The sequence below is a fragment of the Lutra lutra genome, chromosome 13 (assembly GCF_902655055.1).
Source record: "Lutra lutra chromosome 13, mLutLut1.2, whole genome shotgun sequence".
NCBI lineage: Eukaryota > Metazoa > Chordata > Mammalia > Carnivora > Mustelidae > Lutra > Lutra lutra.
In genome coordinates, this window is record NC_062290.1 from 33,004,643 (window position 1) to 33,132,852 (window position 128,210).

The 128,210-nt window shown below is 37.4% G+C and overlaps 1 protein-coding gene, 1 long non-coding RNA gene and 1 pseudogene across 5 annotated transcripts; 2 read left to right on the forward strand and 1 right to left on the reverse strand.

Moving 5' to 3' along the window:
* Window positions 1-16,012: 16,012 nt before the first annotated feature.
* On the reverse strand, window positions 16,013-16,370 carry LOC125083883 (60S acidic ribosomal protein P1-like; annotated as a pseudogene).
* Window positions 16,371-38,723: 22,353 nt separating this feature from the next.
* Window positions 38,724-121,244, forward strand: UHRF2 (ubiquitin like with PHD and ring finger domains 2). Of its 4 annotated transcripts, none has more exons than XM_047699325.1 (17): window positions 38,724-39,228; window positions 44,564-44,797; window positions 56,938-57,197; window positions 75,917-76,135; window positions 76,401-76,433; window positions 90,412-90,521; window positions 93,413-93,599; window positions 104,408-104,531; window positions 104,841-104,948; window positions 107,262-107,366; window positions 109,866-109,972; window positions 113,207-113,369; window positions 114,033-114,173; window positions 115,876-115,972; window positions 116,275-116,445; window positions 119,141-119,239; window positions 120,215-120,353. In XM_047699325.1, the coding sequence occupies exons 1-16, from the start codon at window positions 39,076-39,078 to the stop codon at window positions 119,227-119,229; spliced, it is 2,301 nt and encodes a 766-aa protein (XP_047555281.1). In that variant the 5' UTR covers window positions 38,724-39,075; the 3' UTR covers window positions 119,230-119,239; window positions 120,215-120,353. The 4 variants fall into 4 exon arrangements, with proteins under 4 accessions (XP_047555281.1, XP_047555278.1, XP_047555279.1 ...); XM_047699322.1 differs by having other exon boundaries at window positions 38,725-39,228; window positions 116,275-116,435; window positions 120,215-121,244; XM_047699323.1 differs by having other exon boundaries at window positions 38,726-39,228; window positions 76,422-76,433; window positions 116,275-116,435; window positions 120,215-121,244.
* On the forward strand, window positions 64,721-65,333 carry LOC125083214 (uncharacterized). The gene is made up of 2 exons (XR_007122213.1): window positions 64,721-64,891; window positions 65,125-65,333. It is a non-coding gene; the product is annotated as an uncharacterized LOC125083214 (long non-coding RNA).
* Window positions 121,245-128,210: the final 6,966 nt, after the last annotated feature.

Genomic DNA, 128,210 nt, shown 5'->3' on the forward strand with positions numbered 1-128,210 from the left:
AAAGGGGTTCAGAAAGAGAAAAAAAAAAGAAACTATTGAAAAAAGAAAGCCAATAAAAAATATAAAAAGGAAAAAATATATATGTATATATTAGATAAACTATTTTAAAAACGTTAAAAAAGAAAACGGTAAAAGTTAAAAAAATTTAGTAGAAGAAGAGAAAAAAAATTGAAAAAGAAAAAAAAACTAAATTAACTGCAAGGCTAAAGAATCATGGGGAGAAAGCCATGAGTTTCGTGCTTTGCTTTCTTCTCCTCTGGAATTCCGCCACTCTCCTTGGTATAGAAACTGCACGCCTTGGTAGGTGAACTTGGTCCTGGCTGGGTTTCTCATTGATATTCTGGGGGAGGGGCCTGTTGTAGTGATTCTCAAGCGTCTTTGCCCCAGGCGGAGTTGCACTGCCCTTACCCGGGGCCGGTCTGAGTAATCCGCTCGGGTTTGCTGGGCTTGCTTTTGGGAGCTTTTGTTCCCTGAGCGCTTTCCGTAGAGTTCTGGAAGACGGGAATGAAGATGGTGGCCTCCTGGTCTCCGGCCCGGAGGAGCCGAGAGCCCGGGACCCCACTCCTCAGTGCGCCCTCAGAGAACACCGCCCAATTACTCCCGTCACCCTGACCTCCGGCCGTGCCCCGACCTGACCGAGCCTACGACCGGTTCAAGGTAACCCCGAGCTTAGAGCTTACTCCTCGGCTCTGTCTTTGTAGCCGGCTTCCCTGTTCTAATACCGGTAAGCTCTGCGACACTCAGACACCCCCGATCCTTCTGTGACCCTGTGGGACCTGAGGCCGCACTGACCCCGCCTGGGCTTCACCCCAGTTAAGCCTCTGGAGCGATGTCCCTCAGCAGAACAGACTTTTAAAAGTCTTGATTTTGTGCTCCGTTTCTCTGCCGCTCGCCAGGAGCTGGCCCCTCCCCCCGCAGTCTATCTTCCAGTCGCTTTGGATTCACTTCTCCGCCAGTCTTACCTTTCAGATAGTGGTTGATTTTCTATTTCTAGAATTGCTGTTCTTCTTCTCTTCAATCTCCTGTTGGATTTGTAGGTGTTTGCAATCTTTAGATAAGCTATTTAGCTGATCTCCCGCTACCTGAAGTAGTCTCAGCCTGCTATTTCTCCGCCATCTTGACTCCTCCCCCAACATTAAGAAACTTTTTAAAAAATATTTTATTTACTTATTTGATATAGAGAGAAAGATAGTGAGAGAGGGAACACAGTAGATGGAACGATACAGGGAAAAACAAGCTCCCCATGGAGCAGGGAGACCAAATGGGACTCAATCCCAGGACTCTGGGATCACAACTTGAGCCAAAGGCAGACACGTAACAACTGAGCCACACAGGCACCCCTGAAGAAACGTTTTCTAAGTTAGGGTGCTGTTTAATATTGTCATCCCAGTCTCTACATAATTAACCAGTTTGCAAAGCAGCAAACAGAAAGGCAGAGAGATGGAATTATAAAGAATTTAGATATAGGAGAGGAAGCAAGAAGGTGGAGGAGTAACAAACTGAAATATCACTAGGCCCAGGTGTTCAACTAGATAGTTATCAACCATTCTGAACACCAAAAACTCAACAGGAGATAGAAGAGAAGAAGAGCATCAACTGTAGGAACAGAAAATCGACCACTTTCTGAAAGGTAGGATGTGCAGAGAAGTGTATCCAAAGCAACAGGAAGATAGGCCATGGGGGGACGGGCCAGCACCCAGCAAGCAGTGGAGCAATGGAGCACAAAATCAGAACTTTTAGAAGTCTGTTCCACTGAGGGACATTGCTCCAGAGGCTAAGTGGGGGTGGAGCCCTCACAGGGACAGTGTGGTCTCAGGTACCACGGGTCACAGAAAGATCAGGGGTGTCTGAGTGTGGCAGAGCTGCCAGGTATTGGAGTGGGAAAGCAGACTACAGAGACAGAGCTGAAGAGTGAGCATTCAGATTGGGGTTACCTTAAACCATGATGCAAGGCACAGTTGGGCCACTGCTCTTTGAGCAGGGACCCACAAGTGGCAGATCCAGGGAGAATCACCTTCCTCCTCCAGGAGGAGCAGTGCAGCAGGAATCTGCTGGGTTTGGAGACTTCAAACAGGGCTGTGTGCCAGAGATAGAAATGCTCAGTCACAGGCCGGGTGAGCTTAGAGTGTAGCAGGAGACCAGGGAGATGGGAGGGATTGACTGCTTATCTCTGAGGGCACACGGAGGAGTGGAGCCCTGAGCCCTTGGCTCCTCTGGGCCAGAGATTGGGAGGCCGCCATTTTCATTCCTGTCCTCCAAAGCTCTATGGAAAGCGTTTAGGGAACAAAACTCTGAGAGTGAACCTGAACCTGAGCAGATTACTTAGCCTGGTCCCTGGCAAGGGTGGTGCAATTCTGGCTCGGGCAAAGACAATTGAGAATCACTGTAACGGGCCCCTCCCGCAGAAGGTCAGCAAAAACATTGAGCCAAGACCAAGCTCACCGATCTAGGAGAACAGCAGAACTCCAGAGCTAGAGGAAAGCAACGCATAGAATTCATGGCTTCCCGCCCCCCATGATCCTGTAGTCTTGCAAAGTTCATTTTTTCTTAAATTTTTTTTTATTCTATTTTTAAAACTTTTCCTCTTTCCCCTTTTAATGTTTTTTAATTAGTTTATCTTAACGATACCTTTCTTTAAAAAAATCTTTTTAAACCTTCATTGTTATAGTCATATTTATCCCTTCATTGTATTTAGACTTATCTTTTGTATACATATAGGGTTTTTTTTCCCCCTAAAAAATTTTGGGATACGATTTCTTCTAATAGATCAAAATATACCCTAATCTAACACATGGCTTTGTTCTAGTCTCCATCCTGAGCACACTCCCTCCTCTTTTATTTTTCTTTTTTCCAACCAACTTATCTTATCACTTCCTTTTTTTTAGAAATTTTTTGAATTTTCATCTTTACAATCATATTCTATCCCTTTATCATGTTTACCCTTATTTTTGTATATATATAAGTTTTTCTTTCTTTAAAATTTTGGGAGGTAGTTTCTTCTAAGAGACCAAAATACACCCAAAATCAACTGGGTGGCTCTGTTCTATCCACCAGTCTGATTATACTTTTTTTTTTTTTTTTTAATTTTTCCCCCTCTCTTCTCCACCTGGTTTTGGATCTCTTCTGATTTGGTTAGCATATATTTTTCTGGGGTCTTTGCCACCTTTTTAGTATTTTATTCTCTCATTCACATATTCTTATCTGGATAAAATGACAAGGCGGAAAAACTCACCACAGAAAAAGAACAAAAGGCAGTACCAATAGCTGGGACATAATCAATACAGACATTGGTAATATGTCAGAACTAGAGTTCAGAACGATGATTCTCAAGGTGCTAGCTGAGCTTGAAAAGGGCATGGAAGATATTAGAGGAACCATTTCTAGAGAGATAAAAGAACTAAAATCTAGCCAAGTAGAAATCAAAAAAGCTATTAAGGAGGTACAATAAAAAATGGAGGCTCTTACTGCTAGGATAAATGAGGCAGAAGAGAGAATGAGTGATGTAGAAGACCAAATGATGGAGAAAAAGAAGCTGAGCAAAAGAGAGTAAAAGAACTACTGGACCACGAGGGGAGAATTTGAGAGATAAGTGATACCATAAGACGGAACAATATTAGAATAATTGGGATCCCAGAAAAAGAAGAAAGAGAGCGAGGGAGAGAAGGTATATTGGAGTGAGTTATAGTAGAGAATTCCCCTAGTATGGCAAAGGGAACAAGCATCAAAATCCAAGAGGCACAGAGAACCACCCTCAAAATCAACAAAAATAGGTCCACACCCCTTCTAAGCCGTAAAAATTACAAGTCTTAGTGACAAAGAGAAAACCCTGAAAGAAGCTCGGGACAAGAAGTCTGCAACATACAATGGTAGAAATATTAGACTGGCAGCAGACTTATCCACAGAGACCTGGCAGGCCAGAAAGAGCTGGCATGATATATTCAGAGCACCAAATGAGAAAAATATACAGCCAAGAGTACTATATCCAGCTAGCCTGTCATTGAAAATAGAAGGAGAGATTCAAAAGCTTCCAGGACAAAATTACAAGGACAAAAATTACAAGAGTTTGCAAACACCAAACCAGCCCTCCAGGAAATATTGAAAGGGGTCCTCTAAGCAAAGAGAGAGCCTAAAAGTAGTAGACCAGAAAGGAACAGAGACAATATACAGTAACAGTCACCTTACAGGCAGTACAAAAATGACACTAAATTCATATCTCTCAATAGTTACCCTGAATGTAAATGGGCTTAATGCCCCAATCAAAAGACACAGGGTATCAGAATGGATAAAAAAAACAAAAAACAAAAAACAAAAAAAAAGACCCATCAATATGCTGTCTACAAGAAACTCATTTTAGACCCAAAGACACCTCCAGATTTAAAGTGAGGGGGTGGAAAAAAATTTACCATGCTAATGGACATCAAAAGAAAGCTGGGGGTGGCGATCCTTGTATCAGATAAATCAGATTTTAAGCCAAAGACTATAATAAGAAATGAGGAAGGACACTGTATCATACTTAAAGGGTCTGTCCAACAAGAAGATCTAGCAGTTTTAAGTATCTATGCCCCTAACATGGGATCAACCAACTATATAAACCAATTAATAACAAAATCAAAGGAACAGATTGACAATAATACAATAATAGTAGGGGACCTTAACTCCCCCCTCACTGAAATGGACAGATCATCCAAGCAGAAGATCAACAAGGAAATAAAGGCTTTAAATGACACACTGGAACAGATGGACATGACAGATATATTCAGAATATTCCATCCCAAAGCACCAGAATACACATTCTTCTATAGGGCACATGGAACATTCTCCAGAATAGATCACATCCTGGGTCACAAATCAGGTCTCAACTGGTACCAAAAGATCGGGATCATTCCCTGCATATTTTCAGACCACAATGCTCTGAAGCTAGAACTCAATCACAAGAGGAAAGTTGGAAAGAACTCAAATACATGGAGGTTAAAGAGCATCCTACTAAAGAATGAATGGGTCAACCAGGATATTAAAGAAGAATTGAAAAAATTCATGGAAACAAATGAAAATGAAAACACAACCGTTCAAAATCTTTGGGACACAGCAAAGGTGGTCCTGAGAGGAAAGTACTTAGCGATACAAGCTTTCTCAAGAAACAAGAAAGGTCTCAAGTACACAACCTAACCCTACACCTAAAGGAGCTGAAGGAAGAACAGCAAAAAAAAAAAAAAAAAAAAAAAAAAAAAAAAAAAAAAAAAGCCTACTCCTAGCAGGAGAAGAGAAATAATAAAGATCAGAGCAGAAATCAATGAAATAGAAACCAAAAGAACAGTAGAACATAGGAGCTGGTTCTTTGAAAGAATTAATAAGATTGATAAACCCTTGGCCAGACCTCTCAAAGAGAAAAGAGAAAGGACCCAAATAAATAAAATCATGAATGAAAGAGGAGAGATCACAACCAACACCAAAGAAATACAAACAATTATAAGAACATATTATGAGCAACTATGTGCCAGCAAATTTGACAGTCTGGAAGAAATGGATGCATTCCTAGAGACATATAAACTACTGAAACTGAACCAGGAAGAAATAGAAAACCTGAACAGACCCATAACCAATAAGGAGATTGAAGTAGTCATCAAAAATCTCCCAACAAACAAGAGCCCAGGGCCAGACGGCTTCCCAGGGGAATTCTACCAAACATTTAAAGAAGAATTAATACCTATTCTCCTGAAACTGTTCCGAAAAGTAGAATTTGAAGGAAAACTTCCAAACTCATCTTATGAGGCCAGCATTACCTTGATCCCCAAATCAGACAAAGACTCCATCAAAAAGGAGAATTACAGACCAATTAATATCCTTGATGAACACGGTTGTGAAAATTTTCACCAAAATACTAGCCAATAGGATCCAAGAGTACATTAAAAGGATTATTCACCACAACCAAGTGGGATTTATCCTGGGCTGCAAGGCTGGTTCAACATCCACAAACCAATCAATGTGATACAATACATTAATAAAAGAAAGAACAAAAATCATATGATACTCTCAATAGATGCTGAAAAAGCATTTGGCAAAATACAGCATCCTTTCATGATCAAAACTCCTCAAGGTGTAGGGATAGAGGGCACATACCTCAATATCATCAAAGCCATCTATGAAAAACTCACAGTGAAATCATTCTCAATGGGGAAAAACTGAGAGCTTTTCCCCTAAGGTCAGGAACACGGCAGGGATGTCCACTATCACCACTGTTATTCGACATAGTACTAGAAGTCCTAGCCTCAGCAATCAGGCAACAAAAAGAAATAAAAGGCATCCGAATCGGCAAAGAAGTCAAATGCTCACTCTTTGCAGATGATATGATATTTTATGTGGAAAACCCAAAAGACTCCACTCCAAAACTGTTAGAACACATACAGGAATTCAGTAAAGTGCCAGGATATAAAATCAATGCACAGAAATCAGTTGCATTTCTATACACCAACAGCAAGACAGAAGAAAGAGAAATTAAGGAGTCAATCCATTTACAGTTGCACCCAAAGCCATAAGAATCCTGGGAATAAACCTAACCAAAGAGGCAAAGAATCTGTACTCAGAAAACTGTAAAGTACTCGTGAAAGAAATGGAGGAAGACACAAAGAAATGGGAAGACGTTCCATGCTCCTGGATTGGAAGAACAAATATCGTGAAAATGTCTATGCTACCTAATGCAATCTACACATTTAATGCAATCCCTATCAAAATACCATCAAATTTTTTTTTTCAAAGAAATGGAACAAATAATCCTAAAATTTATGTGGAACCAGAAAAGACCCCAAATAGCCAGAGGAATGTTGAAAAAGAAAGCCAAAGCTGGTGGTATCACAATTCCAGATTTCAAGCTCTATTACAAAGCTGTAATCATCAAGACAGTATGGTACTGGCACAAAAACAGACACATAGATCAATGGAACAGAATAGAGAGCCCAGAAGTAGAGCCTCAACTCTGTGGTCAACTAATCTTTGACAAAGCAGGAAAGAATGTCCATTGGAAAAAAGACAGTCTCTTCAACAAATGCTGCTGGGAAAATTGGACAGCCACATGCAGAAGAATGAAACGGGACCCTTTCTTTACACCACACACAAAAATAGGCTCAAAATGGATGGAAGACCTCAATGTGAGACAGGAATCCATCAAAATCCATTTTTTAAAAAAAGATTTTATTTATTTATTTGACAGAGAGAGAAATCACAAGTTGGCAGAGAGGCAGGCAGAGAGAGGGAAGCAGGCTCCCCACCGAGCAGAGAGCCCCATGTGGGGCTCAATCCCAGGACCCTGAGATCATGACCTGATCCAAAAGCAGAGGCTTAACCCACTGAGCCACCCAGGCGTCTCTCCATCAAAATCTTTGAGGAAAACACAGGCAGCAACCACTTCAACCTCAGCCACAGCAACTTCTTCCCAGCAACATCGCCAAAGACAAGGGAAATAAGGGTAAAAATGAACTATTGGGACTTAATCAAGATCAAAAGCTTTTGCACAGCAAAGGAAACAATAAAAAAAAAGACAACTGACAGAATGGGAGAAGATATTCGCAAATGATGTATCAGATAAAGGGCTAGTATCCAAAATCTATAAAGAACTTATCAAAGTCAACACCCAAAGAACAAATAATCCAAACAAGAAATGGACAGAAGACATGAACAGACATTTCTGCAAAGAAGACATCCAGATGGCCAACAGATACACAAAATAAGTGCTCCACATCGCTTGGCATCAGGGAAATACAAATCAAAACCACAATGAGTTACCACCTCACACCAGTCAGAATGGCTAAAATTAACAAGTCAGGAAATGACAGATGTTGGCGAGGATGTGGGGAAAGGGGAACCCTCCTACACTGTTGGTGGGAATGCAAACTGGTGCAGCCACTCCAGAAAACAGCATGGAGATTCCTCAGAAAGTTGAAAATAGAGCTACCCTATGACCCAGCAATCGCACTACTGGGTATTTACCCTAAAGGTACAAATGTAGTGATCAGAAAGGGCACGTGCACCTGAATGTTTATAGCAGCACTGTCCACGATAGCCAGACTATGGAAAGAACCCAGATGTCCATCAACAGACAAATGGATAAAGAAGATGTGTACACACACACACACACACACACACACACACACACAGGAATACTATGCAACCGTCAAAAGAAATGAAATCTTGCCATTTGCAATGACATGGATGCTGAGCGAAATAAGTCAATCAGAGAAGGACAATTGTCATATAATCTCTCTGATATAAGGAATTTGAGAGGCAGGGTGGGGGGGTTGGGGGTTAGGAAGGAAAAAATGAAACAAGATGGAATCGGGAGGGAGACAAACCATAAGGTACTCTTAATCTCAGAAAACAAACTGAGGGTTGCTGGGGGGTGTGGGGGTAGGGAGAGGGTGGTTGGGTTATGGACATTGGGGAGGGTATGTGCTATGGTGAGTGCTGTGAAATGTGTAAGCCTGATGATTCACAGACCTGTATCCCTGGGGAAATAATGCATTCTATGTTAATAAAAATAATTAATTAAATAAATAATTTTTTAAAAAAGAACTTAAAAATATAATGAATAGGCTTAAGTACCTCCTCTTCTTGAAGGGGCAATGCTCTAGGGTTTTTGGTGGCAATTTGCTAGTATACATAATCATTTTGAATTATAGAATTTTATTTATTCCTTTTGAAAAAAATAAAATCTTGGCACATCTTTTTTAAAAAAGAAAAAAGAAAAAAAAATCCTACAAATATTTAAGGAGCCTTCATAAGTCTGAGCACAGTCCTGGAAACCTTCATGTTATGCATTTATTTGAATGCTGTTCTAAGGACTTTACATCTATTATCCTTTTTAATACTCACCAAAGACCCTTAAGGAAGAAATTTCATAAGTGAGAAAAATTAAGGCAGGAAGATTAAGAAACTTGCCCAAGTTTCTGCAGCTTGTACATAGCAGACTGGATGTTTGAATCCAAGTGCATCTGACTCAGATCCAGACTCTCAGCTGATTCCCAAATTGCAGAAGTCCTGCTGCCACTGTAAAACATTAGTCACTGTTACCAAGGAACATTTTTATAACACAAGCTTCAGGAGCACATGGGTGGCCATCAGTTAAGCATCTGCATTTGGCTCAGGTCATGATCTAGGGTCCTGTGATAGAGCCCTGCATCAGGCCTCCTGCTCAGCGGAGAGTGCTTCTCCCTCTCTCTCTGTCCATGCCCCCCACTAGTGTGTGCATACTCTCTCTCTCTCTCTCTCTCTCTCTCTCTCAAATAAATAAATAAATCTTTTTTTTTTAAATAGTGCAAGCATCATGTATAAAGCATTCCCAAAGGTTTTCTCTGTACGAAGGAGGGCACTTACCAGAGAAAGTGTTCTTGAATATTGTCAATAACAAATCCTCAAAATTGATCTATACTTTTTGTGCAATAGATGATCTTTAAGCAAGTATTTTTTAGAAGTAGAATAAGAATAATGCAATCTGCATAAAAATAGACATGATATATGAGGCACCTGGGTGGTTCAGTGGGTTAAAGCCTCTGCCTTCGGCTCAGGTCATGATCCCAGGGTCCTGGGATTGAGCCCCACATCAGGCTCTCTGCTCAGCGGGGAGCCTGCTTCCCTTCCTCTCTTTCTCTCTACCTGCATCTCTGCCTGCTTGTGGTCTCTGTCAAATAAATAAATGAAATATTTTTTTAAAAATAGGCATGATATGTGACAGGGATATAGGTGCCCTGGTTGGGGAAGCTGGCAAACAGAGGGGGACAGGTATGCACATGTACATGCATGTGCATACACACATACATGCACCTTGGGAAAATAGCCCTGCTACCATCAGAGAGAAAGAAATAGAGAGAAGCATAGTGTGCGCTAGTCCCTTTTCCAACCTTGTACAGAGGCTTGTTAATGTTGAAACCCTCAAGCCTGATCAGCTGAGCTAGCTTATTACATAATCCTCTCTTGAGGTTGTGGCTAAATTGTTGTGGAAGTTTGGATCATCCCAAACTCATCTCCTTCAGGATAGCCCATAAGATCTAGAGGTGTCAGTTCTTCTTCCTAGCAGATAAGCAACACCTATCAGTTCTTGTGGGTGGACCTTGCTTGCGCCCCTCTGGACATGGCTTTTGGGTTTCAGGAACAGAGCTATCACTCTCCACATCTTTTACAATGCAGTATGTGAGAAATGAAATCAGTTTGCACCCAGCACCACCCCCCTCCTCCAATTTCCAACCAAAACATTGATATTCAATGAATCATTATGACTGATTAATTTCAGGGAATTCTGCTGAATTGCCTCTACATTTCTCTAGATGGGTAAATAGGGATGGGCCTAGCTGCCTACAGTAGCTGCTTACCCCAGTATGTAAAAGCAGGGTCTGTATCTGCGTCCCCAACTCCACTGACTGGGTGGACCCAGTAGGAACCTGTCCTTGGAACTCTGAATTTTCCTTTGGTAATGTCATATTCTCCAAGCCCAGGGACTAAAGAAAAGCAGAGCCATTGCCTTGTTGCCAGGACAACCAAGCAGGTGTTCTGAATCTGGGGGTTCATAACAAAATGTTAATCTCTCCTTGCTGGGAAGCAGAGGTTGTTCTAGCTAGGGCAGAAGTTAGATCACAAGTGGTCAGAACTGGAACAGTGTTTGCCATGTGACATCAGGAGGTCAGACAGGCCAGCTAAGTTAGAAGCCTTAGGGAAAGCTTATTGGAAATCTGGCAAGATAAAGAACTAAACTTAACCCAAAGGCCAAAGGCTGGGATAACAGAACCAGGATTTGAGATTCAGGCAAACTGGGGTTCAGTTTACAGGAAGGTAGAAAGAAAAGAAAGGTCCAAAGACAATGCTATAAATAACATCAGGGTGTTTGTAAATAAGACCAAGACAACCTGAAATATAAACATTTGTCAGCTTCATAGCAAAGCATAGCCTTGTCTCCTACCCAGCTCTTAGGTGAGTTAAAATAAATCTTGTCTCTAGTTCCAGGCCCTGGTGTATACATGGTGAAATATATTATGAAAAAGCTCTTTTTTCTGTGCTATGATATTATCTTGGCTCCATCAGAATATGTTGATATACTTTTACCTCTCCTTCACCACAGACTAGCTAAAATCTCAAGCCCTTTTTTTCAGTCTCCTGTCCCAAAGTTTTGAAGATAAGCCTCAGACAAGGTCTTGATCAGATCTTACTTAAGGTTTGCAGACCTAATGTGGTCTGACTGGCAAACAAGCATACCAGTAAAACAAAAATCTAAATGCCTTGTCATGATCTTCAAGGCTTATCTGATCAATTTCATCCTATTACCATGGCCTCTCATGACCTCCTTCCAGATTCACCAGTCTTTTTGTTCCTTGATCATGCCAACTTTGCATATCACTCTTAGACCCAGTCCCTGCCTCAAACCCTGTACTTTAAAGGGGCTCATCTAGCCTTTCTTCATCCATGCTCCTCCCTGTAGAATGAGGTCCACAAGTCAAGAGACTTGCCTACCAAGACCCAGTACCTCCCACTCTTCTAAATCACACATGGAATTGCTGGGACCGCAGAAAGCTTTGTCCAAAGAGCATCGAGCTTTCTCCTAGAGTCTGCAAGGATCCCTCTCCCAGGTCTACCCTCCTGAGGCAGTGACTCCCACTGGTATGTACATCTGTAGAGCCTGTGAAACACAGCATATCCCTGAGTACAATGACATTGAAAATAATTATTAAATAACATGTTTGGTTAGGTCTGCCCAGGGGAAAAAAAGTTTCAATTAAAAGCAGTGCTTTTGAAACTGTGCCCCATTAAACTAGAAATGAAGGGAACCTCAGAGCTCAAGTTCCCCTCAACACACATTTATTCTTGTTTCTTTGATAAAACTTCAGGAACTTGCTCCTAGTATTCCAATAAACTCAGTGCCTATGAGGATTAAATCTAGCACTTCATAAGTCCCCAGCAAACTAATGCTACAACACAACCTTTACTGCTGATGGTCAAAACCATCTCCTTAAAATATTTTCCAGTCAGAATGTCAATCATACTTTGATTCTGGTGCAGAGATTAGAATATTCGATACTTGCAATCTTAAAAGAGTTGCTCATAGACACTGGCTTGCTGACACAAACTAAATGATAAAGATAAATAAAAATGATCAGATGCTACATGGCTATTCAGGTCTATAGCTCCAAGGGATATTAATTTTATTAATGAATAGTAAATTAATTTATAGTCTAAACTGACCAGTTATTAAAGACGTAAATAGAATTTATATTTCTATTGTGCAAATATTTTTTAAAGACTTATTTATTTTAGAGAATGAGAGTAGGGGAACAGGGTGGGGGGGCAGAGGGAGAGAGAGAGAGAAAATCTCAAGCCATCTTCCCACTGAGTTCAGAACCCAACATAGGGCTTGATCTTAGAATTATGAGATCATGACCTGAGTCAAAATCAAGAGTCAGTCACTTAACAGACTGAGCCACTCAGGCACTCCTTTATTGTGCAATTTTTTTTTAAGATTTTATTTATTTATTTGACAGAGACACAGCGAGAGAAGGCATACAAGCAGGGGGAGTGGGAGAGGGAGAAGCAGGCTTCCCACCAAGCAGGGAGCCCGATATGGGGCTCAATCCCAGGACGCTGGGATCATGACCTGAGCTGAAGGCAGAGGCTTAACCCACTGAACCACCCAGGCACCCCTGTGCAAATATTTTTAAATGTGATCTGTAGTTAATTTTTAAACAACATATTTGCCTTTTACTTCATCTTCTCCATTGATTTTCATAGAAATAATGCAGAGCAGGTGACTTTCAAAACTAATATGTGCTTATCTACACATTTATGTTTCCCTTTCTAAGTTCAACCAGTTGGTGTTAGGTTAAATAGGATGTGGAGGGCTGTTTTATTAGCTCAGATTCTTAGAAAACAACATGAAGCAAAACTCTGCTAATTTTTCCTTGGAGATTCAGTCCCAGAGAGGCAAGAACAAAGGGAAAATGTAAATGAGGCAAGGAAGGACAAAAAGGTAATACAATCTTTTGTGTATTTACTGAGCTGGGCATACTTATAAGAGACTTAACGAGTTCTTTGGTAATGGGGGATATCTCCAGAAAGACATTTTGGAGTTACTGCATCTTATAATCTTTGGAGGGCAGGCAATTTATCTTTCAGGTTTTTTTCACCTCCCCTTTCCCATAAGTAAAAGTTTGCCCCATTAAAGCATTAACTCCATCCTACCTTATAAAGGCAAACAGATTTTGATACTCCCTACAGATGAGGATTGGAAGACAAGTATTCACTACACCAATACCCACACGACAAATGCCAGAGGATAAATTAAAGTGCTTCTGTCAAGATAACCATATCCTGCCCACAAGCCATGACTAAGATTGTCACTACTGAATGCATGGTGGTTCACCACCATCCACCAGCATCCTTTGGTTTTGAGAGAATAGAGGTGAATTGAAAGGAATTACAATGGGGACCACAACCCCTCACATCTTTCAAGACTGATAGTAGTGCAAATCATTGCAATCCCTTCTGGGATAAGGCATTATTTATAATTTACATTTTTTACTCAGGGATAGTCAGTTTCTGGCACTCTCACTTGGCCTGAAAATAATGGCCCTCAATCTACACAGTACAATCTACACAGGAATCCCATGTAAAAGTTCTGATACCCATTTCAGCTGATAACTATTCCATTTATATATTCAAGGACTAGCAGGACAGATCTCCTGACTCATTGATACTATTGTGAATTGGACTTCCACTAATATTCAATTTATCATCTGGCTACCATAACTCCCATTCTAACTGGAAGACAGGATGGTATTTTGGGCCTCTTACTATTAATGCCAGTGCCAGCTCAGACTTCATATCTAACAGATTTGGAAAGCCTGGTAATTGCCCTTTCCCCTGGCACACTCATAAATGACCGAAGGTCCTCTTAGGGAAGGATCAGAAGAATATTTGTTCTATATACTCTAGTGGCATTGCTAGGTTCTTCCTCAAGGAAATTTGGGTCTCCCCTTTAGTTAATGCCACTGGTCTCTGTCATTCTGGAATCCCATTGTCCTCATTTATATTAGATGGCCTAATTTGCATGCCACATCTTCAGTCATCGCCTGCAGAAAAGAGACAACACTAAGCTTTCTAAAGAAACTGGCATACCCAGCACTAGTATATTCCCTATTGCCTTAGAGATAGGAGTGAGATCTGAGTCCTTCAGGGACCTTATAATCAGAATCAGTGATAGGTCCTCAGTTTGTACATAGTAAATCCATCCTAGCATTCCTGCTTCCCTGATCCATATGTCTTCATTACTCATTATAACCCCAAGACAACTGGCAACTTCACCTCACATACTCTAGGCCATTGTCATGAACAAATTTCAAGGAACCAAACTGATAGTATATTTATTTTTTTTAAGATTTTTTTATTTATTTGACAGACAGAGATGACAAGCAGGCAGAGAGGCAGGCAGAGAGAGAGGAGGAAGAGGGTCCCCGCTGAGCAGAGAACCCTATGTGGGGCTCGATCCCAGGACCCTGGGATCATGACCTGGGCCAAAGGCAGAGGCTTTAACCACTGAGCCACCCAGGCGCCCCTGATAGTATATTTAGAGCAATTCTAGGTCCTGGAACATTGAATCCTCAGTCATAGAAGATATCCCCATACCTTTGACTTCTCCTCTATCCAAACTATCCTGATCTGATATCCTCAAAATCCACTTCTATACATATTCCCTTGTTGTCTGCTGATAAATAATAGCTAGATTCTGCCATTTGTTTAATAGGTAATCTATTTCTTCCCTAAGCAGGAACTGTACCTTTCCTCTCAGGCTATGCTAAAATATGATCCTGGTTATTGGCCCAAAGGCAATGAGTTGTTGTAGAGGCAGTTTTTAAAATAACAAGCATAATCTTTTTTTTTTTTCTTTTTTAAAGAGTGAAATCTTGCCATTTACAACAACATGGCCAGATCCAGAGAATATAATGCGAAGTGACAGAACTCAGTCAGAGAAAGACAAATCCCACATGATTTCACGCATATGCGGAATTTTTTTTTTTTTAAGATTTTATTTATTTGTCAGAGAGAGAGAGAATGAGCACAGGCAGACAGAATGGCAGGCAGAGGCTGAGGGAGAAGCAGGCTCCCCGCTGAGCAAGGAGCCCGATGTGGGACTCGATCCCAGGGCGCCGGGATCATGACCCGAGCCGAAGGCAGTTGCCTAACCAACTGAGCCACCCAGGCGTCCCAACAAGCATAATCTTAATAGCACCAGCTTTGGGTGAGGCCATTGTACAGATTCTAGGAAAAGGGAGGGTGTTTTCCTTTGGCAAAGAAAACAAGAGGATTCCACTGGCCCAGGAATATTCCAGGGAATTTTTTAGTTCAGTATCTTAGGTTTACCCATTCAAATATCCTCATCACAGATCTTTTGTGCCCTCTTCCCCATCTGGGTCCTGGTTTTAATATAGTTTATATACATAGAAGTTACAAATTTAATTTCCATTACATCTCTACTGTCCTTATAAATAGAACCTGGATCTGATTTTCAAACCAGTCTACCCTAAGACTGGACTGCCATTGACACCTCTGGTTTTCAGAGGATCCCTTAAGTATGCCATTAGCTTCCCTGAGTATATAATTTTCTCTTCTTTTCTTTTTAGAGAGAGGGAGAGTGGGGAGTGGAGAGGGGGAGAGGGAGAGAATTTTAAGCAGGCTCCATGCCTAGCACAGAGCCCAACTTAGGGCTCAAACCCATGACCTGAGCCAAAATCAAGAGTTGGTGCTCAACTGACTGAGCCACCCAGGCACACCACCCCCTTTTCTTAAGAGTTCAGCTATTTTTTTTTAATTCTATTTATTTATTTGAGAAAGAAAGAGAGAGAGACAGTGTGCACAAGTGGAGGGAAGGGCAGTGGGAGAAGCAGACTCCCTGCCAAGCAGGACCCTGGGATCATGACCTGAGCCAAAGGCAGATCCTTAACCAAGAAAGCCACCCAAGTGCCCAAGAGTTTAGCTATTTATTAAACAGTTTACAGAAGAGGTTTAATCAAAAAGACCAAAGCCTATGTCATCATCAGACTCTTCCGATTCTTCTTTCTTTGCTTTTACTTTCTTCTCCTAAGCTGGGGCAGCAGTGGTGGAGCAGGACCTCCTGCTAGGGTAGTACCAGCTGATGGGGCAGGTCCACCAGTCCCTACATTGCATATGAGGCTTCTGATGTTGACATTGACCTGGACCTTTGCAAATAAGCCTGGCTGGAAAGGTTCAACATTTACACCTTCTGCTTTAATGAGGGCATTGATCTTAACTTCCATAACTGTCACTTCATCATCATGCACAATGAGCGCCAAGGAGACGCAGGTGAGCTCCTAGACGGAGGCCATGATGCAGGCAAATGCTGAGTGGTCACTGCCCGGTTCAGTGCTAGTTGCTGGATAAAGTAAGGGCCTGACCCCAATGCCAACTTAGCTTCCTCAGAAGGACTGGGCACCTTAGTGGCAGCTGAGGAAAGTATCATTTTCTATATATAAGATTTCTACTGCCATCAAAGGCAGTCACACCATGTTATAAGTCTTATAATTATTATTTTCCACATAATGATCTCAGTATGCCTTGTCTTACACCTTGCATCGCTGCCCAACTAACCACAGGCAATACTTCATTGTGATTTCACTGCCAGGGGTCATTATCCTCCCACTTACCACCAGAAGTGGAGTCTCTATTGCCCTTAGTCTAGGTAACCCAACTCCAAAATTCCATCCTGACAGCTTTCTTTTTAGGGCTATCCTGGAATCCATTTTCTTAGCCTCAATTAAAAAGCAAAAACAAAAACAAACAGAGCCTGAGGCAAAGCTTTTGTGTTAATGTGTTATTGGGGAATATAATCTCAGAAATGCAAGAGTGAAAAATAAAAGAGAATTCATTCAGGTAAGGAGAGAAGGCAAACACAATAATGAATTACTAAACTGGTCATAGCAATAGACTGCTCAGTGTCACAGGACCCCTTAGAAAAAGGCGATATGGAGCCACTCTGTCTTGAAATCTTTTGTTAGTGTGGGCAATTTATCTGCTGATTCCTTTGTTTCCTATCTCTCTTTAGTCATGTTTGCCTATATTATCAATGCCCCGTATTTCCTCATTGCCTCTGGACATCCACTGGTTCCAGCTGGATCAGAAAAGGCCCTAGATTACCCTGATAAACAACCAAGAGCCATGGAACCTGAGGGATTGAATGGATCAGTGGAGCCCTGGACTTTCAGCCTGATGCTCACATATATTTATTTACTCCCCCACCTCTCTGAGCAAACTGAAGACTTTAATACTTCCTGCATGACTCAAAAATGAAAGGCTCAAGCACCTTTAAATAAGACTCCCGCTTCAGCTTCCTAGAGCCACAGATAGCCTCTTCAAATTTCAACTCTTCCTTACCCTCTGGACAATCTCTTCCTGATATCCATTGACTCCATCAGGCCAGCTGTGGCTCTTCAGGATCTCAGTGTCCTAGGGCCCTAAGTTGGCAAGAAAATTTCAGAAAAATTTATTCCAGTATGAAAATCATCTTTCTTTGCAAACTCTCAAGCCTGAAAAATAAAAAAATAAAAAAACCTGATAAAAATCCCTGCATGGCCCCCTTCTCTGCAAGACACTAGGTAGCTATACTGTAATTTAGTTAAGATTAATGAAGCCCCTAAACATTTAAAAGTGTTGGGACGCCTGGGTGGCTCAGTTGGTTAAGCGCTGCCTTTGGCTCAGGTCATGATCCCAGTGTCCTGGGATTGAGTCCCACATCAGGCTCCTAGCTTGGTGAGAAGCCTGCTTCTCCCTCTGCCTCTGCCTGCCGCTCTGTCTGCCTGTGCTCACTCGCGCTGTCTGTCTCTCTCTCTCTCTCTGACAAATAAATAAATAAAATCTTTTAAAAAAAAACATTTAAAAGTGTTAATAAATTAACTGTGGTTTTCTATTGTCAAAAAAATTTTCAATATTTTCTGTTGCTGTTGTTTTAAGTGATAATGGACATTAACTTCTTATTATAAAGTCAGGTTTTATAATAATACTGGAATTTTAAAATTAATAAATAAAAATTTTAAATAAAAAAAATAAAAAAATTCGAGTTTTAGTATCATTGGCTTACTAAAGGCATGGTTTTTAGAGAAAAAAATTCCTTCATTACCTGGCTGTAATTTGCCATTTAATGGCAAAGTGACTTGGGTAAAAACTAAGGTGAGATTGCCCCTATGAAGCTGTTTAATATATAGGCAAGAATCTGAGTTATCACATTTGTCATATGGCTAAAATAAAAAGACAAGAAATAGCAAGTGTTGGAGAGGATATGGAGAAAAAAGAATACTCATGCACTATTGGTGGGAGTGTAAATAGACACAGTCACTGTGAAAAACGGTAGGGGGTTCCTCAAAAACTTAAAAATAGAAGTACTATATGATCCAATAATTCCATTACTGAGTATTTACCTAAAGAAGACAAAAACAATAATTTGAAAAGATATGCATACCCCTATGTTTATTGCAACATTATTTACAATAGGCAAGATATAGACGAAACCTAAGTGTCCATTGATAGGTGAATGGATAAAGAAGATGTAATATGAAACAAAGTATTACACAGTCCTGAAAAAGGATGAGATCATGCTATTTGTGACAATATGGATGGACCTAGAGGGTATTATGCTAAGTGAAATAAGTCAGACTGAGAAATACAAATGTCATATGAATTCATTAAAAAATGGAATCTAATGGGGCGCCTGGGTGGCTCAGTGGTTAAAGCCTCTGCCTTCGGCTCAGGTCATGATCTCAGGGTCTTGGGATCGAGTCCCGCATCGGGCTCTCTGCTCTGCAGGGAGCCTGCCTCCTCCTGTCTCTCTCTGCCTGCCTCTCTGCCTACTTATGATCTGTCTGTCAAATAAATTAAAAAAAAAAATTTAAAAAAAAATGGAATCTAAAAAACAAAACAAATGACTAAACAAACAAAAAGCAGACTCAGATATATAAATACAGAGGACAAACTGATGGTTGCCAGAGAGGGGGAGGATGGGGTGATGAGCAAATTGGGTGAAGAGGTTGGAGATACAGTCTTCCAGTTATGGAATGAATAAATGACAGCATAGAGAATATAGTCTATGATATTGTAATAGCAGTGTTGGGTGACAGCTATACTTATGATGAGCACAGCATAACATATAGAGAATTTGAATCACTATGTTGTACACCTGAAACTAATATAATATTGTATGTCAACTATACTCAAATTTAAAAATTTTTAAAAAAAAAGAAGCTGAGTTCCATCTGAATCCTAATCCAACTCTGAAAAATCCTATGTGGTGTGCTTTAGAGGATCTACCCCCTACTACTAAGATGCATTTAGACTTTTCAAATATCTAGTTTTGATTTTTCCAAAATAAATCTGAATATTTAGATTGTCAAAATCTCTGTCATAGAAAAGCTGGATGGACCAAGAGAATTCTTTTCCTGAAAGTTATTTCTCTAGAATGAATAGGTTGGATCAAAGAGGTGAAATTACCTAAATGGATAATATTGTTACCTTAATCAAATTTTGTTAGAAGACTCTCTGTGGATTAATGAGAATCATAGAATCTCATCCTTTAATTAAATATTTTGACATGATCACCTTGGTTGATATTTTGCAGGTTCTTGGGACTTGCCCCAAATCAAAATCTATTAGAATGGTGTGTCAATAATCTGCATTTTTAACAGGTTGTCTAAGAGATTCTTACTTTTTTTTAAAGATTTTTATTTATTTATTTGACACAGAGAGAAAGCACAAGCAGGGGGAACAGGAGAAAAAGCAGGCTCCCCACTGATCAGGGAGCCCAATGAAGGGCTCAATCCTAGGACCCTGGGATCATGAGCTGAGCTGAAGACAGACACTTAACAAACTGAGCCACCCAGGCACCCCTGTCCAAGTTATTCTTTTTTTATTATTATTTTAAAAGATTTTATTTATTTATTTGACAGAGAGAGATCACAAGTAGGCAGAGAGGCAGGCAGAGAGAGAGGAAGGGAAGCAGGCTTCCTGCTGAGCAGCGAGCCCGACGCGGGACTCGATCCCAGGACCCTGGGATCATGACCTGAGCCGAGGGCAGCGGCTTAACCCACTGAGCCACCCAGGCGCCCCTGTCCAAGTTATTCTTATGACCACTAAAGTTTGAGAGCCAGAGTGGATGGAAACACTCTCATATACTGCATATACTGCTGGAAGAGAGTAAGTCAATGGTACTTTCCTGAAAGGCAATTTAATAGAAACTCTCTCAACCAACCCTGAATTAACTAAATTATTAAACTGACACTCTATTGATTCTATAAAACACATAGCTGGCCAGGACCCATTGAGTCCTTTATACCAGTAGAGTACTCTCTGATCTGCTCTTGACATTTTGAGTTTTTTGCTTATCAAGAGTCAGTGGTTTGGTTTCTTAAAAAATACATGTATGTCAACTATACTTGTTTTATAATTATGTTATTTAATCAGTATTACATAAAAGAAAAGAAAAAGATATGTTTCAGGGAAAACTAATTTGAATGCTTTGGATAGATTCTAAAGGCAGATCACACACAAATGCCAAATTAGTAGCAAAAGATTGGAGGAGTATACACTTTTTCAGTTCTTGCTCCACCTTAGAAAAAGGGAAACTAAAAAACCTAAACAATTCATTGCAGATGTCATTCATCCAAGAAGATTATGTGGAATTTAATCATGGGTCTCATTGTCAACAACAACAACAATAAATTTCTTAGTCCTAAAAAGAAATTTTAAAATTTCATCTAAATTAATGAATGAATATGCATTTATATTTTTAAGTAAAAATAAAATGCTTAAGATATATGTGTATGTTTACATATATTTTATACATATATATGTGTGCATTTATATATACATATATCATATTTTTATGATTTCCCTCTTTAGTCACTTATTTTGATTAATAGGACATTTACCAGTTTTTATTTCTTTGGTTAAGAGGGCTTTTATCTGTCAAAATATGCAAGCTCTTTCATCCAGTAAATACATATCTAGGAATTTATTCTAAAGAAATACTATTTATCACTTATCATAAAGATAGATAGGAATAGATATATAAATATAAAGATATAGCTATATAAATGTGTGTGTGCATATGTGTATGTTCACACAGGCATTGATTATACTAGCAAAACTTAGAAACTTCCCAAATATCCATCAATGGGATTTTGTTAAGTATGTTATCCATTCAATGGAATATTATGCAGAACCATCAAAAATACCAAAATCTACATAGAGTAACAAGGAAACGTGGTTCAGTTTATTCTGTTAAGTGCTAAGTTACATACACATACACATGGAAAAATGTCTAGAGTATTTATATTTAAAAAATCCACAGTGGTTTTCTCTAGAAGACAGAAGAAATTCAAGTAAGTTTCCCTAATTTCTACAATGTATATATATTACCTAGGTATTAAAGATAATAAAAGACAAATGGAAAAGTTTGAGGCTCCAAAAGATAATTTTTGTTGTTTTAAAATTCACCAATTCTGATTCTTTGACTACTTAAAACCATATTTATCTTTGTGGATGTCAATAGAAATTACAAAAATGTTCTCTAAATTTTCTCCTAACAAGCAAGGTACCACAATCTTCAGAAAGCAACTTCTCATAATGGGGTTTCTGTGGGTATTGCAATAGAGTCTTATCACTGCTTTATATCACTGAATGGTATTTACTTACCGATGTCAAAGGGAAAAGACTTTCTTTTTTATTTTCAGATGCCATTCTAGAAACTATTAAAGTTAGGCATACCATTATATAAACAATTCTTTTCTCTCAGAAAATATCACTAAGCTTAAACAAAAACATCTTACCTGGACTTTCAAGGAAGATTAAGATATTTACAGTGAATAAAACTTGTGGTTACAAGTGTTTGAGAAAAGGAACAGATGTAAATTTTTCTAACTTTAATTTTAAAAGTGAATTAAAATGTCCTTTATAACTATAATTTTATGTGGCCATAATATCATATTTTAAGGGTTTAGACTTTCAGTGTAGGAAGAATTTCTCTGAGAACAAGCACACCAAAACTTGCCAACACACAAGATCCACTCCAGATCTGCAGAAAAACCACAGGTTTCTTTACTTGCATCCACACCATGTTTATTTTAAAAGTAGGAAAGCCAAGGGGCACCTGGGTGGCTCAGTGGGTTAAGCCTCTGCCTTTCACCCAGGTTATGATCTCAGCGTCCTGGGATGGAGCTCTCTGCTCAGTGGGGAGCCTGCTTCCCTCTCTCTCTCTGCCTGCTGCTTGCCTACTTGTGATCTCTTTCTCTCTGTCAAATAAATAAATAAAATCTTAAAAAAAAAATAGGAAAGCCAAATCAGAACAACAATCATCTTTCAAAATGATTTACCTCAGTACTCTTGCCTCTTTTTCTAAAAGGAATAACTATTCTTTCTTTTTTTTAAGATTTTATTTATTTATTTGTCAGAGTGAGCACAGGCAGACAGAGTGGCAGGCAGAGGCAGATGGAGAAGCAGGCTCCCGCTGAGCAAGGAGCCCGATGTGGGACTCGATTCCAGAACGCTGGGATCATGACCTGAGCCGAAGGCAAAGGCTTAACCAACTGAGCCACCCAGGTGCCCCAAGGAATAACTATTCTTAAGACAAAACATACAGATCACTTCTATCTCTTTAGGTTATATACACACAAAGCTCTTTCTTTTCTCACTACATATTTTTAGAACTTAATAATTTACATTTTTGGGTTCTTTGCTTTCTTAAGGGAAATGTTGCATCTTAAATATTTAGCTTTAGAAAGCAAAGCTCTTTACCTTGACTATTTTAGGATTTAACATGATTCCTTAGAAGGAAAAAGCCCTGGGGTTTCCACCTGGGTGGCTCAGTTGGTTAAGTGGCTAACTCTTGATTTTGGATCAGATCATGCATGATGTTTGGGTCATGAGATTGAGCTCTGGGACAGGCTCCACACTTAGTGGGAATTATGCTTAGGGATTCTCTTCCTCTGGCCCTCCCTGCTGCCTCACTCACTCCCTCTCAAATAAATAAATAAATCTTTTTTCTTTTTAAAGGGAAAAATATTGGAGGATATTATGCTAAGTGAAATAAGTCAATGAGAGAAACACAATTATATCGTTTCACTCACATGTGTAATATAAGCAGTAGCCCAGAGAACCATGTGGGGAGGGAGGGAAAACTGAATGGGAAGAAATCAGAGAGGAAGACAAACCGGGAGAGACTCTGGATTCCAGAAAACAAACTGAAGATTACAGAAGGGAGGGGGGTGGAGGGATGGGGTGACTGGGTGATGGGTTTTAAGGAGAGCACGTGTTGTGATGAGCACTGGGTGTTATACACAATTAATGAATAATTGAACACTACATCAAAAACTAATGCTGTACTATATGTTGACTAATTGAACCTAACAAAAAAAATGAATTAAAAATTAAAAGATTAAAAAAGGGAAAAGCTCTGAAAAAAACTCATCTAGAGTTTTCTTAAATCTGCAAACTAAAAAAGATTATTGTATTATTTCTCACAGTTGTTATTTATTTGCCAATGAATTTACTAACATCTTAGATAACTGAATTTTCTAAGATTAATATTCAACATGTGGTTATAATCATTTAGCTCTTAACGATCTGAGGCTCTACCTGGCTGAAGTAAATTTTAAAATCCCTAAATTAGGGGCGCCTGGGTGGCTCAGTGGGTTAAAGCCTCTGCCTTCGGCTCAGGTCATGATCCCAGGGTTCTGGGATCGAGCCCTGCATCAGGCTCTCTGCTCGGCAGGGAACCTGCTTCCCTTCCTCTCTCTCTGCCTGCTTGTGATCTCTGTCTGTCAAATAAATAAATAAAATCTTTAAAAAAAAATCCCTAAATTAGTTTCAAGGGTTTTTCCAATAGCAATTCTTCCTTTACTTAGGGTATTATGCTATTTACAATTACCAGTAAGTTGTAATCTTAAAACAAAACTGGGTGATGATAGAATTTCAAGTTCATGAGTATGGCCATCTCCCATGAACTGAATTGTGTCCCTGTCCTCACAGATTTAAATGTTGAAGTCCTAGCCCCCATATGATTGTATTTGGAGATAGGGCCTTAATTAAAGAAGTAATTAAGGTAAAAAGGTCATATGGATGGGACCCTAATTCAATATGACTGATATTCTTCTAAGAGGGAAAGACACCAGGAAAGATCATGCACAGAAAAAAGACCATGTGAATAAAAAACAACTAGGTGGCCATCTGCAAGCCATGAAGAGAGGCCTCAGGAGAAATGAAACCTGCTGACACCTTGATCTTGGACTTCGAGCCAACAAACTGAGAAAATAAATTTCTGTTGTTTAAGCCACCAAGTAAACAGTTCGTGGTACTTTGTTATGGAAACCCTAGCGAACTAATAAAATATCTGAAATATTCACCAAGTATTTTTAAGCCACAAATAAATGCCTACCAATGAGAATAGAAAAAAAAAAAAACACTTTAGGAATCTTGCAAATAATTTAAGAGAAAATAATAGACTAGTTCTATACACAACTGCAAATAAGATGACCATGCGGGTTTGGATGCTTTAATGACTGACTATAGCATGGTTAAATTGACTGCTCCAAAACTGGACCACATTCAGAGTTACCATCTTAATCACTATATATGGACTGGGACTGAGTCCTGAAAAGATACGGGGAAATCATACTACTTCTAGTATTAGTCTGATTAGACTTTCTGATTCAAAGGAGACATTCAGAGGCATATATTCTATTTCTACTTACATTCCACGACCATGGGACATATAAAATTTTTCTTGTAATATTTTAAGAGTTGCTTTGTTGAAGTTGCCGAATACAAAATCTGACAAGTGCATGTCCTTGCCTCAATTACATTTACTCTCTTTAGCTTTCTTTGACATTTTTGACAATTAAAAAGTAGTTAGCCTCTCTGCTGACTTTTGATAAAACTGCTGAAGATACACACAATTTCAACTACATTCATTTCAAATCCATGATTTTTTCCCACTGATCTATGAATAATTCAAAATAATTGAAATCCTCAAAGAATATATTTTAAGTATTACTTATTATTTTAAAATTTGTATCTCGTTTCAATTTGTTCCCATACTTACATATCAGGAAGCTAAATACAAATGTATTTTTGGCTTTTTTTTTTTCTTAAAGATTGTATTGATTTATTTGAGAGTGAGAGAGAGAGCATGAGTAGGGGAAGGGGTAGAAGGAGATAGGGACAGAGGGAAAGGGAGAGGGGCAGACAGAAAGGGAGAGAGACAGAGGGAGAGGGGCAGAGGGAGAAGCAGACTCCCCACTGGGCAGGGAGCCCGATGCAGGGGGTTTGACCTGAGCCAAAGGCAGACACTTAACCTATGAAGGCACCCAGGCACGCCTATTTTGGCCTTCTAAATTGTATATGGGGTATTTCAACACATTGTAAAAAATCCAATAGGTCTCTTTTGGACAGACAGGTCACAATAGGACATGTGAATATCTCATTCACATGTCAGTCCAATATTCTTTATCAAAGATCCTAAACCATACTGTGAGCCAAGTGTCTGCTCATTCTTACCCCCATTTCCCATCCCTGCCTTACTTTAGCGGGGTGGTCTCCCATCCCCTCCTACATTTGTCCATGTTGCAGCAGCTTCTCTATTGTCACGTGGGGTTTTGTTCATTTCATTCCTGGTGGCCTCATGATTCTAAGATCACTGCCCTCCCTCTCTATACCTTATGGTTCCAGTTACATTAGTCTCAGGGAGAGGTGAGATGGAAAGGCTGCTCTTCCATTTACTGCTTTGTCTCTTAATTCCCTGCCTACTGTCCCAACACCACCAACATAAGGCAGCAGAATAGGTACTACGTTTTTCTGAAGAATTGAGAGAAAATGTAGGAAAAAAACAAAGAACTGGATGCTACAGGTCCAAAGAACAGAAATAAGGTTCCTTTTGAGGGAGTAGCATAGTTCCTAGACTTGCTTCACCCTCCTTCAAAGGTCACTTCACCCCAGAGCGCCTCTCCTTTTACCAATGAGATTCTAATACTACTTTATAAATATCGTACTCCCTAACACAGGAGTGATATACTAGTCCTAGGCTCTTGCCTTGCGCTCACTTTCACCTAGAGCTATTCACTTGAGGTTAAACATTTCTCCAAGTCTGCATTGTTATATCTAGGATAATAGTACTTAGGATCTTCGGCAAAATTTTGGGACTTAACTCAAAGCATGCACCCTTTCATGAAACCTTTGATATTTTAGAGGAAAGCTATGCCTCCAAGCTCCTCCAACGGGAATCCAGTAGAAAACAAAATGCACATACGTACACAGTCACGGGCGCAATGTGTGCACCCAGCATATGCACACATGGTCACACACATGCTTGCGTATTTATACACATGCATGTACACACACTATCATACCTTTCCCCAAAATATAGAACAACCAACCTCTCTCATCTAAGATCCTTAATCACAGGGGTGCCTGGGTGGCTCAGTGGGTTAAGCCTCTGCCTTCAGCTCAGGTCATGATCTCACAGTCCTGGGATCGAGCCCTGCGTCAGGCTCTCTGCTTAGCAGGAAGCCTGCTTTCCCCACCACCCCCCTGCCTGACTCTCTGACTACTTGTGATTTCTGTCTGTCAAATAAATAAATAAAATCTTTTTTAAAATTATCCTTAATTGCAGAACCTGCAGAAGCTTTTAAATTTCATTTTTCTTTATCTTTGACCAGATCAAATTCTTATACATACTGGACTTTCTCCCTAATTAATCTCTGAAAAAGGAGGGAGAAGTGTGGAAGGTTAATTTCTCTATACAGATCAATGCTAAAGCTAGGATTTATATTTTCATTTATATTACCCACAGATAGAAATAAAAAGTCCACTTTTTCTAAGAAGCTTATCAATATAACTGTGTGAGTGTAGGTACGTATAAACATTCAATATACATAAAATGAACACCTCATAAGTAAAATTTTCCATATATAAACTCTCCTGTGACCACCATCCAGATCATAACTAGAATATTACTATCATCCAGAAGTTTCTCTTGTACTCTCTTGGTCAACACCGCCAATTCCTTCATCCTCCAAAGTTTTGACTTCTAACACTATGGATTAAATTCACATTTTCTTGAACTTTATATAAGAAATCATACAATATATGTTTTTTGTGCCTGGCTTCATTTACTCAACATAATGATTCTGAGATTCATTCATGTTGAGGCATATATTTGTAGCCCATTCTTTTTTATTGCTGTGTAGTAGTCCATGGTATAAAAATACTACAATTAGTTCACTCTTCTCCTATTTATATTTAGGTGGTTTCCAACTTGGAGCTATTATAATAAAGCTACTACAAACATTCTTATATATATTTTATTGAACATATGCATTAATTTCTATTGCATATATAATTGTGAGTAGAATTGCTCCTAGGATAGATATGTAGAAACTGCCCAGGTTTCAAATTTGATTGAATCAATCTTTGTTCCCATTCTGCAAGGTACGAAACTCCCAGTTACTCTTTATTCTTGCTAACATTCAACATCGTCAGTCTTTGTCTTTAGTCTATTCTCTTGAGACTTGTGGTAGGTTTTAAGAAACTAAACATTGCTGTGATATTCTTGAAAACATTTTTACTGTTGGGGCGCCTGGGTGGCTCAGTGGGTTAAGCCTCTGCCTTCGGCTCAGGTCATGATCCTGGGATCCTGGGATCAAGCCCCGCATCGGGCTCTCTGCTCAGCGGGGAGCCTGCTTCCCTTCCTCTCTCTCTGCCTGCCTCTCTGCCTACTTGTGATCTCTCTCTGTCAAATAAATAAATAAAAATCTTTAAAAAAAAAACATTTTTACTGTTATGGACATAAAACAAAACAATAATTCCTAACCTCTTTCAGATTGTACCATGATATATTCTGAGGGGTTACTCAAGAAAGTATATAATTTGCCCTAGCCGGGATTAGATAAAATGATACTGGACCATAAATTTGAGGTAGATCAAAGTTTAGCAATACCAACTGGTCATGTGACAAAAAATTCAGCCCAAACCAGCAAATACATGAAACACACTTATAGTAGCAATCTGTGGTTAGATTGAGAGATTGGTGGATTATGAGAAATGGAGAAATAAGTTTACCAATATTATAAAAGATTACCAATGGATAATCTATTACATCTAGGATTAATAGGAGATGGTGTTTTAGATTAATTAAAAAATTAATCTAAATACTATTTAGATTATACATTTATATATAATCATATATAATTATCATAATATTTATATATAATTATCATAATATTTATATATAATCACCATGTAATTATTAATATATAATCATTTATATAATTATATATAAAAGTATTAAAAATTAAAAATTTTATATATTTTATTATTTATTATATATTAATTTTATATGGTTATACATAATTTATAATTATAATTAAGAATTTTGTATTCATTATATTGATTATATGTTTATATTTGTTAAAATATAAAATATATTTATATATTATATAAATAATTATGGAGGGCCATAATTATTTCCCTCCCTACCCCTTGACAATGAGTCTTTGCAGTTCCTCCTATCAAGAGGGAGAGTCAATTCTCCCTCTCCTTGGATTTGGGCTGGCTGTGTACTTGATTTGTTCAATAAAATCTGATGAACTGACATTGTGCCAATTCTACTCCTAGACCTCAAGAGGGTTTGGAGGTTTCCACTGGCTTTCTTAGAACCCTGCATATCTATCATGTGAATAAGCACAGGCTAGACCCGTATGGTTCAGTAACAGATCATTTCAGGTGAGACCATTCTAGACCACTCAGTTGAGCCTAGTCCAAATTTTTAACCCATAGAATAATGAATTAAGTAAATGGCTGTTGTTTTAAGCCATATTAGGTGGTTTGTTATGCAGCAAAATCTAACAAATACAGGAAGTTAAGTACCTGATGAAAAAAATTCTTAATTATCATGAAAAACTCCAACACAAGTTGCTTCTGAGTCTGCCGATAGTTGCTGCTACTGACAATGGTACTCAACATTCACTGAATGGTATGTTAAGTACATACATATGATATCTCATTTATTCTTACTGTAAATCTATTAGGTAAATAATAGATAACAGTTGAGAAAACTGAGGTTTGCCTCACAGAATTGACTCCAGAGTAAAGCTTAAGCTATCAGCCTCCTTACCAGCTAATCACTAGTGGTTTATTCTAACCCAATACTACTTTTCCTGCTCATTACTATTTTAGAGATAGATAATCAATAGCCAAGAAAAACTATGATTTGCTCAAAGCAGTCCCAGCTAACTCCTAGTCTTTTGCTAAAATTTTGTGAGGTTTATAAATTATATTAATGTTCATGATAAAAAATCTCCATGGTAGTTAATAAGGAAAATATGTAGGCTAAATATCCTCTAAAAATTATCTTTCAATGACCTAAAAAGGATAACAAAACTTCCTCACTGTATGGAAACTTTATAAAATGCAATTTTAATAGTACAGTTTTATAGGGAGTACACAGATATATTTGGTTTATTTGCACAGTGTAAATATCATTTTAAATACTAGGAAGAAAATGAGAAAATGGGACTATTATATCACCATAAATATTTGTGTAATTGTATTGTGATGTTTTTTCTTTTGTCTTTACAGAATTATTTTTTAGATAATTTTTAGATAATTTAGAGAGAAGTTAAATAGTAGATCTTTCTAAGTTTGAAAATCCTTTGGGATTTCATAAGAGGATAGAAAGCTTCTTAAAGTGCCTTATAAATATTATGATTCGCTTGTCGAACTAACTAAACACAAAAATAATTTAGATATATGCCAATTTTCCAAGCAGAAGTTAGCACTTCATAATTCATCTCCATCTTAAGCTGACTGGAACCCTATCAGAAAGAGCTTTTTCAAGCTGATAAACCCAAATGGACTAAAAATGACAACATAGCTTTCCATTCCACATTCTTTATTGTCTCCAATCACCAAAAGAATCATTTGAAAACCAGAATAAATTCTTTTGACAGAATGCACTCAGACATTGTGACAAAAACAGAAGAAAGTAACCATTATCAAGTGCCTGTGCAAAGAAGAGTTTGCCTCATTTGGTTCTTGTGGTACTCTATATCAGATACAGATCAAGGCTTGGATGGGGTGCCTGGTGGCTCAGTCAGTTAAGCAGCTGCCTTCAGCTCAGATCATGACCTCAGGGTCCTGGGATCTAGCCCCTGCTCAGTGGGGAGTCTGCTTCTCTCTCTCCTGCCCTTTGCCCCTGCTTGTATGCGCGCTCTCTCTCTCTCTCTCTCTCTCTCTCTCAAATAAATAAATAAAATCTTAAAAAAGAAAGAAAAAGAAATCAAGGTTTGGAGAAATTAAGCAAGTTGCCCAATGCTGTGACAGGCAATTAGCAGACTGCAGAGTCAAATTGAAGTCTCTCCAATTCTAGAGCCCATATTCTTTCCATCATGCTACACACTTTCATTAAACCTTCATTAAACAAACCAATTACTAAACGGATATAGATCAGTTATAAAGGATTGCTTGTTCATGCAAATCAGCAAAATAATGTCAACATGTGTTTTCAATTGGAAAATGGGGGGAGGACACCTTTCTATAGAATGTATTTATGTTAATAACCTTTCCTCGTTCACAGGCAGTAATCCTCACAGCAAACTAATTATATTAGTGAGATTGAAACAATCTTTTTCTCTGTACTAGACAAAAATCTATTTTTTATTACCTCAATTTTCTTATCCTTCTTCATAAAGAGCAGTTAGTTTTAAAGGCATTCAATCTCTTAGAAGCTGGAAATTTAGATCATAAGAAAATGTAAAGTTTTTTCCACACAAAAATTATAATTATCTGTATAACTACCTCCCTGCAAAGAGGAGGTAGGAGGGCCTGAAGAAATGCTCTAGGGTGAGGTGGAATGGAATGGTAAAGAAAGTGGTATCTCTACCTTTAGAGGGCTGAAGATTATGCAAATTTTTTTCTTGATCCAACTAGACATCTGAATAGATTCTGGTTCCTCTCTCCCTCCCTTCCATCCTTCAACAACCACTTATTAAGTATATCTAGGTACCAAGCACTGATTTTTGTGTTGGAAACAAAGATAAATAGACTAAGTCCCCGTCCTCTAGGGAATCAAAAATTTAATAGTGGAAAGACAGTCATGCAAACAAATTACAGCTCTGAGTTAAATATTAGAGTAGAGACATGAACTAAGTTTGATAATGCAGGTGAAGCATTTTCTTCAGCTGGGGAGTATCAGGAAAGTCAGCCTGGATGAAGTGGCATTTGAGGGAAATCATGACAAAGGAGTTGAAATTTTCTAGGCAGAGAAGGCATGGTAAGAAAGAGCCTGGCCAAGTTTAAAAGAGGGTGGCTACAGGGGTCTAATTATAGGGATTTACTGACCTTTACCATCAAGAATAAAAGGTGAAAACTAGAGTTCAATGACGCTTTCCACAAATCAAAATTTAGTAAATCTGCCAATTTCACTCCTACGTCAGTGTTGCTAAAAATTTCTTAAGGTAAAGGAATATGATAAGGATAGATTAGGGATGGGTTATAACCTAAAGCAACTTTTAGGGAACATGAGATACCTGTAGTGTTATAATTTTTATATTAGATCTGCGGTCAGCAATTGTGCACCCTGCCATGTATTTTCATAAAGTCTTATCAGAACACAGGCACGCCATTCACATATTAAGTAGCCACTTCTGTATTAAAAGTGTAGGATGAAAAATTGCAAGATATCATCTGTTCAGCTTAACATATTCCCATCTGAATCTTTAATACAGTTTGCACTAGAGTCTATACATTAATGCAAATAAATCTCAGAAAAATAATATTGAGTTAAAACATGTTTCAATATTACAAAGAATCATGTTATATAAACTGTAAAAAGACTTCAAATCTAATATTTTTTAGAGATACATGTATTAAAAGTATAAAGACAGGCATGACAATAATAAATATTCAATTCAAGATAATTTCTAGAAAAGAGAAAATATAAGCAGAGAGGGATTTTAAATACTTGAAATGCTTTATTTCTAAAGCAAGTTGGTGAATGCCAAAGTATTTATTATATTATTCTCTATACTTTTTTATATGACTGATGTATTTCATAATTTAAAAACTCTTTGGTTATACAAAAAAAGAAAGATAGAAAAAATTAGTGGAGAAGTTATATAAGTTTGTTTTCCTAAAATGGCTGCAACAATATCTTCCATCCCATATCTTTTGACACCCCTCCCATCAGGAGATGGGGTATGTATCCCCTCCTCCTGAAACTGGATGGGCTTTTATAAATGTTTTGGCCAGAAGAGTATGGTACAGGTGATGCTATATGTCTTTCAAACAAAGTCATAAAAAGTGATGCACCTCCAGTGATGTTCACTGGAGTTCTCACACTTGAAGTTTTCAACTACCATGTAGGAAGCTTGACTATTCTGAGGCAGCCATGTTGTGAGAAAGACCAAACTGCCCCACAGAGAGAAGTCCATGGAGAAGTCCTGAGACTTCCTAGCGAGAGATACCTAGAGAGTTTCCAATTGCTCTAGCCTCCATTCTTCCAGTTTTAGCTGCATCTGATTACAATAGCATAATAAATTCTGAGCCAGAACTCAGGTTTTCCAACTGAGCCAATTCAGAAATCCTGTGCTACAGAAAATGTGAAAGACAGGAAGGTCACTGTTGTTATTTTAAACTTCTAATATTTGTTTCACAGAGCAAGCTGTAACTAGAATTGACCCCATCACTAGAAAATAGAGCCTTACCTGCCTCCAGTGGGGGAAATCTGAGCTGAATTGATCCAAAGACCCTTAGAGAGGAGGGCTAATTCTAAAAGACAGGAGGGGTGCCTGGCTGGCTCAGTTGGTAGAGCATGTGATTCTTGATCTCAGTGTTGTGAGTTTGAGCCCCATGTCGGGTGTAGAGATTACTTAAAAATAAAATATTAAAAAAAATTTTTTTGAAGATTTTATTTATTTCTTGGACAGACAGAGATCACAAGTAGGCAGAGGGGCAGGCAAAGAGAGAGAGAGGAGGAAGCAGGCTCCCTGCTGAGCAGAGAGCCTCATGCAAGGCTCTGTCCCAGGACCCTGAGATCATGACCTGAGCTGAAGGCAGAGGCTTTAACCCCTGAGCCACCCAGGCACCCTAAAAAAAAATTTTTTTTTAGGCAGGAGAAAGCACGTGACTGAAAACATGGATAAACTGTAAGTTTTTAGTGAGAATCCCAGGTTCCCACTTCTATCTGAGTCATCAAAGAACCAGAAGCACACACTGCAAGAAGGACAAGGATTATTCTCTAGACAAAGTGAATGGAGAAGCCTGAGAGAAAAAAAAAGAGGGACAGCTAAAGGGTAAAGAACATTGGCAAAAGATGAATGACACAGGGGTCTAAGCTCTAACACTGTCGTTCATTGATTACATGTCCTGTACAAATCATTTTCTTATTTGTTAAAGAGAAGATAGACTGGAATTACCTCTAAAGCGGATGTCCAAAGTAAAAATCTGTGATTCTATTAAAAAGAAGGAGCATAACCTTTAAATATAGCTAATTTAAGTAATGAGCCATAATAAAAAGTATTTTTTACCAATGGAAATTTTAGTTCACATCTCATAACATGTAGTTCTTTCAGAAATAGCACTAGAGATTATAACAAAACCTTTAATTAAGGTACTTTGATGACACTCCCCCCGCCAAAACGCACACATGCAAGGGTTCAATTGAAAGGGTACGGGCCACGGTACAGAAAACTGAAGAAATATGTATGAATCTAGGACTGTAGAACTGTTACAATGTGCAGACCCAAGGTAATAAGAAAAAGCAAAGGTTATCAAAATATGAAAGTGAGTCATTTAGAGTAGGCTACTTTAAGAGTAGTAGTGATTTCCCAGGAAGACAACAGAAGCTAGATGTGACCTTTCGGGGGAAACCCAGTGGAATAAATATACAGACCTCATTGTTTTAGTGTTCTGTTTGTGCTTCCTTCCCTCTGGCCAGATTCAACTGGAAGCCTGAGAGTACTGATTCCATTGATGTACTCCTTGCCCTTGGACCCCAGGACAGCAAGCTGGTAGAGTGATTCTGGTGTACCAAAAGGAAGACCACTAACATAGAAGTGCTAATGAAAAGGTGATAATCATAGCTTCAGAGAGCAAATTGAAATTAGCTTTTTTAGTATATATGAAAGTTCTTGACTTTGGAACATTAGGTGGGAAAACTGGAGATATTCTGTGGTAGGAGGAGTCTGGAATAATTAGTTCAAAAATCAATTTTTTCCTGTTTTACCTGTTTTGACTTGAATAAATTTTGAGACATGACTGATGGCATAAATTTCAGTATTTGCTCTTTATCTATATAAATAATTCCTCTTTTCTTTGCCTGGTCACATCCAAGTTGTTTCAGCTACTTATGTGATAATAAATTATGTTATGTCAGAACTGTCTGATATTTTGGTTTTTGTCAAAGAACTTCTATCTTGCTTTTTCAACTGGGCAACTTCCTAAGTAAGCAAAAGCATATATGGAAAAAGGGGAAACCTTTTGTACTGTGTGGAGAAATGCAGAAGAGTGTATTTTGTTACATATAGAATTACTATTTGCAATCACTTATTTATATCCTAAGTAACTTACTACACACATAAGCTTATGTTTCAAGAAGTAATTAATTTGGTTTCCACAGGACAGTGTATCTTTTTGGGGTCTCACACCTCTAAGTCCTTATCCTTTGGGATCTATATTGACTAGATTAACACAAATCCTATATAGTCCAAGTAGATACCAATTTTGATGGTTTTCTCCCAAAAGTTCACCAGTGTAACAAGAATAAATCCCCTCATGGGGGGCAGTACAGAAAGTCTTGACTAGGGACGCCTGGGTGGCTCAGTTGGTTGAGCAGCTGCCTTCGGCTCAGGTCATGATCCTAGCGTCCTGGGATCGAGTCCCACATCGGGTTCCTTACTCATCAGGGAGCCTGCTTCTCCCTCTGCCTCTGCCTGACATTCTGTCTGCCTGTGCTCACTCTCTCTCCCTCTCTCTCTGACAAATAAATAAAATCTTAAAAAAAAAAAAAAAGAAAGAAAGTCTTGACTAGTTCCTCTTTCATAACTTTTCTACTTCCCTTCAAAATTTTGGGCTTATATTTCCAGTGGTCAGTTATACATCTTCACCTACTTCAGTTAAGAGCATCACCATCTATCCAAGACATGCATATTTCTCCTAAACTAGAAACCCAGGAATTAGTCTCAGCATTTCACATTTCTACATCCCTCATATTCACACATTTTACAAGTCTGGTAGGCTTGAAGTTCTAGAATATTCTGGAATTTGCTCTTTCTTCTCTTATCTACTGCCACAAAATTTCACTGAAATTGACGCAATTACCTCTTCACTAAACTTTCCAACTGGTCCCTTAGTTTTTCCCTAAGGCATCCTTCAAAATTCCTTCTGTTATCTTTCCAAATGCATATTTAATGCATCAGCGGACCCCTTAAAGTTTCAGTTTCTCCCTAGGGCCTACAAAGTCTCCTGCTTTGAATGCTAATCTTCACACTCTGCCCTTCTCTATCTAATAAATCTTTCTCTGATACACGATATCTCCTGACCTGTAAAAATGCAAATCTTCTATGTGTAAGCATTCTCTTCTCTTTGGGCATTATCTGCTTATCTAAATCCTCTCCATAATAATACCATGAAAATACCTTATTGTGTACTACCAAGGGATGGGCGTTATGCTATACTACACTATACATTCATTAAATGTTATAAACACCATTTTACACTGAGGAAATTAAAACAAATTATTGGTCCAAGATCATATTAGAAGTAAACATCAAAACTGGGATTATATTCTCTTATACCATACACAAAGATAAACTCGAAATAGATTAAAAAACCTCAAAGTGAAGCAGGAATCCATTAGAATCCTAGAGGAGAACATAGGCAGTAACCTTTTCGACATTGGCCACAGCAACTTCTTTCAAGATATGTCTCCAAAGGCAAAGGAAACAAAAGCAAAAATGAATTTTTGGGACTCCATCAAGATCAAAAGCTTCTGCACAGCAAAGGAAACAGTCAGCAAAACAAAGAGGCAATCCACGGAATGGGAGAAGATATTCACAAATGACACTACAGACAAAGGGCTGATATCCAGGGTCTATAAAGAACTCCTCAAACTCAACACGCACAAAACAGATAATCATGTCAAAAAATGGGCAGAAGACATGAACAGACACTTCTCCAATGAAGATGTATAAATGGCTAATGGACACATGAAAAAATGTTCATCATCACTAGCCATCAGGGAGATTCAAATCAAAACCACATTGAGATACCACTTTACATCAGTTAGAATGGCCAAAATTAACAAGACAGGTAACAACATATGTTGGAGAGGATGTGGAGAAAGGGGAACCCACTTACACTGTTGGTGGGAATGCAAGTTGGTGCAGCCACTTTGGAAAACAGTGTGGTGATGCCTTAGGAAGTTAAAAGTAGAGCTTCCTATGACCCTGCAATTGCACTACTGGTTATTTACCCCCAAGATACAGATGTAGTGAAAAGAAGGGCCATCTGTACCCCAATGTTCATAGCAGCAATGGCCACAGTCGCCAGATTGTGGAAAGAACCAAAAATGCCCATCAAAGGATGAATGGATAAAAAAGATGTGGTCCATATACACTATGGAGTATTATGCCTCCATCAGAAAGGATGAATACCCAACTTTTGTATCAACATGGACGAGACTGGAAGAGATTATGCTGAGTGAAATAAGTCAAGCAGAGAGAGTCAATTATCATATGGTTTCGTTTATTAGTGGAGCATAAGGAATAACATGGAGGACATGAGGAGATGGAGAAGAGAAAGGAGTTGGGCAATATTGGAGGGGGAGACAAACCATGAGACACTGTGGACTCTGAAAAACAGTCTGAGGGTTTTGGGGGCGGGGGTTGGGAGGTTGAGTGAGCCTGGTGAGGGTGTTATGGAAGGCATGTATTGCATGGAACACTGGGTGTGGTGCATAAACAATGAATTCTGGAACACTGAAAAGAATTTTAAAAATAAATAAAAATTTTAAAAAAACAAAAACAAAAAAACTGGGATTATAATTCAGACATATCTCAATCTATGAGTTGAATATTTAAATGTTCAATTACAATATGCCATCTAACTTAGATCAAGTTGTACCCCATCCTTACACTTCCAGATCATTCTAGTCTCCCTTGTATCATTAACTGTTGTTTAAACTGACAACAAATTACTTAGTACTAAACAATTCTTTAGTATTTTCATCTTTTCTAAATCTTAACTGAACTAGGTAGCAAATTCTCTGTATGCAGGGTATTAAAGAAATTCTTAACATGTCTTCACAAAAGTATAGCACATTTTTATAATAGCAAATAGCTATTCCTTACTGGGGCAGGTTACAAGTGTGCTTTACATATCTCCATCATCTCATTTACACATGTAATGAATATTCAATATTTGCTGTACTTAAATCAGGAGATCAGATGAATTATATTTGGAGGATATAAGTGAATATAAATTTTTCGGGAAGGGCAGAGACCCAAAATATGTGTGTGTATATATATATATATATATATATATATATATATTTTTTTTTTTTTTTTCCCATTCTCTCCCATGTTGGGCCATCCTTCTTTTATTTTATACTTATTTATATTTATATTTATACTTATTTTATTTTATACTTCTGGACTTCACCAGACTTATAATTATTTGAATTGGTTATTACAAAATTGCTTCTCTACCTTTATGGTAATAATTAGCACCGGTCTGAATATTCAAGTTACAGATTTTGGCAAGTATAAAGTCCAAATTTTGTGATATATATTATTTTATATTTATATCCCTCTATATGTCTCTACTTTCATGTGTTCTCTTCCTTCTTATGAAAACATTTTCATTTTAAACAAACCCACTGTTAGGTAATCCTGCGTTGGGCCTATTTCCGAGAATTTATTCCTGGTAGAGTCCTGAGGTGTGTAGCTCTGCATCCTTTATAAGTGTTTTCCATGACCCTTCAATCCCTTAGTCAGAGGCATACTAACAAGGAAGGTCCACAAAAAGAAACGTCCGATTTTGGCGAGCGGCCCTCCTTAATAGCAACACCAAACTTCCGTGGCCAAAGGTCCAGGCCTGAGCGCGTTGGATCAGAGAGCGATACCAGCGGGACCCGCGGCCTGCGGACCTGAAGCCTCCACCTCGGCGCAGCCGCGGGAAACCACAGGAAGCTGGTTTCCGCGCGCGAAGGCAATATTCAGGCTCCGCGGGAAATTCGGGACGGGTAGGAAGTTCGCGAAGCAGAAGGGTCCTGGGTCCTTTCCGAGCCGCGGGCCCAGCTAGGCCACGGCGGGCCGTGTTCGGCTAAGCGCGGAGGAGCAGCTCACTTCTTTATGTGCGCTCTCAGAAATTTAGGCCGCGCCCGCTTATTTTGGGTGTGTTATTGAGACCACAGAAACCGTATCCGCTTAAGCCTGAGGAGTCACTAGCCCCCCAAAGACTAGAGGGAGTTTCCAGGGCCCAGGTGCACGAGAAGCGACAAGTAACGGCTCTGCGCAGCCCCGCCCTATCACCCCGCCCTCTCCGCACCCGCCCATTTTAGATCTCTTTGGTTTCTAGCCCTCTCCTCCCCGCCTCCTCACCCCCGCAGCTTCCTCTTTAAGGCGGAGCGGGGCGTCGATCTCGCGAGATCCGGGTTGGCGCCGTGACCTCCATGTGGGAGCTAGAGCTCTATAAGTAAACACTCCGCGCGGCGCAGACAAGGCTTCTTCCTATTCGTGAGGCGGGGGCTGCGGTAGTGGCGGCCCGACTGGTTCCGGTTTCCTTTCCTTCTCAGCTCCGCTGGGCAGGCGCGCGGATTAGGAGTCGCCGCTGCCTGTGGGGCCCGGCGTCTGGTCGGTTTCCCTCATTTGTGCGCGCGCTCTTCCGCTGCCCGCGGAGAGCCGGAGCTGCTAGGGAAGCGGGCCGCGCCGGGCGGGGCGCGGCGTCCGAAACGCAGGGGGAGACAAAGCCGGGCCAGTCTCCTCTCCCGCCGCCAAGATGTGGATTCAGGTTCGCACCATCGACGGCTCCCAGACGCGCACCATTGAAGACGTGTCTCGCAAAGCCACAATTGAGGAGCTGCGCGAGCGGGTGTGGGCGCTGTTCGACGTGCGGCCCGAGTGCCAGCGCCTCTTCTACCGGGGCAAGCAGGTGAGGCGAGCCCACCGCACCCCCTCGGGAATCCCGGGGAGAGGGCTGCAGGGCGCCGCTAGAATGCGTGGGCTGGGCGGGCCCCAGGGCTTGGTGCGCCGCGCGCGTAGAGAGCACCTGGCTCCACTTGGGGTGTGCAGCGCGCGAGGCTCAGAGTGCAGGCCCAGGCACCGCCAAGGGGGCGCAGCGGGGTCCGTACCAGCCCCGAAGTGCAGGTGCTCCTGGCAGGGTCGGAGGCGCCCACAGCGCGGAGACCTCACCCCCCCCCCCACCCTTTCTCAGCGGGGCGGTAGCCGCTGGCACAGCCCGCGGTAGCGCCTAGGATCCCTAGCTTCCCGCCCTTGGCGGGGTCGGCGCCCCTGGAGGCGGGGAGGGCAGCGGGCTCTGGCGGCCATGCCTCAGCGCCGGTAGGGAGGGCCGACGGATCCGGCTCCCAGCAGCGCTAACCCGGCTAACGGCTCGCATTGCCTTCGTGGCTCCTCTGCGCTCTCGGCTCTCAGACAGCAGGGGGGAAACTTACAACTCGTTTCCTCTTAGGCTCAAGAGCCCTAGTTCTGACTCTCCACTGTGAAAGGATTTGAGCACACTGAAGATTCGAAGGGTTTCCAAAACTTCTGGCTCTCTTCCCTCACCTCTTTTCTGGAATTGGAATCCGTCTTGAAGATTAGAAACTTGGGCTGAAGGGGAGAGCCATTGATGTAATTCGGGATCGGTTTTAAACTCCTAGGTATAGGCAAGAGAGGGTGATTTATTCCCAGAGTGGAAAGGAGTGTGAAAGACTGACTGGTTTGCTCTTTTTGCTTCTCCCCTTCTGATGTAGCCCCCCTCACACAAACTTTTAAAACAGCAACTGGAGCATAGCCAGCGGTGGTTTTGGCAGTGAGGGTGTCTGTGGGTGTCTCTGGTAGTTGTATGGTATGACCGTGCTCAGATTTTTCTTATCCGACAAGTCTACACCTAGAGACCCAAGCGTACTCAATTTTGTCTTCCCCACCCCCAACTAAAAAGGTGCATTCTCCACTTGGTTAGACTACAGTTTGGCTTCATTTCTGTGGTTTGGTTTAATTAGCTCTTTGATTTAGTGGAAGTACGATTTTCCTATAGCCACAAAGGATTTGAAAGGAATATTTTTCTTCCCTTCATAGGCTTAGCTTCAAAAACTGCCTAGAAATGTCAGTAACAAGATTATACTTTGAGAGAGAAAGAACCAGGGTTTATTTTAATTTGTTTTTAAATAAGTGATAGCATCTTTGATAGGTGTTCGAAGCTGTTTTATTGATCCTTTACTGTTTGACTTGAAAAAAAAGAAAAATGGGTGTTCCATTCAGTTGTAAACTTGGCTTTTGAAATCATACGTGTTAAACACTACCTAGCTTTATATTGCTATACCTTCAGTGACTGATACCTTATTATCTTTTGGTCAAAGATAAGAATTATATGACCACATCTTCCGAATTTTGTTTTTTAGCTAAGGATATAATAGTACATGAATTGCTGGGATACTTTGGTGACTTCAGCACAAGAGATAGAAATGAAACATTCTCATGTGTTCCTGGGAAACTCCCAAAGTCTAAGTATCAAATATACTAAAAAAGTGCACCTGGCTGTCTTGAGGAAAAAGTAGAAATTGAGTTAAATTCAGGTCAACAAAGTAGATTTCTGGTAAACCAGGAAATTCTGTTCCAGGTTTAGGGAAAAACTGTTGAGGATAATTACCTTTTTGTACTTCTTCTCCTAGGACAGTTGATAACTCACTACTTTGATTTCTGCAGCTCAGTTATAAACCAGTATGGACCTTTGGTGCCCCATTGAGTTGAAGACAGAAGGAAGACACTGCTTCAGCTGTGTATACTTTGTGAGCTGAGGAGTAGCCATGGCAGTGATTATTATCTCTATTCTCTTTTACTCTTTGGAGTTCATAGTCCGTGGACAGAGCAACTACTGGATTTGCATCACAGTGCTGCCCCTAGTTTATAGAATGCAGTTGTGCTTATTTGAAAAAGTCACCCCTTTACTGCTACATAGTGAAAAATGTAAATAAAAACAAATTTACAGTGTCTCTGATGTAAATGGTACCCTTTCCCCCTTATTCCTCACCCCTTTTATGTGAGGTTTGCTGCTGTTAGTTTTTGGTATATATCAAAATCACTTATAAAGACTCCAGGTGATCTCTATGCAAATTAAATTTGAAAAGCAGAGTAACTCCACTTTTGAGGGTCAAAATAGAGGGCAGCAATTCAGGGCTTTAAAAGTTCTGGTTAGAGTAGAGTAACCTCACTTGGATATTACTCTGGGAGGTTGAGCATGCATCCTGAGGATTAGCTCTTTAAGGAAGAGTTACGTTATGAATCCCTAAATATTTTGAGAATCCAGAGCTTTTCCTAATTTGAAAGGATTCTGTCACTTCCCCTCTTGCTTTTGTTTATACCACGATAGGTAGGACAGGAATCAGAGCTGAAGTACCCTTTTGCCCCTGGATTCTTAATTTTTACACGGAATGCAAAGTAAAAACATTTGCCTATTTAAACGGGGAGAGAGAATGTGTGTCTTATCTATATTATATATATGATGTGGAAGATACCTGAAGGTTGTTTAAGGGATGCAGGTCAAGGGCATTAAGTTGTCAGTAACCCCTTTGGAAAGACTTCTCTCACTGCCTTCTCAGTCATTGTCAGTGTTTGCTTCCTAGTTTTATTTTGCATCACTGTTGCAGTTCTTCCTATTATCTGGAATTTCTTACTTCAACCCAATACTAGACGCAAGACTGAAGTCTGGCAAAAAACAAAATACTCTAGGGCCATTTTTACACCTATAGTATTTTAAGTACTGTGCTCCCATCTTCTAGGACAGCAGTTCCCAAGCATTTTGTCCTGTGAGACATTGATGGAATATTGTTACATGCCTGAAACTCACAGGTGTTTGTGATTTCTAAGTGACTCAGTCCCTTCTCCACTTGGGATATAAGTGACAGTAACTTCCAACCAACACTTGTACTAAATTTGGGAAAACTTCACTACTTTTCAAGTAACAATTCATTCCAGCATTCTTCACAAAAACCTAGCTGTGTGGAAGTTAATTATGCAATGGATAGTAATCACTATTTTAGGAAAACTGGAAGAATACCTTTGAATTAGGGAAGAAGTAGATAATTCGGGTAAAAGTGGCTGTCCTAGCAGGCATGAATAATTGAAGGAAAAGTTACATGTTACTGTGGGCCTAACTTCAGAATAGAGCCTCATGCCTTGATATGCAGTGTTTTCCTGACTTAAGACATTGCTTTTCCTTTCAAACCAAATAACCATTTGAAGCAGCTTATGTGATTTTGACCAGTAACTTAGAAACTCATCAGAGTGATTGAGTATAAGAGTGTCCCTGCCGACACTCTGATTCTTGTGCCTCAGATTTCAAAGGAAAATTACTTGTGGAAGCACTTTGAATTTCCAGTTATTTTACCACCTTAACAGCTTGCTTCATTTTGGGAAATGTCTTTCCTGTTAATTTACATATTGTATTACTGGGGGTTTTTTTGTTTTGCATGTTCTATACTGTTAAGAGTTTGTTTTTATCTTCTACTTGGACACTCATAATGTGCAATAGTTGTACGGTTAATCAAGTTGTACTTTTTTAACAGTTCCAGACTAGTATGTTCTTACCTTTTTGGGGTAAAGGGGTATTGGAGAATGTCAAAAGTGAAGGTGTGAATGTATAGGTTTTTGGCTCCTTGAATTTTTCTCCAGGAGTTCAGAATTAGGTGGAAGTTGTGTTGTTGTTGTTTTTTTAATAAAGTAAGCAGTGGTGTTCTCTAATCCCTGTAAGGGTTTATCTGCTTATTGACTTGGGAAACTCTTTTGGACTTACTTGGAGTAAGCATGTGAACCAACCTGTGGGATAGTGTCTGATTTCCCTACTGGGAAATTTGTGAATTGTTTGATCCCTTATTATAGTTAAAACTGTGAATATGTATAATGTGTAGGATTGTGCTAGATGTGTTTTGGGACAACTTGAATTAAAATTATTTATTTAGTATACTAGTAAGTTTATCATTTAAGGACAAACTCATTCTTCCCTTTGGTGGACTTCGGAAATATGGTCTTACTGTGTTTAGGGAGTTGAGAATGAGGATGGTTATTACATACAAAGAAGGGGAAAAAGAACAGTGATTAAACTGGTAATGTTTCCAGGGAAATGTTAGTTTTGATCTTCAATGGAGTTTGGTTTTCTTATTGTATTATGGTAAAATGGCCAACGGAATTTTATAAAGAAACAAAATGGGAGACTATTAGTTTTCAAGGACTTCTGTTTTAAAAAAAAAAAAAAAAAGCCACCAAAACCTAGGTGGCTTAAAACAAAAATTTATTGTCTCCTGTTTCCGGAGGCTGTGAGTCTGAATGCAAAGTATCAGTAGTGCCATGTTCTCTCTGATGGCTCTAATAGAAAATCCTTCCTTGTTTCCTTCAGCATCTAGTGTTGTTAGCAATCCTTTGTAAATTCCTTGGTTGTAGATAATTGCCTTAGTCACATGGCTGCCTTCACATCTTTGTGGTCAAATTTACACTTTTCATAAGGATGTCAATTACAGTGGATTAGGGCCCACCCAATATGACCTAATTTTAACTTGATTACTACTACTGTAAAGACCCCATTTCCAAATACTCACATACTGAGATATTTGGGATTAGGACTTTAGTATAATGGGGCGGTGGGGTGGTCACAATTTAACCCATTGCAGAGACCTTGCCAAAATATGGGTAAGTTGCAAGATAATTTATTCATTATTCATCCTGGAAGACTTTTCATGATACAACTTGACTACCTTTACAAATGAATAGAATTAGAGAACTTTAGGCAAGTGGAATAGCATGAACAAGACTTGGAATTCCTGCTTGATTTTAAAAAAAAAAAAAATTGCAGTGCTTTAGAAACATACAGTTGTTAACTTAAATACGAACACAAGGTCATAAAACCACTCACCTTCAAAATTCACCTTTCTTAACAGTGGATTCAGGTACTGTTAATTTAAATAAAACTTGGTGGGAAACCTAGGGTTTTTCTGCCTACATGTTGAAGTCATGTAAGCAATGATATGTTTTTGGTTTTGGTGGCTGTCTGCATTCCTGATAGCTAATGTGGATTGATTCTCAAGAATTTATTGAGGTCCTGAGATGCTGCTGCCATCAAAAGAGGCCATAAAGTAATAAGAATGGTTTAAGTATCAATAAATTGCTTTGCTATTTTAATAATTGGGCTAGGGCATTTGGGTGACTAACGATGTGGAAAGATCGAGTTTTGAGAGAAGCATTTTAATCTTTTAATGTTTTTTATCCTTTTTTTCCAGTTGGAAAATGGATATACTTTATTTGACTATGATGTTGGACTGAATGACATTATTCAGCTACTAGTTCGCCCAGACCCAGATCTTCCTAGCACATCTAAACAGATTGATGTACAGGCCAAACCGTGTTCTAATAGCCCACCTAAAGTAAAGAAAACCCCAAGGGTGGGACCTTCTAGTCAGCCGTCTACATCAACTTGTGATTTTCTTATTGATCCTGGCATTGGGCTATATAAGGTATGTTGTCTTCTTTAGACTTGATAGTTGTGAAAATACAGATGTCTCTTCTCTTAAGGATGTTGCAAATAAGTGAAGATTGATTGTCATTTGAAAGTAAAGACTGAGCTGTTAATACTTTAACTTTTAAAAGTCTCACAGAATTGTGCAGTATGTACTTTAAATGTATAAAATGTGTACATACAGCCTAAAAAAATACAAAACAAATACTGGTGTAATTCCACTGAAGCTAAGTAGAATAATGCCAATTCCTTTTTAAAGCGACTACCAGAACATATCTTCCTTTCTCCTTAAGGAGTAAACTACTTACTCTGAGTATTCTGATCTTTTTTGTTGTAGTGTTACTACTTTTGTTACCTCTAAAAAAAATGTTTTGTTTTGCTTGTATTTGAAGTTTATATAACAATTCTTTTTCTCAGCTTTGATTCTCATTTTATTAACATACCATAACATATTTAATCAAGGATGAATAGATAAATTTGGGTTTTTCCCAGTTTTCACCTGTTTTGAACCTCCTTTATGTATCCTGGTGCACTATTCTAGAATATCTTTAGGAATTTTTACCTAGAAATGGGAGTGCTGATTCACTCCCAGGATACTGCCAAATTGCTCTCTACAGTGTTCTTTTGGTCTGCTTCTTGTATCACTGTGCTTGCTATTCTAAGTACTGTAGCCTAGTATACTGTTATCTCCCTAACCCATATCTCCCAAATCTATTACTATTTAAGGGTGTCTTGGTGTTTGGCTTTTAAAACTTGCATGTAAAAATTTTAGAATTAGTTTGTCAAACTCTACCGATAAGTAATACAGGATTTGATGGGGATTGTATCTGTAGGATAGCTTGGAGAATTGACAACTCTACAATGTTGAGTCCTTCATTCATGGACATGATAGATGTCTCCACTAACTTAGATCTTTGATAGCTTTATTAATTTTTTCTGCATATCTTATTTCTAGTGCCTGCATTTTTAGTGCTATTATAAATGGTTATCTATTAAAATTGTGATTTGTTTGCCTCCATATAGAAAGGCAGTTGATACATATATTGACCCTTGTATCTACCAGCTTTTTCAAATGCTAATAAATTTTGTAGAAATAACTGAATGACAGTTTTGCTTCATCCTGTCCTATCCTTAAAACTGTTTTTTCTTAATTCTTACCAGTTGAGACAAATTGGGACCAAGACTCAATTTTTCAGAGCATTTTTAAGGCTAAAATTAAAAATTAGCTGAAGTAAATTACTTAGGAAAATGCAGATAGAGGTAATTTTTGATCTAAGAAAAAATGGAAACAAATCCATATATGTAGAATCAAAAAAAACTGGCCAAGAGCTATATGTCAAAAGTACCTGGCCTAGATGGCTACAGTGATAAATTACCTTAAACCTCTAAAGAATAGATAATTATATTAGCTAAATTGACCCACAATTTATAAAAAGGAAAGCTTGCCATTGTTTTTAAAAACTTAATATAACACTGATACTAAAATATAACAAAAGCACACCAGTATCACTACATATTGATGTAAAACCGAAGTTATATTTAACAAATAAAATTATGATTATTTGTTAAAAGAACAGAATACCTTGGCCAGGGATGGTTTGTAGGAAGTGGGATAGTTCATTATTTGGATTTTTTTTTTTTCAATATATATAATTTGCAGGTATGTAACTTTATCATTTGTCTTCTAAAACTCAGGTTTACAGCTTTAGAATTCAATACATTACAAGGTGATCACCACCGTAAGTCTAGTTACTATCCATTACCACACAGTTGACACCCTTCACCCATTTTACCCAGCCCTCAATATAGTAATATTAATATAATTCATCATAGTAATAAGCCAAAAAAAACAAATGATCTAATCTAAAAAAGAGATCCATTTCTGATTTTTTTTTTAAATCCTTTGTAAGTGGAACAGATAGAATAGATGAATTTTTTAAACCATACCAGCATCATGTTTAAAGGTGGGGAAAAGCCAGAAGCATTCCCATTAAAGACAGGAGCCAGACAAGAAAGCAGCCACTTAATGCTGTTACTTAACATCTTTCTACATGATGGAGATAGGCAGGACAACAACAAAGTAGAATTATTGGAGAAGGCAAAATTATTATTTGAGAGCACAAGTGAGCATAAGCAGGAAGGAGAAGTAGGCTCCCCACTGAGCTGGGAGCCCAACTCAGGGCTTCATCCCAGGACCCCAGAATCATGACCTGAGCCAAGTAGACGCCTAACTGAGCCACCCACGTGCCCCCAAATTTAGAATTCTTCATATTGAATGCCCACTTTCCATATTGTCTACATTGATACTACCCCTTTGAGTAACCAGTATTTTCTGTGTTGTTTTCTTCTTCTTCTTTTTTTTTTTTAAGATTTTATTTATTTGAGAGAGAGAGTATAACAGTGGATTGAGGGGCAGAGGGAGAAGTAGACTCCCTGCTAAGCAGGGTGCCCAGTGTGGGGCTCGATCCCAAGACTCCAGGATCATGACCTGAGGTGAAGGCAAACACTTAATGGACTGAGCCACCCAGGTACCCCTCTGTTTTCTAAATAAATTTGTTTTAGAGCAATTTGAAATTTATAGCATAGTTGGGAAGATACATATATCCAGCTTCTGGTTTGCCCTGTTAACCAATACTTTACATTAATATGATACATTAGTTATAAATGAACCATATCTTCTTAGATTTTATCTAACATCCTTTTTCTGTTCCAGAATCCCATCTAGGATACCACATTATATTACATTAGTGGCTATACTAAATAGCTCTTGAATCTCCTTAGGTTCCTCTTGGCTGTGACAGTTTTTCAGACTGACTTTGTTTTTGAAGACCTTGACAGTTTCGAGGAGTACTGGTCAGATATTTTGTAAAATACCCTTCTATTAGGATTCATCTTGTTTTCCTCATCATTAGACTGGATTTACATATTTTTTGGAGGAAGACCACAGAGGTAAAGTGCTATTTTTATCACCTTCTATCTAGGGTACAAACTACCAACATTCTATGTGCTAATTGTACCTTAGGTTTTTACATCAGTAGTAACTTGCTGTACTGTTGATGTGAACCTTAATCACCTGGCTGATGAAGTAGCATTCGTCAAGTTTCTTCATTGTGAAGTTACTCCTCCCCTACCCCTTTTTCACATTATATTCTTTGAGATGAAGTACCCATATGCAGCCCACACATAAGGAGGTGGCTTGGTTACAACTCTACTTCTTGAGGGCAGATTATCTACAAAATGTACTGGGAATTCTACATGGGAAACTTGTCTCTTTGCCCTCATTTATTCAGTTAGTCATTCATATCAGTAGGGATATTTTCCCCTGTGTCCCTTGATATACCTCCGTTATTGTGGGCGATTTTTGTTGCTTTTGTTAAAGCACTTTCAGGCACTAGAAGATGCATCAGGATCATCTTAGTTATTTCTTACCCCAGCCCTAGAATGGTATTAGAAACCAAGATCTAGGGTCTAGGTATGTTCCTTACTACTACAGATTCTTATATATCCCTGTATCTTCAGTATATAGCTATCTATATATTAAGCTTACATTATTTTAACTTTCTGGTTAAGGACAGTAGTTCAGAAGCTGCTGCTTTTGACTTAATATGTTTTAGGCAGTGCAGGCATGAATTTATTTTCAAAGAGGGCCAGCTTATATATCTGTAGGTCTGGGCTGAAGCAGTTCTAGTCAACCTAAATTCTTTCTCTTTAGCACAGGTGCCTGGGTGGCCTAGTCAGTTAAGCAGTCTAACTTTTCATTCCATCTCAGGGTCATGGTCTCAGGCTGTGTGTTGGGCTCTGCACTCAGCACAGAATCTGCATGAGATTCTCTCTCTCTCCCCCACCTCCTGCTGACACGCTTGAGCTCTCTCTCTCTCAAATCTATTAAAAAAAAAAAAAATTCTCTTGAGCGGATATCTCCATACCCTGCCATCTCCACCCTAATTCAAAAAAGCATTAAGAGAAACTACGACTCTCAGCAGATCTGTGCTTTTTTTCATTATTAGCACTTCGACTATCAACTGCTTCTAGTACCTAACTTGTTAAAAAAGTGTTTATTTTTGTTTTTTAAAAGATTTTGAGAGTGAGAGAGCATGTAGGAGCAGGAGGAGGGGCAGAGGGAGAAGCAGATTCAGTGCTGAGCAGGGAGCTTGACACAGGGCTTGATCCCAGGACCCTGCACTACCAGAGTCAAAGGCAGACTGTGTTACCCAGGTACTCCTGTTTTTGTTTCATTTTAAAGCAGATTTTATTGGGCCGCCTGGGTGGTTCAGTTAGTTAAGCGACTGCCTTCAGCTCAGGTCATGATCCTGGAGTTTGAGGATCGAGTCCTGTATCAGTTTCCCTGCTCAGCAGAGTCTGCTTCTCCCTCTGACCCTCTTTCCCTTCACCTCATGCTCTCTTTCAGATAAATATAATCTTTAAAATAAATAAGTATTTTATTTCTAGGATGACACAGGAGTGGTTTTGTTTTGTTGTTGGGTTGAGTTTTTTTTTAAAGTAGGCTCCACGCCCAGCATGGAGCTCAACAAGCCTGAACTCACTACCTTGCGATCAAAACCCAAGCTGAGATCAAGAGTCAGGTGCTTAACCTACTGAGCCACTCAGGTACCCCTGTTTTACTTTGTTTTTAAAGTGATCTCTATACCCGTTGTGGGGCTTGAACTCACAACCCCAAGATCAAGAGTCACGTGCTTCTGACTCGTTGGCCACTCACCTCTCTGATACCTCACTTTTTAAAGAACCTTTATATCTCATATTAATATATATAGCACAGAGGTTAAGAAATTTAGCTTTGTCATCAGACATGCTTTTTTTTTAAAGATTTTTTTTTTTTAAGATTTTATTTATTTATTTGACAGACAGAGATCACAAGTAGGCAGAGAGAGAGGAGGAAGCAGGCTCCTGGCCGAGCAGAGAGCCCGATGTGGGGCTCGATCCCAGGACCCTGGGACCATGCCTGACCTGAAGGCAGAGGCTTTAACCCACTGAGCCACCCAGGTGCCCCATCAGATATGCTTTTAAATTCCGATTCAGCTTCTTCCCATTTGTACAAACATATTACATTTTATATTGTCTTCCTCATTTAGAAACATGCATGAAATCTGGAACTTAAACTCTGAAAAGGCTATACTGTTGTTTATAATGTTTAATCAGAGCTGCATTTAACTTACTATTTGAAGAGGCTATCAGATTTATTTGCTTTTTTTAATGAAGTTCAGTAATTGTCATAGGTATTTGAAATTTTCACTGATTTTTATTTTTTGAGAGCAAGAGTGTGCATGGTTGCACATGAGAGCACAGAGAAGGAGAAGCAGACTCCCCCACTGAGGAGGGAGCCCAACTAGGGCTCAGTCCCAGGACTCTTGATATCATGACCTGAGCCAAAGGCAGATGCTTAACCAATTGAGCCACACAGGTGACCTGATTTTTTTTTTTTTTTTTAACATAGAAGTGCTTATTTCTGGATAATTCATCCACTGGATGAATATTTGGTTATCTTTTATATATTTGTACTAGATATTAGAGATGGGAGGATAAACAAATGATACTGCCCCCTGCTTTCACAGAATCTTACTAGCTATTAAAACTTACCTTTGGCTAACCTGAAAACACTTAGAAACTGCTACTTTTAAGTTTGTTGTGAATGTTTTCCTTTGAGCAAGTCTGTGACTACTGTATCAAAATTTAATTTGTTCCTAGATCACTAATATTGGGAGGTTTTGTTGTTTTTCTGTTTGGTTTGGGGTTTTTTTGTTGTTGTGTTTTGTTTTGTTTTGTTTTGTTTTGCCTTTATCTTGAATTCCTGCTTATGTCATTTGTGCTATGTAAAGATTTTCCTTTTATAGATATAGGGCTTTCTATAATTAAAATTACTTTATGGATGAGCAAACAGATTTGGAGCTTTTCCTTTTTGCCTAAAATTTTCCTTGGCCTTCATGTAAGTGGATACAGAAAGTGAATTTTCAAGTCAGTATTTCTCAAAACTGACATAGGTAAACATTTAAACATTAAAAAATTTTAACATTTAAAAAAATGTTTAAATCTATCTTTTTAATAATTCTCTTATTTAAAAAATAGAATTTTAAACTGAAGTTCTTGTCCACCATAATTCTTGTTTTGTGCTATTTGAGGTCTGAAATGGACCAAATGTTGCTCAGTTATCTTTTCATATGTTGTAAGAAACCAAGTATGTCGTTATCACACTCAGAGGACCTGTGGAAGATTGTGCAGAGGCTGGGTACATCCCTTTCTGTGGTCTCTGGGAGGTGATTTTCTCAAACAAGGTGGACTTTTGATATCTAAATAGTTCAGTTCTGGTTTTGGATGTGGAATCTTTGAATGACTCACAGCAGATCCTACTGTTGAAATGACTGTCATCTTGGCCTAAATTCTAGAATGAAGATAAATAAGGCTTTAGAGTTTAGATAAGTTAACTTTTTTAGATAAACTTTTTACATGTATTCTGACGTTCATTATAGGAAATAAAGGAAAGGGGAAACCCCTCAATTACTAAGTGGAAGTCATGGATATTTTAATATCCTGTCTTTTATAACACAATGCAGCTGTGCTTCCTGATTTGGTACCTTTTTGATTATGAAACATAATAGTACAAAAAATAGAGCTTAGTGAAATGGGAAGTCAGTGTCTGTAAATACCACCAAATTAGGAAATATAAAACAGTATCCCAGGAACTTCCCATGGGCCCCCTCTTGACTGTTACTCCTTTCTCCCTAGTTATAACTAATACCCAGACTTCTGAGTAGTTATTTCTTCATTTTTTATTAACTTGATCCCGTCATTACCTCTTAATAACCTTTAATCTATGTGTGCATCCTTTATTTTCTTTCTTAAGTTTATGTAAATGGAACCACGTTGTATTTTGATTTGTAAATTTTAGAAAAAACATGAAATGAGATTCATGTTCTAATTTTAGTATATGTGCTGCCGAAGCGAGCACGAGATTCATGTTCTAATTCGGAAATCTTTATCAGCTTAGTTCCCACTTACAGGTGTGTATCCCCTTAGGACTCTAGTTTCTTTTATAACTCATTGGAAAATAAGGACTTCGTATTTTAGTTATTAAAGGAGGTAATATACAGAACAGTAAATTGCTAATATTGTTACTAAGAAGACTATGGTATTAAGACTATACTGAGACTTAATGGGTCTTAAAATTGTACATATGTCTCCTTAGTGGAAGGAGACAGTTGTTTTCATCTGTGCCTATGCTTGCTAGTTGGCACATCATATGGATTTAGTTACCTAATCTCTTAATACACAGCAAAGTATGTTATTGTATAAAGAAGTTGAGGCTGAGACAGGTTAAATAATTTCTTCAAGGTTATACCTAGTAGATGATAAACTCAAACTTAAACCTAGGTTATCTGCAGAGCTGGTGTAGGGTTTTTGTTGTGTGTGTATGTGTGTGTATCTAAGTTAGGAGCTAGTTCTTAAATGAGAGAGCTGGTGTGTTTTAAATGGAACATATAAAGTACTTAGAAGTATACCTGATATAGTAAGTTCTCCAGTAATTCTTGATATTTCATTATTTAATGATTTCACCTTGTCTCCCATACTTTTTCTTTTTTTTAAACTCTCACCTACTTGGATATGGAAGATTCTTCTCTAAATGTGGCTGTATTTTTTATATGAATAAATCCAACTCTTCAGCTAACATTTATGTGATTGGGTTTGGTTTTAACTTTATCTCATAACTTCAGCTCAAATACTCCAACCCAATTGATTTTTTTCCCTCTATCTTTTACGATTTGACATCTTTGGGGGAGGTATTTTCTGGCTAAGGATGGACTTCTTCTTTCTAGAGATGGTAAACAACTTGTCTGAGCCCTCCTCTCCCCTGTGGTGGTAGGATGGTTTTTATTTAAGTATTCAATTTATTTATTAAATGTAGAGAGATTTACATTTTTCTATTTTTTAAAGTTTTCATTTTATTTCCAGTATAGTTAACACAGTTATATTAGCCTCAGGTGTGCAGTAAGTCTGTTTCATGGTTTCTAACTGGCTTATTTCACTTAGCATTATACACACTGGCTCCATCTACGTTGTTGCAAATGGCAAGATTTCGGTCTTTTTTATGGCTGAATAATATTCCTATTCACAATGCATGTGTGTGTGTGTGTGTGTGTGTGTGTGTGTGTGTGTATGTACATGTACCTCTCTATACATTGATTATTGAGGAACACTTGGGCTGCTTCTGCAATTGTCTATTGTAAAGCTGCTATAAACATAGGGGTGAATAAAGCCTTTCAAATTAGTGTTTTGGTATTATTCAGATAAATATCCATTAGTGTGAATACTTGATCATAGGGTAGTTCTATTTTTAATTTTTTGAGGAAACTTGTACTGTTTTCCACAGTGGTTGCACCAGTTTGCATTCCCACCAACAGTGCAACAGGGTTCCTTTTTCTCCACATTCTCACCAACACTTTGGTGCTTCTTGTGGTTTTGATTTCAGCCATTCTGAGAGGTGTGAGGTGGTATCTCCTTGTAGTTTTGATTTACATTTCCCTAATGATGAGTAATGTTCAGCATCTTTTCATGGTCTGTTAGCCATCTGTATGTCTTCTTTCCAGACATGTCTATTCATGTCTTCTGCTCATTTTTTAACTGGGTTATTAGGGTTTTGGATATTGCATTGTATCAGTTCTTTGTATATTTTGGATACTAACCCTTTATAGATAATGTTATTTGCAAATATCTTCTCCCATTCAGTAGGTTGCCTTTGAGTTGTTTCCTTTGCAGAAACTTTTTATTTTGATGTAGTCCCAATACTTTGTTTTTGCTTTAGTTTCCCTTAGGAGGCATATCTGGAAAGAGGTTGCAATAGCTGATGTCAGAGACGTTACTGCGTGTGCTCTTCTCTAGGTTTTTGATGGCTTTAGGTCTCACATTTAGGTCTTTAATTCATTTTAATTTTATTATTGTGTATGGTGAGAGAAAGTGGTCTAGTTTTATTTTCCATGTAGCTGTCCAAGTCTTCAACACTGTTTGTTAAGAGACCATCTTTTTCCATTGGCTATTTATTCCTCCTCTGTTGAGGATTGACCATGTAATTGTGGATTTATTTCTGTTTTTTTTTTTTTCTTCTATTCCATTGATCTGTGTGTCTGTTTTTGTGTCAGTACCATACTGTTTTAATTACTGCCACTTTGTGGTAAAACTTGTAATCTGGAATAGTGATACGTCCAGCTTTGTTTTTTTTTCCTTTTCAAGATTGCTTTGCCTATTCGAGGTCTTTTGTGGTTCCATACAAATTTTAGGATTGTTCTAGCTCTGTGAAAAATGATGTTGGTATTTTGGTAGGGATTACATTGAATGCGTGGATTGCTTTGAGTAGTATAGACATTTTAACAATATTCTTCCAATCCATGAGCACGGAATGTCTTCCCATTTCTTTGTGGCTCTTTAATTTCTTATATCAGGGTGTTATGGTTTTCATAGTACATGTCTTTTATCTTTTATCTAAGTTTATTCCTAGCTAATTTCACTGTTTTTGATGCAGTTATAAATGGGATTGTTTTAATTTTTCTGCTATTTCATTATTAGTGTATAGAAATGCAACGTTCTGTACATGGATTTTTGTACCTTGCAACTTTACTGTGAATTCATTTATTGCTTCTAACAGTTATTTGGTGGAGTCCTTCAGGTTTTCTAAATATAGTATGTCGTCTTCAAATAATGAGAGTTTGACTTCTTTCTTACCAATTTGGATGGCTTTTAATTTTGTCTAATTGCTGTGGTTAGGGCTTCCAGTGCTAATTGAATGAAAGTGGACATTCTTGTCTTGTTCCTGAACTTAGGGAGAAAGCTCTCAGTTTTTCACCATTAAGTAACATGTTAGCTGTGGGTTTTTCCATATAAGACCTTTATTATGTTGATATGTTCCCTCTAGACCTACTTTACAGAGGTTTTTTTTTTTTTATCATAGCATATCATAACTTTATATCATATCAATGCAGTTCTTAATTTTCAACTGGATTACTATGAGATCAAAGAAATTACCATGGCAGCATCCTGTTCTCATGTTATTCATGTAAGTTGAACTATCCTCTTCTCCATATTCAAAACCCAGGCTTTACAAAGGATCTTTAATCTCTTGCATGCATTTTGACCCATTCAAATTTGATGTAATTCAGTATGTCTGTGTAATGTGCAGAATCCTTTTTTAAATTTAGAAGCATTTTTTTCCCACCCAGTTTATATGCATTGTCATGAATGGTCAACTAGAGAATTTGCAATTCTTGTTTACAGTTGTAAGTCCAAGGTTGTTTTACTCAATGCCCTACCTTTTATGAGATAGTAAGTTCTCTTTTGAATCTGCAATGGAGTATTTTCAGATTGCTTTATGTTTCTGTTACCTATTTCAGTATCAACTGTATGCCCTCTATTCTCTGCTATAATGAGTGCAAAGTGCTACATAAAACCTTACATTTTGATTTGCTGTGAAAGAGTAGTCTGTTTATTCTCCCAAGTATAATCAACCTTCACATTATTTTTTGTTTTAGCTAATGTTGCCTGTAAGAAAGTGTCTTTAGGGGCACCTGGGTGGCTCAGTGGGTTAGCCCTCTGCCTTCAGTTCGGGCTGGGGTCTCAGGGTCCTGGGTTCGAGCCCCACATCGGGCTCTCTGCTCAGTGGGGAGCCTGCTTCCCCCCTCTCTCTGCCTGCCTCTCTGCCTACTTGTGATCTCGGTCAAATAAATAAATAAAATCTTTAAAAAAAAAAAGTATCTTTAAACTTATCAGTGACTATTAGGAAGAAAAGCACTTGTGTCCATTTAATGCATAGATTAATGTACATAATATATACTGTCTTTCATCTCTGATTTTTATCTTTTAATACCTTATTTCATCACTTAACCTTTGAAGTTCCTATTTACCTATCTTGTCATCTTCTCATCAGTCTTCCTAACACAGTGGCAAGAACATAAACCTCAAGGTTGATGTCTGCAAATTCTAGCTTTACATTTCATGAGCTTTCACTTGGAGCAAGTTAACTTGTCAGAGCTTTTAATTTCTTATCTTGTAAAAGAGGAATTATTAAGCTTGTTAGAGTTCAACAAGCCTAAAGAGAGACTTGCATTAATATATGGATATTTAACTTTGAGTATAAACTCCACCCTGGTCCCAAGCTATACAATCCATTAGAATTCTGTTGGATAACTTAAGTGGTCTCTAATACCCTCAGGAAGAACTAGCTTGATTAGATGATCATCTTGTATTAATGAGGTCTTTTTTCTTTTTTTATTTTTAAGGGCTTTAAAAAATGAAAAAAGCTGAAGGGGGCGGTCTCTAGGTCTCTTGGTTATTGCTCTTGAAAGAACCTCACCTTTAGACCAATTGCCTGATTTTTTCTGGAGAGGTTTTGTGTGTGTTTGTGTGTTTTTTTAACCAGCTTCCACATTGTAACTCTCCTGATACACATGGTTTCTAATGCACTATTTTCCTTTTGGTCAGATTGCATGTTTTAGTTCTGGATTATCCACTAGACTTGAATACATCTATTTTGCATCTTTGCAGCTCTGTTCTCTTTATTTTCTCTTTTGAGGTACTAAATAATGCATTTGCTAGTGAGTTATTAACTGGTGATAGAACTTACCCCATTTTTTATAGATGGGTTTGCTGGATTCTTCCCTTTATACATGTTTATAATTCCCCGTGTTCAAGTTTTTTCTGCTACTTAACTGTTTTCTGTTAGACTGACTATAAGTTATCTCTAGGATTCTGAAGAAATTAAACAAATCAGTAACAGCCACAATACTAGGAAGTCCTGGATTTTCACTAAGTGACATTCTTATTTAATGACTTTCTGGAACACTTAGGTACACAAGAATGATATTTCTAAAAGTCTAATGTAGACCCAGGCAAGGAGTAAAGAAAATACCTATTTCATTGAATGAAATTAGAAGGAAAGTTAATTTTCATAATAGTAAATAACAGATTTGTCAGTATAATCCAAAAAGAATAGTTTTGATCTAATCTTCCTAATTACTTTAAACAGGAATAGCTGTAAATGTTGTTAACCATGATAACTCTCAAAATAACTTGAGTTATAGTATGGTTTTTGAAGCAATAGATGAAATTAAGCTTCATTAACTAATTTTAAACTCTTTTTAGGTAAATGAATTGGTGGATGCCAGAGATGTCGGCCTTGGTGCTTGGTTTGAAGCCCGTATACGTAGTGTTACTAGAGCTTCTGATGGACATTCACGTGGCAAAACTCCACTGAAGAATGGCAGTTCTTGTAAAAGGACTAATGGAAATGTAAATCATAATTCCAAAGAGAACACAAATAAATTGGACAGTGTACCCTCTACGTCTAATTCAGACTCTGTTGCTGCTGATGAAGACGTTATTTATCATATCGAGTATGATGAGTAAGTGCTCATGCTATTGAGGACTTCATTCATATTTTTGTTTCTAGACGCAAAGCCTTCCATTTCAAGATTGTTTTCAAGTAATAGTCTTTTAGGGGTCATATTCAGTCTGTTACCCTTTTAGTGGTTGTAACAAGGGCTTCTTAATGCTCAGTCATCTCTGGCTCCTAAGTTGTTTGTTTTTGACATCCTAATGCCTGGCTTAAGTTAGTGTGTAAGGGTTTCTTTGTCTCTTCCTCTATGATCTAGTTTTTGGGATTTTTTTGAGGGGGGGTTGTTTTGGTTTGGTTTTCTTGGTATTTAATAACATGTAGAGTAGTATAGCTATTAGGATGAAGTTGAAATGCTTTTAAATAACTTATTGAGAAAATTCACATACACAGTTTACTCATTAAAGGGTACAATTCATTGTTACTAGTGTGTTCACAGGATTGTACATTACCACAAACCAATTTTAGAACATTTTTATCCCCTCCCCACAAAAAAACCCATACCCAGCAGTCACTCCCTTTCTTGTCTTCTCAATGAAATGTTTTTAGATGTTCTCTTTTAAAATTTATTTTATTTTTTAAAAATTTTATTTATTTGACAGAGAGGGAGAGAGCAAGCGAACGCACATGAGCAGGGGCAGAGGGAGTGGGACAAGCAGGCTCCCTGCTGAGTAAGGAGCCTGATGCGGGACTCAATCCCAGGACCCTGGGATCATGACCTTAGCCGAAGGCAGCCGCTTAACCGACTGAGTCACCCAGGTGTCCCAAAATTTTATTTTTTTAAGATTTTATTCATTTGTCGGAGGGACACCTGCACGCAAGTGGGAGAGGCAGGCAGAGGGAGAAGCAGGCTCCCCTCTGAGCAGGGTGCTGGATGCCGATGCCAGACTCAATGCTGGGATCCTGGGATCATGACCTGAGCCACCCAGGTGTCCCATTTTTAAATGTTCTTATGAAAACAGTATTAAGAACTTGCCTTGAGGGCTGAGATTTCAAAACTGATTATTGTTTTTTTAAACCTGTTTTCAAAATTCTAGTATAAAAGTTACCATTGGGGCAGATTTAGTATTTATTCAGCACACTAAAGGAACTTGTTATCACTCAAATGATAACCTTAATATGCATGGAAAATATTAGGCTACCAAATCTTATCGAATATAAGAGCTCAAGATCCTTAAATGGTTTTAATTTCTCCCCCCCCCCATAAAATCATGTAAAAGACTTTGGTGTTAACCCAGATTTCCAGGATGCCTAGAAAGGGGTCAAAGTTAGATCTCATTAGTCATTACTTTTCTGATACTTCCTGTGGTGTGGCTAACTTGCCAACATGGCTTATTTCAAATGAGACCTCATACAATGAATAGAGTATCATGTAACCAACATGTTGAATGAATATTAAGATCCAGAATTGGCCAGAACTGGCAATATTGGTAAATTGAGTCTGGGATAGAAAGGGATTAGAGTTGGTGTGTTGACAGTAATCCGTCTCTGAGTTTGTGAATGTGTAACAAAGACTATTGAGGACTGTAGCTATCTGTATATATGGTATCAACAAGTAGAGTTCTTGATTTGCTTTGAATTTTATTTCTTAGAGAATAGAAGAAGAGTTATTTGGCGAAAAAAATATTTTATGAAATATCACTGTGAGAAATAGTGTAATCTTTAAACGGTAAGTGAACTAAGGCTTATTAAATTTTTAACAATTTTAGGGGACTCGGTTTTGGAGTGAGACTTTCAAGGGATAGGCCTGAGTTTGGTGTAATATTAGGGCACAAATTACTATACCTTAGCATGTATTTGTTGGGTTTTTTTGTTTTTGTTTTTGGAAGGAGAAATTTGTCTTGATTAGAATAAAGGTTAATAAAAATAAAATAAATCCAACATGCATGAGAAGACTAAAATTATTTTTCCTAAATACTTTTATGTGATAGTATTAAATGTTTCACAGCTGGCAACTTAATGATAGCTGAACTATCTTTGAGAAATAAAAGATGACAAAAGCTTAAGTGGTAGGTGAATGTCATTCACATCTTCAAAAAGAGAAAAAGACTATATAAAACAAACTATAAAGTAAAATAGATGAGCTTTTGGAATGCTGAAAAGAATCATGACTTAGAAAGAATCATGACCCATTATGGATGTAACAAATCTTTCAAAGGTTCGTTCCTTATCGTTTTTGGAAAGTAAGTTAAAAACTATAGTAAAGTGCCTGTTGTTCTCAATAAGTTAATAAACAAGTTCTTGATTCTTGATTCCTTCGATAGAGGCTGCATTGAGGAGTGCTGTTGGACTGTGGGGGTTTTCTTGTTTTATTTTGTTGTTTTTTGTTCTTGTTTTTTGTCAGCTCCAAGTGAGTCAATAGAATGTGGCTATTAAGTAGTTTATAAACAGTCAAATCTCTGAAGAGAGAATCATCTGCCCTGAAGAGTGAGCAATAAACAAGCATTGGCCATCTTCAGTCATATAGTTAGCGAGATTAGTTAGAGATATTACATTGCAAAGAGAACTTATAAAGTTTAAGTGATTGGATTAAGTGACCCCTTAGATGAATTTTTACTTCTGCAACAGAAGTTCTCAGTTTTTTTGGACTTAAGCTTACTTGAATAGGCGTTAAGTACTTAAAAGCTACCATCCCATTCCCTTTTTGTACTGATTAAGTGTTACCATTTCCCTCAGTGAACTAACCTCATTTCTCTCCTGTTAGAGTAAACTGAAAGTAATCTGCTTAATTAATAATCATATCTCCAAACCTCTGAGTATAATAATATAATTTGAGCAGGCTGTCATTTATCCAGGGCAGAGAAGTATATGGGACCAAGGAACCCCAAAAAGCCAAATAAAATCTTGTGGTAGACATGGTTCTAAAACATAAATTTGTTTTCCTAATCTTTATTTTTCCTTCAAAAATTAAAGATTAAAACCTTGTAAATTCATAAACAGATTGAGATTTATCTGAAATGTTTTAAGATTTAAGAGTTTTACTGTTTGTAAGGGTTTTTTTGTTGTTATTGTTTTAAGATTTATTTGAGAGCACGTGCAGCTAGTAGGGCGAGGAGCAGAGGGAAAGGGAAAAGCAGACTCCCAGCTGAGCGGGGAGCCCAACTCAAGGCTTGATCCCAGGACTCTGGGATCATGACCTGAGCTAAAGGCAGACACTTAACCAGCTGAGCCGCCAGTGTGCCCTCTAAAGGTCCCTTTTCTGTAGATTCTTTGATGGACATAGACTGAATTGTTGAAAGTTTCTAGTGAAGATCTTGTAGTTCATCAGTCATAAGGCCTAGATTAGGTTTGTCAGTTTTATGGTTCACATCTACTGCAAATACATCAAAGTCCCTGTTACAAAATAGTAATTGTGGGGGTTTTCTTTTCCTAATTGCTGTTTGATACTACTTATCTTTTACCCTTGTCTTAGCAAGGGCTTTGTATTTTTAGAACTCAACCAATGTCATAAGTACTTAGGAAAAGAGTTGGTAGTAGGAATATTAAATTTATACTTAAGAGATTTAGAGTCTAAGGAATTCTGAAATCTTCTTTAAGGTGGTTTTTTGTTTTGTTTTGTTTTTTGTTTTTTTAAGATTTATTTATTTATTTATTTATTTGACAGACAGAGATCACAAGTAGGCAGAGAGGCAGGCAGAGAGAGGAGGAAGCAGGCTCCCTGCTGAGCAGAGAGCCCCATGTGGGGCTCTATCCCAGGATCCTGGGATTATGACCTGAGCCAAAGGCAGAGGCTTTAACCTATTGAGCCACCCAGGTGCCCCCTCCTTAAGGTTTTTAAAACGTACCTGGTTAATGGGAATGTACAACATGGATGTGAGGAGAGCTGCCCTTTTTCCTCCCAAAGCCATGATTACCCGGGAGAGACTATGCCCGATGAAAGTGTATTTTTAGTGGTATTTTGGGCCAAAAAAAGGGGGAAAGGGATTCAGAAGTGAGCAAACATCAGGGTAATACAGGCAAGTATAAATCATGAAATGGTTAAGCAGTCAAGAGAAAGAACATGAAATTTTCCCTTATTTCATAGTAAGTTTGTACTATATACTTTCAAGCTTTCTAGAAGTTGTATTTATTTCCATTAACTGCTCTCTCTATAGGTAAGGTATTTAAAGTTTAACACTTAACAGTCCTGAACATCTAAATCCATAAGGATGTGACTGTCATCTTTAAGAGTAAACACCCTGATGATGACTGAAAGTTAAAAAGAAGACTTGGGGGGCGCCTGAGTGGCTCAGTGGGTTGAGCCGCTGCCTTCGGCTCAGGTCATGATCTCAGGGTCCTGGGATCGAGTCCCACATCGGGCTCTCTGCTCAGCAGGGAGCCTGCTTCCCTCTCTCTGTCTCTCTGCCTGCCTCTCTGTCTACTTGTGATCTCTGTCTGTCAAATAAATAAATAAAATCTTTAAAAAAAAAAAAGTAGACTTGGAAAGGACAGTAATTTCTTAAGTGTTTCTGGTAGGTTAATATCAAGGTAGTATGTGTATGGCATAGCTTACAACAATTTAGATTATGTTAAATCTTAGGTGCCAGATTCTGATGTACCTTCTTACATGGATGCCCCGTGATCTTTAGCCCCAGTGTTAGTTTCATTAACTCCCAAATGAAGATACCAAGGTTTAATTATTTAATTTGCCAAAGGCAAAATCTATTAAATGTTCTGACTCCAGAGCCAAGAGTTAACCAATATGCAGTGTTACATACATCCAGCTTACATCCAGCTTCTGTTGAGTTTAGCCCTAGGTATATAAGCAACTGAGGCCACCATACTGAATTTAATCTTGACTCCTTATTTGGCTGCTTTTATCAGCAGATAAGGGCTAAAAATCTTACCCTGCTTTTGTCTTAAGCAACATCTGTTCTCAGTAGATTTGGTTTAGATTTCTTTTAATTAGCCTGACTAGTGTGTTTCAACTCTGGGTACCCATTAATTTTCTAGGACTTCCCTCCAGAACTTCTAGTATGATTGTTCTGTGGGACTCCCAGGCATTGGTGTTTATAGTTTCCCTGTGATTCTAACATGGCAGCTGTGGTTGAGAACAGCTGCCCTCAGACTAGTGTAGTTCTCTGTATATTCCTTGGGCAGCAGCATCAGCATCACTTGTTAGAAGTGTAAATTTTGGGTCTCATGCCAGATGTAATGAATCAGTCTTGGAGTTGCCCAGCAATCTGTTTTAATAAGTTCTCTGGGTGATTTCTGCTGTACATTCATATTTGCAGACCACTCATTGATAACCGCTAGTAAGGCTGGGCCAAAGGCAATTGACAGACACCTGCTATTAAACAATAATATGGGAAAAAGGGTTGATAGGCCAAAGGTGATATGTAATATCTGAGGAATCTGTCCTTATTTTGCACATGTCTGGGTGGTTTGTGGCTTGTTTTTTCCCATTTTGTTTTCATATAGACAAAATTATTAGAAATAAGTTTCTTTCTAAAAGAGTATTTCAGTCTACTAAATTATCTGTATGTAACTTTGAATGAGGGACTGTTTTCTACTATGCAGTCATTATCTGTACTAGCTTTGCATAGAAAGCAAAGTCCATACGTGTTTATGGAAAATTCATGTATTATGAGGTGTTGGTAAATTCATGAGTGGGGGAAAAATACTCTGTAATGGTCGAATATTTGTTCTGAGACTAATCCTGGTTTTCCTGTTAAATTAAGCTCTAATTTAACTCTATTAGGCTCTAATCTAATAAACTGTAATTATACAGTTGGTCCTTCTAAGAACTTTCTGAATTTGACCTAGGGTTAAACTAGATCTCAGTCTTCCCTGATGCCTTCTTGCATTTAAAGTTCACAGTGCACCTTTAGTTAGTCTTTTTCTTTTTTTTTAAGATTTTATTTATTTATTTTGAGAGGGAGAGAGAGAGAATGAGAGAGAGAGAGCGTGAGAGGGGAGAGGTCAGAGGGAGAAGCAGACTCCTTTCTGAGCAGGGAGCCCAACATGGGACTCCATCCTGGGACTCCAGGATCATTACCTGAGCAATTGCTTAACCGACTGAGCCACCCAGGCATCCCCTTTAGTTAGTCTTATAGCATCGTGGGGGAGGGTTTGTGCTATGGTGAGTGCTATGAAGTGTGTAAGCCTGACGATTCACAGACCTGTACCCCTGGGGCTAATAATACATTATATGTTAATTTAAAAAAAAAAAGTCTTTTTTTTTTTTTTAAAGATTTTACTTATTGTATTTATTTGTCAGAGAGATAGAGTACAGGCAGGCAGAGAGGCAGGCAGAGGCAGAGAGAGAAGCAGGCTCCCTACGGAGCAGGAAGACTGATGTGGGACTCGATCCCAGAATGCTGGGATCATGACCTGAGCCAAAGGCAGCCACTTAACCGACTGAGCCACCCAGGCACCCCCCACCCCACAAAAAAAGAAGTCTTATAGTCTTGAATCCCATACAAGGTCAAACAAGTGAATTTACGAATGCTATTCTTGTTGGTAATTTTTTTTATTTCTTTTCTTTACTTTTTTTTTTTTTTTTTTTTACGATTTTATTAGAGAAGAAAGAGTGAAAGCACACCCGAGAACTCTAAGCAGGGAAGAACAGAGGGGGAGGGAGAAAGAATCTGAATCTGAAGGGGACTCCACACTGAGCACAGAGCCTTACTTGGGGCTTGATTCCACAACTGTGAAATCATGACCTGAGCCAAAACCAAGAATCTGACATTTAACCAACTGAGCCACCCAGGCATCCCAAGTGATTTGCTTTCTTTACTGCCTTATTAAACTTAGCAGTCTAACGTAGAAATCTTGATTCCTAAATTTTAGCTCATTTCTGTAAATAGAAAAGTAAGCTAGAAAACACCTGGTTGGATAAGGAAGTGTATATGTAAAGAAGGAAAATGGTTTTGGAGGTTTGTTTTTTGTTTTTTTTAACGATTTTATTTTTAAGGAATCTTCTACACCCAACATGGGGCTTGAACTCACAGTCCCAAGATTAAGAGTCATATGTCCCACCAGCTAAGCAGCAAGGCACCCCTTATTTCTATATTGTATGTTAAGAATGAGTATTTTCGGGGCGCCTGGGTGGCTCAGTGGGTTAAGCCTCTGCCTTCAGCTCAGGTCATGATCTCAGGGTCCTGGGATCGAGCCCCGAGTCGGGCTCTCTGCTCAGCGGGGAGCCTGCTTCCCCCTCTCTCTGCCTGCTTCTCTGCCTACTTGTGATCTCTCTTGCTGTGAAATAAATAAAATTTAAAAAAAAAAAAAAAGAATGAGTATTTTCTATAGTTAGGTGAAGTTGAAATCTTTAAACCTGAGTAAATGTTAGCTAAGAGTCTTTGTAATCATATGCTCTGTAGTGTTCCTATTAAAATAGAAAAGTCAGTTTACCTCAGACACAAATGTTTTTGTTTTTACTTTTTAGTAAATTATTCCAACATATTTTAAAAGTGGCACCTGGGTAGCTTAGATGGTTAATTGTCTGCCTTTGGCTCAGGTTATGATCTCTAGGTCCTAGGATCAAGCTCCTCATTGGGCTCCCAGCTCAGCAGAGAGTCTCTTTCTCCCTCTGTCTCATTTTCTCTCTCTCTCTCTCTTTCTCCTTCTCTCTCGCACTCTCAAGTGAATAAATAAAAATATTTTTTAAAATATTCTTTTTAAAGTATAGTAGCTTAATTTAATAACCATATAGTGTCTGACAGTGTTATTTTAGCAAGTACTTTACCTGGACTGTTTTTGTAATCCTCATAAAAATTCAGTGAGGTGTATGGGGCACCTGGGTGGCTCAGTGGGTTAAGCCTCTGCCTTCGGCTCAGGTCATGATCCCAGGGTCCTGGGATCGAGCCCCGCATCAGGCTCTCTGCTCGGCAGGGAGCCTGCTTCCTTTCCTCTCTCTCTCTGCCTTCCTCTCTCTCTCTGCCTGCCTCTCGGCCTACTTGTGATCTCTTTCTTTGTCAAATAAATAAATAAAATCTTAAAAAAAAAAATTCAGTGAGGTGTAGATATTTTTATGTGTTAAGTGGAGATAACTGAGATTTAGAGAGGTTTTAACTTGCCTGATGGACAGCTAGTAAGCGTTAGACCCCAGTTCACAAAAGCACATACTTGGAACCATTCTACCGTACTATAATTTTGAAAGAAGCATGGTTATAAAATAAAACATCTATATGTAACATATAACATATATAGGGTTGTTTACATAATTTAAAAAAATTTTGTCTCTCCAGTTATGATGATTTTGCGGAACAGATACCTTGAACAAAAGTGCCTGTGTGCCTTTTTTTCTGTGGGGAGAATCCATAGCTCATTAGTGGTATATGACTTTTTAAATCAAATAGGTTAAACTGCTGCTTTTAACACAGTGTCAAGGCTCTACCATGGGATTGAGAAAAATGGAAATGTCCTAGCATCACTTAGGACTTAGAGTGTAACTTACGCTAAACTATAATTAAAAGCTCATCTGGCAAGTATCTTAGTATAATGTTGTCATTGCTTTCAGCATTCTTTAAGATTTTTCAAGCTATTCTCGGCCTGTGTTGTATGTCTTTGAGTAGCCTTAATTATTGCATATAGAAGTCATTGAGCCAGTTCTGAATAAAACAAGTGGTATTTTTAGATAAAAGTTCTTTTTTCTATAAAGTAACAAAACTAATTTTCTTGACTGTATTGATGTACTGATCTATTTCTGAAGGAGTCCCCAAAATTTTTTTTAAAGATTTTATTGTCAGAGAGAGAGAGTAAGTGTGTGTATGAGCTCAAGTAGGGGGAAGAGACCACAAGCAGGGGGAGTGGCAGGCAGAGGGAGAAGCAGGCTCCCCGCTGAGCAAGGACCCTGATCCAGGACTCTATCCCAGGACCCTAGGATCATGGCCTGAGCAGAAGGCAGATGCTTAACAGACTTAGCCACCCGAGTGTCCCGAGGAGTCTGAAAATATTTTAAGCAATGTCAGAATGTAATGATTTCTGGGTTTTGATGGAGAGAAAGCGTAGCAGATTTTTTCTTTAATCAAGTCAGTGTTCTGTTGATTGTTGAGTATAGACAACAAGAATGAGAGGTTTAATTTCAGAACCCACATGCCGTAATCAGTCTGCCCCATTGTTACTTGAATGTTACTAATGTATTTACCAAAGACTTCAAATATTTCTTCCAGCTTTCTCTGACATGCCATGTTCTGAATAGATCATAATCAAAAGGAAGGTGGAAGAAGTTAAGACTGTGGCTTTGTCATTGTTCTATTGTGATATAAGATCACTTAGTGCCTAAAAGAATGACTCTGTGGATTGATTTCACCTTTTCAAATGTACACATCCTCCCTTTACAACCATGTTTCCAAAAAGGTTGGACAGCAGTGCTATAGATTCATGGGGAAAGATGTTTAAAATGTATATTCCAGAGAGACCCCAAAACCCTTGGTACTCCCACGGGGGGTACTCCTGCGTTGGGTTGGGCCTGGGGTAAGGCCCAAGAATCTGCTTTTCGAGTAAGTACCCCCAGAGATTTGTTAAGAATTCAGAGTAGTAGTTATTTTATAGTTCAGGCATTAGCCAGGTTGGTAAATACTCTTAAATATAGTTTCATCTTTGGCATAGGTATTTTGTAACATAAATATGTTGTTTACATTATTAAAGCAGTTATCTACTGTTGTTAATGTGTTATAGGAATGAGATTTATTTCCATGCCTACTACAAGCAGTTATAAATTAATTGTCTGAGTATGCTTTACATTTAAGGTGTGAAACTTAGTAGTGTTATCTGTTAGAATAAATGCTTTTTGCATTTGGTATGACATTAAAGATTTGCTAAACTAGAACATGCCTCCAGGTGAATGGTGTTCTTACTTAAGCATATTAGCTCCAGGAAGCCATATTTTGAAGGAAGGTTTCGTTAATACTATTTTGCTTAATACATTTTGAGTCTAAAATTAGTATGAGCCTACAAGCCACCTAAGGAAACGTAGTTTATTATTTATAATCTATTTTTGAGGAATAATGCTTAGTTTCCCTGAGATTTAACTCCTTAGGCTTTATTCAAGGATTGTTTTGTCAGTTGAAAACCGTTGGCTTTGGCTGAGATGTCACATAGTTAAGATTAATCAAAAGCATGTACTCCAAAAGATAGCTCTAAAAGCTATCCAAATATTTGGACCATTGAAAATGTTACTGAAAAACTTAAGCTTAGGGATTTTTTTAAAATTTTAATTCCAGTATAATTAAAATGTTACTAGCTTCAAGTGTACAATATAGTGATTCAGCAATAAGCTTAGGGATATTTAAGGGTTATCTGATTTTGTCTAAACTCTAAAGGATGCAAAGTACCTAATTATAATAACTTATATTAGAATAACCTTGACATTAGGTTCTGAGAACAGGAAGTCATAGTATAAGAGAAGGAAGAACCCTAGTTTCATACTTGCATAGGATTGGCCCTCAGCACCATGTAGGTGAAGTTGGCCTTGATAGATTCCTAACTCTCTGTATTTCAATCTTTGAGGATATCTTGAGCCCGGTTTTGGAAGTTGTTCAAGGTTCTAATACTTTCCAAAATAATTCAAAAAACAAAACGAAAAAAACAAAAATATTTCAAATAGTCTCCTACATAGTTTTGCTCAGTGCAAATGCTGAAAGAAGTTAGTTGCTTGGACCAATTTGCAGAGGTTGTCCTGCCTATACATTAGACCTTATGGGACAGGGAGAATGCTGTGTTGGGGACTCCCTGTACTTAAATTGAATACTGGCATAATTAACAGTTGAACTGACTACAGGTTTTTTGTTTTTAACATCAAAAGCAATCTTTAAAAAGCCTTTATTAGGTCTTCATTGGATTCTGTGGTCCTACTTAACTAGTTAAAGGACAAAGAGGAGACATAGCAAAATCAAGAGGATCTTTTCAAAATACAGTGGTCGTAGTTTATTATAGTTAAGAGCCTTAGTTATTTAAAAGCCGACTTTTCTATTTAATAAGTTGCATGCCTTCAAACATTTGTAGTCCTGGTACATCCCAAATATATAAAAGTTTGAACATGGTACCTACTCAATGAAAACTTGCTTTTTTACTGTTTTAGAAATATGTACCCCTAGTTTCTAGAGTACCTAGGGCTCCGAGAGTAAAAGGTAGAGGAAATAACTTCCATGTTCCTGAAGGAGAATAGCAGATTACCAAGGATAAAGAAGTGGGAAATAAGTTACCTGAGGGTATGTTATTGTGGCTGGAATGTAGTAGGTACATGGTATGTAGTAAGTGAAACTAAAAGGCTTTCATTTAAACATGGATGAGGAAGATGTCTGTTTATCTCCAGTCCTTCTTAAACCTTCCTAGAAGACCATAAAAGAATCAATGCATAAACCCCGCCAAGGATTAAAAAATTACATAGGAGACACACAAAAGACAGAAGAAAAGACACAGAAAAGAGAGCAAGGAACTTTTAGAAGGTAAGAAGCTAATGGGTAAATGGTACCTAACTTAACAAGTCAGAGAAAACTGGAACCTAGGAATGAGAAGCCAACAACAAGCAACTAAACTGGCATTGAACAACCTTTGAAAGGCTCAGGCCTTGGATTTACCAAGTACCTTGGAGGTAGGCATATGAAATAAAACTGAGAACAAAAGGATTGGTTAATTTATATGAAAGACCATTTTAACCACTCCCACCCCATTCAGGGTTTAAACCAAGAAAGAACACAGTGGCATTCAAGGAAACAGGAAATAATGAAAGGAGATCCCAGCATAAAGCTGTGGAACAAGTCTAGGCCTTACAGAGCAAGCTGTCCTGATTAGACTACAACAAGTTCTCTAAAAGATATTTTGAAGCCAAAAAAAGGTTGAGTGCCTGAAATGTTACAGTGTACAGGAGTTTAACAACCATGGCAGAATGGAGATAAAATAATGATGCAGAACAGTTAAGCATTCAGCGGAAACAAACTGTGGAAGAAAGGATAGGTATTAAAGCATACTTCTTTATTTATCTGTGATTTCTACTTGTTTAAAAAATTATAAAAAATTTAAAAAATCATAAAAAATACTGAGTTTACAAAGTTTGTATAATGTACTTAAGAGCAAGAAAAAGTTCATCCATCCTTGCAGAAATATGGGTTTAGACCCAGATAATCAGAGTTTGAATCCTGTCTGCTTCTTGTTCCTCTGCAAAAGAACCCTCTGTGCTTCATCTTTAATACATGGTGGGGTGGCAGGGTCTGGGGAGGGAGTAGAATGGCACTTATATCCTAAGAATTGTAAATATGTGAATACTTAAAGCAGGGCCATGTGTTAACCAATTACAAGGAAGAAGAGAATGGAGACAAATGAACTGTGCATGAGGAATGGATAGAATAATAGTTTAAAGTAAAAAGCAAAGTATGAGCATGTTATTTAAAAATATAGATGTAAAGAAAAAGCTGAGGATTAAAAATGGTTGCATCTGGGGAATATAAAGTAGGAATATGGTGGGCTGGGCTGGAGACTGCTTGTCTTCATTGTAAGGCTTGAGTGTTGACTTTTTGAATTTTGTACATATATGGGAAAACTGAAAAAGGATGAGCCTTTTGTTTGGATTTTAACTTAACCACAAAGCACTGTATTACTTATTATAGAAATCTTTAAATTTATTCAGAGGTTGAAAGAACAGTATAATGAACCCATCCCCTAGCTTCAACCTTATGAACTCCTGGCCAGTCTTTTTAAATCTAAACTAGCATCCCTAAGCACTGCTGGATTATTTTGTAGCAAGTCCCAAACCCTACCTCATTTCAACCAGTAAATGGCCTTAGTACTATGGTGGGTGCACTGCTCCTCCCTTCAAGAAAAAAAATTGACCAGCTTCAAGAAATAAATGCAGTTAGCTGAAAACTACTAGCAGCACCACTTTGGAGACCTGCTACAGTGTTTGAGCCAAGACCACACTCTCCCGGCGGCACCCTCCAACCAGTGAGCAAGTGTGGTCTGTACCATAGCTTACCATCGGACTGCAAGACTTTATCAGAGTTGTAACACATTCTCATGCTTTTCTTGCTGAATTCTCCCTTCGAAGTGACGTAACATAGTCTTTTGCTACCTAGACCTAACTCTTTCTCCCTATCTTTTATAGGTTCATCTTCATCTTAACATCTCAGAGCATTCAACGGGCAAAATAGCTGAAAGCATTCTTTTTGAAGTGTGTAAGAAAAGAACATACCAGATCTCAGACTGATTTTCTTTAAAAGGTGTTTGTGCAGTGGACCTTAGGCTGGTGTTTGAGAACTTAGCTTTCAGGAGGATTCTCATCATTCCATGACTTTAAAAAAATAAAAAACAAAACAATAATTCACTGTGCCTAACCTGCAGACAGTATTGGTTTGTGCTGAACACCAGCTTCTCGGAGTGCTTATGTGATCAGCCCCTAATAAAAATCATGTATTCTTTACTGAACATCCCTAATAGATAATGTTTCACATGTGTTATAATTTGTTGCTGGAGGATTTAAGCACATTTTGTGTAACTCCACTGGAAGAGGATTCTGAGTTTGTACTTGGTTTCTTTTGATTTTACCCTATGTGCCTTTTTACTTTGCTTTTTGCTTTGTATCCTTTCACTGTAGTAAATCATAGCTATGGAAACAACCATATGCTGCCCTATGAAAAAGAGTCTTGTGAGTTTCCCTAGTAAATCACGGAACCTAAAGATGGTTTGGAAACCCTGACAAACCAACAAATCCCACATGAAATTTGTAATGATTCATAAATATGAAATAACCAATCAGTAGTCTTGTCTTTTCCAGAAATATATTTAGGTTGTCCAAGTAAGGATCAAAACCAAGATCTACCCATTACATTTAATTGATGGGTGAAATCTGTAAGTTGAGACAATCTGTTTTTTCCTCCTTGCTAATTTATTTGTGACAGTTCATTCAGTTCAGTTCCTTCAGTTTTCCCAGAGACTGGGCCTTACTGATTACATCCCTGTAGTGGTATTTTAACTTTTCAGTTTCCTGAAAGCTTATACTTCTATCTAGAGATTTGATTGGATTCAAATTCTTTACCTGATAAGACTAGTTGAGAGATGGTGTTTACTTACTTATATAGTATGGGGAGGCACATAATACCTGCTTCTTTCCTTTGGGGAGGGGGGGTCTTAAGATTGAGTGTTGTGGTTCTGATCCATTTATTGTGAAATTTGCTATTAGCTTTTAATGGTTTAGCAGCCATTAATCTTTACCTAAATCCACTATTTTGTTGTGTTGCAAAAAGAACGCCACCTTCTATCTTTCCTTCATTTATTGGCTATAATTCTTTCATAAAGAACTTTAACAACCAGCTTCATATATAGAAAGATAAACTGTTGGGGTGCTTGGGTGGCTCAGTGGGTTAAAGCCTCTGCTTTCGGCTCAGGTCATGATCCCAGGGTCCTGAGATCGAGCCCCGCATCGGGCTCTCTGCTCGGTGGGGAGCCTGCTAACCCCCTCTCTGTCTGTCTGCCTATTTGTGATCTCTGTCAAATAAATAAAATTTAAAAAAAAAAAAGATTAAAATGATAAACTATTGATTCCTAAACTTTTTTTTAAGATTTTATTTATTTATTTGACAGAGATCACAAGTAGGCAGAGAGAGGAGGGGAAGTAGGCTCCCTGCTGAGCAAAGAGCCCAATGCGGGGCTCGATCCCAGGACCCTGGGATCATGACCTGAGCCGAAGGCAGAGGCTTTAACCCACTGAGCCACCCAGGCGCCCCTGATTCCTAAACTTTTTGAGTGTTAAGTTCTTTAGCATCCTCCAAAGGTTGGCCAGTAAGATTTTTACTTACAAGTATCATTTTGAACTAATAGATTTTTAACACCTGTTTTAAAGTTTTTGGTACTCAAATTGTCCCATCTCTGGCCTGTGGAGGCTCCTTCAAGTTGAGCTTGACATAACCATTCTTGAGGGTTTCTTTGCATTCAGGTGTAGTAGGATATTCCAAACCCTTCTATGTCCTGCCCAGGCCTGGCTTCAGCCATTTCTTCAAGGAACTCTAGTTCTTTTTAGAGATCGCATTTAGAGCACATAGTCTGAGCTGCTCATCAATACTTGTTTAATCATGTTTCTAGGTCTTCTCATTGGATACAGCCAGGAAATACTTAAATATAACATAGGTTTATATTGATATTTCCAATTAAATTGAGAGAAAGGAGTTAAAAATTTAATCTCTTTAATCTTCCATTTGTTATTTTTTCTCTTACCTTGAAAAATCACAGTTCCAAAGAACAACATCATTGACTTGACTTATCCTACTCATTATACTTTTAGGCTAGGCAATAGTAATATTGCAAACAATATGATTACTGAAAAGTTGTTGGTTTTGTTTTTTACTTTATGTTCTTAGGAAGTAAACCTATTTAGGATGTATTGTTAGTCTCGTGTTTTTAAGTCACTTATAATAGTTCCTCCCTATATAGTTAAGCCACCATGCCTTTGCTTTTAGGAATTTCTTAAATTTTTTAAATTCTGCTTTATAATTTAAAAAACATTACATAGTTCTATAGGTAGATCTCCAGAACAAGATACATGAAGAGAAACAATGACCATCATGGTTTCTTCTATTTCTTAATTCTTTTTATAGTTATAATATAACTATATTTATTAGTTTTGGTTTATCCTGTTTTTAAACTTCAGCAAAAGTGTGGTGTGTGTTTAAGATGTGATCCTAAAGACAGGGAGTTATGTTAGGCTTTGACAGTAGGCTTAGCGAAATGCAAGTCTTCGTTAAGGAGGGTATTGTTATATTAAAGATGTTAAAGGTACAGCATAAGGAGGACTTATTAACTGAATGAAGGCATTATTAGAGGAATTGGGGATAATTCCTAAGTTTCTGGGAGTATAAATAGTTTCCTCTAGAGAATACTGAACATCAGATTATGGGATGGGGAATTCCATCTTGGATGCCTTGAATTTCAGGTGCTTCTGAATTATCTATTAGAGAAATGTAGTTGGAGATCTGAATCTGAAGAAACAGGAGTTATAGTGGAGCTTATGTGTCCCCATTCTGTGTGTGTTAGGATGTCTGTAGATGAAGATGCGCAGGAATAGAGTAATATTTGAGCACTTGGTATGTTCTTGACTTTAATAAGCGTAGTTTTAGGGGCACCTGGGTGGCTCGGTTGAGCATCTGCTTTCGGCTCAGATAATGATCCTGGAGTCCTGGGATCAAGCCCCCACACTGGGCTCCCTGCTCCAGTGAGGAGCCTGCTTCTCCCTCTCCCTCCCACTCTGTCTACTTGTGATCTCTTTCTGTCAAATAAATAAAATCTTTTTTAAAAAAGTTTTCTATGTGTCCCTTCCATGTCTGTTTTTATACAGAGCATGGACTTAATTAACATCTCTTTGGCTGGAATTAGAAAAAGTGTACTTCGTTTTCATGAGTTACCTTTTATAGACTAATGTATATATGTAGAGTATATATACATATAATTCTGTTATGAAATTGTACAAATTTCCAGGGCAAATATAGCTCAAATTCCCTTGCTCTGATGTATGGGATGATTTATTTTGCTTTATCTCTGGTAAACATGATTTCATATAATATTTTGAAACTTGGGTCAAGATTTCTAATTTGTTTTAAATATTTCCTTTCTTAGTATCTATTTAGGCAAACTTGGACAAGTGGAGAATTTTTTTGCCATTGAAATATGCTTTCTTACTGTATTAAACTGTGTATGCTTTCTTACTATACTAAACTGTATTAAACATATATAATGTGAAAATTATATTTTGGCATCATGACATTATAGCTGAGAAAAGAATTTTAATAGTTTCCTATCCTATGGTCTTAAGGATATTGAAGCAGGAAACAAGTTCACAAACTTCCAAATTAGAGAAGTCCTTAAATAATCTAATTTAACTTCACTTTACAGATTGGGAGAGATGTTGGTTATTTTTGTGACCAAACCAGTGTGAAGCAACATGAGTGTATAAACACAAGTGTTCGGCTAGAGACCTCTAAATTTAGGTTTGACCATTAAAAAATGGTATTGAAATGGGAGAAAAGCAGAACCATAGACATGATTTTGTACTTGTCAGTTTCTTTGGGATTATTTCTGCGGGATAATGACAGAATATTAACTAACATTTACTTAACTCATTATATGCTGTTTTAAGCACTTTACAAGTCTTATTTTAGTTCTGGAAACAACCACATGTGATACACTTAGTTAACATTAAGCTACATTTTACATAAGGCAAGGTTTAATATGGATACAGAGTTTTCCCAAGGATATCCAGTAGTAAAAAGCTAAAATGGGAATTTAAATCCAGCCAGTGAAGACACCAGGATGATAAAGGACTCAAAATATAACTTTTATATACGTTGAAGGAAATCGACTTAAAATATTTTTACTTAAAAGAGAACATTGAGGGTGGCAAGGATATTTAGACTGTCCAGTATTACATCTTTTGTGGACAGTGTCTAAGTTTCCTCTTGGGACTTAGGTACAAAATGAGTTGCAAAGCTTATGTTTGATCCAGTATCAAGTGTTTTTTTCTGAGCATTAAAACTGCCCCGTTATCACTTACTGTCCAAGCAGAGGTTACACGCTTATTTGGAAGGCTTGTGATAGAAGGGAGTTATGGCACTAAGAAGGTAAATGGACCAGATCTACACTGAGGCCCTTTGCTGATCACGAGATTTTTTTTTCTTTTTCAGTTAACTAAAATATGAAGAGACTTTATTAAATTGGATGATTAACTAAAGATCTCACCCAGGATTTATGCCCTAAATGAGTTAGGTATACTATGAGAGTCCTAGGTTTGCAATTATACTTAGTTTCTTCAGAAGAACCAAGGCTTTCCTGCTAGAACTGCTTCCAACTTTGGACTCACGGTTAAGGGTTAATGGTCTTGTCTACCTTGTTAATACTGTCACAGTAGGGTATGATACTTACTCTTATAATGCACTAGGTTTATCAAACTGGAGCATGCTTTTTAATTACTGACAGGATTTGTGAAAATTGATTGCTGGGCCTCATTCCCAGATGATCTGACTCATCCAAAGTGGAGCCGAAGAGTTTGCATTTGTAACATGTTCCCAGATGGTGTTGATTCTGCTGGTGTGGGGCTCATATTTTGAGAAACACCATTATAATAGTTTGGCCTACCCCAGCGGATTGAGCTTTCCAAGAGTAGGAACAAGACATTACTTATTTCTTTGACTCCCCTACTACCAAGAGTTACAGGTCTTGATTTTGTAGCTATTGTTACTGTTACATTGCTCTCTTTGGCTTGTTAATGCCAGAAGTTAGGCCTAAATTTTAGGAAACTTGTAAAGCTTTAGGTTTAGATCAAGTTTCAGTTTAAGTTAAGCTTACCTTTAGAAGCACAGAACCAATATTCTGCTAGAATTATTTCACATGGGTCCTTTTTTTTTTTTTAAACCGTTATGAGACTACATGGCTACATGTAAGAACTAGAATTTTGCCTCTTCTGGAAAAATGGAGGTTATTGAAATGTACGGAGTTCATTCTTACTGTGTGTAAAGCACATAGCAGATCTCAGTGAACTCTTCAAGAACAGGTCATGTGGTCCTATTAAAGTAATCTTTAAGCTTAGGTTAAGAAAATGTGGAGCAAGAAGAGCTTGTCTTTTAACCTACTCCTACCCCTTAAGCTGGCAAAGAATGTCTTACTAAAATGTTACCAAAAACTATTTATTCTGGCAGTTACAATCATGAAAAAAATACCATTTAAGTGGAATTAAGAGTGATTGGGTTTTTTATATGTGTTGAATATACTTTAGTCTTTGATAGTAATCATAAGCAGCATTTTGTGATTCTCCTCTTTTTCTCTCCTCAGATATCCAGAAAGTGGTACAGTAGAAATAAATGTCAAGGATCTTCGACCACGAGCTAGAACCAATTTGAAGTGGAATGAACTAAATGTCGGTGATGTGGTAATGGTTAATTACTCTGTAGAAAATCCTGGTAATAGAGGATTTTGGTTTGATGCAGAAATTACCGCACTGAAGACAATCTCAAGGACCAAAAAAGAACTTCGTGTGAATATTATCTTAGGGTAAGATTACTTACTTACACTGATGCCCTTTAGCTCTGAAGTAATCAAGGATGTAATTTTTAGGTATTACAGACATGTTCCTTAGTTTAAAAAAAAAAAGGTATCTGTGAAAGTTAGAAATTTACGTACTAAAGGAGAACTTTTTAATATAAATTCTTGAGATTTTTTTTTTATTAAGGATGGCCGTTAAATGTCCATCACTGCTTTAAGGCTGTGGAGATATTATTTGAAAGCATCTTGGAAATAACTGAATGTTTTATTCAAGAAATCCTTGCTTACCTCACAGGATTCTTAACAGGTAATATACAAAAGCATGTCAATAGCTGTGGTTGTTATGAGGATTTATGTTGATATAATAGCAGTGAATATCAGCCTGACCACCTATCTGCTGTACTTAGTAAGGCTAGCTGAAATTTTTCTTTATAGTAATTTTCTTCATTTTACAGAATTTAACAAGCTTAATAAAGAGAATTCAAAATATAAAATGTCGCCCAAAATGCCAAATTGCTCCACTATTTCTATCATTAATTCTTTAAGAAATAATTTGGTGTTGGGGTGCCTGGGTGGCTAAGTCACTTGAGTGTCTGCCTTGGGCTCAGGTCATGATCCCAGGGTCCAGGGATGCAGTCTCACATCAGGCTCCTTGCTCAGCAGGGAGACTGCTTCTCTGTCTGCCTGCCACTCCCCCTGCTTGTACATGTGTGTGCGCACGTGCGCTCGTTCTCTCTCTCTCTGCAAATAAATAAAATTAAAAAAAAATAATCTGGTGTTTCACTCAAGTGATAAAGTTACATGCATTGTTTCACAGCTACTTTCTTTTTTTTTTTTTTTTAAAGATTTTTATTTTTATTTATTTATTTGACAGACAGAGATCACAAGTAGGCAGAGAGGCAGGCAGAGAGAGAGGAAGGGAAGCAGGCTCCCCACTGAGCAGAGAGCCCGATGCGGGACTCGATCCCAGGACCCCGAGATCATGACCTGAGCCGAAGGCAGCGGCTTAACCCACTGAGCCACCCAGGCGCCCCTCACAGCTACTTTCTTACACATAGGAAAATACTGTCATCATCTTTCTGTGTCCGATTCTTTTGAGTAGAATTTATTGGATGAACAGTAACTAATTTTTTTTTTTTAAGTCTGTTAAACTCTTTCTAGTTTTTATAGTATTTAAGTAAATAATCTCATATATGTATTTTATGCTTTGCTTTTTTTTTAAGAATGAATTTTTATACATTTCTGTTGAGCATTGGGGATTCTAGAATGTCCCTGGCAGTTGTGTATGTGTGTGTGTTTGTAGGAAGCAGCCACACCAAGATTCTTATCAAGTTCTGTTTAACAGGATTATTGTATGTAACATATATATATATGTTGTATAGATAGATAATATGGAGTATATGTTAAATATAATGGATGTATTATACCAAATCTGAGATTAAGCATCTGCTTACAATTAATAATACAAAGAATGGGGTCAGTAAATAACAGCCTACTGGTTGCCTGATTTTATGAAAATACTTAACTGGAACATAATAATGCCCTCCATTTACACATTATCTATGGCTGTTTTTGTATTCAGCATTGTTCAGTGATGCAACTGAGACCACTTGGCTTGCGTACATAAACTCTTTACTCTCTGGCCCTTCATGGAAAAAGTTCGCTGACTCCTAAGATAAAAAGAATGTTGTAGGGTACTGAAAATAGCTTATATTTTAGAAAACAGTTTCAGAACTTTCTACAAACACTAGTGTGATTCTGTTGACAGGTAAGGATGTAACTCAGATTTTTGAACAAATTCAGATTTGTATAAGGGTACAAATCATGAAGAAAAGGAAAAGGCCTGTACATAAATGGGTTAGATAGGGAATCTTATAACATACTTGAGTGTAAGAAGTACAAAACAGCATGTGTGTACAATAGGAGGAGATAAAAGTACTCACAGAGTTAAAAAAAAGAAAAATAAGCTTCCTATTTAAAAGATTTTCCCTGAGGGATTCTGAAGTATAGTTAGAGTGGAGCATCCTGGCTTTAGGGACTGAGAACTAAGATTGAGTGGAAATTATAGATAGGCAGATAATGACTCACTAGAGAAAACGTGATAGATATCCCAACAGTAAAACACACTGTCCTGTAAAATACTATATTCTGTGTCATTTAAGTTTTTACTAGATGTGTTAGGAATGTTAAAAGCTTAAAAAGGAGTCAGTGTGGCATGTGGTATGTATAGGATTTTTTTTCCATGGTTAGAAATCTTTTTTTTCTTTACTGGAAATAGTGGATAAATAATCGAAACGAAAGTCTAAATGTATTCTGCTATTGACAGTTTTGGGCTTTTACAGACTATGCTGTCGTGACATCATACCCATGTTCTATTGCTTATGTGCATTAGTTTTTGTAGGGTGCCTCTTGCCCAAAAGTAGAATTTGGGGGTTGGAGAACTTGTATATCTTGACTTGTATAGATAGGACCAAATATTTAAGTAGCTGTATCAGATTGCACTTCTACAGCAGTATTAGAGGTCCCATTGCTCTGCATTCTCACTCACAGTTAATTTTGTCACACTTGAATTTTTGCTAATCAGAGGGGTATATAATAAAATAGTGTATCATTATGGTTTTGATTTGCATTTCCTTGACTAATGAGATTGATAACCTTATGTTTGTTGTCAATTTAGATACCTTTTGTGACGACCCTGTTCCAAACATTAATGTTTTGTGGTTAGTCTGTATTACTGATTTTTTAAGGAGTTCTAATTATCAAGACTTGACCATTTCAGTTATGTAAAGGGTAAATATTTTCACTTTTATAGTTTTCTTATATTTTGAAGCTCTTAAAAGTTATAGTCACAAAAAGAAATTATAACTATCTGAGGTGATGGAAGCTAACTTTTTGTGGTAAACATTTGTCTGTATATACATCTATCAGATCATTAGGTTGTATACCTTAAACTTACAGTGTATGTCTATTATATCTCAGTAAAACATGGAGTGGGCAGGAGAGAAACTTTTCCTACCCAAAATGAGTTAAGATATTATTTAAAAAGCTTTGTGGTTTTGCCTTTCTTTGGTAGGTCTTTAATCCATTCAATGTAGGTTTTGAGATAAGGGTTTGACTTACCTTGATATATATAGATAATGATTTTTCCTGGCATTGCTTATTAAAAAGCCCATTTTTCCCCTCACTGGTCTTCAGTATCACCTCATATCAAGTATGTAATTTGATGGATCCATCTGATTTCCATTCTGTACCATTGGTCTATTTTTGTGTATCCTATCAGTTCCACATTTTGATGATACGACAGAACAGGGCTTTCTACTTTGCTCTTCAGTAGTTCTCTGTTTTCTTAGGTCTTTGTGCTTTCATTTGAGTTTTCCAAGTCATGTTGGTAATTTAAACCTAAAAACCATTGGGAATTTAATACATATTTTGTTGACTCTAATCCAGGAATGTGCTTTTTCTCCATTTGTTTAGGTCTTTAATGTGTTTTTCTCCGGTTAGGTTGAACCATATAACATGTTTTTATAGGTTCAAAATAAATCAGTGATGGCAGTTATATGGTAGAACCTATTCAGGACTCTCCAGACATCTGATCTTATCCTTATTTAACTTTAGGTACTACTTACTGTTCCTGTAAATGCTTTTGCCGGGGGGACGGGGCGAGCAGTCACTGGTATATAAGTAACCTTTAATCTTGGATCTATTAGCTTTATTGAATTTCCTAGTTTTAATGAACATATAGATTTTGGGGGGAATCTTTATGATTATAATTATCTCTGAATTATGACATTTTTGTCTTTTAATCTTTTTTATTCACCAGCTGCCCTTTAGTACATTATTGAAAGGATGTGGTGATAACAGACATCTTTTTTCTCCCTTATCTCTAGAAAAAATTTTCAAAATTCCACCAACAACTACAGTATTTGTCATAAGCATTTTGTGGATAAATGCTGTCCTGGATTTGCATTGACAATATTTTGTGTGGAATTTTTGCATTTGTGTCACTGAGTAAAATTTGCATGTTAATTTTCCTGTCTAGCTATCCTTCACAAATTATTCGGTTTTATAAAATAATTAGAATAATATTTGTCTTATAGTGAAGTTTTGTGTTCTTTTCTTGACTGTTTGGTAGAACTTCTCAGTAAAGCCCTCTGGGGCTGAGCTTTCTTTGTGGAAGGATTTTTATGATTGGCTCAATTTCTGTAATGATGGGGAGACTCTGATTTTCTATTTCTTGAATTAAAAAAAATTTTTTTTTAATTTTATTTATTTATTTGCCAGAAGGAGACACAGTGAGAGAGGGAACACAAACAGAGGGAGTGGAAGAGAGAGAAGCAGGCTTTCCACTGAGTGGAGAACTTGATGCAGGGCTCGATCCCAGGACCCTAGGATCATGACCTGAGTTGAAGGCAGATGCTTAACTACTGAGCTACCCAGGCACCCCTAAAATTTTATTTTTTTAGGAACTTGATTTTACCTAAATTTTATTTATTGTCACAAGTTTAATGTCATTTTTTAATGTGCAGTCTTTATTGTGATGTTCCCTTTTTTATTCCTGAGTTTAGTTTGTGACTTTTTAATCTGTCCCACCAGAGGCTTATGAATTTTATTAAGCTTTTGCAGATAATAAGCCTACAGCTTTGATACACTCTATATTATTATATTGAAGGTACAAAAGGAGAAATACAGGACATCATTTTTATCTATCTTGGATATTTGACAAGGGAACTTGGAATTAAAGTCCATGCTTGTTTCTGTTTTTATTGTTGTTTTGTTTGTTTTTAAGATTTCATCTGTTTATTTGTCAGAGAGGGCAGGAGCACAAGCAGGGGGAGCATCAGGTAGAGGGAGAAGTGGGCTCCTTACTCAGCAGGGAGCCTGATTTGGGACTCAATCCCAGGACCCTGGGATCATGACCTAAGCCGAGGCAGATGCTTAACCAACTGAGCCACCCAGGTGTCCATCTATTTTAAATTTCTGAGTACCAAAAAGTGAATATGCTTAAACTTCTAGTGATCAAATTCTATTTTTAGTGTCATTTTCTGTTTCTGTTTTAGCATTGAAGAAAATTCAGAACAAAAGTTTGTGTAGCTTAAATCTGTTTTTTATAATACTTTGTTCAGTTACTGTTATGCATATTGTATTTAATACCACATGAAGTTATATTAGTGTAGGTATTTATGAGTGGAATTTGAATTCTATAACAAGAAAATAATTTATCTAAAGCTAAAACTAAACTATGGGTGACTTTATTTTCAGTGCCATTTTTTTAAGGGCTTTATTTACTAAATTTTATCCATACTCTTTTATCATCAAGTCTCTTTAGTGATATTTTTAACATTCTTACACAGTACAACTTTGGAGTCCATTTTCAAGTTATAAATCAAAACTCACTATATTTTAACCATATGGGTCTCCTTGCGGTGCTTAATCATATATGTAAACATGTTACTGCTTCAGAACCTTTGCACTTGGTGTTCCCTTTGCCTGTTCTGCTCCGCACAGATACTTGCTCTGTCTCTTGTCACAGGTGTTTGTTCAGACGTCACTTCAGTCATTGTGTTGTATAAAATTGTATATGCACATGCCAGGCATAGATTCCTTGAATTCTTTCCTTACTCTTATTTTTCTTTGTAATATTGATTTTCATCTGACCTTTGTCTTTCTTCGCCTACTTGTGGTAGTTTTCCTATTCTTGCTGAAAAAAATTACCAAAAACTTGGTGGCTTAAATAGTATAACTCACCGTTTTACAAGTTCTGTAAGTCAGAAGTCTTGTATGGATTTCACTGGGCTAAAATGTCAGCAAAGATGCGTTACTTTTGGGGGACTCTGAAAGAGAATCTATTTCCTTGTCTTTTTCAGATTTTAGAGGCCCTACACCCCAATTCCTTGGCCCACTGCCTACTTCCTCCCTTTTTAACATTACATTTCTGACTCTCCTACTTTTAAGTTTCCCTGTAATTAACTTGGGCCTACCTGCATAATCCTATTTCAGGGTCATTACTGAATCCTGTCTACAAAGTCCCTTTTGCCATGTAACGTAATATTCACATGTTCCCGCACTTAGGATCTTGAGATCTTTGTCACTTATTTATTCTGTCTGTCATACTACTGAAACATTAATGCCCTTTTGGTGGCTGCTGTGTGCCAGGCCCTGTTCTAGGTACAAGTTATAATGCATATTCAGTTAATAGAGTATTTCACAGAATCTCAGATCAACAGTTTTTGTTTTGTTTTGTTTTGTTTTTAACATCTCAAAAATGTATCTTAAAATTTCTATTGGAACACAGTTGGGTTCTTTTCAGAGATTTGAGTTTGCTTCTGCTAGGCACCTTGGAGTACCATCTAACTTAACATTCTCTGAGCTTTAGACCACACAGGTAGTATGAATTTGTATCTGCAAAACAGCATGACTCATACCTTTTGTGGTTCAGTTCTTGGGATACTTTTTCTCCTTTTTCTCAGTGATAACATCGAAATAATCCTGTTTATTTTCTGTCTCTACCTGCAAGGTGGTTTATTTACCATTTATCTTAAACTGTGAGAAGAACTGTTTGGTATCCTAGCTTTACTTGAAAGTCCTTCTTAGACACCTCATCTCAGACTTTTTTCTTTCTTATAATTTCATAAAATAGTGTGTCTTAGAGTTGGTTGGTTTCCATCTAGAGTACCAACTTTGGGGGTGGTTCTTAGACTACTCCATTGCAGGCCAATTTCTTTTTTGGTAGAATATAAAATACTGCATTTTACATTTGTTGGTTTATTAGATTGAAAAGAAATGTAGTATTGATGGAATTTTCATGTTTTTTGGTGTGATTTATGCTTCATCAACTTTGTACAGAAGAAATGGGTATGGTAAGCCTTCAACTAAAATGAGTGAAAAAGTGATTCTCGTTTTGAAACTGTTTTTGTGATACTTATTGAAGCATCTATTTGAAATACATGGAAGGTTTCTGTTTCCAGGTAGGATGGACTAGCTAGCAATAATTAGCATTTTTACCTAAAACAACTAGAAGATCCAGATCAAATACTATTATAATCTGAAGGCAACAGAGAGGCAACAAGAACTACCAGGGCTTAGGACTCTGGAATGGGAAGAACTTTAGAAGACAGTTGGTTTTTGTAGTTGCTTTTGGCCCTGGGAGCTTTGCTAATTACAGATGCAGAGCATATCTAATGGAAAGCAGTTGGGGGCATGGTGGAGACAGAAATCAGAGCTTTAGGCAGATAATGGGGATGGCCTGTTTTCCTGACACAACTTTTGCTAAATACTGAAGTTTCTCTGGGCAGGAGGCTAAAAATGTAAGTAAACAACATGGTGGAATTTTCAGCAGTTTTAGGAGACAAACATGGATTTTGGGATCACTAGTGGAATGGTCCCACAGAGTATACAAAAGGCTCTTAGTGGATGGCTAAGACAAGTGTGTAGCCTAAATGGCTAAGACAAGTGTGTAGCCTAAATTTTAACTAAGACTATAAACAAGACTTGCCTCGGTTGCTGAATAAAATGTTAAAACACCAGAGTATCTCCCAGCAGAAGGAAGATTACTCCCTCCTTATGGTTTAGAAATATCTGAAGCCTCTTCTAATGTTTTATATTTATACTATTGAATTCTTAGGTTTGGTTTGATAATATCTTTATCTTGGCTTCATTTTTTGTAACCTGTTTTTCATTAGAAATGTATTTCTAAATTGAGAATTTTTTCATCTGTGTTTTCAGATGCTGTTCTGTATTCTTGCTTATGCTGTATCTGATGAAAACTCAGCTTATAGTCCCTCTGTTTTTGTCTTTAGTTTTCAGCAACATTATTGCAATAAGCCACTATGTTTTCTTTATATTTATCCTGCCATGAAGCCAAAAACACTACAAAAAGACAGGACCACGTAATGAAAAACCAGCAATAAAAATGAAGCTGATCTTTGAGACACCTGGGTGGCTCAGTCGGTTAAGCTTCGGAATTCTGCTCAGGTCATGATTCCAGGGTCCTGGAATCGTGGCCCACTACAGGCTCTCTGCTCAGCTCTCCTTTTCTCTCTGCCCGCTTGTGTGCTCCCACATGCTCGCTTACTCTCTCTCAGATAAATAAAACCTATTAAAAAAAACACTGGTCCTGATAATTCAAGTTCTCAGGGATTTTAGAGTAATTATGATTTAAATGCTCAAGAAAATGAGAAGATGGAGAATTTCAACTGAGAATTGGAATCTATAATCACATTGAATCTGTGAAATCACTCTAGAACTGAAAAATACAGAATCTGAAACTAGGACTTCATTAGATTGACTTAATAGCAGAAGATAGGAGTAATGAACTCAAAGGCAAGTCAGTGAAGAATTTGGATAAATTGAAACATGGAAAAAAAATAGGAGAAACAGTACAGAAAAGACTTTTGGACATAGGGGACCTGGTAAAAGGTATGCATTACATCTACTTGTAGTTCCTGAAAAAGAGAAAGGTGAAAACGATATTTGAAAATATAATCACTAGAATTTTCAAAAGTGAGAAGATCCAAGCCCAAGTTAAAGACCTGTGAACACTAAGCAGGATAAATATAAAGAAAGCACAGTGGTGCTGGTGAAATTTAAAGGTAAAAACAGAAGGAATATGAGCTGAGTTTTCATCAGAAATAATAAAAGCTCTAGAACACAATGGAACAGCATCTGAAAACACTGCTAAAAAAATTCTCAACTTAGAAGTGAAAATAGTTTACAAAAAAATGAAGCCAAGATAGTGATGTTATCAAACCAAACCCAAGAATTCAGTACCAGTAGACTATTAATACTAAAGAATTCTTTAAGCACAGGGAAGGTAATTGCAGAAACAAGGAAAAACAGAAAGGGATTAAAGAACTGAGGAAGGATAACTGTACAAGTAAGTACAAACAGACTATTCACTAGTGACGTTTATGTGTAGAATAAAATGGATGACAACAGTGTAAAAAATGGGGGTTGATAAAGGAAGCTGTGAAATTCTGACATCAAGGAAGTAGTGAAGTAAAACTTAAGATTGATTTCTTGGGTTTATTTACATGGTATTATTACATGGTATATTCTCTAAGAACCACTGAATTAAACTATTTTCATGGAATTATTAAGTATATATGATTTAATACATATAATTGTAATGTAGCTAAATAGAATTTTAATAAAACATTAGAATATTAATAGGTGAAATGAAATAATTATTAGAATGAATCAGAAGGCAATCAAGAATAAGAAACAAGGGCGCCTGGGTGGCTCAGTGGGTTAGGCCGCTGCCTTCGGCTCAGGTCATGATCTCAGGGTCCTGGGATCGAGGCCCGCATCGGGCTCTCTGCTCAGCGGGGAGCCTGCTTCCCTCTCTCTCTCTCTCTGCCTGCCTCTCCATCTACTTGTGATCTCTCTCTGTCAAATAAATAAATAAAATCTTTAAAAAAAAAAAAAAAGAATAAGAAACAAAAAGGTAGATAAAATGGAAAACAATAAAATGATAGAAACAAACCCAAATATTTCAGCCATTTATATTAACTAAATGTGAACTAGATATTACAGTTAAAGATGAACAGTATTAAAACAAAAAATCCATATGCTGCTTATAAGAAAGATTCCTTAAATATGAAGTCACACAAGTTGACATTACAAAGATGGATGGGATTCCAGGTAGATGAGAACAGTGTAGATTTTTAATCTCCCTAGATATTCTTATACGTATAGAACAACTAAAATATCTAATCCAGAATTCATGGGCAACTTGTATAACCATTCAGGGTGTTGTGGTATCCCCTAAAAAAAAAAGAAAAAAGCTGGTGGGATAAATAACTTAAAAGCTACAAGACCAGTGTGTTACTGGTAGCTGTGCAAGAGGTAGGAAAGGGTAACTGTAGGATAGATGATGGACCCAAGAACTCTGAAACAATAAACTAACTTAGCAAGCTGTTTTGAGAAAAGCAGGTATGATGGCCATTTCTCAAAATGATCCCCAGTATTTCCTGCTTCCTCGTATTCACACCTTGCATTTTCCCTCCCATATTTTACTTAGGGTTACTCTCGTGACCAATAGGATATGACAGAAGTGATGGTTTACTACTTCCAAGATTCAGTTATAAAAACAGTGAAGCTTCCATTTTGGGCTCTCTCTCATAACTTCCTTAGGGGGAAGCCAGCTGCTGTTTTATGAGGATTTCATACATCCTGGTGGTCTTGCCCTAGTTGAGCCTTTAGATGAGACTACAGCTCTGGTCAACAGCTTAACTGAAACTTTGTGCAAGATCTTGAGCCAGAACTACCCAGCTATGCTGCTTCCCAAATCCTGATTCGCAGAAACTATGAGGTAATTTTTGTCTTAAGCTGCTAGTTTTAATGTGATTTGTTAATGTGACAAGAGGACTAAGGTAGCAACTGAAGCTAGAAGGGGTATGCACACCAGTTTAGATGAGTACAAGCAATTTGCAATTTTGAAGGCATTAGCAGCCAGCAAGCTCTTAAAATTATCTAGCTAAAACCATTCCAGGACAAAGCCCCACTGAGAAAAACTACTGGGAATTCAGTCCACACTGAGTAGGATAGGGACAATAAAGACAAAAATAAAAAAGATTTGGTTAAAAATAGGGAAAGAAAATAGAGCCAGGAGATTTAAGAACGTAAGCTTCCATAGTACCTTTTTAAAATAATTTGGAGGCGTAATTTACATACAACAATATTGTATATATTTCTATATATATAATGCATATATATTATGTATAATATATTGTATAATATATAATATATTGTGTATATAATATATATTGTATATATATAATATTGTATATAATGTAATGTATAACGTATAATATAATGTATAATATATATTGTATAATATATAATACAATATATAATGTATAATATATATAATATAAATACTATATCTTTTAAGTGAATATTGGTAAGTACATACACCCATGCCACCACTGTAATCAAGATCTAGAACATTTTCATCACCCCAAAAAGTTCTTTTGGGGTCCCTTAGATATCTCCACTACCCTCAGCCTTGGCCCCAGACAACTACTCATTTGCTTTTTGTCAGATTAGATTTTAGTTTCTGTAGTAGTGAATGCATCTCCAAAAAATAATTAAAATAAATGAATTCTATGGACCTCTATAACTGTGAACTAATAAAGCTAAGTGAAATTATGCCCTCCAGGGATTCAGTACATTTAATTTTTTTCTTTTTAAAAGGCATTGATGTCAAATTACATACTAAATTAGAAGAAAAAGGAGAAAAAAATGTAAGGATGTTATCCTCATTCCTTTTAAGGAAAGTATCCCAGAAAGACATTCATGAGTCAAGAAAAGATGAACCAAGGGTTTTATGTCTAGCCAAAATGGCCTTCAGAATAAAGGCTGGAGACAAACTGCCATTACTTTGGAAGAACTAGGGTAGCTATTCTCATGAATGCTTCCTGGGGAATGTTCTAGAGAACTAGCTTCAGGCCATCAAGGTGACTGAAGAAAATTTGACATAAAGTACAGTGATAAACATTAAAAATATTTTTACGTTTAGGGACAGCTGGGTGGCTCAGTAGGTTAAGTGTCTGCCTTTGGCTCAGGTCATGATCCCAGGGTCCTGGAATCGAGTCCCACGTCGGGCTCCTTGCTCAATGGGTAGCCTGCTTCTCCATCTGCCTGCCACTTGCCCACTTGTGCACGCTCACTCTCTCTCTCTCACACACAAGTAAAAAAAAAATCTTAAAATATTTTTACATTTAGAAGTTAGGACTAAAGTAGGTACAAAGAAGAAAGTATAGCATGTAATGATTATTATGATCTGACATCATAGATCTAACTGTAGGATGTGGGTGGAAATAACACAGAAAAATTTAAAACTTTTCAGTAATCATGATGACAACTAGTAAGAATGTCTTGTGTGTAATGTGGGATACAGCAAAGCAGTATATATGTAACACTCTAATTTAGACATCCCTGGTATCTTTGATAATTAGTATTTTCTGATTAGGGAAGAAGGAGAAACAGACACGTAATTGTTTTTTAAAAAGTAAATTTACCCTTTAGTTCTGACTTTGAACAAAGCATTTGTGTGAACTTAGGAAGTGTTTTGTATGTGTGTTCATGTGTATGCTTAAATTTTGTAGCTCAGTCCACTGAAGAAGCCTTGAAACAGTGATCAGTCTTGTTGCAGTAAGCTTTTCTAGTGCCTGAAGTATGGCTTTGAAGTATTTCTACCCAAAAGAAATTGGGCTTCCTTATAGATAAGTCCCCAGACTAGAGACAGAAAATGTGCAAGATGAACTTGAAACATCTTGCCTTAGGGATGACAAGGAAAGCCACAAAGACTGTTGATTTCTCATCAGAAAAATTTGGGAGTCAACTGGAAGTTCCTATTGGCCAAAGATAGACAGTTTGAATATCAACAAGGAAAGTAGTTAAAATGGATTGAAACACTTCAAATATGTATGTGAATTCATAGTAATACAGAAACCCATTGGTCACCTATATAGGACATTAGGGAACTATTTCTTAAAGTTGCCAAAAAAAATAATTAATCCATATTTTTTACACAATGTATGACTGAGTCACCAAATAATTGATGAGGTTAGGTTTCTTTCTATTGAAGTCTAGCAAATAAATTAGAAAAGAATGCTAGAACTGGAACATCAACACTTTCTAAACCCCATTGAATTAATCTTAGCGTTGAGTATCAACAGCTGCTATCATTATAGGAAAAGAAAACTAAATAAACTGGGTGCTTCCTAAGAGAATAGACCTATAAATAGTTTTACCAAAACATGAACCTGGGTTTGATTAAGACTTTCTAAATGCAAGGATTGACGCGCGCGCATTCGTGCGTGTGTGTAGGGCCAGCCCTTAACAGCCAAATGGTCTCCACCATCACAGCTGCTCAACTCTGCCACTGTAGCACAAAACCAACCATAGAGAATGCGTAAGTGAGTAAGTGTAGCTGTATTCCAGTGAAACTTTATTTACAAAGCAGGCAGCAAAACAGGGTTTTTGACCTCTACTCTGGATCCAGCTACCAACTACTGGAAATGCAAATAACAGAAAAAACCTATTTAAACTACACTTTGGGAATGCAGATACCAGAATCAAGATACTGGGCAACTCTATAGGACAAATGGTGGTGGTTCTTCAACAAATTGTAAAGAAAGGTCTACAACAAATGTGGGAATTGATGGATTAGAGTCTTTAAAACACAGGCAAAACTATATAATATGCTTAGGAAGACAGGTGATAAGACTGAAGAAAATTAAGGTAAATGCAACTCTTGGAAGGGAATAAAAGAGATTGAGATTGGGAGGGAGCATGCCAAGGGCTTCTGAGGTAAACTGTTCTGCCTCCTGTCGTGGTGGTGACTAGAGGATGTATACCTTATAACTGATTAAACTGTACATTTATGCAGTTTTCTGCATTTATGAATATCTGACCTTAAAAGTTTTAAACGTGTTGCATGTGAAAATGTGGGAAAAGTCATCAAGCAAATTCTAACCAAAAAAAAGTACACTTTTGATATAGAATGCATTACTAGAGATAGAGACATTTCGTAAGATAATTTAAGAATTCTAAATCTGTGGGGCGCCTGGGTGGCTCCGTGGGTTGAGCCGCTGCCTTCGGCTCAGGTCATGATCCCAGGTCCTGGGTTCGAGCCCCACATCGGGCTTTCTGCTCAGCAGGAAGCCTGCTTCCTCCTCTCTCTCTCTGCCTGCCTCTCTGCCTACTTGTGATTTCTCTCTGTCAAATAAATAAATAAAATCTTTAAAAAAAAAAAAAGAAAAAAAGAATTCTAAATCTGTATGTGCCCAATAATATTGCTTCAAAATATAAACCAGTGTTGACAGAGTAAAAGGAAAAGTCTATACGTAAATCCATAATAATAAGAAACTTTGAAGAAGCATGTGTAAACAGGTATAAATTGTGTCTTTGAAGAATATGGCTTAGAATCTGAAGGACTTTTCTTTTTAATAAGTCATCTTTTTACCCAGAGACGTACTGTATTTACTGGAAATATGTTTAAATCTTATATTTTGATTCATAGAGTACCATTTGACCTACTGTTTATAACCTAGGTGAAGTCTAACTTTTTTTCCCAATATTGCAGTTAACACTTTACTTTGAATAGTAACTAATCACTGTTGGACCTTTCCTGCCATTGGAAACAATAGCTCAAGGTGATTAGAATAGCTAAAATCCCAGTTTTAAATCAGTAAAGTCAGTGGGTTTCTGAAATGACTCTTAATTGTTTATGGTTTAGATTTTTGTGGCAAAAGTTAACTTTTCTCCTTTTTTTTAAACAGGGGTTCTGAAGGAAAATTAAATGACTGCCAGATAAGATTTGTAAATGAAATCTTTAAGATCGAGAAACCTGGAGCTCATCCCCTGTCATTGGCAGATGGAAAGTTTTTAAGTATGGATTTTTCTTATGGGTTTAGACTACATGTGTTGTACTAGATTGGTATTTTAACCACCCAGGAAATAACTTCGGAGAAAGTATAAGAGTGTAGATCATACAAACATTTGCAAAACAACAATTTTGATCATTTTGGCTTAGTGGATTTAATGGATTTTTCTCAAATGACAAAATTTGTTTTCAAAAAAATTTTTTCTTGGCATTTTATTGCCATTTTGTTTTCTTGACTATAGATTCTGTCCAAATAACCCACTCAGTAATTTTGTGGCCACCCCAGATTGATTTTTTAATAATGAGACTTATTTTTATATGAGTAGAGTCTGACAATGCCAGTTGAGCCACGAGTTTATGAGAGGTAATAAATGAGGTATAAAACAATTGTGAGAATTGTACGTATTTCACTGTACATATTGTATTTGCTTAATATACAGCTAGTTGATAACAGAGGCAGGAGTAGATTTTGGGCCTTTTAATTCATGGCTCACTCACTATCTTTCCAAATAGATTACTGTCTCATACTCTCTTCATTCTGGATTTTTTGGGGAAAGTAGTTTATTGACTTTATGCTACATGTCAACATCTAGTATTTTTTTTTTTTTTTTAAGATTTTATTTTTAAGTAATCTCTATGGCCAACATGGGACTCAAACTTAAAACCCTGAGACCAAAAGTTGCCTGATCTACCTGGTGAGCCAGCCAGGAGCCTCAATATCTAGTATTGTTTTAGAGAAATACTCCCAACTAAAGGCTTCTGCTTAATTTTTTCTTACCGCAGTTGTGCAAGATAATAGCAAGACAGTACCTTTAACAGATCAGTAAATAGACTTTCATGTTACTAGTCTAAGGCATTCTCATTCTTTGATACTGCAATGCTGATATATCTAGATTTGAATTAATAGCCTTCAGGCATACTCTGTATGATTACTGGTGTGGTTATATCCTAGGAGTAAAAGTAACTTGAATAAAGCTGTTTCTTTTTTTTTTTTTTTTAAGATTTATTTATTTTATTTTAGAGGCACGAGGAGGGGGCACAGACAAGGGCAGAGGGGGAGAAAAAAGAATCTTAAGCAGACTCCCTGCTGAGTGTGGAGCCTGATGCAGGGCTTGATCTTACAACCCAGAGATCATGATCTGAGCTAAAATCAAGAGTCAGATGCTTAACCAACTGAGCAACCCAGGTGCCCCTGAGTAAACCTATTTAATGTGAAGTTAGTCATTCTCAGTAAAACACAATACAAGTCCAAGATAGATGAGGATTTTTTATCTTTCTGTTATCTCTTAGTACATCTGTATTCTGTTCTCATTCTCCATATCTCTCCTCTGCGGAATACTAATCACCTTATAGCTACAACTTTAAACTTGTATGTAAAGAAATCATTTCACAGCAACAACCGGATTGCCTTTGATCACATCACTCTCTATACCAAAAATCTAAACATGTCAAAGGCATGTTTTTAGGTCTGTTATACAGCCATTAGTTACGTGTTGTCACAGCTCTCTTAGTGGAAGTGAAACAGAATTTTATCTGCCATTCATTAGCAGGAATAGGTTGTGACCAGTCAGACAGTACTGAAATTAGTGCCTTTTCCCTTACCCCTCTCTCATTTTTCCAGTATGTTTCCCCATTTCCCTCATATTGCTAGATCAGTTCTGATATGGTAAATTTTCCACAAATGTATTGTGTACATTTGTCAGAAATTCAAAATCCAGAACAATATTAATTTTAATATAGGGGGTGCCTGGGTGGCTCAGTTGGTTAGGTGACTGCCTTCATCTTAGGTCATGATCCTGGAATCCCAGGATCCAGTCCCGCATTGGGCTCCTGCTCAGCAGGAAGTTTTCTTCTCCCTCCGACCCTCCCCCCTCTCATTCCTTCTCTCTCATTCTCTCTCCTTCAAAATAATAATTTTAAAAATGTAAATATAGGACTTCCAGGAAGTAATCATTCTAACATTGTATATCATTCTAGACATCTTCCACTATCTACATAATTCATCTTTGTGTTTTAAAAATAAAATTCTGCAGTTTCCCTTTGTGTTTCATATACCTGATTACATCTGTATTATGGTTCTTGTAAACTTACCTATTTTTAATAAAATCTTTCCAACCATTTCTCTTTTGACATTTAAATTAATTTTTGTATTATGAACATTAAGGGTTTTTGTATACATATGTATATCTTACAATTTCAAAGAAACACTTTGGCAAAAGCTGTTTGGATTTAGATAGGTGGGAGGGGGCAATAAATGCTACACCTCTTACGTGCCAGAATTCTGAACCAATTGACAAATAAGATAAAAATCAACTGAGTTAGAAACACTAATTTCTATTACTGATAAAAAGTATTTTGGGGGCATAGCTTGAATGGGAACCAAAATGGGCTTGCTAACTCTTAAAATCAGCCCTCCCCTCTTAGTTTAGCCCACTCTAGGAAAGATTTAGGTCTACAGAGTACATGGTATTTAATAGTTCCATTTATTAAGGAGTTAGATCCAGAAAACTTTGTGCAACAGAATGTTGTATTCTCTTGAAGTCTGAAGATATCTTATGGTACCCTGGTGAGTTCTCTGCATTGCCCCTGGAACTCTCAGTCTGGTCAACACAAATTTTAAAGGCAAGAGTAAAAAAAAATTAAAAAATAAAGGCAAGAGTATACATTATCCTCTTGCAGGTAGAGATGGCTGCTCTGCATGGGCTTCATCCCTATTATTTTGATGGTATAGAATGAAGCTTAGATATTTTATTCATAAAGCCCCACACTTGATTATTCTTTGTATTTTTTTTTCTATTAAAAAAGCTGTATGCTATTTTCATGTGTTTTTCTTTGTAAGATTCATAGATATAAAAATGATCCTAACACTGGGCTTTTTATAAATTTATTCTTAATAGGGAAAAATGATCCTGAGTGTGACATTTGTGGTGGAGATCCAAATAAGAAATGTCGTTCTTGCTCCTGTCATATATGTGGTGGAAAACAGGAACCTAACATGCAGCTTCTATGTGATGAATGTAACATGGCCTATCATATTTACTGCCTGAATCCACCTTTGGATAAGGTCCCTGAAGAGGAGTACTGGTATGATTATTAAGGTTTTTTGTTACTGTTACTATGTTAAGAATTGAATGTGAAATATGTATTTGAACAACCAAAAGAAGATTTTTTAAGATATAGAATGTGTATTAAAGTGCTTAAAAATTTTATAGCCAATGTTTACTTGCTGATAACCTTATTTGGTTATTTACTGATAACCTTATTTGGTTATTATAATGGTTTGGGAACCGGTCTCTAGCTCCATTTTTTAATCCTTGGAGTCCTTCTTCTAATATGGTGTCTGTGTTCTTTCAAAAATACAAACCAGATTGCGTTAACCCCTTTATGTCCCCCTACAGTGCCCTAGAGGGCCTTCCACAATACTATTTAATTGATTTCTCCAGGTGTATTTCTTATTTTTCTCTTTCATCTTCCCAAATACTCTGTACCCTAGCCAGATTAAGTATCTTTCAGCTCCTTAAGTAAGTCGTCATCTTTCTCTCCTCTGGGCTTTTACACTGGACTCATTTTCTCTTAGAAGCATTTTCGTCTTTGCTTAACCTTCAGGATGATATTTATTCTTCAGGTTTTCACTTAACTATGACTTTACCTGGGAGAGCCTTTATGGGTGGGCCCCTCTATCCCCATTATTTATTACTTTTTTTTTTATTTTTTTGTGCTCTTTTAAAAATTCTTTAAAAATTTTTTTCATTTAAATTCAATTAATGTATGGTATATTATTAGTTTCAGAGGTAGAGTTCAGTGATTCATCAGTCTTACATAATACCCAGTACTCCTTACATCACGTGCCCTCCTTAATGTCCATCACCCAGTTACCCAATCCCCACCATCCCCTCCCCGGCAGCACTCATTTTGTTTCCTTTGATTAAGAATCTCTTACAGTTTATCTCCCTCTCTGATTTTGTCTTGTTATTTTTTCCTCCCTTCCCCTATATGTTCCTCTGTTTTGTTTCTTAAATTCCACATATGAGTGAAATCATCTGTTAATTGTCTTCTCTGATTAACTTATTTTGCTTAGCATAGTATCCTCCAGTTCTATCCATGTTGTTGTAAATGGCAAGATTTCTTTTCTTTCTTTTTTTTATAATGGCTGAGTAGTATTTAATTGTATATAGATACCACATCTTTATCCATTCATCTGTTGATGGACATCTGGCTCTTTCCTAGATTGGCTATTTTGGACATTGCTGCTATAAACACTGGGGTGCATGCCCCTTCAGACCACTACTTTGTTTCTTTGGGGTAAATCCCTAGTAGTGCAATTGCTGGATCATAGGATAGTTCTATTTTTAACTTTAAGGAACCTCCATACTGTTTCCAGAGTGATGCACCAGCTTGCATTCCCACCAACAGTGTAGGAGGGTTCCCTTTTCTCTGCATCCTTGCCAACATCGCTCATTTCCTGACTTGTTAACATTAGCCAATCTGTCTGGTGTGAGGTAATATCTCATTGTGGTTTTGATTTGTATTTCCCTGATAGAACAGGTGATGTGGAGCATTTTTTCATAGGTGTGTTGGCCATTTGGATGTCTTTGGAGAAATGTCTTTTCCCATCTTCTGCCCATTTCTTGACTGGATTATTTGTTCTTTGGGTATTGAGTTTGATAAGTTTTTATAGATTTTGGATACTAGCCTTTTATCTGATAAGACATTTGCAGATATCTTCTCCCATTCTGTTGGTTGTCTTTTGGTTTTGTCGACTGTTTCTCTTGCTTTTTATCTTGATGAAGTCCCAGTAGTTCATTTTTGCTTTTGTTTCCCTTGCCTTTAGAGATGTGTCTAGCAAGCAGCGCAACTGAGGTCATAGGGGTTGCTGCCTATGTTCTCTAGGATTTGGGTTTTTTTTTTTTAAGATTGTAATGTATTTATTTGCCAGAGAGAGAGAGTGAGCACAAGTGGGAAAGTGGCAGGCAGAGGGAGAACTAGGCTACCCAGTGAGCAAGGAGCCCGATGCAGGACTCAATTCCGGAGTCCTAGGATCATGATCTGAGCTGAAGGCAGATGCTTAACTGGCTAAGCCATCCAGGCATCCCTCTCCTCTAGGGTTTTGATAGATTCCTGTTTAACATTTCTGTCTTTCATCCATTTTGAGTCTATTTTTGCGTATGTTATAAGAAAATGGTCAGTTTCATTCTTCTATATGTTACTGTCCAATTTTCTCAACACCATTTGTTAAAAAGACTGTCTTTTTTCCATTGGATATTCTTTCCTGCTTCATCAGAGATCAGTTGACCATAGAGTTAAGGGTCTATTTCTGGCTTCTCTGTTCTGTTCCATTGATCTATGTGTCTATTTTTGTGCCCGTACCACACTGTCTTGATAATTACAGCTTTGTAATAGAGTTTGAAGTTCAGGATTGTGATGCCTGCTGCTTTTGTTTTCTTTTTCAACATTCCTTTGGCTATTGGGGGTTTTTTCTGCTTCCATACAAATTTTAGGATTATTTGTTCCAGCTCTGTGAAAAATGTTGATGGTATTTTGATAAGGATTGCATTGAATGTATAGATGGCTCTAGGTGGCATAGACATTTTCACGATATTTGTTCATCCAGTCCATGAGCATGGAACATTTTTCCATTTCTTTGTCTTCCTCAATTTCTTTCATGAGTGTTCTATAGTTTTCTAAGAACCAATCCTTTGCCTCTGGCTAGGTTTATTCCTAGGTATCTTAGGTTTTTGGGTCAGTTGTAAATGGAATTAACTACTTAATTTCTCTTTCTCCTATGTCATTGTTAGTATATAGAAATGCACCTGGTTTGTGTGCATTGATTTTTATATCCTACCACTTTACTGAATTCCTATATGAGTTCTAGCAATTTGGGGGTTGAGTCTTTTGGGTTTTCCTCAGAGTATCATCTATGAGGAGTGGGAGTTTGACTTCTTCTTTGCCGGTTTGGATGCCTTCTATTTCTTTTTGTTGTCTGATTGCTGAGGCTAGGACTTCTAGTACAGTGTTGAATAGTAGTTGTGAAAGTGGACATCCCAGTTATGTTCCTGACCTTAGAGGAAAAGCTCTCAGTTTTTCCCTGTTGAGAATGATATTTGCTGTGGGCTTTTCATATATGGCTTTTATGATATTGAGGTATATACCCTCTATCCCTACATTGTGGAGTGTTTTCATCAAGAAAGGATGCTGTATTTTGTCAAATGCTTTTTCTGCATCTGTTGAGAGGATCATATGGTTCTTGTCCTTTCTTATATTAATGTGATGTCTCACATTGATTGATTTGCAGATATTGAATCAACCTAGCAGCCTAAGAATAAATCCACCTTGGTTGTGGAGAATAATCCTTTTAATGTACTGTTGGAATCCTATTGGCTAATATCTTGGTGAGAATTTCTGCTTCCATGTTCATCAGGGATATTAGTCTGTAATTCTTTTTGGTGGAATCTTTGGTTTTGGGATAAACGTAATGCTGACCTCATATAAAGAGTTTGGATGTCTTCCTTCCATTTCTATTTTTTGGAACAGTTTCAAAAGAATTAGAATTCCCCTGGGGAACCATCTGGCCCTGGGCTCTTGTTTGTTGGAAGATTTCTGATTACTGCTTCAATTTCCTTGCTGGCTATGGGTCTGTTCAGGTTTAGTATTCTTCCTGTTTGAGTTTTGGTAGTTTATACATTTCTAGGAAAGCATTCATTTCTTCCAGATTGCCTGACTTATTGGCATATAGTTGCTCCTAATAGGTTTTTATAATTTTATTTCTGCAGTGTTGGTTGTGATATCTCCTCTTTCATTCATGATTTTATTTATTTCAGTCCTTTTTCTTTTCTTTTTGAGAAGTCTGGCCAGGGACTCCCCAGTTATTTTAGATGTGCCTCTAATAGTACTTAATGATTATTAAATGCTTAATACATGCAGACACCGATGAACTGCTTCATTTGGATTATTGTATTTAATCCTTTGAGGTTAATAAGTAGAACCAGGCACTAGGGTTAAATATACTGCCTGAAACCTATACTACATCTATTAAATAGTCTTAGCTACAAAACAAAATCATTAGAAAAAAGACTGGGAAGAACATACCCAAAATAATAATAAACTTTTTCATGTCATACTAAGAAGTTTTTTCTTCTTAAGCTGTGGAGTGTTGCTGACGTGCAGGGTTAAGTTAAGGAATATCACACTCAGAAATACAGCCATACTTCAGATATAGTACAGGTTCCAGACCATTACATTAAGTAAATACCACAATAAGGCAAGTTAGATGAATTTTTTTGCTTGCTAGTGCATGTAAAAGTTATGTTTACACATGATGTTATAGTCAATTAAGTGTGCAGTAACATTGTTTCTAAAAAAATACATATGATACTTTTAAAATACTTAATTGCTACCATTACTAGCCATCATCTGAGCTTTCAGCAAGTCTTAATCACTGATTGCAGATCACCCTAACAATATAATAATGAAAAAGTGTGAAATACTGCAAGAGTTACCAAAATGTGACACAGAGACAAAGTGAGCAAATGCTGTTGGAAAAATCGCACCAATGGACATGCTCAACACTGAGTTGCCATAGATCTTCAATTTGTAAAAAACACAGTATCTGAAGTGCCATAAAATGAGGCATGCCTGTAATAACATCGCAGTTGGGTAGCTGGTATTATTGTGAAGAATAGATTGTTTTCCATTCCTTTGGCTTCTCCCCACCTGTTGAGAAGGTTGTTATTGTATTACCACAGAAGCTGTAAGAATGGGAGAAGCAAAGGGATCTAACTTCTTCCTTTTACCCCCTCCTTCTCCCTCGCATGGTCACAAGCTGTATTTTACCATCTATAAACAGTAATTATATTTCCTCTAAAGTCTCATATATTTTGTCTCATATATTTTTCTTCCCTTTTGTTTCTGTGGCGGATAGTTCCTATTTCTCTAAAATGCAGACCCTTCTACCTGTACTCACAGTTCCAAAACCCTTTGCCTTTTCAGGAACTTCACTCCTCTAGGTAATTCTCACATTGCGAGTACTGGGTCATTTCATTAGTATCCTGGAATCTGTTCAGTCTTCCAAACAGACACACCCCTTCCCTTGATCCCGTTTCTTTGCTTCCTTTATAGCAAAGCTTCTGAAGAGCTATCTTCATTGATGATTTCTGTTTTCTCTTGTCTTGTTTGCTTTAGCTCTCCAGTTAGACTTTCCTTCGCACAACTCCACTACATTTATGTTAGGCTCAAAGACCATTCCAGAATGTTGCAAAATCCAGTGATCACTTCTAAGTCCTCTCCTTACTTGTACTTCTCAGTTCTCTGTTTTTATAGATTGTGTGATACCATATGACCTAATTTTCATTGTACCTCATTTGGCCTTTCCATATCTATCAGATTTAAGAGTTTTCCAAAGCACTGCTCACTTGCTTTTTTTGTCTTCATGCTTGCTTCTTAGATGATCTCATCCAATCATGAGACTTTAAATACCGAGCTCATGGTTCTAAATTTTCAATATCTTTCTATCTAATCGTCCCTGGGTTGTATATTCCTGTATTCATTCACCTGTTTACTTGATGGATATCACAAAATTAGGCCAAATGGAGATCTTGATTTCCATAAACACACCCCCTAAAATCCTGCTCCTTCCCCAGTCTTCAGTAAATGCTATAATTCATTTACTTGTTCAGGCTGAAGAGCTAAACTTCCTCTTTGCCCTCCTCACATATTCTACATACAGTAGTACATGAGCAGGTCTTGTTAGTCCTCCATAATCTTTCTCTGCTCTCATCCCTTCAGTACAAACTAATGTCGTTTCCCTGAACTGTATAATAAAACACCTAGCTGGTCTCCTTGCTTTCACATTGCTTACCAGCTGTCCTTTCTCCCACAGCAGCAGAATGATCTTACTAAGTCCTGAATTGGTTTACTCATCTGTTTAAAATCCCCTAGTGTTGTCCTGTTGGACTTAGATGGCATGAGCTTAGGTTTTATTCTGACATGGCCCTGCCTGCTCTATAACCTCATTGCTTATCTCTGTGCAGTTTATTTTGCTAAACTTCGGATCTACCCACGTTTATGTTTTGCAAGGCATACCACTTCTTCTTATGCCTTAGGACTTGTATGCTTAATGTGTTTTTGCCCAGAATTCATTCCCTGGCTAATTCATAGGACTGACCCCTTTTATCTCAGCTGGACTCTCACTAGAAAATAACTCTATCGAGAAATGACAACCAACACCAAAGAAATACAAAAAATTATAAGAACATATTATGAGCAACTATACACCAGCAAATTTGACAATCTGGAAGAAATGGATGCATTCCTAAAGACATATAAACTACCGCAACTGAATCAGGAAGAAATAGAAAACCTGAACAGACCCATAACCATTAAAGAGATTGAAGCAGTCATCAAAAATCTCCCAACAAACAAGAGCCCAGGGCCAGATGGCTTCCCAGGGGAATTCCACCAAACATTTAAAGAATAATTAATTCCTATTCTCCTGAAACTGTTCCAAAAAATAGAAATGGAAGGAAAACGTCCAAACTCATATTATGAGGCCAGCGTTACCTTGATCACCAAACCAGACAAGGATCCCATCAAAAAAGAGAATTACAGATCAATATCCTTGATGAACACAGATGCGAAAATTCTCACCAAAATACTAGCCAGTGGATCCAACAGTACATTTAAAGGATTATTCACCACGACCAAGTGGGATTTATTCCAGGGCTGCAAGGTTGGTTCAACATCCACAAATCAATCAGTGTGATACAATATATTAATAAAAGAACAGGAATCATATGATACTCTGAATAGATGCTGAAAAAGCATTTGACAAAGTACAGCATCCTTTCCGGATCAAAATTCTTCAAAGTGTAGGGATAGAGGGCACATACCTCAATATCATCAAAGCCATCTATAAAAAACCCACAAGGATATCATCCTCAATTTAGAAAAACAGAGAGCTTTTCCGCTAAGGTCAGGAACACGGCAGGGATGTCCATTATCACCACTGCTCTTCAACATTGTACTAGAAGTCCTAGCCTCAGCAATCAGACAACAAAAAGAAATTAAAGGCATCCAAATCGGCAAAGAAGAAGTCAAACTCTCAGTCTTTGCAGATGATATGATACTATATGTGGAAAACCCAAAAGACTACAGATCTGCTAGAACTTCTACAGTAATTCAGTAGTGTCAGGATATAAAATCAGTGCACAGAAATCAGGTGCATTTCTTTACACCAACAACAAAACAGAAGAAAGAGAAATTAAGGAATCAATCCCATTTACAATTGCACCCAAAACCATAAGATACCTAGGAATAAACCTAACCAAAGAGGCAAGGAATCTATACTTGGAAAACTATAATGTACTCATGAAAGAAATTGAGGAAGACACAAAGAAATGGAAGAATGTTCCATGCTCATGGATTGGAAGAACAAGTACTGTGGAAATGTCTATGCTACCTAAAGCAATCTACACATTTAATGCAATCCCTATGAAAATATCATCCTTTTTTTTTTTTTTTCCAAAGAAATGGAACAAATAATCCTAAAATTTATATGGAACCAGAAAAGACCTCGAATAGCCAGAGGAATATTGAAAAAGAAAACCAAAGTTGGTGGCATCACAATTCCAGACTTCAAGCTCTATTACAAAGCTGTCGTGTTCAAGACAGTATGGTACTGGCACAAAAACAGACACATAGGTCAGTGGAACAGAATAGAGAGCCCAGAAATAGACCCTCAACTCTATGGTCAACTAATCTTCGACAAAGCAGGAAAGAATGTCCAATGGAAAAAAAGTCTCTTCAATAAATGGTGTTGGGAAAATTGGACAGCCACATGCAGAAAAATGAAACTGGACTATATCCTTACACCACACACGAAAATAGACTCAAAATGGATGAAGCACGTCAGTGTGAGAAAGGAATCCATCAAAATCCTTGAGGAGAATACAGGCAGCAACCTCTTCAACTACAGCTGCAGCAACTGCTTCCTAGGAACATTGCCAAAGGCAAGAGAAGCCAGGGCAAAAATGAACTATTGGGACTTCATCAAGATCAAAACCTTTTGCACAGCAAAGGAAACAGTTAACAAAACCAAAAGACAACTGACAGAATGGGAGAAGATATTTGCAAAGAACATATCAGACAAAGGGTTAGTATCCAAAATCTATAAAGAGCTTACCAAACTCAACACCCAAAGAATAAATAATCCAATCAAGAAATGGGCAGAGGGGGGCGCCTGGGTGGCTCAGTGGGTTAAGCCGCTGCCTTCGGCTCAGGTCATGATCTCAGAGTCCTGGGATCGAGCCCCGCATCGGGCTCTCTGCTCAGCAGGGAGCCTGCTTCCTCCTCTCTCTCTCTCTGCCTGCCTCTCTGCCTGCTTGTGATCTCTCTCTGTCAAATAAATAAATAAAATCTTTAAAAAAAAAAAAAAAAAAGAAATGGGCAGAGGGCATGAACAGACATTTCTGCAAAGAAGACATCCAGATGGCCAACAGACACATGAAAAAGTGTTCCACATCACTCGGCATCAGGGAAATACAAATCAAAACCACAATGAGATACCACCTCACACCAGTCAGAATGGCTAATATTAATAAGTCAGAAAATGACACATGCTGGCGAGGATGCAGAGAAAGGGGAACCCACCTACACTGTTGGTGGGAATGCAGGTTGGTGCAACCACTCTGGAAAACAGCGTGGAGGTTCCTCAAAAAGTTGAAAATAGAGCTACCCTATGACCCAGCAATTGCACTACTGGGTATTTACCCTAAAGATACAAATGTAATGATCCAAAGGGGCACGTACACCCAAATGTTTATAGCAGCAAAGTCCACAATAGCCAAACTATGGAAAGAACCTAGATGTCCATCAACAGATGAATGGATAAAGAAGATGTGGTATATATACACAACGGAATACTATGCAGCCATCAAAAGAAATGAAATATTGCCATTTGCGATGACGTGGATGGAACTAGAGGGTATTATGCTTAGCGAAATAACTCAGAGAAAGACAACTATCATGAGATCTCCCTGATATGAGGAAGGGGAGATGCAGGGCGGGGGGCGGTTGGGGGTAGGTAAAGAATAAATGAAACAAGATGGGATTGGGAGGGAGACAAAGCATAAGAGACTCTTAATCTCACAAAACAAACAGGGTTGCCAGGGGGAGGGGGTAGGGAGAGAGTGGTGAGGTTATGGACATTGGGGAGGGATGTGCTATGGTTAGTGCTGTGAAGTGTGTAAATCTGGCGATTCACAGACCTGCACCCCTGGGGCTAATAATACATTATATGTTAATTTTTTAAAATAACACAAAAAAAGAAAGGAAAAGAACTCTAAAGACACATATCATTTCTAATCACTCTTAACACCCACATAACCTTGAGGTGTTTCCTTTATAGAACTTCCCGACTTCCTGAAATTGTTTTGTTGTATGTAGTAGTTTTCTTTACTCTGTACAAACATTTTGATTATATTTATCCCCAGCACCAAAATAGTGCCTGGTATAACTTTTCTATTTCTCCAAATCATGTTGTTCACATATTTAACCTCTGAAATCATTTTCTCACCATAAATAGTATCTGCTTTGCCCCTAAGATCTCTGAAAAAATATAGTTTTAAAGTTTATCACGTTGGGTAAAATCTGGTCTTAGAAGAAATTAATTTTTGGAAGCCTCCTCATTTCCCAATAAGAAGGGATTTTACTTGATAGTATTTATTGCTTTCTCCTACATTTTAATTTTTGCCTCGATTTTGCATGTGTATATCACAACCTAACTGATTTTCTTAGAATCAGGGACTAAATTATATTTTTCTTTCCTCTAATAGTAAACAAAATATCTCATAATTAAGCACTCAGAATTAACTGGTGGGCATGGATGGTTTTGTGCTCTATAGACTGTATGGAGTAATTATGAAATGGAAAGTATATAGGCACATTTAATATTGATGGGGGCAGGGGGTCAGTTGATCTTTATTAGGACATCCCTCGAGTTCGCATTCCTTGGTATTAGAGGAACAGCCTCATCTGATTTTATAGACGTATTTATACTTTGCTTTTTAAGAATGATTTAAGGTAGCTTATAATGATATGCAAGTTATATAGTAGGTTGACCAGCTACAAACAGGCTAAAGGACAAAAAGTATAGACAATTAAAACAGAACCTAGGGATAAGGCTAATATAAACAAGCATCCTTAGATCCTGTATATTAGTTGTGTTGGAGTATACATTTTTTACTTTGAGAGTTTTAATAACCAGTTTAGATGGGGATATAACCAATTCAATTGCATAGTTGAACATTCAGTCTAGGATTATCTATTCTTGCCACTTTTGTTTTAATAATAAGAATTTCAAATGAATAATTCCATTCTCTAGGTTAGTGATAAGATTAGAGTTCATGGCTGCCTGGGTGGCTACTTGTTAAGCATCTGCCTTCGGCTTAGGTCGTAATCTGAGGGTCCTGGGATCAAGTCCCACATTGGGTTCCCTGCTCAATGGAGAGTCTGCCCCCCCCACCCCCCTGCTTATGCTCTCTCTCTCTCTCTTTCTCTAGCAAAAATAAGTAAATAAAATCTTTAAAAAAAAAAAATCAGTTCATGGTGCTATTTGAATTGGACAGCTTTCTCTGGCTTTTGAACTGAATTTGAGATTTTATGATACTATAATGCTTTACGTTCTTTAAAGGAGTGATAAGTTTTGGTTTTGTTTTGTTTTGTTTTTTTTCCTGCTAGCTTATCCTTGTAAATATTTTCAAAAGTTTAATATTTAAATGCCAGCTGAAGATCTGTAATACACACCAAGTATTAACCTCTTAAAACTTGTTCTGACCTAGAAAGGTCATTCTGTTACTGGCTTTAATATGGTATAATCAAAATTCCTTTTTCTTTTAAAGGTACTGCCCTTCCTGTAAAACTGATTCCAGTGAAGTTGTAAAGGCTGGTGAAAGACTCAAGATGAGTAAAAAGAAAGCAAAGATGCCATCAGCTAGTACTGAAAGCCGGAGAGACTGGGGCAGGGTAAAGAAGAAAGTTTCTTTTCTTCCTAGCTATAACATTTATGACTATAATGCAAGTTACAGCATTTCAATACCAGCAGCAGTGGTGACATAAATTATATTTCCATATCAGAAACATTAACAAATAACTTTATTGTTTAAGTATATAGTTGTTAATTTGCTATAACTGTTAGCTGTATATTAATGAAATCATATAAATTAATATTGTTAATCATATAGTTAGTTTCTATTTTATTCTCATTTTTGAGAATTAAAGCCTTTAAGATTTGACATAACCAGTTTCTCAAATAGTTTGTTTGTTGACTTGTAGGGAATGGCCTGTGTTGGTCGCACTAGAGAATGTACTATTGTTCCTTCTAATCATTATGGACCTATTCCTGGGATTCCTGTTGGATCAACATGGAGATTTAGAGTTCAGGTATATTTTAAATTGGCTTTGTTGAAAGGGTAAAGTCGGATATAGTTAAAATTGCAGCAGTGTCAGTTTCTATGGAATCTAAGTGGACTAACCTAGGTTTCATCACATGGCATTCAGTTGTTAGAATGAAAGATTCCTATAGGATTGATAGACTCTTCCCCATAGCTTAAGACAGAGAAACACACATCATGGAATTGAGCATCAGCTACGTCTTTTCATCACTTTGTTTTACTCTTCTAATACTTGACATTATTGTTAAGCTTTTTAAGAGAATTTTTCTTGCTGATAATTTAATATTTGAAATATTAAATTTTTTTGTCTTTAAAATAATGACATTAAAGTCTAAGAAAGTTCATTCAGGTGTTTTGTTCCGGGCTTATCCTCCTGAATGAGCATTAAAGTTGTTCATCAGAGGAAGTGCCCAGATAACCCAAGGACAAAATAACTTCTCTTTTCCTCTTAAAGGTTCTATTGTATTCATTTCTAACTTCCTCTTTTAGAATGATAATTTTATCATTATAGAGAACTTAAAATTTATTCATCTTCATTTCCTGTTTCTCAGAGACAACTACTTTAAAGTTTTAGTTGTTTCTTCTAGATATACCTTATTTCTAAACAGCATGTTTCTATTGCTTTTGTCTTCATATTTTAGTTCATTAACTTCTTTCTATAGGAGATGAACATTTGGTTTAACACACTCTGTGTCTTCCCATCCTTGCAGTGGTTATATTATAATTTTGGCTAAGTCCATATGCATGTTTTATGACTTCAGATCTTTAAATACAGTAAAAAAAAAAATACTACAAATAAATACATTTTAAATACAATGAAAAGTACACTTAGTTATTTTTAATTGCCTTGATTTTTTCCTTTTTCTTTGTTCCTGTTCCCCCACCACCACCCCTCAGTATACCTGTCACTAATTTATTCCCAAATTCTAAAAGTCCTCTTAATACGATCTCAGATGAGTTTGAGGTTGTTGCCTGAGCAACTACAGGGATGGATTTTCCATTTAGGAAGTGGGGAAGAGTCAAATTTACTTTCATCGGGATTGGTGAGGTTGGGAATCAAGTGGTCCTGTCTTCTCGAGTACCTGGTGTTTTCAAGACCTGAACTCAAGTTCTGATGCTTTTATTAGCTTCTCATCACTTCTAATATGTATCTTTCCCTACTCCGCTATTCAGGGTTGGATTTCAGCTTCTTTCTCTCTAAGAACAATTACATGAGAGAACAAATGATTTCTAATACTTCTTTCAGGGAGTTTGAAGTCCACAAAGTGACACTGTTCCAGTGAGCCAAAATTGAAGATACATGGGAAGAAGCATTGAAGTAGTAGAATACCATGAGTAAATTTAACAAATCGGGAAGCATGTTTGGGTAACATTGAGTAGTTTTGGCTCAGACACACATGCTCTATGAAGAAAAAGTTGGAGGAGATAAGAGTTAAAGTGGGGAAAGTAGATAGGAGCCAGATTGAGAGGGTAATACATAATACTTGGGGCTTGATATATAATATGACCATTTAATGTATGTTGAATATTAAAAGCACATTTGTTCTTAAAAAGTATTGTTTGTGATGGGTAGAATGGGGTTTGAAGAGAAAAACTGGAGGCAGTGAAAAAATATGTTTATAGCATTCATGACTCAAACTAAGATTACAGCAATTAAAGTAGAAAAAGATGTATTTGAGGGATTTAGGAGATTGATCAGCAGTATTTATGACCAAAATGGGTTTGAAAAATAGAGGAGAAGAATGAGGCTAAAATGTCTCCTACCTGAAGTGCCTGGGCTCCTCATTCGTTTGAGCATCCTACTCTTGATTTTGGCTCACATCATGATCTCAGGGTCATGAGATTGAGCCCTTGCTAAGATTCTCTCTCTCCCTAACCCCCTCCACCCACTTGTACACACCCTCTTTCAAAAAAAAAAAAAAGAATAAATAACTCTTGCCTTTCTGATGTGGCTAGGGAGGAGCACAGTAATTGAAGAGAAGAAATAAGATAGGAAGGGATCTGGACAACTGATAAACAAAGTCTTTTCTACCCAAGTTGAGCTGTAATGACAAGTAGACATAAAATGGTATTTAATAATTATTTTGAAACTCAGAATTCTAGGTCTGAGCAGTTTTAAGGTTACCAGCTTGTATCTAAGGGATACATAGTTGGGAAGAAATAAAGTTGGTGAGCAAATGATAGAACTTTGGGTGACATTCAGTTCTTAGCAGCTTTTAAGATTCAATAATACCTGTGGAAGCATTTTTGTAAATATAACTTGACTATTCAAAGGTATTTTGAGACTCTCTTTATTTTATAGGTGAGCGAAGCAGGTGTCCATAGGCCCCATGTGGGTGGAATTCATGGTCGAAGTAATGATGGGGCTTATTCTCTTGTCCTTGCTGGTGGATTTGCTGATGAAGTAGTAAGTCATGATACAACTTTGTTCTTTAGAACCTGGCTTGATCATTCAGAAAAATACAGAAGATTTTTCTAGCGTATATCAAATCCCATTTTTTTTTTAGCAGTTTTTGTGTTGAAGTGGTCACTTCTGTACAAATTACAAGTCAGTTGGCAGTCTTCAATCTTCACATGTACAGATTTATGTATATATGTGTTAACTGATTACTGCAATGAAAATACATTCTCTGTAGAGTTTTTTTTTTTAATTAAACTTATTATTTTGGGATGTTGTAGATTGACATGTAGCCTTAGAAATACTGTAGATATCTCTGTGCCCTTTACCCATTTCCCCCTCAGTGGTAACCTCTTACAAAACTATAGTACAGTGTCACAGCCAGGATATTGATACTAATACATTCAGGTCACTGAACATTTCCCTACCACAAGTATCCCTCATATTGCCCTTTGATAGCCACACCTACTATATCTGCCCTCCCTCAACTCCTCCCTAACACCTGACAACCACTAATCTGTTATCCATTTCTATAATTTTGTTGTTTCAAAATTTTTAGAAGTGGAGGGGCACCTACGTGGTTCAGTCAGTTAAGCATCCGACTCTTAATTTCCACTTGGGTCATGATCTCAGAGTCATAGGATGGAGCCCTCAGTCAGTGGGGCTCCACACTCAATGGGATGTCCGCTTGAGCTTCTCGATTTCTGTCTCCCTCTGCCCCTCCCCTCACATGCTCATGCACTCTCCCTCCCTCTCTCTTTCTCTAAAGATCTTCTTAAAAAAATTTTATAGGTGGAATCATAATAGTCTTTGACCTTTGGGAAAGGCACTTAAGTATAACATTCATGGAGTGCTCAGCAGGGAGCCTGCTTCCCTTCCTCTCTCTCTGCCTGCTGCTCTGCCTACTCGTGATCTATCTATCTCTCTCTCTCTCTCTCTCTGTCAAATAAATAAATAAATAATCTTTTTTTAAAAAGTTGACAGGAGGGCTGCAGGGCTCAGTTGGTTAGGCATCTGGGGACCTTGCTTCTCCATCTGCCTGCTGCTCCCCCTGGTTGTGTGAGCTCTCTCTATCTCTCTGATGAATAAATAAAATCTTTTTTAAAAAAATTGAGAGAGTTTTGAATATAAGCATTGTGTAGTCAATCCAGATACCATTTGGAAGACTATTTAAGAAGCGTTCTGGACTGCTCTAGATGTAGTTGTTTACTAGATTTCCTTCAAATGGAATACACACTAATGATGAAATTCCTTAATGCCTAAGTCTTTAAAATACAGACTTCAATATTAGATCAACAAGAAGTGAAGTCATTTTGGATCAATAAAAGCACTTCTAAAACCATGAGATTTTAGTTATGACTTAATCCAAGACAAGATGCAAAATAATTGACCTTTATTACAAAGGGATTATTTAGTAGAGAAAACATCCTTATCTCAAGTTTAATTTAAACTAATTAAAATCTTACAATAGAGAAGCAGCACTGTTGGGTGGGCGAAGGAACAAAAATGGGTGAAGAGGTGTGGGAAATACAGTCTTCTAGTTATGAAATGAGTAAGTCACAGGACTAAAAGGCGCAGCAGAAGAAATACAGTCAGTGGTATTGTAATAGCATTGTATGGTGACAGATGGTAGCTACACATGTGGTGAGCCCAGCATAATGTATAAACTTGTATCACTATGTTATATACCTGAGACTAACATTGTCAAAAAAAAAAAGAGTAGTCCAGTTAATTTGTATACTGATACTCTTCTCAACTGATTTTTGAGTACTGAATCAGAGATTTAGTAATCTCAATAGAAATTTGTAGCTAGTACAGAGATATTTGTAGTCCGAGTTTATGTAACATCTCCTTCCTTTGGCATGTTGCTTTTTTTTTCCACATTTAGTAGACACTTTATACAAATTATAATTTTCAAATTCTTTCCCAATGTTCCTTTTAATGATGGGCAATTATTTCACCTATATGTAATTTAAATGAACCTATATATATAGTGTGAAATTTGGGTGAACACAGTAAGTGAACTTATTGTGCTGTTAGGATTTTAGTTTTGAAATTTAACAGCAAATTTGGGTATCGTGTTGATTACTGATGGGAAATCAGACATGAAATATTTACTAAAATGGTATTCTGTAAAAACCTACAAGATAATATTGATGTTTATTTTAATACCATTGAATTAAATGAAACAATATTTCCAGTCCATAAAATCTTTTTTTATAATATTCTAGAGATTATTCAGTTATATATATAGCATGAGAATAGCCACATTTGGAGGTATTGGAAGCTCTACCTTTAAAATGATCAAGTGATGTAACTTGATATAACTTGAAGATGTACTATATGCACAGCCGCATTTGAGATATTTTGGCAGATATCTCTCAAGATATCTTGAGAGAGAACATATAAATTCATAACATTCTAATCAGATGTTCTGACTGTAAATTAAGAATTGATGAAATTATACTCGGGTTTATATATTTTAATGCTGAAAATCTTTTCCTGTAGGACCGAGGTGATGAATTCACATACACTGGGAGTGGTGGTAAAAATCTTGCTGGTAATAAAAGAATTGGTGCACCATCAGCTGATCAAACATTAACAAACATGAACAGGTACTCTTTATTGTTAGAATTTGTAAAAACTATCTATTTGGGCTTTGTATAAAAGTTTGATTATAATAATATAGTTTGTAACTTAGACTGTAGGGGAGAATCTTAAATTGAGAGTTAAAGATCTAAATTAAAAGTCGCATTACCTGATCATATAATTGTTTTTAAGCATTCTTATTTCTTCATACTGTTTTCTCAATGATGTAATTCCCAGTCTTATATAAGTGAAATTGAGGACAAGGTGGCTGTCTGCTATCCTATAGGTCAAAGTTATGTTTTACTTGACACAGATTTACCTTTTAAATTAACAAACTTCTTTTTAAGAGACTCACCAATGTGAGATAGGTTTTAGTTTGGGAGCCACATTTGTGGGCATAAGTGAAACATCAGATAAACTTAATCGAAACCACACTCAAGGTGTTTTAGAATTTATAATAATGTCTCAAGTGTTATAAAAGAGAATGTTTAGTTACAAAAGTGACCTTTTCTAAGTAAATACTTATAAAGCATTACAAAAGAGCCACCTTGTACTGACCTTTGTTCTATAGATGTATTAATGATATTCCAGCTTCCATGGGAACAAAAAATGACTGCAAAATGTTTTATTTCATACGTGCATGCTAATAGCAATAATAAAAAAGTAACCCAAACCAACAGATAGCACCGACCACATTATAACTTGTCATAGTGATAATTTTTTGATCAATTTCATAAAGTTGAAATTTTTATATCCTATTGTTAAGGGTGTTTTATGGATTATTGAGTAAAAATGAGTATTTTTCTTTCTTGAGTCTAAATCACTCGGTTTTAAGTAGTGTGCCCTTAATTTCTGATTACCGTGTGAAGTAAAGAATATACCAATATGATTTCAAGAATTTGTTGCATACCAAATTACATAGAGTCTGTTTTTATGTCTTCCTTCTATATTATTTCTGACAGTAGGATTATTTAACTGAACCAGCAGAGGAGACAGGTCAGATTTGCTGGTGAAAACATTCCTGAGGCAGGAGTCCAGTCCCTAGCTAGTTTTTCTCTAGCAAAATAGCATCTCTTCAGGAGGAATGATCTTAAAAGGAGTTAGAAATTTTTTGATGTGTTTTTGTCAGTGAGAGTGTATATTGAATTTGCAAAAGGGCTTTTTCACATTTTCAAATCTGAAAATTATATTTATCTTAATAACAGTAGATTATTTGGCTTGAATGAAATTTGTTTCCTAACTTCCTACACTTGTAATATACATGGTAAATATTTTCCAAGCTTTTAAAGAATTTAATAGATATAACCCTATATGCCATATGTTATAATCTATTAGAAAATAATTAACAAGTAGTAAAAATGTATTGAAAGGAAGGTAGTGAATATAGAATATTAACTCGAAACCATATAGGATTGACTTACCATAAGGACTCTGACATCCATTCAGTTAATTTATACATTAAGCTTTGAGTACACATTGTGATTGTAAAGACCTCTGGGCAAAGATACCTATATGTTTTATAAACATGAAAACTGAGGAGAAAGACCCTTAGCTCTGCCCCACATTGTACTCTTTCTTGACAAGTATATAGTCTAGTTCATTTTTGCTTCTCCATTAAGAGGTAGTTTGGCACCTGCTTCTTGCTTTGAGAAGTTTTTTTTCCTATTTCTCAGTTCTTTTATTTTATGAAACTGAAGAGGGCAGGAAGATACCCTGGCTCCTTTACCAGGGCAGTTAGAAGCAATTGATTGAGCTGCAGAGTAATGTAAAAGCCTCTTTTCACCTAGTTTGATCTTAGATTCTTTTCACATACTTGAACAACCTACATACTTATGTGAAGCTAGAAGTGAGTTAATAATGCCAGTTAGTGGTGGAAATTATTCTGAATGAAGGTGCCTATAAGCACCAAAGCATTCCACTCATTAATGTGAAAATAGTATTTGTCCTTCTCCTAGCTCTTTAAGATGAAGTATGTATATCTCAATAGGTATTACATAAATAAGATGGAATACTAGCCCTAGAAGGTTGGCTACGTTTTTTTCTCCCTCCCAGAGATTTAATGCATCTCCCTTTGAGATAAAAAAGATAACTTGGTAAACTTTATTTGACCACATTTATAAACTTTTTTTTTTTAACAAAACACTTTTGAGTTTATTTACTTTAACAATATAACTGATTAAGAAATCTGGGTAGATTAGACATTTCGTCATAAGGTCAATTTTTTTTTTTTATTTGAGCCTACATAAAATTAAACCCTGAAAAAGTATTTTGTATCATATCTGAATTTACCAAATTGGTTATGTATGTGTTTTAACCTTACATGTTCTCAACGGTATCTTTTCACTTAAGTTAGGAAGTAGGTATCTGAGAAGAAGAATACTAATTTTAAATAGATTCTAGTTCGGTGGGGTTTTTGTGGGGGAGTTGTTTTGGTTTTTTGTTTTTGTTTTTTGGCAGGACTAAGTTCTCCCAAGAAAGAGAGGTTCTGTATCTTATGTATCTTCTTACATAACCTTACTGATTAATTACTGCTAAGTGAGTACACATACTAAGGGACCTTCAGCTAACTCAGGTGCTACTTCTCACTCATTGTTCCTCCTTGTTCACATGTCATAGTAAAAATAGTGATCTGGAGGAGCCAAAAATCTCTATTGTTATGATTTAACACAGGAATTTGAATACTTCAATTTTATTTAAACTTTTTACTCAAAGTCTTAAAATGATATTCTCCTATTAAACTTGTTCTTTAATAGCTTCTAAATGTTAAGGATTCTCTATTGTCTGGAATGTGGAAAGTAGACTTAGAAAGGTCATTTGTACCTTGCTGACAAATTTATTTTCCTGGATTTCTTTCTACATTATTCCAGCAATTTACCTCACTCCCTTATCAAAAATAAATACTACAACAATCACTTGCTTTAGTTTTCCAACTTTCTCCCTTCCCTCAACAAACGTTATTTTTTAAAAAATTCCATGTATTTCTAGTTGTTTTCTATTATACGTGGCACAGATGTTATTACTTTCAGAAGAACCCTACAGGCTATCTGAGAACCAATCCCCTGGCTTGGGGGTCACATCAGAAAACTGATTTGTCTTCTCTGCTGGTGGGGGAAAGCATAATCCTATTATCTGGAATAATATGGAAAGAATCATAGAATCTTAACCATCAGGTAAGGCATAATTCACCTTTTAATTGAGCTAATAATGCGATTATATACTTAAAGATTACTTGGTATAAAGACTTTGTTTTATTTTTTTAGGGCATTGGCCCTAAACTGTGATGCTCCATTGGATGATAAAATTGGAGCAGAGTCTCGGAATTGGAGAGCTGGTAAGCCAGTCAGAGTGATACGCAGTTTTAAAGGGAGGAAGATCAGCAAATATGCTCCTGAAGAAGGCAACAGATATGATGGCATTTATAAGGTGCTCTATCTGGCATGACATCTTGTTAGTCACTCTTCCTGGGCTTTCAAGACAGGGCTGCCAAAGGGAACTACTCTGTTGGGGTGGGCTAAAGGAAACAGTAGATCACCTTAGTTGGTACTTCTGCTTTTTCTGGAAATGTAACAGATACGTAAAGTGAGATCCTACTTTGATACTTTTCTCTTAATGCTTATTTGAAGTCCGTAAGGGCAGAGTTATATTATATTTTGAGTTAAACTTTTTATAAGTATATATTCTCTGTGATAAAACTATTTAAATGTGACCATTGTAGATACTGATTCTTATATCTTTACAAATATTTTAATTGTAATAGGTTTTCAAAGCCAAGCACGTAATAATTTGTAAAATAGGTTTTCTTTTTTTTAAAAATGGAAATATTTACTGCCACCATTTTTATCTATTATGCAGGAATTTATTTGTGACCATAATCTTGTTAATATTTCAAATTTGTAGCAATGTATACTTATATGGGAACTAACTTGGGAAATAAAGTCAAAACAATTAGTGAATATTTTTTATTTATTGTTTCTGTGACAAAGCAAGTATCTTTTGAAGTTGCATATAGTTCACTCAAGTGTACTGAAACTATTAATATAAGTTTAAGGATTAAATCTCAAACTACTACAAAATATTATGATTTAGGTGGTGAAATACTGGCCAGAAATTTCATCAAGCCATGGATTCTTGGTTTGGCGCTACCTTTTAAGAAGAGATGATGTTGAACCTGCTCCTTGGACCTCAGAAGGAATAGAACGGTCAAGGAGATTATGTCTACGTTTACAGGTTAGATTACATTTGTCTAGGCTACTTGTATGTTCATAAAAATGCATACCTCTGTAGTATCTTTGTGCCGTAACACAGGATACAACTCTTGACAATTGATCAGTGAACTTTAAGGGGTGAGGAATGAAATCATGGAAGTATACAGAAGAAAAAAAGTAAAAAGGTAGCATTCTAGGTGTCAGACTGCCCTAAGACAAGAATTATGCCTGGGAAAAAAGCCAGGCCTTCAATGAAAAGTAAAATATTTCCAATTCAATTTGGAAATGACTTGAAGAATGAGGGAGAGGGATACATAAAATTTACATAAAGGAGACCTTAAGAAGGGAAGTTTATCCTAGAGGGCACAGGGGGTGTGTCTCTGGTAGGGGAAGGGGGAGGTGGCTTATAAGAGTGGTCTGCTTCCTACCCTTCTCACTTTTCCTCACCCCTTTTTTCTCTTCCCCCTCAAAGCTGCTTCCCTGTCCTGTCACCACCTTTAGTGCTTTGCCTTTTTTTTTCCCCCTTTGCCCATGTTCAGCTGTTAACCCATATAAGACTGTTGGTTTTGTGTGCATAATGGATGGTATGGCTACATTCCCCGTCCACTGCCTATGCACCCTAGACTTTGTCCCTGACACTGACTTCAGAGCATGGTTTGAGTTCATCCTCCATCATTCCCCATTGTTGTGCTTCCTGTAAAGACTACCAGCTTTTCATTTCCCCTGGCTCTGCCCACACTGCATGTGTAGGGGCTGAAATATGGGCAAGTGTCTGACCACCCAGGCAGGTGAGTGTGTGTTTTCTAGTGCAAGTCTGTGTCTGTTTTTGTTTTCTTTTTAAACTTGTGGAATTAATTGTTTCATTAATTAAATGAAACATCGGCTGTTAAAATAACTGTCAAACATAAAATAACTGTCAAAATAATTCCTTTTATAATAATTTTTAAAAAAACTTGTTAAATCCATTTTTTAAAGATTTTTTCAGATTCATTGTTCAGCAGAGCAGTGTTCTAGATAGGTTAGATTTGAAACTGTAAATAAAAGCATATAAGCCTATCTACTGTGATAATTTACTATACTGATGGGACCTAAAACATGTTGAGCTTTTAATATCAGTGTTATCAAAAGTGTAGTCAGGAAAACACAAATAGGTAGACTTTATTCCTTAAAGTTTTTAGCTGATAAAGAAATCAGTAATTTAGTGGCTTTAGGTCTTCCAAAAGCCCCATCTCCCCACCCCCACTTATTTTGGGAGATAAGAAATTTAGTCCTTAATGTTGGGGGGGTGGGAGTTGTTTGTATGGTTTTCTAAAGATTGACTCCACAATTGAGTGTAATACCATCTATATGAGTACTGTACTGTCATCTGTGGTTGATCTTCACTTACCTTCATATCTAGATTGTTCTCTTCCTTAAACTTTTTAAACCACCTAGTCAAATCTCCTCAAAACTTGACTTTCCTCTTTTAGATCTGAAACTAAGATCATTATTTTATAAGATAGAAATGTCTTAACAGTTATAACCACATGGTTTTACACTGAATTGGGGATTTTAATATTCTTTCTGTCCTTTAAGTGTTTGTTTCCTTTATAGAAGTCTCTCAGTTTAGGAAAAATATAGACTCTTCACCTCCCCCTTTTTAAATTTCCCAGCAGCATCTAGAAACCGCCCTCCCCCACTTCTTTGTGAAGCTTTAATCTATATTGTGCTTTTTCCCCCATCAGTATCCAGTAGGTTACCCTTCAGATAAGGAAGGGAAGAAGACTAAAGGACAGTCAAAGAAGCAGGCCAGTGGAGCCTCAAAAAGGCCGACTGCAGATGGTAGGTAATGATTGCAGACATAAGTCCTAAAAACATAGTTACTAATAAAAATATTAAGAGAATAAATTGAGAAACTCATAAGAAATTAAATGCGATATTTGGGAGTGGTGGAGAGACATGGGACTTACTGTATATTTTAGTAGTGTCAGAGCCAAAACAGTAGCAGATGTAGTATTCTGAACTCAAGGGAAGTTAAATGCTGCCTTATTATGTAGGTTATCTTCAAAGAGTTAACTCTTTGATCTCATAGTTCTGCTTGGAATCACTCATAAGTCTGCTTATATATTTTTAAATAAATCTAGATGATTGTCCAAGTGCCTCCAAAGTGTTAAAAACACCAGATTCAGCAGCAGAAGCAGTTGAGGCTTTCCAACTAACCCCTCAACAACAACATCTAATTAGAGAAGATCACCAAAACCAGAAGCTGTGGGATGAAGTGCTTGCATCTCTTGCGGAAGGTCCAGTATGTAAAGGTTTTTTTAATAATAATGTTCTAATATTAACAAATAGTGAAAAATAATAATCTCTGCAAATCAGTCAAAACTTGATGTTTTTATGTAATCCTCTCAGCCAGTGCCACTACCTTTCAGAAGTAATCTAAAGTTATACCTAAATGCATTTAAATTGATTTTAGGCCTCTTAGTTATTGGTTTTGACTTCTCTGTGCCTGAACTTACTCATTTATGTTGAAGGCACTATACATGGGAAGAATTTTCAGTTTGTATAACACAATTTAAAACCCATCGGGAAATTTTTTGCTATAGTTCAAGATTATCTGATGGTGTAAATTTTAAGCAATTCAGCACATGTTTAACCTAGTGGTTAAAAAATTTTTTTATTTATGGGGCGCCTGGGTGGCTCAGTGGGTTAAAGCCTCTGCCTTCAGCTCAGGTCATGATCCTGGGGCCCTGGGATCGAGCCCTGCATTGGGCTCTATGCTCAGCAGGGAGCCTGCTTCCCTCTCTCTCTGCCTGCCTCTCTGCCTACTTGTGATCTCTGTCTGTCAAATAAATAAATAAAATCTTTTTTTAAAAAATTTTATTTCGATACTTTATATGTTTTAGATTTTTTCCCATTTTTTAATAATCATGAATTTTTTTTTTTAATCATCATGAAATTTTAAAGTGAAAAGAAATTACAATGGATGGGTTGATTTTGTGTTAAGCTGTATTTTGCAAACGAAGCTTTCTTATCCAGTTCCAGAAGCTGGAATTTTCAAATGTGAATTGTCTATTCCTTCTTTGTTCACTTGCTTTTATTATGTCTTTAATTTTGCTTAAAATTAGAATATCGCATTTTATTAGATAGTAACCCCTAATTAGGTGTAATACAGTTACTTTTCTGGGTTTTTCCCTCCATGCAGCTATTATGGGTGAGCTTTAGTCTCCTCTCTTGAATTTTTATCCTGTCATCTTCTAGTAATTTCTTCCCTTTATTTCTGTCCATTTGTTAGCCAGAACTTCTCATGTGTCTGAAATGGGGTTAGTTTTCTGTCTAAATTTAGAGAGAACTCTCAGTTTTTGTGTTGCTTTTTATTTGAGAAATAGTCATCAATATTAAGGAATAATCTTCCCTGGTACAATTTTTAAACATCCATTTATTTATTTATATATTCATTTATATATATTTATATATATTTTAAGATTTTATTTTTAAGTAATTTCTACTCCCAGTATGGGACTCAAACTCAGAACCATGAGATCAAGAGTCACATGCTCTACTGACTGAGCCGGGCATCCCTGTTTATTCATTTTATTTATTGATTGATTGATTGTAATCTCTACCCCCAATGTGGAGCTCAAACTCACAACACCGGGATCAAGAGGCTCATACTTTACAGACTGAGGTAGCCAGGTGCCCCTAATTCTTAAACTTTTAGAAATGGGTGAGATTTATCAAATACTTTTTTTTTTTTTTTTTTAGATTTAAGAGAGAAAGAATGTGTGAGAGCACAGGGAAGGGCAGAGGGAGAGAGAAACTTTAGCATATTCCTCACTGAGCTTAGCTTGATGTGGGGTTTGATCTCAGGACCCTGAGATAATGACCTGAGCAGAAACCAAGAGTTGACACTTAACTAACTGTACTAACCAAGAACCCCAAGATGGCTCTGTCTTTTATGATTTAGTCCCAATTTGAGTAAACACTGGCATCAGGGAAATAGGGATTTTTAGATTGAAGTAAAATACCACAGAAAATAATTCTAGGAAAATAAATGTGTTGATTCTTCAGAGTATTAAATACTATAGAGTATTAGTACTTTTATCTTTTTAGCTCAAAAAATATTGAGGTTTAGGGGCACCTGGGTGGCTCAGTGGGTTAAAGCCTCTGCCTTCGGCTCAGGTCATGATCCCAGGGTCCTGGGATTGAGCCCCACATTGGACTCTGCTCAGCAGGGAGCCTACCTCCCCCTCTTTCTCTGCCTGCCTCTCTACTTGTGATTTCTGTCAAATAAAATTTTTTAAAAATATATATATATTGGGACGCCTGAGTGGCTCAGTTGGTTAAGCAGCTGCCTTCGGCTCAGGTTATGATCCCAGCGTCCTGGGATCGAGTCCCACATCGGGCTCCTTGTTCTGTGGGGAGCCTGCTTCTCCCTCTGCTTCTGCCTGCCCACTCTGTCTGCCTGTGCTTTCTCTCTCTCTCTGACAAATAAATAAATAAAATCTTTAAAAAAAAAAAAAATAGTTAAAAAAAAATATATGTATATATTGAGGTTTCACAACAGCAGAAGATTGAATAAATGATATGTTTTCATATACTGACATATCACCCAGCTTTTTTGAAAAAAATCTGTATGTAATGACTGAGACAAGCTGTTCATGATTTTTTTTTCTTTCAAGTTTTTATTTAAATCCCAGTTTGTTAATATGTCCATGATTGTTTTAAAGGGAAAAACAGTAATCTCTGGAATAGGAGGTTTAATGGGAACGTTCACTTTTTAATACCACATATTTTGATTTTGCACCTCTCCCAGTCCAGTTCTAGGATTTAAAATTAATGTGTATATCTTAATGTAATGGAGTTATATGTTTGTTTATGGTTATCATCCCTTTTTTTTAATACAAAATGTGTTATAGTGACAGACATTTTTTCCCCTAATTACTTAGAATCTTAATTATATTTTATGAAATGCTAACCTTTTTTTCTTTCCCTTGGGTACCATTCTAGAATTTTCTGAAAAAATTGGAACAATCTTTTATGTGTGTCTGCTGCCAGGAGCTAGTTTACCAGCCTGTGACAACAGATTGCCTTCATAATGTCTGTAAAGTAAGTAGATTTCTTTTCTCATTTTCCCTTGTTTAGGATAAGAGGGTACACTAACCTGTAGACATGTTTTTAGCATGTAAAGCATTTTTCCATGCAGCAGAACAGTTGTGGAACCTTGTAGGTTAAGAAACATTTCATTACATTTTGGCAGTAATGCGTGTTTTAATTCTAGAGTAATAGTTAAATACATATAGTTGAGGTATTCTGTCATGTTTGGAATTACTGAGGAGAGGTTGAAATGGATAAGAAAGTAAGGTGTTGTTGATGTTTTCTGTGTTAGAGCTTATGTATGTTTCATATATTATAGTGCAAACTGAATTCTAACCACATAATAGAATCTAAAACAGATTCTGTCTGGCAGCATGCCCAGAGGAGCTGAATGTTATTAGTGTGGTGTAAAGGGAAAAACTGAGTTTTAGTCACACCAAGGTGGAATCCTGCTCTACTGCTCAGTGGTTGTGCGCCCTGACCTAACTTCTGAACTTCAGTTTCTTTTGTAAAATGGAAGTTCATTTTGTAAAATGAAAGTAAACCTTCTGCATATGTTTGTGCCTGACCTATATATTTCTGGAAGACATATTCTACATTTAAGTGATTTGATGAAATCAAATCTAATTCTAACCAGGGGAATCCTAAGTGTTTTTTCAGGTATTCTGCCATGAAAGAACAGGATTAAAATCTAACCTAGAAGATGAGTCTAGTGGAAACTATCCATAAATTCTGACACTCTAATTTTATTGGACGAGGAAATTAAAAGACACAAAAGTCATTTACCTTAAGTCTCACAATATGTGCTAGAAGTGGAACTCGAAGCCATGTCTGTAGACTAGTTTTCATAGTGCAGATTCAGGCTTTTACAGTTATTCATCTTAAGTTTCTAGTTCCTATTTAAAAGCATAAGTTGTTGACTTTTCTGCATATTACTACTCTTATGAAATTGGGTATGTTTTTGTTTGTTTTTTGATTTTGCCTTAGGATTGCTTACAGCGCTCCTTTAAGGCTCAAGTTTTCTCCTGCCCTGCTTGCCGGCATGATCTTGGCCAGAATTATCTCATGACTCCCAATGAGATTCTGCAGACTCTACTTGAGCTTTTCTTCCCTGGCTACAGCAAAGGACGATGATTTGTCTACTTCTACTGTGTTGCTCTTGATGGCTTTTTGGACAATAAAGAATCTAAAATGGTTGGGGGGAGGGGGCGGGGAGGGTGGAAGCGCAATGGTGGACCATATCTCTCACGTTCTGAAGCAGCTAATCCTCTTTCCTACATAGCCATTATCTTGTGTGTGTAGTAAGAGGCCCATTTCTCAACTGTCTTTTAAATATCAAAAGGTAGTTCCTGTCAGTAACAACTAGTTTTAAATGAGTAAAAAGTCAAAGCCTCAGCTCTAGTTGATATCCAAGTTATGATTTATTTTGCAACTACCTCAGGACAGAAAAGACTTATGGGGATTTTTTAAGTCATTGAGTAATTAGTTAAATGAAATTTTAGCTACGCACTGCCTCCCAAATATTAGTTGTGCCTGGTTTGTGTAATTTGATTTTACAGAGGAAATGACACTCAAGATCTTTGGAACGCAGCTTCTGTATTGTGCATAATACATTTTTAATGTTTTCTTCCATTACAATGTGTTTTGCAAGGACAGGCTCATTTTTTAGCCCATTTTGTGAGCTCCATTGTGCTTTTTTCTGGTGTTTTATGCAAGTTGACTACTAATGACTAATGAAAACAATATGAATGCATTGTTGCTGCATTAGTGTAATGTGGTGTGGTTTTGCACTTAAAAGAGGTATTCAGATGCTCTAGTTGTAAATGTTCATGAAAAGCCTCTTCTGTACTAGTCAAACTGCTTTTAGTAAGTCTCACCAGTGGTTTTACATCTGCAGAGCATTGAGGGCTGGGCTGACTTTTGAGAGGACTGAAATTGCTTCATATTGTGATCCTAAATTTTATATTCACTATATTCCCCAAAGTATACCTTAATAAATATTTTATGACCAGAAAAATAGCTCATCTTGCTTCACTTTTTTGCATTTGTCTGGCTTATAGTACATATTTTTAAGAATCACTTCCAGAGTATTTCGTTGTATATTTTAAAACAGACATTTTCTATAATTCTCTATCTTTGATTTTTGGTAATACAAATTAGTGTGAAATCTTAAACACTAAGGACAGGTTTCACCCTGGGTTTGATTTTTTTTTTTTAACTTTTCCTAAATTGGAAAAATTTTCAAAATAAGTGCCCAGTGACTGTTCTTTTATCCATAATAACTTCAGTCTTGCATTCAGTTTTAGTATTGTTAGTGCTACTTGTTTCACAGCCATTAGAAAACATCTTTCTAGTCTCTGAAAGTATATTGTTATATTTTCATCAGAGTGAAGTTTTAATGTTTTAGTTTCATCAGAGTAAAGTTTTAATATAAAGAGTTAAATATGAGAAAACATCTTTCTAGCATCTGAAAGTATATTGTTACATTTTCATCAGAGTAAAGATTTAACATCAGTTTTCCTGCTTCTGAATTCAGAGCAATATATAGCACCAATATTTATTGAATATTGCTTTGCACTAGTCACCTGTATGTTTCTATGTGTATTCATTTCATACTCCTGACAACCTTTAGAGGCAGGTACTATTATCCCCATCTTATGGATGAACATCAGAGGTACAGAAATGTTAGGAAACTTGCCGAAGCTCGTATGTCAAGGAAGTGGCACAGCTGTGCTAGAAACAGGCAACCTGAGCCCACAGACGCTGGCAGTCTTTTACTTACCGGCTATATAAGCCAAGCTAGTTTGGGTGCTTTTCCTGCCTTCAATTAAATTCAAAATCATGTCCTGGGGATCACTTAACAGCATAGTGATTGGAACTGTTTTTACGTAGGGCTAGTTATGGACATTGGAATCATTTTCATTTTGAAGAATCAAATAGAACCTTTTTAGATTGAAATGAAGCATTAAATTGTATCATCTAGTGTTGTATTTCCTTTGGCATTGGCCATCTCTCTGTGTGAAGGTGGGGAACAAATATCCCCTAGTTCAGCTACTTGAACTGGTTTAGTTCTGCTTTTATTAGCAAAACAAGTGATTCCCACAGGCTGTGTTTTATCTTAACTTTGCTATAATATTATGGACTAGGAAAGAAAGTGGATACCAGCTTAACATGTTCAGGAGCCAAGAATGGCCCAAAACTAAGCAATTTTATGTTGGTTTTAAACTTTTTCAAAAGACCTCAGGGGTGTTTTGTTTTTCATAAATATTTTGGTTTGATATAAAAGATACAGACTTTTAGGAAATAACCACAATACCTTTGCCACACATGTGAAAAAAAAGTTATTGTATCATCAGATATCTGGTAAATGTTTAAATATCCATTGTCTAAAATGTCGTGTATAGATATTTTAGGTTTATTTTTGTCAGGATCCAATAAGGACCTTACGTTGTTATTAATTGCTATCACTTACATATCTTTTAATCTGTACATATCCCTTCAATTTACTTTTTGCAATTTGTGTGTTGTTATTAATAATTATTAATTATTCTGGAGGCTTTCTGACAGTAAGATTTTGCTCATTATAACCATGTGGTATGGTTTAACCTGTTTCTCTTTATTCTATGTAAATTGGTAATTGGAATTCAAGTGTGACCAGATTCAGGTTTGATACAGCCCCCACACACCCCCACACCCCCGGCCAACACTTCTTCATAGGTGGTGTGGTTATCCTTTCGGGTGGCATATAGTATCTGGTTGACTCTTAGGCTCAAGTTTGAAAGAGCAGCTTCTCAGTGGATTCTTTTATATGTAGTAGGTGACAGTGATTCCTGTTAAGTAGTCAGCCACTTTCATATGGGTAGGATTTTTTTTTTTAATTAGCGTATGCAGTGCCTCTGGTTGTAGAACTCATTTCTAAATGAGTTCAACAAATATGGACGTGCTAGTATGTTTAAGAATATTAGGTAAACTTTGGGGAGCTGGCAGTCTGAAACACCCTAAGCTCTCTCATAAGCTTGTTGGAACAGTTTGGCTAACAGAAAGGGGACCTGCCTGTATTATAGCTTTGGATTTTAGTATAGAGCCTATATACGAACCGGATAAGAGATCTGCTCTGACTTGCCCACTGTGTACTATTTCCTTTCTGCTTGTTAGGGACCGAACCTTTTCCCACTCTTCAGGACACCCTGAAATACAGAGCTCATGACTCTTCCTGATTTCAGGGAACTGAGCTTGATGATTCCATGCTTACCTACTGTATGCTGACTGGTCCACACACCAGACATTTGAATCCCTGAAAGAACTGATTATTTAGTAACCTGGATTAATCAGACAGTACAAAGAAGGAAATACAACACCAAACACAAAACATCAAGAACTAGCTAAGGGACCAGGCAGGCAGACCAAGTAACAACTATTAAAAAAAAGAATGAAAGAATGAATTTTATACTATATCCTCAAGTATAAAACTACATTGCATTACTAAACAATAAGGTACTGTATGAAAAGTATTTTGAGGTTAAAATTCTTGGAAGTACATGATTGAAGACAAAATGTAACAAAACAGTGGACAAAGTCTGAATGTATTAGTGGATATTCCATTATATATGGATGTTCCACAGTTTGTTTTTTCATCTGGTGATGGATATTTGAGTTTCCAGGATTTTGCTATTATAAATAGCTGCTATGAACCTTCATCTGTAAGTATTTGGGAAATAGCTTGAAAGTTTCCTATGAAATATGTTCTTACCATATAACCTGTCAATTTCATTAGTATTTACTCAAGTGAAGAGAGGCTCTAAGTGGTTTATGCCATTTTATACTCCTTTCAGTTGTGTATGACAGTTCTCACTAACACTTTGGTTTGGTCCTCTTCACTGTAACCATTCTGGAGGATGTGTAGTTTCTGTAGGACACAAGAAATGGGTTGAATATTTAGTGACCAGTCATCAATACTGTTCTGGTATTTCTGGCTCTCAAGTGCATGTGTTAGGATTGTACATCTTAGCCTCCTTATGGTTGGCTAGGGTCATATAACCAGTTAATCAGTGAGTTATTTAATAAATGCTGTGTGTCACGTCTAGGCAGAGTGTTTCTTCACCCTCTAGAGCTGGTTGGGGTTTTTGTTTTGTTTTGTTTTAAGATTTTGTCAGAATGTGAGCACAAGTAGGGGGAGAAGCAGGCTCCTTGCCGAGGAAGGAGCCTGATGTGGGACTCAATCCCAGTACCCGGGGATCATGACCTGAGCCAAAGGCAGATGCTTAGCCAACTGAGCCACCCAGGCATCCCGAGAAGGAGAGTCTTAAGCAGACTCTGTGCTGAGCATGGAGCCCATTGTGGGGCTCAGTCTCATGACACAAATCATGACCTGAGCTGAAACCAAGAGTTGGATGCTTTAACTGACTGCGTTGCCCAGGCACCCCTGAACTTGTTTTTGTAATAAATAGGATGTAGTCAAAGTGATGGGATATCACTTCCAAAGTTAGGTTAAAACTAATGTGGCTTCCACTTTGGGTACCCTCTCTTTTTCACTTAGAGAGCTATCTCCTGTGTTTTGAGCTGCCTTCTAAAGAGGCCCATGTGGCAAGGTCCTAAGCCATAGGAGTGAGCTTGGAAGTGGATTCTTCCCCAGTTGAGCCTTGAGGTAACTTCACTGTTCATTCCAACCAAGATACCCTGAGCCAGAGGTGCCAGCTCAGCTGTTGCTGGATTCCAGACCCACAGAAACTGCGATAAGGAATGTTGTTTTAATCACTAAACTTTGGGGTAATCTGTTATGTAGCAATATATGACTGACACAGATAGGGTAGCCTTAACTGTCAGTTTGCCCAGGACAAACCCAACTTGTATTTGTTGTTCCAGCGTGATTATGAATACAATTCACTTTTCCTCTTGTAAAGTGCCCCAGCAATCCCTCTCAAATAATACCAGCATTTTTCACAGAACTGGAACAAACAATTCTGAAATTTCTATGAAACCAGAAAAGACCCTGAATAGGCAGAGGAATGTTGAAAGAGAAAACCAAAGCTGGTGGCATCACAATCTCGGACTTCAAGCTCTATTACAAAGCTGTAATCATCAAGACCGTATGGTACTGGCACAAAAACAGACTCAGTGAAACAGAATAGAGAGCCCAGAAATTGACCCTTAATAGTATAGTCAACTAATCTTCGACAAAGCAGGAAAAAATATCCAAAGGAAAAAAGACCATCTCTTTAACAAATAGTGTTAGGAAAATTGGACAGTCATATACAGAAGAATACTGGACCACTTTTTTTTTTTAATAGATTTTATTTGGGGCACCTGGGTAGCTCAGTTGTTTCACTGTCTGCCTTTGACTCAGGTCATGATCTGAAGGTCCTAGGATTGAGCCCTACATCAGACTCCCTGCTAAGTGGGGAATCTTCTCCTCCTTCCTCTCCCCCACCCCACAACCCCACTTATGGGTACATGTGTGCTCTCTCTTTCAAATAAAATCTTTATTGTTTTTTTAAAGATATTATTTATTTGAGAGAAAGTGGGGGAAGGGGCAGAGGGAGAGAGAATCTCAAGCAGATTCCCTGCTAAGCAGAAACCTCTGTGTGGGGCTTGATCCCGGGACCCTGAGATCATGACCGGAGGCGAAGTCAGATGCTTAACTGACAGCCACTCAGTCACCCCAGGACTATTTTCTTACACATACACAAAAATAAATTCAAATGGATGAAAGACCTAAATGTGAGACAGCAATCCATCAAAATCCTACAGGAGAACACAGGCAAGAGCCTCTTTGACCTTGGTTGCAGCAACTTCTTGACACATCTCCGGAGGCAAGGGAAACAAGCAAAAATGAACTATTGGGGCTTCATCAAGATTAAAAGCTTTTGGATAGCAAAGGAAATGGTTGACAAAACCAAAAGACAACTGAAAGAATGGGAGAAGATATTTGCAAATGTCTTACCAGATAAAGGGCTACTATCCAAGATCTGTAAAGAGCTTCTCAGACTCCTCAACACCTAAAAAAAAACAAAAAACAAAAAATCCACAGTCAAGAAATGAGCAGAAGAGTGTTCACTTCGGCAGCGCATATACCTTAAAAAAAAAAAAAGGCAGAAGACATGAACCGACATTTCTCCAAAGATGTACAAATGGCTAACATACTCATGAAAAACTCAACATCACTGGTTCCCAGGGAAATCCAAATAAAAACTACAATCAGATGCCACCACACACCTGTCAGAATGGCTAAAATCAACAGCACAAGAAACAACAGGTGTTGGTGAGGATGTGGAAAAGAAAACCCTCATTCACTATTAGTGGGAATGCAAACTGGTACAGCCACTCTGGAAAACATTATGGAGGTTCCTCAAAGTTAAAAATAGAACTACCCTGTGATCTAGCAATTGCACTACTAGGGATTTACCCAAAGGCTACAAAAACAGTGATTCAGAGGAGCACATGCACCATAAAGTATATAGCCCCAATGTCCATAATAGCCAAAACATGGAACACAGATGAATGGATAAAGATGATGTACGTATCCACACACAGAGACACAGGAATATTACTCAGCCATCAAAAAGAATGAGATCTTGTTATTTGCAACAACATAGATTAGAACTAGACGGTATTATGCTAAGCAAAATAAGAGAAAGACAAATATATCATTTAATTCCTGTGGAACTTAAGAAACAAGATGAACATAGGGGAAGGAAAGGGAAAATAAGATCAAAACAGAGAGGCAAACCATAAGAGACTCTTAACTCTAGGAAACAAACTTGAGTGTTGCTGGAGGGGAGGTGTGTGGGGGATGGGGTAACTGGGTGATTGTGCATGAAGGAGGGCACTTGAGGTAATCAGCACTGGATGTTGCATATGCAACTGATGAATCACTAAATACTACCCCTGAAACTAATAATACTCTATATGTTAACTAGAATTTAAATAAAATCTAAAAATATATAAAGTGCCCCAGTTTAGACGTCCCTGGGTGGCTCAGTTTGTTAAGCATCTGACTTTTGATTTCTGCTCAGGTCGTGATCTCAGGGTCATGGAATTGAGCCCCACACCGGGCTCCACACTCAGCAGGGAGTCTGCTTGAGATTCTCTCCCTGTGCCCCTTACCCCACTCACATGCTTGTTCTTGAGCTCTCTAAGCAAAATCTTTTTTTTTTTTTTTAAGATTTTATTTCTTTATTTGACAGTACAAGAAAGGGGAACTGCAGGGAGAGGGAGAAGCAGGCTCCCCACAGAGCAGGGAGCCTGAATTAGGGCTCAATCCCAGGACCCTGAGATCATGACCTGAGCTGAAGGCAGATGCTTAACTGAATGAGCCACCCAGGCACCCCCAAATAAAATCTTTTTAAAAAATAATGTGCCCCAGTTTAGGTAATTGATAGACTCAGGTAAGGTCTCTAATGACTGGTGTGGGATCAAGCTCCAAGTCGGTCTCCATGCTCAGCATGGAATCTGTATTTCCCTCTGCCTCTCCTCTCTCTCTCAAACTCGTAAGTCTTGAGAAAAAATCTTTAATGACTGGAACACCTGGGTGGCTCAGTCAGTTGAGCACTGGTCTCAATCTCAGCTCAGGTCTTGATCTCATGGTCATGAATTCGAGCCCCACACTGGGTTCCGTATTGGGTGTGAAGCTTACTTTAAAAAAAAAAAAAAAAAAAAAAAAAAAGATCTCTAATGACCTAACCCTGAATTCACTTTGTTTCTGAAAGTATTCTTTCCCTCATACCCAAGAATTTGACTCAATAGCATTCTCTCCTTGAGAAAATACAGGTATTTTAAAAATCTGTGGTGAAGTGCCATAGATGAGAAATGATACTGGTGGAAAGCATAACAAATTTCTCTTTGGAGGACACCTGAGTAGCTCAGTAGGTTAAGCGTCTACCTTCAGCTTGGGTCATGATCCCAGGGTCCTGGGATCGAGTCCCATGTCAGGCTCCCAGCTCAGTGAGGAGCCTGCTTCTCCCTCTACCTACTGCTCTCCCTTACT

Excerpts from the sequence above, each read along its gene's own strand:
- UHRF2 (XM_047699322.1), top strand. The coding sequence starts at position 39,076 with ATGTGGATTCAGGTTCGCACCATCGACGGCTCCCAGACGCGCACCATT. Across the intron at positions 107,367-109,865 it reads GTGGATTTGCTGATGAAGTA|GACCGAGGTGATGAATTCAC; the intron begins GTAAGTCATGAT and ends CTTTTCCTGTAG. Across the intron at positions 113,370-114,032 it reads GATATGATGGCATTTATAAG|GTGGTGAAATACTGGCCAGA; the intron begins GTGCTCTATCTG and ends ATTATGATTTAG.